General features: G+C 38.7%; 1 protein-coding gene, 1 non-coding gene and 1 pseudogene across 4 annotated transcripts; all 3 read left to right on the top strand.

The window, feature by feature from the left end:
• The first annotated feature begins 9,802 nt into the window (after positions 1 to 9,802).
• On the top strand, positions 9,803 to 10,539 carry LOC129460508 (small ribosomal subunit protein eS6-like; annotated as a pseudogene).
• Positions 10,540 to 21,192: 10,653 nt separating this feature from the next.
• On the top strand, positions 21,193 to 94,414 carry SLC5A8 (solute carrier family 5 member 8). 3 transcript variants are annotated; one of them, XM_063615183.1, is made up of 16 exons: positions 21,519 to 21,933; positions 26,877 to 26,942; positions 29,222 to 29,273; positions 36,246 to 36,313; positions 37,630 to 37,784; positions 40,793 to 40,933; positions 43,885 to 44,014; positions 47,190 to 47,278; positions 48,493 to 48,605; positions 51,307 to 51,374; positions 63,176 to 63,262; positions 64,661 to 64,866; positions 69,278 to 69,381; positions 72,981 to 73,060; positions 73,907 to 73,997; positions 94,237 to 94,414. In XM_063615183.1, the coding sequence occupies exons 1-16, from the start codon at positions 21,583 to 21,585 to the stop codon at positions 94,239 to 94,241; spliced, it is 1,806 nt and encodes a 601-aa protein (XP_063471253.1). In that variant the 5' UTR covers positions 21,519 to 21,582; the 3' UTR covers positions 94,242 to 94,414. The 3 variants fall into 3 exon arrangements, with proteins under 3 accessions (XP_055094312.1, XP_063471253.1, XP_063471254.1); XM_055238337.1 differs by lacking the exon at positions 94,237 to 94,414 and having other exon boundaries at positions 21,193 to 21,933; positions 73,907 to 75,801; XM_063615184.1 differs by lacking the exons at positions 72,981 to 73,060; positions 73,907 to 73,997; positions 94,237 to 94,414 and adding an exon at positions 70,568 to 71,101.
• LOC129461418 (U6 spliceosomal RNA) lies at positions 32,024 to 32,130 on the top strand. The gene has a single exon (XR_008650551.1). It is a non-coding gene; the product is annotated as a U6 spliceosomal RNA (small nuclear RNA).
• Positions 94,415 to 104,844: the final 10,430 nt, after the last annotated feature.

Genomic DNA, 104,844 nt, shown 5'->3' with positions numbered 1-104,844 from the left:
ACATCTTTTTTATTTTAACCATTCTGGTGGGTAAGTACTAATATCATCCCATTGTGGTTTTAATTTGTAATTCCCTGATGACTGGTGAAGATGAACACTTTTTAATAAACATTTTAGCTATTTGAATATCCTCTTGTTTTTTGTAAATCTTTTGGTAATTGTTCTATTGAGTGTCTTTTTTCTTATTGATTTGTAGAAATTCTTTATAAATTCTGGTTAGGAGTGACTCATCTAATATAATTATTGCAAATATTGTCTGCAACTTTATGGTTGCTTTTTCACTCTTGATGGCTTTTGATGAACAGAGTTCTCAATTTTAACATAATCTATACTTTTTTTACCTTTTATGTTTAGTGTTTTATTGTATCCTGTCTAAGAAAATGTTGCCAACTGCGAATTTAATTCCAGTGATGTTTTATCATATCTAAGTGATATTTTAAGGGCCACATGTTCAGGCAACATCAATCATAGACAATAAGACAGGTTGATAGTTCAGTTGCCTTTGAAAGAGTCTTAATTTTTAAATTTCCATATAGAACCCAATAGCCAACAAATATGTCTTGGGATGTCACATTTCAATAAAATATTGCTTTCACCTTACTTATTTTTTTCAGTCACAGCTTAACTGTCAAGTTTAGAGGAAAACTCAAAATGTTCTTTACTCAACTTTTCCTTTTCTTTCAGAGACAGCTTGGCCTAAAGAAAAAAGCACCCATTTAGTACAATGGGCTTGTGTCTGATGCCATTTAATAGCAAATCACTTACTGTCTCTGAACCATAGTAACCACGTCTGCAAAAGTTGAAGGATAATTCCTACTATGTCAATATTGCAGTGCTGTTATGAAAATAACAACAATAACAATAGGATGAAAAAGTGCCTGCGATGCAGTGATACTTTATGAAGTAGTGCACTGCCAAGAATGTTGGTGAATAAGAGTGACTGTAACACAGAGTCTGAGGCTTATAGCCTATCGGGGTGACAGGAAGGTACCATAACCAAAATTTTCAAGGAGAAAGTTAATCTACCAGAGAATAACTCTTTTGATTACCTCTGGAGAAGTGTTCCTTCTTGTACAGTTCTTCCAAAGCACAGCCAAAGGCTTTATGTTTATATGCAAATAATAAAATCACACAACCAAATCTGTAAAAGGTTCAGCGGGTGAATGTCAATCTTTAATATGATACTAACATTTATATGGTACACAAACCTATGGCTCTGTTTTGTTAGTTCCTGCTCAGAATCTGACTACCTTTTTCACTGATTATTTTGGAAAGCTAACTACTCTTTCAAATCCTGTCTTTTGACCAGGTGCAGTGGCTCATGCCTGTTATCCCATCTATCCTGAAGGCTGAGGTGGGAGGATCACTTGAGCCCAGGAGACTGCAGTGAGCTAGGATTGCACTACTGCACTCCAGCCTGGGCAACAGAGTGACACTCTGTCTCAAAATAAAAATAAAAATAATAAAATTCTGCCACTGATTAAACCCATTTTCAAAAATTCTTTAAGCATTTCTGTGAGAGACAGTTTACAAAACCCATGAGAAAACCTGTCTGTTTATTTTATAGTGTTATTTTTAACCAAAAGTGGCATTATCCTTCTTGGCATCAGACTTCACTTTGAAAGACTTTAGACTGTGTCTAAAATCACAGCCACCATCCAAGCAAGGTTGGCATCAGTCAAGTTGTTTACATACAAGTGCACAGGCATAGGGTTTCTGGAGTTAAAAAAAAAAAAAAGCAACCAAACCACCCCCCTCTTCCACCAAATTCCAGGACACCCAGTTAAATTTGAATTTCAGATAAACAGTGAATATTTTTTCATTATAATTTATGTCCCACGCTTATACCAAATTCAAATTAACTGAGCACTTGTATTTTGTCTGGCAGCCCAACCCAGGGCTGAAAATAATTCTAGAAGAAGAGTTTCTGAAACTGCACCGTTAATGGCACCATTATGAGGCTAGAATATAGTCTCTCAAGGCAACAGCCCTCATTTACACATCTAAATTATGAGATCCTTTTTTAAGAAAGGGGATCACCTGATCTTTCTGTAAGACTTCATTACATTATAGTCAAGAAAAGGACACATTAGCAGGTAGCAAGCATAAAAAGTATGTGAATTTCATTAGTGTTCATTGTTTGTTACACCTTGACCAATCTCTTAAATTAGCAAATAAGCAGTTCCTTATAACCTTTCCAAGATCTACCTATGTTTATTTGAGTCAGATTACCTGGTTTTACTCGAATATCATAAGGAACAATGAATAAAACAAATAGAAAAGTTATACTACCACAACAACAAACAAAAAGAGAAATTCTCCATTGAAGATTGACCTGTGAAGACCACTTCCTGGTGTTAAATTTGCTTCCTCTGACTCCATTGGTAGAGAGGTACGCGAATTTCTAAGGGAGCACCCTAGTGCCTTATAACTCTGTAGTTTAACCATTATCTAGTAATAGCCACCTGTCATTATAAAACCCAAGCAGTGAAACACTGCCAACACATGGAAGGCGTATAGGACTGAGAGAGCTGGGAACAGGTATTTTTGGATCCTTTCAAATATTTCAGTAGTGCTTATTATACAATCAGTGTCTTCCTGACACAATATGCCTTCTATTCTCAAGATGAATTTCCTTAGAGTCACTTTTCTTTGTGCTTTCGGTAGTTTCCAGTTTTATTTTTAAAAGCAAGAACTTACCTTTCTGTAAAAGAACATCAATAGAAGAATTTTGCCAGAAAGCAAGAAAGGCAATACAGAGTCTTTTCTCATTCTGTCAACAGAAATGTCTTTTTAAAAAAATACACAGGCTTTCTTTGATTAGCCAATTTTTTCCCCCAAGAGTTGTATCTCACTGAGTACAGTTTTTTAATTCAAGAGTTGTATCTCACAGTAAGAAAGAAAGAAAGTTGTATCTCACAGTAAGAAAGAAAGAAAGTTGTATCTCACAGTAAGAAAGAAAGAAAGAAAGAAAGAAAGAAAGAGAAAGAAGAAAGAAAGAAAGAAAGAAAGAAAGAAAGAAAGAAAGAAAGAAGAAAGAAAGAAAGAAAGAAAGAAAGAAAGAAAGAAAGAAAGAAAGAAAGAAAGAAAGAAAAAAAGAAAAACTTGAAAGAAAGTTGAGAATTGTTACTGGTTGGCAAATCTTGAGTTTTGGCCTGAGAGTGGAGAGTATTTGGAACATTGAAGATGAAAAAATTTCTAAGAGATTCAAAAAAAAAAAAATAAGAAAAGAAAAAAGAAAAGAGAGAGAAATAACTAGTAACTCTAGGAAAAGCAAAAGATTACATAAAAAAGCCAATTTCTTCTTAGCACATTCTGTGACTTAGCTGTGAATAATATTTATATAATCAAAAACAAAATATGTGTTGATTATTTAACAAAAAATTATGACATATCTCTCTTAGGGAAATTTGGAAAAGGAAGTGTGTGTATATGTGTGTGAAGGTAGGGAAAGGAGGGGGCGAGGTAAAAGAGCTAAATTTCCCTAGCAGGAAATTAACAGAAAATACCTAAGCTTTAAAACAACAGGAAATAGCTGTCATACATAGAAATGTAGAAATATGGTGGTCAATATTAAAAAGAAACAACTAAAATAATATAATGTACTTTTTTTTTTTGCTGGTGAGTGGAAATCAGAGGTAGGGACACTATTGCTATTTTGGTTAAAAGCCTTATAGCCTTATTTGGCTCTTTTGCTGATATACACCTATTAGCCTAATACAACTGAAATTTTAATAAAATCAGAGACCCTTCCAAGAAACTAATATTCAAAAAAACAAATATCAAAAATAAAAAATAATAATAAAACAAGAGGAAACAATTGTCTGGGGCCAGGGTAAGGTACTACTCCTAGTTCCAAGCAAGTTTTTAAATACATGGACTTTAGGAACATAACCTGTTCATAAGGATGGACTTTCCACATTTCAAACCCAGTAATGGTAGAAGATCTGCTTTAGGAGATTCTAGATACAGCCTTTCTTTCCCCCAACTTGCCCCACTGTTCGACCGTTTCTCATCATGCTGAGGGTGAGCAGCATCCTCTCAGATGCTTGTAAAGCAATGGCCTGAACAGAGCTAATGTTTTTCGGTCCATGTAACTCCATTTTCCTAGACATAAACTTGAGAGTTAAGTTTCGAGGCCTAATGGTCCCTTTCCTAATCTGAGAATGAGTTGGAAAGCTCAGCTCTCCTTCCTTTCTCTGGGCTGCTCCTTTCCAGGTGAAGGGGTTTGTGATGGTGTAAGCGAGGAGATTTGCCAGATTAAGCACACAGGGTGCCATGGAAGATAAATTAAATTGACAATAGATTCAGCTTAATGAGACTTTGCAAACTTTCCAAATTCTTCAGTCAAGCTTCAAATTTCCAGGGAAAAGTCAAAGCTCTTAATTTACTGGGTTTAGTTTGGTCTGCCCATGTTTTCCACTTGAGTAGTAAAATCCCTCCAACTTCTAGAATAGGAAGAGAAGCCAGGGCTGAGCTGGGAGCATTTCTCCCATCTGTAATAGGCCAAGCTTCTCAGGAATCAATTATCCTTCCTTTGGCATCAAACACCCATTAGCCAATGACAGTTCCAACATAACCACCTGGTCCATGTGGCTACACTTTGGAGAAGAAAGCAGGGGGTAGGGGGAAAGACCTCCACGTGCCTTCGAGCAGAGCTCTTGCAATGCGAAGAGATACTTCTTGCACCTTTAGAGGAAAGGAAATTCCGAACATTTGCTTTCTGCTATTGTTCCTTCTTCTCATCTTAGGGGTTCTGAGCCCATTTGCTTCAGTATAAAGATAGTTCTATGCTGGTTCAGTCACAGAGAGGGCTGAACTAGACCCTTGCCAGAATCTCCAGAGACAAGTGCCCATGCCACACAGAGCCCAAGAGTTAAGAATACCCTTGCTACTCTGGTGCCACATTGATATGACATCTCCCTTAGGCATTCCTTAGTCCTTGCAGTAGAAGAAGCACAGCTTATCTTAAACCTGACATGCAAAAACTGAGTGATAAAGTAAATTAAAGAATGAGTATCTGTTTTGAAATACGATCTTTACAAAAGAATTCACCAAAGACTGCTTAGATTATTAGATTGATCAAAAAATCCATTTACAATACATCTTTTTCAGATGCGTATTATATAAAACAAAAGTGCTAGGACTGGGTATCACTGTTAGCAACAACAATACAAGTAGCTAGAATCAAAAGCACGCACCACCATGCCCAGCTGATTTTTTTTTTATTTTAGAGATGGGGTCTCACTATGTTGCCCAGGCTGTTCTCAAACTTCTGGACTCAAGTGATCCTCCTGCCTCAATCCTCCCAAAGTGCTGGGATTACAGCTATTTTATATATATATATATATTTTATATATATATGCACACACACATATACACACACACACATATATACACATATATATATATATGTATATATACATAATTTACTTTTCTCATGTGCCTCATCTGCATGATTAGAATATAAGATCCATGAAGTCAAGACTGGTGTGACACATTTCTTTTTATCTTAGTCCCTGATATAGTTTGGATGTTATCCCACCCAAATTTCATATTGAAATGTAATCCCCAATGTTGAAGGTGGGGCTTGTTGGGAGGTGATTGGATGAATGATGGGGGCCGATCTCTCATGAATGATTTAGTACTTTCCCCTTTGTACTGTTCTCGTGATAGTGAGTAAGTGCTCACAAGATCTGGTTGTTTAAAAGTGAGTGTCATCTCTCCGCAACTCTCTTGGTCCTGCTTTCCTCATGTGATATGCCTGCTTCCACTTTGCCTGCTGCCATGATTCTGACTTTCCTGAAGCCTTCCCAGAAGCCTTCCCAGAAGCTATACTTCCTGTATTTGCCTTCTGCCATGATTGTAAGTTTCCTGAAGCTTTCTCAGAAGCTGATGCAGAAGCTATGCTTTCTGTACAGCCTGCAGAAGCATGAGCCAATTAAACATCTTTTCTTCTTAATTACTCAGTCTCAATTATTTATATTAGCAATGCAAGAACAGACTAATACAGTCCCTAGCCCAGATCTTACACATAATAGGTATTCAATGTACACTGTGTGTTGATGATAGTCACAAATTACTTCCTCTCTTTCTACAAAATGTTGAATAATACCTCCATCAGAAAAACCTGGGTTAAAGTAAGGGTATTTTTGTCTATCTTCAAAAAGATAAGCATATTCTAATTTTTCTATAATGATTGCGGGTAGAGATAATCTCTGCCTTCAACAACCCTCTTCCCTCCTAGAGGGAAATGAAACTACAAATGAATTTGAATATAATAGTAGTGAAGGAAATAATGTATGCTGTGGTCCATTTCCAAGATAAAGTGCCTTGAATCGGTTTAGGTCATCAAACCACAGAAGAAATAGGATATACTAGGCCCCTGCTTGGATAGCCAATGCCTGCTTGTCACCACTTCCCCTTAGTTGCCCTCACCCAAACCAAAGAAGTTTAGTCTGAAATGAAAGCTTACTAGCCTGCAAAATAGCTCATTTTTTCTGTTCTTATTAGCCTGCGCAGCTACTTAGGTCATAAGTCAAATACTTGAGTCCCTAAGCTAACTAGGATTGCAATGTATTGTGGGCTACAACAAAATGCAGCAGGACAACCCTAAAGAAAACACCTAAAGCCCCTACCCAACAACCGACAGGCAGTGTCCAGGAAGACTGTGACCCCATAGTACCCAGCCTATGAGGAACCAGGGGAAGGGACCTGTGCATTAGGGAATAAATTGCTTGTTGTAAATGTGCTGGGTGTGCCTGCCCACCAGACACCCAATCTTGCAAGACCATCATGAAAACGTCTCACTTTTACTGTTCTCTGGGTCTCTGAGTCCATTCTTTGGGCTTGGATGGTGAGTTTGTTTCTCATAATAGCAACAAATGAAACAACAACAGAAGCTAACTTTTATTTGGCACTTACTATATGCCAGGATCTGCTTAAAGCACTTTACATGTGTTAGCTTACTCAATCCTAAAAATGATTCTTCTAATCACATCCCTCCACATTGTCTTAAGAAACTCACCCTGTGTTCAAAAGCTGGATTATTTTCCAATTTTACAGAATCAGGTTGACATACCCTACAATCCTAGTCAGCATGATGAAATGTTCTAAAATATAAAGAGGCCAATTTAGAAAGGTGGAACTGGGTCGGGCACGGTGGCTCATGCTGGTAATCCCAGCACTTTGAAAGGCTGAAGTGGGCTGATCCCTTGAGATCAGCAGTTCGAGACCACCCTGGCCAACATGGTTGAAACCCCGTCTCTACCAAAAAATACAAAAATTAGCCAGACGTGGTGATGCGTACCTGTAGTCCCAAATATTCAGGAGGCTGAGACAGGAGAATTGCTTGAATGGGGAGGCAGAGGTTGCAGTGAGCAGAGATTGTGCCACTGTACTCCAGCCTTTGTGACAGAGTGAGACCCTGTCTCAAAAAAAAGAAATGCATAACTGTTTTCATTACTAATTGTCTTTATGATAATTGTTTTCTTTAAAGCAATGTATTTTGTTGTACTTGCAATGACTGGCAGTGGCAAAATAACATGCTTTCCTGATTCCATTAGCTCGTACATTCATTTGAAAGACTTTAGGGAAGTAGTTACTACATTGGCACAGAGGTGTGCCTCAACTCTGTCATGAAATTAGGACTTGTCTGTGTCACAAGAAGAGGTGTGGATAAACTAAAGAAATTGTTTCTATGAGTAGAGATTTTGAAACCTAGAGTCCACTGGATCCCACGTCACTGCTGTGTGAACTCACTCACTACACGGGAATTCTCCAAGTACCATCCTGCCTAACTCATTCATCTTATGAAGCACAGAGTGATCACACATGCCCCTGAAATGACTGTATGTAAAGTAAATTCAGGCTGTAACACACAAAGTTTTCAAGGTTGGCCTCATAGCACTGTAGATTCCCCCAGCAGATGGGCAGAGGAAGGAAGCTTACTCTGTCCGAGATTCTCTCGTATTTCCAGGGCAACAAATCATGCGTAATGAAAGCAAAGCAAAGTCAGTACCAGCCCAGGGTCAGCCATCACCCTACCCAAACCAGAAGGGCAGGAGCCTAATTCATGAAATGTGCTGTTCTTCTTCCTCCAGCCAGCCAGGCTCAGGGTTTCCTGATGTGTTCCTGGAACCAGAGCTAATGGAATCAGGAAAGCATGTTATTTTGCCACTGCCAGTCATTGCAAGTACAACAAAATACATTGCTTTAAAGAAAACAATTATCATAAAGACAATTAGTAATGAAAACAGTTATGCATTTCTTTTTTTTGAGACAGGGTCTCACTCTGTCACAAAGGCTGGAGTACAGTGGCACAATCTCTGCTCACTGCAACCTCTGCCTCCCCATTCAAGCAATTCTCCTGTCTCAGCCTCCTGAATATTTGGGACTACAGGTACGCATCACCACGTCTGGCTAATTTTTGTATTTTTTGGTAGAGACGGGGTTTCAACCATGTTGGCCAGGGTGGTCTCGAACTGCTGATCTCAAGGGATCAGCCCACTTCAGCCTTTCAAAGTGCTGGGATTACCAGCATGAGCCACCGTGCCCGACCCAGTTCCACCTTTCTAAATTGGCCTCTTTATATTTTAGAACATTTCATCCCTCTGGCCTTGAGTGAAGAATAGAAACTACAGAGGGAAGGATTTGGAGTGGCTAATGTTGGCAGAAGCGAGAGTCAGAATTATGGAACTGCGAAGTCCTATGACCTTCCATTTACTGAAGAGGAAACAGAGGCACAGCAAGGGTGCTCACGAGACTTACCTAATGCCACACTGCACAGTAAGTACTGGAATCCAGGACTTGGACTGCCAATTTCATGTGCTTTCATTTGTGACATTACTTTTTTTTTAAAAAAAGAACAATGTAATGTTTCAATAAAATTTAAAATTTTGGTTAAAAATCACCTATAATCATAACCTTCTGGTAACTATTATCATTCTTGTATGTTTCCTTCCAACATTATTTTCATACATTTAACATAATCATAGCCATTAACCATATGTGTTTCTGTTTTTTTTGTTTGTTTGTTTGTTTTTTGAGACGGAGTCTCACTCTGTCGCCCAGGCTGGAGTATGGTGGCGTGATTTTGGCTTACTGCAACCTCGGACTCTCAGGTTCAACGGGTTCAAGCAATTCTCCTGTCTCAGCCTCCCGAGTAGTTGGGACTACAGGTGCCTGCCACCATGCCTGGCTAATTTTTGTATTTTTAACAGAGATGAGATTTCACCATATTGCTCAGACTGGTCTCAAACTCCTGACCAAAACGAAGTGTTTTTTTTTTTTTTTTACCTACAATTTAAGTAAATGTTTAATGTTTATTCATATTTATTTATTAAATGTTTACTTTCACCAGACACTATTCTGAATAAAACAACGTTGCCGTCCTCACAGAATGAAGATTCTGGAGGGGTCAACATAGAATACGTACAGAAACAAGTAATGTACAATATTCCATCATGATGAAGATAATTTGTTCCTAAATAAAGGTCCTTGTGGGTGAAATCTCATAGGCTGCAAATGTACCTAACATTCATTTTGACAGAAAAGACACTCTTTTTCTCTTGAGCCCCCAAATTAACACCCATTTATGTTAAAATAACATCAATCCCATTAAAATAGGTACAATTATCTCAAACGTAAATGGTTATTATAGGACTGAGATGTCTGTGCTCACAAAGCATCAAAGCAACCATATGATTCTCCACGTTTATGTAATTAAATGTTTAATGAAAAAACAAAAACAAAAACATGAGCTCTTTTTTGTGGCACCTTGGAGGCAATTAGCTGCTTCAGGATGAAGCTAAATATCTCCTCTGCAGCCACTGGCTGACAGACACTCATTGGATTGGACAACGAATGGCAATTTTGTACTTCTTATGAGAAGCATATGGCACAGAGGTTGCTGCCGACACTCTGGAAGGGTTATGTGATCCGAGTCAGTGGTGGGACCAAAAAACAAGGTTTCCTCATGAAGCAGTGTGTCCTGACCCATGGCTGGGTCTGCCTACTGCTACTGAGTAGGGGCATTCCTGTTATAGATCAAGGAGAACTGGAGAAAGAAAGTGCAAATCTGTTTGGGGTTTCATTGTGGATGCCAATCTGAGCATTCTCAAGTTGGTTATTAAAAAAAAAAAAATAGAGGGAAGGATACTCCTGGACTGACTGATACCATGGTGTCATGTTGCCGGGGACCCAAAAGAGCTAACAGAAATGCAAACTTTTCAGTCTCTCTAAAGAAGACAACGCCCCCCACCCATATGTTGCCAGAAAGCCCTTAAACAAAGAAAGTAAGATACTGAGGACCAAAGCACCCAAGATTCAGCATCTTGTTACTCTACATGTCCTGCAATACAAATGTCGGTATTACTCAGAAGAAACAGCGTACTAAGGAAAATAAGAAAGAGCCACAAAATATGTTAAACTTTTGGCCAAGAGAATGAAGGAGACTAAAGAAAAACTCCAGGAACAGATTGCCAGAGACACAGGTTGTCCCCTCTGTGAGCTTCCACTTCTGAGTCTAGTCAAAAATGAGATTTTTTGACTTACTTAACAAATAAGTAAGATCATACCACCCCCTGCAAAATAATCAATAAAGACTAAGGATATTGATGAAAATGATGGGGAAGATGATGACTTCCATGAGTACTTTAAAGGAGAAACTTAAAGCAACTTGTGTAATTTTTAAGACTGCAGAGATGACATGTGGTAACTTATGCTGAATCTGCTCAGTGGCTTCCCACACCCCCCAAATCTGAATCACATTCCTTCAATGTGAAGAATGCCTCATAAGCTAAAGTTGAGGAACTAAATAAACTGATTAATTCTCTGTCTTATGACACCTCCCACCCCCTATCAGGGGACTAACCTCCAGGACTAAACGTCTAATTTTCTTTTCTTTCCGCTTCTACTTTTCAACTCCGGGTATTTTTGTTCCATTTTATAGAAGGTTTCCTCAATTTTATCTCCTAACCCTTCCATTAATTCTGCTCCTATATTTTTTAGTTTCCAAGAGCTCCTTCTTATTCTTTATATGTGACATTTTAATAGGAAACTTCACATTTAATGAATGCAAAATTGTCCTTTTCTTAGAAAATAACTAGTTTTTAAAGGTTTTCTTTTGCTCTCTGCATTTACTGTTTTCTCAACGTTTCTTTTACAGTTTATTTTGGACTCTGTCTCTTATGCGAAAGGTTTTTTCCAAGTGGCTAGTGATCCCTAACTGACCAATTCATGTGAAGGGGAGAGGCACCATGAGCTAATCAGAAACTTATGCGGAGAGGGGGACATACTGATTAGAGGGTCTCACTTTAGAATAACCAGGTGGGAGCCCTGTCTTTTTATAGCCTCTAAATGCCAGTTTTTGTTTTGTTTGTTTTGTTTTGTTTTGTTTTGCTTTGATTTGCTTTGTTTTGTTTTGTCTATCCTTTTGGGCTGCTTGGTTTTTCCAGAAAGGAATTCTCTCCAATCCTACCTAAAATAGTGTAAGTCTGGTATTTAGCATGCTGGGAGCCTGGTAGCGGAAAGGGTGGCTGGGTCAGGGATGGAGGAGTGTTGTCTCACTCTTCATTAGGCAAACTTCTCTAACTTTTATTTTCCAGTAAAATGCCTTGCTCTAGCCCTTAGCTGTGACTGGTGCCCTCAAGCCAGAGTTTTTTGGTTTTTGTTTAGTTTAACCTCTCCAGAAAGGGTATCTTTAGTTTTCTGTCAAGAAGAAGGGAGGAGCAGTTATCTGGCTGCCCAGTCTAGGAGAAGGGAAAGGATGTGGTCTCTAAGAACTCCATATAGGAGTCCTCTGGTTTTTCATTCTACCTCATATCTCTGCCTTTGGACGTATATCTGATTTTGGACATTTCTTAGGGGGTGTATTAGTCCGTTTTCATGCTACTGACAAAGACATACCCTAGACTGGGTAATTTATACGGAAAAAGAGGCTTAATGGGCTCACAGTTCCACGTGGCTGGGGAGGCCTCACAATCATGGTGGAAGGTGAAAGGCACATCTTACATGGCCCCAGGGAGAATGAGAGAGAGAGAGAGAGAGAGAGAGAGAGAGAGAGAGAATCAAGCAAAAGGGGGTTTCCCCTTATAAAACCATCAGATTTCTTGAGACTTATTCACTAACATGAGAACAGTATGGGGGAACTGTCCCTGTGATTGAATTATCTCTCACCAGGTCCCTCCCACAACATGTGGGAATTATGGGAGCTACAATTCAAGATGAGATTTGGGTGGGGACACAGCCAAACCATATCAGGGAGCACTACAGCACAGATTGTTTTGTTCTTGTTGCCTTTCATCTTTTACGGTATTTAACAAATGAAGAAAGCTAAAATTGAAGTCAATTTCCACTTGTTTATCTGCATTCATTCTTCCAAAATTGTACTGAATACAGTTGATAAATTGTATGTATGTGCAGTCACCCCTTGTTTCCTTCTCTTTGTCCCTATAAGCTAAACACCTTTTTTATTCCTTTAATGCCATTTTAGTGGAGTATATACAATCCATATATTTTCCTAGGTATTTTTCTTTCTTCATTCATAACTTTCTATATCCCAAAGAGGATTTGAGCTTGTTGCAATAAAATATACATATGCAAAAAATGTTGAAATTTGGGAAAAGTAAAAAATATCAAGTAGCAAAAGAAAGGAAACACCTGTGGCAGAAATCTAGGCTAAGGATATAGGCAGTGACTGTACAAAGGTTGGCCCTTACTAAACACCTTGGCAGTTCTGCTAAAAGGAGGAACTGGAGGAATTTCACAGCCCTCATTATCTAACAGGAAGCACTCCAGGGCATCAGATAAAACTTCTACTATGTTTATGGAGTGAGTCGATTCTGTAACTGAATAAAAGTTCTTGGTGCTCCAACTTGGAATTGATTCTACTGAAGAGATTAGAGTAAGACCCAGATAAGAAAAATACATAAATAAAGATAGATGTGAGGGGTAGGGATGCTAAGTCCTTATTGATTGGCACCTTTCCCAACTCAAGCACTGTGATGACACTGTCTGTTATTACTCACTCTAAATTCCCAAGTTACTCAGGGTTTCTAGGTGGAAGGACATTGAGAAAGTACCCTGTAGAGGAATTCTTATAGTCTTCTCTTTCTTTTCCATTTCAACAGGATATTCTCAGAGCCCTCTAGCAACTGTGACTGTGATTTCAAGGCAAGAAGTAAACAGACAGTAGGGAATTATGTTAGGAATATATATTCCTTTACTTTTCCTCTCAAAAAGAGAGAAAATAGGCTTTTTTTTTTTTTCCTGATAAGAAAGAGTATGAGTAAGCCTAGATTCAGGGCCCAATAAGATCATGCTCAGATTTTCAAATTACAGTTTTAGAAATTTTGGGGAAATTCTTGATGCCAAAACGCATTGTGAAGTAGTATCAATACAATTGTAGGTTTGGCATTTTCTCTATGCAATAAACAGTAGAGGGCTCTGGGGCTTTACAAAGATGAGCAAGGAACAGTCCCTTTTTCCAAGGAGCTTACAGTGTCTCACAGGAGATAATAAAATGACACAAGTGATTAACAGAAGAGACAACTTCAGAATGTCTAGCCAGCTACACATGTCTAGCCACCCACCTACATGGAGACCCAGTCCCCTTTTCCCACCCACAGGGTGAATCTGGGAAGGCACAAACAGGAACCCTGCCCTTCTAACTGCAGCTGATTAAATTAGAGGTCAAGAGATATGTGACCTAAGCCAAACCAATTGGATTTCCTCTCCAGAAGATTTAAAATTAGAATTCAAAGGTGCTAATCAGTCTCTGCTGTCCACTGATTTAAGGGCATAGAAGCACTGGCTTGGATATTTCTGACCAGGCACCAGTGGCAATGCAGAGAAAGCACATCTGGAGAGAAAGAGGCATGCAGAGTGGCTTTCCCGTCCTGCTTTTGGCCTCATGGGATCCATGAGATACTCCCATATTAAAAGTTTTGATTCAAACAACTGTAATACAATACTACTGTGAAGACTAAGAAATACATGCTAAGGGGTCTCAAAGAGGGAGAGACAGCACATATGGCTGTGGAGCAGGTGGGATTAGAAATAGTGAAATATTACATGAAAAATTTTGACAACTGAGTTCACCTTAAATGATGGATAAAATTCTAACAGGAGGAGATAGGTTGAGAGCATTAATTAGTGAAAGAACCATACGGGGGAGAGAGAAACTAGGTGTGTATGTTCCAAGGTGCCTGGGGGTGGTTAGGTTTTATGATGAAAATTAAATAGCTGTTGGAGTAGATTCTATCTTTGCATCAGCTGTGACACAAGTCAGCATATTCTAGGTCCTTTCTCCACTTGGAAAGAATTACTGCCAATTATCAGTCCATTTCCATTGGCTTCCCTCTAACTACTTTGCTTCAAAAAAAATGAAAAGTTCATTTATTCCTATAGTTCTATAAAAGAAATCTACTCCAAAAAGATGTAAAATGACTTATATTGCAATACTGTAATTTTTGATATAAACTTCATCTTTGTTTCCTTGTTACAGGATAGGTGGCAAGTAAACATTGCCTAGTAATGTGACATGAGTAACAGAAAACACAAACTTATTTTTGCCGTAGGGAAGCCTGCTTAGATCTGTTGACCCTCTTCTCAATATCTATCTAGAATCTTCAGATGTAGCAAAGGGCCAGCAACCACTTTTCTGGGAAAAAAAGATATTTTGCCAAACTTTAAAAACACACCAAAATATGGGACTGAAAAATAGTGCATATATACCTATTGAGTGCAGTGGTCTGATCATAGTTCAATGCAGCCTCGAACTCTTGGCCTTAAGGGATCCTCCTGCCTCGGCCTCACAAAATGCTGGGATTACTGGTGCCTTGCCCTATTATTTAAACTAACATTTTTCATAAAATACTAAATGTGAATATCTTCCAAAACTTGAAAGAACTATGCAGTTATAAAGCATTATAAAAATAGGCATATTAGATATTTTTATATGTTTTTAAGTTCATTGATTAGCGAGAGGAATAAAACTGAACTCAGAGAAAAGTTTTGGAGAGAAATAAAAAAGTGAGGATTTTTACCTTATAGCTAACATTATCTACCTTATTTAGAGAAGGATCTTGTTTCTATACTATAATCCTTTTAGACAACAAGCCAATGAAATTTTAAATTCAAAGGCAACTCAAATGATTCTTGACAAGGGTACCAAGACTTTTCAATGGACAAAGGGTAGTATTTTCAACAAATAGTGCTAGGAAAACTGAATATCCACATGCAAAAGAATCAAGTTGGACCCTTACCTAACACTGTCTACAAAAATTAACTCAAAATGGATCAAAGACTTTTTAAGACCTACAATGATACAATTCTTAGAAGAAAACATAGGTCAAGGCTTGAAGATATTAGAATTGGCAATGATTTCTTGGATATGACACCAAAGGAACAGGGAACAAAAGTCAATAAGTTGGATTGCATAATGATTTAAAAATTTTGTGCATCAAAAGACACTATCAACAGAGGAAAATGATAACCCACAAAATGGGAGAAAATATTCACCAACCATATACCTGATAAGCGATTAATATCCAGAATATGTAGAGAAATCTCACAATTCAACAAAAAACAATTTAAAATGGACAAAATACTTAATAAACACTTCTCCAACGAAGATATACAAATGGCAATAAGCACATGAAAAGGTGCCCAACATCACTAATTATTAGTGAAATGCAAATCAAAACTATAAGATACCACCTCACACCTACAGGATGGCTACTATTTTTTTAAAAAGAAAATAAGTGCTGACAAGGGTGTGGAGAAATTAGAATGCTTGTGCACTGTTGGTGGGAATGTCAAATGTTACAGCCACTGTGGAAAACAGTATGGCAGTTCTTGAAAAAAAAAAAAAAAATAGAATTAATGTATGATCCAGCAATTCCACTTTTAGGTATATGCTCAAAAGAATTGAAAGTAAGGATTTATGAAACATTTGTACATTCATGTTCTAGCAGCATTATTTGCAATAGCGAAAACATGGAAGTAACCGAAGTGTCCACTGACAGATGAATGGATAAGCAAAATGTGGTATATTCATACAATGGAATATAACTCAGTCTTAAAAAGGAAAGAGATTCTGACCTATGCTACAATGTGGATGAGTCTTGAAAGTATTATGCTAAGTTAAATAAACTAGTCACAAGAAGACAAATGCTGTATGATTCCACTTATATGAGGTATTTTGAGTATTCAAAACCACAGAGACAAAGTAGAATGGTTGTTATAGGGGGTTAGGGGATGGGGCAATGGAGAGTTAGTGTTTAATGGATATAGAATTTAAGTTTCACAAGATGAAGAGTTATGGAGATGGACGTTGGTGATGGTTGCATGACATTATGAATGTGTATAATGCTACTGAACTGTACACTTTAAAATGGTTAAGATAGTAGATTTCATCTTATATGTATTTACCACAATGAAAAATATTGGGAAGGCCAGGTGCGGTGGCTGATGCCTATAATCCCAGCACTTTGGGAGGCCGAGGTGGGTGGATCACCTGAGGTCAGGAGTTCGAGACCAGCCTGGCCCACATGGTGAAACCCCATCTCTACTAAAAACACAAAAATTAGCTGGGCATGGTGGCAGGCACCTGTAGTCCCAGCTAGTTGGGAGGCTGAGGCAGAAGAATGGCTTGAACCCGAGAGGCAAAGGTTGTATTGACCCAGGATCGCACCTAGAACACAGGACACCAAGTCCCTAGGCTAGACACAGCAGGGGGTCCTGGGCCTGGCCTACAAACCATTTTTCCTCCTAGGCCTCTGGGCCTGTGATGGGAAAGGCTGCTGCAAAGGTCTCTGACATGGCCTGGAGACATTTTCCCCATTGTCTTGGAGATTAACATTTGGCTCCTCGTTACTTATGCAAATTTCTGCAGCAGGCTTGAATTTCTCCCCAGAAAATGGGTTTTTCCTTTTTGTTACATCATCAGGCTGTAAATTTTCCAAACTTTTATGCTCTGCTTCCTTTTTAAAACTGAATGCCTTCAACATCACCCAAGTCACCTCTTGAATGCTTTGCTGCTTAGATATTTCTTCTACCAGATACCCTAAATCATCTTCCTCAAGTTCAAAGTTCCACAAATCTCCAGGGCAGGGGCAAAATGCCATCAGTCTCTTTGCTAAAACATAGAAGAGTCACCTTCGCTCCAGTTCCCAACAAGTTTCTCATCTCCATCTGAGACCACCTCAGCCTGGATTTCATTGTCCATATCATTATCAGCATTTTTGTCAAAGCCATTCAACCAGTCTCTAGGAAGTTCCAAATTTTCCTGTCTTTTGAGTCCTCCAAACTGTTCCAACCTCTGTCTGTTACCAAGTTCCAAAGTCTCTTCCACATTTTCGGGTATTTTTATAGCAGCACTACACTGTACCAGTACAAACTTACTGTATTAGTCCATTTTCACACTGCTAATAAGACAAACTCGAGACTGGGTAATTTATAAAGAAAAAGACGTTTAATGGACTCACAGTTCCACGTGGCTGGGGAGACCTCACAATCAGAAGGTGAATGGCATGTCTTATGTGGTGGCAGACAAGATAGAATGAGAGCCAAGTGAAAGGGGTTTCCCCTTATAAAACCATCAGATCTCATGAGACTTATTCACTACCACGAGAACAGTACGGGAGAAACCACCCCAATGATTCAATTATCTCCCACTAGGTCCCTCCCACGACATGTGGGAATTATCAGAGCTACAATTCAAAATGAGAGTTGGGTGGGGACACAGCCAAACCATATCAGCTGGGCAGCCAGCTGTCTGTTGTTGGGTGATTTTCACCAAAGTGCATCTTTCTCTGTACAATCAGAGGCTGCCACCTCCAGAGAATGGATTATCTCACTTAATCCTCTGGCTGGGTGCTTATGGAGGTAGAGTAAACTGGCAGTGCACAGTGAATCTTGGGAGGGGTCATCTTTATAAGTAAAGCACTATAGTTTGGTAGAGATGGAAGAACCTCAGATGCAGTGGATGCCGTAACTGATTGCTTTTATGATGGTATTTCATGGTGATAGTGTGAGAACGCCAGACAGAGGGAACAGGTGATGATATTGTCTCTGTCCAAAAGAGTCATAGTAAATGCAAATCTGCTTATCATGCTACTGAGTTAGGTACTAAACTTTGCTACGCCATCCAGTTGTAAAACCTAGAGCCCCAAAGAAGAGAATAATAAGATAGAAAACAACATAACTAATCTTTTGGCTAACACTAAGTCTGGAAATTACCCTTCCATTTGAGATGATTGCCAGAAAAATCATCAATATATATCCTATGAAAAACTCCTGAGGGGCAGAGGAATGGGATCAATGCTTCAAAGACTCAGAGAAAGAAAATCACTATAAAAATTATTTGCTCCTTGAATTTAACAAATATTTTAAGAAAACTGCTTGACATTCTAAAGGTGAAAAGACTTTAGAATGAGATAAAAGGGAGAAGATTACTTTTAAAAATTCAGCAACGTTAAAAATGTAATGACAGAAGTAAAATCTACATCAGGAGTAGGAATGTAGACTCCTGTAGCATTACTATGACAGACACCAGAGTCAATGACATGAAAGACAAACTTAAGATCTCTTCAGGTATGTGGGTAAAAGAAAAAAGGATTCAAGTGAATAATATATAGGACTGGGGCTGGGCATGGTGGCTCATGTCTGTAATCCCAGCACTTTGGGAGGCCGAGGAGGGCGGATCACGAGGTCAGGAGATAGAGACCATCCTGGCCAACACGGTGAAACCTCGTCTCTACTGAAAATACAAAAATTAGCCGGGCGTGGTGGTGTGCACCTGTAGTCTCAGCTACTCAGGAGGCTGAGGCAGGAGGATCGCTTGAACCTGGGAGGTGGAGGTTGTAGCGAGCCGAGCTTACACCACTGCACTCCAGCCTGGGCAACAGAGTGAGACTCTGTCTCAAAAAAAAAAAAAAAAAAGAATAATATAGAGGACTGGAGAGATTTATTTAAGAATTATACATTTCTGAGGAAGATACTAGAAGAATTAGAACAACAGCAATTAAAGATATCACTTTAAAAAACAAGACCTGACTACTCAAATTGAAAGGACTCACCATTCTAGATGATAGTAATGAAAAGAGGGCTATTCTAGAAATGCCCTGGCAAATGTTTGGGAATGCAAGTATAAAGAAAAAAATCACATCTATTAGCATTCTGTCATAAAGCAAGTAATTTATGAGGAAACAAAAATCTAGCTGTTCTCAGATAGCTCTTCAATAAGAAATGCCAGAAGACAACAGAAAAAATACTTAAAATTTTTTGAAGAAAAAGGCTATGACCTAAGAATTTTCTCAGCTGAATTTTTTTTTCTTACATGTGAGGACAACAAATGAACAATGCCATATGTTCAAAGGCTCAGGAAATAGAGCATTCATGTATTCTTCATGAAAATATTATTTGGAGACATACATCAGACACCTGAAAGATGTGAAAGAAGAATAGGGTATGGATTACACATAGTTCATGGCATTAGGTAAATGTTATAAAGCAAGATGACATAGCTTGGGAAAACAGAAGCTGTGTCTAATAGCAGTACTTCCAAGCCATAACTTATACTAACCCAATTCTCAATAAATTGGAAGGCAGCTAAACAATCATACAATGCTAGTATTTTATAGTGTCAGGGTCTATTCACATATAATCTCATTTAACCCATTTTAATTCCGTGAGATAAAAACCAATATCCCCATTTAAGATATGGGAAACTAAGACATAGAAGGAAGCCCTTGACTAACATATCATGGCTCGTATTTGGCAGTCAAGAGGTCAGTTTGCAGTCTACAGGTTTAACCTCAGACTATTCTGCTTCTAACATGATTACAGAAATGTATTGATCATTAGTTGCCCGAAGTTCTGTTCTTAACTGTAGGTGTCCAAAAGAAGATGAATTTTGTTTAGATGGCATTTTCCCATGTCTAGGTCTATTGGCTTTAAAGAAGTTCCCAGAAGTGAATCCAATTCCTAGAATGATCAAACTGGATTCTTTTGTGTGTTATTCTAACAGGTTGCTTTATCTACATATATATAATTTATATAATACACATCTATAATTTTATGTATTATATATAAATATGTATAACCTCATATGTAATATATAAATATAGTACATTTCACACTGGTAGGACATAATTCCAAACCACGTATTTGTTTAACCAATTGAATTACTTGGATTTAGCTTCTATTTCCCTCTTTATTTCCTTCTGAAAATATTATACAAATAACATCAGTTTACAAAAAATAAAATCTGATGTAGCTTTTTTATCATACACTAGGCTAGACTAAATGCATTCTGTGGATTGTTTACCTAGGACCAGCTGGTATATTATAAAGTTGTATACAAATGAACAAGGACTGCCTGAAATAGATTGATAGCTGAGCACATTTGGCTGGAGCATCTATTTTAGAAGGAAAACCTGAGAATCATATTATTTGAGTGTGATTCATGTGTTAATAGTATTTCAAGACAAGCCACTTAAAATATGTCCTGAGTGAAGATACTGGAAATGATCTTTTCTTCAGCGCTTTCAAGTGTCTTCATTTAAGTGTACACATTTTGCCTACCTATAGCACGTATCTACACACTGTGATTAAGAGAGCAAACTCTGAGATCAGACCTAGATTAAAGATCTTAATCTCTGCCAGTTGATTGGGCAAGTGACTTAATCATTCTACAGTAATTTCTGCATTTGAAAATGCCTATCTCAAGGGTAACGAGAATTACACTTGTTCACCAAAAGAATTACACTGACTAATATAAAACGTGCCAAGCATGTATGTGTCACATGAAGCCTCATTAAAAAGTGGGTATTATTGTTAATCTTCCAGTAACTACTATTTCCAACAACAGGCTGAAGGGGCTCAGAAATGTTTGTTGAGTAAAAACACAAGGAAACAGTAGCACAGATTTTCTGCTCTCCTTTATGATCGCTGACCTGTCTAAGGACTGTGATCTCGGTTCACTACAGATTGTCATCTGCATTAATCTACTGTCACCCATTAACCTATCAAATAAGGCAGTCTAAAAACTCCAGGTGTCCCTTTCCGTAAGGACCCGGACTGTTGAACTGGAAAGCTAAAATTCAAGGCGTGACAATTGCCCTTTGTCCCACATTCCTCCACCGGTCGCCTGCTTATTTAAATGGTGCGTCCCCTCGGGTACCACTTGAAGAAAACCTGCGCAGAGCGCTCCCTGTGTAGATTCGCTGGAAGCAGCTGAAGCTCCAGTTCTCATCTGCTCAGGTGTCTCTGGCGCCTTGGCGAACTCGGCCACTCCATTTCCTCACCTGGTGAGCGCTCAGGGCAGCGGGCCGATTTTCCTAGATCCCATACCTGGGTTTGAGGAGCGCGGCTCGCAGCGGCGGGTGCAGGGGCGACTGCCAGCCCTCACCCCGCCTGGGGGTGCGTTCGGAGGCCGACACCTGGAGGACCGCCTCCAGTCCCCGCGAGACGCCACGCCTGCGCGCCGGGGATCGGGGATAAGAAGTGCGCGCCGGGCTCCGGCTGCGCGCCGCGGGGCCACCAGTTTGCGCGCAGGGCGCAGGCGACCGTGCGGCCATGGACACGCCGCGGGGCATCGGCACCTTCGTGGTGTGGGACTACGTGGTGTTCGCGGGCATGCTGGTCATCTCGGCCGCCATCGGCATCTACTACGCCTTCGCTGGGGGCGGCCAGCAGACCTCCAAGGACTTCCTGATGGGCGGCCGCAGAATGACCGCCGTGCCTGTGGCGCTGTCCCTCACCGCTAGCTTCATGTCAGCCGTCACCGTCCTGGGCACCCCCTCCGAGGTCTACCGTTTTGGGGCCATTTTTAGCATCTTTGCCTTCACCTACTTCTTTGTGGTGGTAATCAGCGCGGAGGTCTTCCTCCCGGTGTTCTACAAATTGGGAATTACCAGCACCTACGAGGTAAGGGGCAGGGTGGGCTGGGACCATGCAGGGCGCGGGGGAAGGGGACTCTGCAGACCTCTGAAGGCGTTTTCTTGGGGGCAGACTGTCACTGCCACATCGAAATCTCTCCCCGTCCATCATCACCCTCCCTCCACTCCTCCCTGTCCCCCTTCACCTCGCATCTTTCCCTTCTACTGAGAGGTGTCCTCTAAGGGTGAAAAAATCCTTGGGATTTACTCTCCTGGGCTTAGTGAAAAAAAGAGGCTTCCAAAGTGAATGGAAGTTTGCAATAGCAGTGCTCGCTATGGTCCTTTCTACCTTTAGCGTCTTTGATTCCCAGGCAAGAGGAAAGATTTTTGGGTAAGGTAAGTTCTTCAGGTCTCAGGCCCTGCTTCTTGAAAGGAATACTCTTGTTCCAGGTCCTCAGTGCCATTCACTCTTCCAAGATAGTTGGTAAAGGATTTGTGCTCCCCTTCCTTCCCCTTCCCCTTCCCCTTCCCCTTCACCTTCCACACACACCCCCTTTCCATTGAAACAGGCACCCAAGTGGCTAAGGTGTACCAGTACCTGTATTTGGGACCAGATTCTACCACTTACTAGCTGGGTGACCTTGGGTGACTTACCCAACCTTTTGTGCCTATTTCCTCAAAAATAAAATAATACCACCTACCTCATCCAGTTGGGAGGATTAAATGAGATGACGCAAGGTGTAGCATTTAGAATAGTGTTTGACACAGAGTAAGTGCCAGATAGGTATTGGCCATAATTACTGTGGTGGTGCTAGTTGTGGTGGTGGTAGTTATCTTGGGATCGGTAGGAAAATTAGGCAGCAAGGTTCTCAAACAGCTCTGCCTTCTCTATGGGAAGATAATTAAGGAAAACTATCTTTCCTCTATTGCACAGGTCCCCTGGCTGTAGGTTTTCTCAAGTTGTCTGCAAGAAAGGGCTTTGAAAAGACGATGCACGTTTAGTTTAAAGAGCTGTTGAATGGGAGGTGGGGGGCGGGATCAAAGCTCAGGGGAGTGGCCGGGCCCAGTTCAGTGTCTTCAGTGGTCTCCCTCACCCAGGCACTGATCCATGAACTCCATGGGACAAGCCTGCAGAAGTTTCCTCTCTATTAGGCCATTACCCAGAGGACTCCAATCCAGAGATTCTGGCAGGTGGTTTCCTAGTGAGGCTGGTTCAACTGGTGCTGGGGACAGGGCCTTAATGGCACAGCAAACATTGGTGACACATTCTGCCTGGGCTCTAGTGACATCTTCCAGGGCGAGGCACTCCTGGGCAGCATTGCCTTCCATTCACTCTGGGGCTGTGTTTGGGAGAGCTCAGTAATTATCCCAGAAGTTAGCAGGATGCAATTTCTCAGGTTTGCTCAAAAGTGACAAACTGGCGAAATTCCCCAGACCAAATTCAGTTCTGTCTTTTTTTTTTTTTTACTTCTCCTTATAGTGAGAAGAAATAAAATATAATTTCAGACTATGACTTCTTTTGAGAACTCAAAAGGCTGGTGGCACTGGGCCCATGCTCCCTGTGGCCACAGGAACTCGAGTTTATAGCTATTGCTCTCACTCTCTATTAAACTTCTATATTAAGGTCTTATCTTTGTGTTTTCATGGTTACTGTTTTTTTGGTAGAGAAATTTTTATCTGCATTTATGTCTTTATCAAAAAATGTGAAAGGGAAAATGGACAGGGGTAAAGGGATCTCTTGTTTCCAGGGAGATGTAAGAAAACATATATCTTAGTGGGTGGGAAGAATATTCCAGCATGTTAATATGTGAACACCTGGCCACTGTCACTTATGTGTTACCTGATGGAACCTGGAGGCATCTGAGTCTGTGAGCTGTGATCTATAACTAACCAATCCCCAAACTTGGAAAGGGTTTAAAGAATCTGGCATGAGGACTTCAGTCCCCACACATGAATGCTGCTCTCATAACCACTGACCCATGCCTCTTCGGGGCTACAACATTAACTCAACCAGAAACAGATTTGCCTCATGTTTGCAGTGGTAGAGGCTAAGTTAGCAGGGGTTCCAGCTAAAAATGGCAAAAAGCAAAAGTTCATTGAATGCTGAACACATACCAGGCACTGGGCTGCATTGCATGTTTTACATACATTATCTGACTCACATCAGAACAATCCTTGTGAGGGAAGTACTATCAAGAGCCCCATTTTGTGGACAGAGACTCAGAGTAAGTTAAGCTACTAGGAATGTGAAGCAGTGTAGACATATGCCTAGCAGCATACTGGCTGTTTCTGAAGGCTCTGATGAGTCTGTTATAACCCCAAGCAATGCTTACGCCAGTGCAGAGAGAACAAGGGAAGCAATACAGGACGCGTGAAGTTGTGGGCACACTGCAGGCATCCACCTCTGGGGTGCCAGGCAGTTGGGAACAGGGAAGTTAGGCAGCATGCTAAGACCCTCCCAATTGGTCATGGCAAAGACTTTCCTGTGGAGTATATTGTTTATTGTTTTATGCTGAGAGGTACAGAATCTATACGAATATCCAGTACAGTGTTGAGTGATTGATACCCTGGCATTCTTGCTCAAGTATGAAATTTCTCCCTGTTGACATTTCTTTAGTGAAAATTAGCTGTTCACAAGCATTTTTTTTCATCCATCACTGCCTTCAAAATGTAGTCCTGATAGGTGTTTAGCAACTGCCAGACCCAAGTATAATGCAGGAATCCAATTTAATCCACCAATTCCTCAAGATCCTTCTGGAGCCAACTAAATCTGTGTTTAAACTGAATTGCTTAGACCTCTTGTTTGTTTATTATTTATATATTTATTCATTTCAACAGAAGCGATTCAGAGTTCTGAGGACCACGAGAGATCTTGATTAATTTGGGCACCTATCATTACTCTGCAATTATGTCTAGAAATCTTACAAGTATTCCCTAAGGCTGCTGCACAGTGACTTGGGCATCTGGTCCAGTCTCCGGGTATTTCTTCAGCAGCCTAGTAATTGATGGCTGAGATCGTAATAGACTTCTTGGTTCTGTCTTGAGTTGGTCCTTGGGCTTAAATCACAGGTTCCCCTGGATCAGCTGATCAACTTACTTGGTTCAGGTTGGTTCAATTTATTTGGGTCTCCAGCAATTTGGATTCATGTACCTAGAAAAAACAAAGACTTCTCTTCTATTGATGTCCATTCACATGTTTAGTGATTCATAGAGATTTACAAAGCAAACAAACCAAAAATAAACTTCTAAAGAAATATAATAACACTGCCCTGTTCCCAGGCTTAATAAACTTCTCCAGTCTTCCAAAAAGTCTTCCAAAATATCCTTGAATGATTTTGACACGTGTAATTTATTGAGATTCAATTTTCTCCAGGCCCATTGATTTGGATACCACTAGCTTCTTAATATCTTACTTTTTGAGTTTACATTTCCCCATCCATTTATGTCACTGAATAGTCTCCAAACCCTGCAAAATGAGAGGGAAACAAATTGTTATTATGCCCCTCATTTTAAAGAGAAAGAACCTGACATTTGGAGAATGATTGCCACAAGCTGATGGAGTCAGGTGTGGGACTGGGTCAAGGGCTGGAACTCTTCCTCCAGTGTACTACAAGGCACTGTGTATTTGTCACCCATCAGTGATCTGGGAGTGGGGTCTTACTCTGTGTTAGTTTCACCCATTCACTTATTAAGTCTTAAATATGTAGTCAGATTATTTACTTATATATGCAGAATAATGTGCACAGATTTTGGCATCAAAAGTTTTAAATGTGTACTGTAGCCCTGACAAGTTTGCAAGGTTGTCAACTTGATGTTCTCTCTGAGTCCCAGTGTTCTTGTCTCTAACATGGGTTTATACACAGTACCTGGCTCATAGAGTTGTTGGGAGGACCATGCACACAGCAAGTACTCTGTATGTGTTAGCCATGATCATGGGGCAAAAATATCAGATGTCTTTTCCTCTGATTATTACCTAATGCCAGTTTTTCCTTCCTCTTCTTTTCTACTTTATGAATATTGTTGTCAGCCTTAAACTTCTTAGTAATTATATTCAAGTTAAAGAAAATCTTAGATCCCAGCTCTGAAATTCTATGATGCTAACTCTGTAATATGTATACTATAATACATTATATAACATAGTAGACAAGCAGACTATGTTATAAGACATAGCAGATTTCAAGTAGAATAGGAAAAATTGGCATGGTTATTGGTGCTGAACAGAAACTGACTTGGGTGATTTAAGTTTAAAAAAACAATTGTTAGAAGGACATGGGGGTAGCTCACAGAACAGAGGGACAAGCTGAGTACGCAAGCCTGGGAAAGGACAGAAACCAGGGCAGCCTTTTCAGGCCACTCTGTCAGGATCAGTCATTTTTTGTCTTTGTATCCTGCCTTTAAGATTCAAATACCCAATGGAAGGAAAAGCTGATTGGCTGAGCTGGGATCATGTGACTTCCTCTTGGTCAGAAGAGGCAGGGCAATTGACTGACTATTCCATCACAATAGTCTGCAGTCAGAAAGGGTTGATGCCCCAAGTGAGTCAAGAAAAATGTATGGAGTAGATACCAAGAGAAAGAGAACAACAGATTGCTCGCTCTAAAAATACAGAAAGTAATTTCATTTATATGACTTTCTGGAAAAGGCCAAACTAGAGAGGGAGAGCAGATCAGTGATTGCTAGGGTTTGGCGGGGGAGAAGAGGGCTTGATCATGAAGGGGAAGCCCAAGGGAGTTTTCTGGGTGATGGAACTGTCTTGTGTCCTGATTGTGACAGGGGTTACATGAATCAGTGTGTGTTAAAACCCATTGAACTGTACTCTAAAACAAAAGAGTCAATTTTGCTGTGTATAAAAAATAATACTAAAATAAAAATACAGAATACAAATCAGTTATGAAGTTGCTTTACATTTCTAAATTTAAATTTTCTTGTTGAGCTGCTGGTTTTAAAAAAGGCATCCAGAGGATTCGCATTTTTTTTTTTTTTTTGCAACAGTATTTAGAACTTCGATTTAACAAATGTGTTCGTCTCTGTGGAACAGTCCTCTTCATTGTTCAAACAGTAAGTAGCTCTCCATTTATTTTATCTTTTGTCAGCTAAAATGTTTTTAACCATGGCATCTGGATTAAGCTTACCTGGGAATCACATAAAAGACAAAAAAGAGATGTTGAAAATATGAAGGAACAAAAAAGGAAAAACACTTGTCACTGTACAGCATCAATGCTTAAGATCATCAAACAGTGTTTCAGTAAATGCTTTACTTCCTGGGATTTAAGTGAATGTTAAATATTATACTGATGAAGCAACAGTCAGAAAATATGCTTTCCTTTATCTGACCTCCCTTCACCTCCACCAAGGTGACAGGAAGGGCATTACTACATGACAAAGATATTTGTTGCTGACGGTGGGAATTCTAACAAAAGGAAAACAAGTAGCATGTTCACAGTATTTCTGTAACATATTAATAGGTATGAAAAAATTAACTTCCATAGGAAGACAGTAGGAAATAATTTTCTTTGAAATCATACTTTAAAAGTCAGTGCTCTTTTAAAAATTAGACTATAAGAACCAACTAAAGCAGTCCTTAGAGTGTAAAACAACAGAATCATAAACTCTGGAGGACTCTTCAAAGCCAAATACTCAATCCAGTAATTCAAGAACATGCACTTATAGATCTACTGATTGACACAAAGGGAAAGCGAGGATTTGCCAAGTGGTCAGTGACAGAGAATGCTTTCCACTGTTCACCGTGCTTCTGGAAGATTGTAATGATCATTGTCACGATTATTTATATACACATTTTCCTCTTGTCAGTTAAGCACTTTAGGGCTGGGTTTGTTAATGGAGGTTGTGGAAGAGATTTGCATTCTTGTCTCTAACTGCAATTCCATTTCTCCAGTCAAAAGCTACCTAAGGGCCAGCTGCGGTGGCTCATGCCTGTAATCCCAGCACTTTGAGAGGCTGAGGCAAGTGGATCACCTGAGGTCAGGAGTTCAAGACCAGCTTGGCCAACATGGTGAAAGCCCATCTCTACAAAAATACAAAAATTAGCCAGGCATGATGGCAGGTGCCTGTAATCCCAGCTACTGGGTAGGCTAAGGTGGGAGAATCGCTTGAACCCAGGAGGCGGAAGTTGCAGTGAGCCAAGATCATGCCATTGCACCCCAGCCTGGGCGACAGGGCAAGACTCTGTTTCAAAAAAAAAAAAAAAAAGCTACCTTGGGATTTGCTGCAGTGAGACAGAGTGCCTTTGTAAATTATGTAACTTGACTCCATTTTATATCTTTGCAAATTATATAACTCAAATTTTATCAGTCCTCGACAACTGCAGTGTAAAAGGAAGGAATCCTTTGGTGTCTCTTAGAGACTTGAGCCTGGTAGCTTGCATTCACCAACTGTTCAGACCCTCATTGGATCTTTGTTAGAGATGCCAACAGAAATCAGAAGTAGGGATAAGTGTTAGGAAGGTGGCCTGTGGTCATTTTTTTAGATCTTCAACTTGGACAGAATAATGACTGTGGAAAGTCAGTTCATTTTTGCAAAAAGAGGGGAGCTTTACCACCTTCCATTTGAAGGACTTCATAGCTCTACTCATGTAATGTAGTCAAACATTCAAAGGTACTGAATAGATTTTTATTTTCATAATATGCTTTTATGGAATAATCATGGAATTTGCTTTTATGGGATATATTTGAAAGATCAAATGCAATCAAAATTGTATTTTGAGAAAAAGACTGGATTTATCTTACTCACTACTGTACCCCAGATCAATAAATAGTTGTTAAGTGTATGAATGAAAATAATGAATATTATTAAAAAGATTGAATGTGGTTTTCGTTGGCTTTCAGGATTTTTTTAGTGCAAATTTATACTTTTGTTTAATTTATGAACTGTAAAAGTTTAGAAATAGGTTTCCCAAATTTTTACTATTTTCTTGATTAATTATGCAGGGATTAACCGTTTGAAGACATAATTGAGGGGTCATCCTCTTTTATATTATTATTCTTTCTTTTTTCTAATTATTTTAGATGTAGGAAATTTTATTTCAAGCTTGAGTTGGTGGATCAGTGACCATTTGCACTAAGCACCATATAAAGTCAGTATTTTTACATAAGCTGGTCACAAAAAAATATTTGTAACTTATGACCATACCATAAACAGAAGAGTCAACTTTACTTAAAGATTTTTCAAGTTACAAACAAATTTTATTAGGTGTTTTGAAACTGTTGTTTTAATTCATAATTGAAGTTATAGGAAAACAATCAATATTTTATAACTCAGACATAATTCATGAATTTTATAATTCATATAATTCATTTGGCTTTCTTTCTCCCCCCTAGATTCTGTACACTGGAATTGTTATTTATGCCCCTGCCCTGGCTTTGAATCAAGGTACATTTTAGAGTTGCCAGTTAGGTAACTCACATTTTGGGGTTCACTTTCAACAAGGCTTTTCTCCTTGGGGAGATGAGGAGATGGAGGAATGCTTCTAGTAACCTGCACTGGCTTTACTTAGCGGGGCAGGCCGGGTTCAGTGTCTACGCTAGCTTCTTTGGGTTTTTGGATGGATAGCTCCAAAGTATCTGTAGACCATTACAGAGGTGGACTTCTCCAGGTGGTACTTCTCTGGGATGTGCCCACCAGCCCATTCACTCCTTTAGAATTAAAGCTCCCTGTAGCCAAAGTCAGGATTGACGGCATCCCCTCCTGTGAATCTATAACCTGGAGCCCATCTCCAGGAAGCTTCCCTGTAATTCTGCTCAGGCCTGTTGTAAAATCTGGCAGGGAGAAAAGCTTTTCTTCTCCACACTTCTAATAAGGCCCAAAATGAAAGAGAGAGAGAGCCATGTGATTTGAATGATCAGACTGCTCCTAGTGACAAAAAGACAGATGTCTGTAGTGCCCTTACAAATAAATTTAGGAAGATTGTGCTGCTCAACAAAGTATCTATACTCTCTAGATTTGGGAAGATAAATGCAGTGAGGCTGGGATAGTTTATTGAAGCAAACGTTTATGCTAGTCATAGTTTCAAAAGGCTTTGGGGAAACGCCATGCCCTTTGAATTCTTATCTATTCGAAGTGAATTTCTCTAAAACGTCCTTGTAAAATGGACATGTGGACTCTGTGATGGGAAGAATGTGGTACAGTTCCTGGGGTTAATATGACATGAAGAAAACCTACTAATTCCACACTCTGTTTTCTTGATTTTATGATAGACATGACAGTAGTTATCACCTAAGTCTATGAAGTAAACAGTATTATTACCAAGAGGAACTTCATGTATAAGGTGCTCTTGAACTCTGAATCCTGGGCATGTTCCACATCAGTATTATCAACATCACAAGTGGATCATTTCATTTGTCGAGAACTGAGTTATAAACTTCATAAGTTACCTATTTAGGCCTTAAGTGTAATTGAACATATTATGGTTTTAAAGTACAGTTCTGGGAAAAACTAGAGGACTGACTTTCATCTGTGAAGAAATCAAGCATTCTGTTCTTATCAGGCTCAAACCACTCCCTGAGAGTAAATTAGAATGAAAGTGAAGGCGTTTTGATGACTGGAGTGTCAATTGTGTGTTTTACTGTGACCAAAGCTGTAGGTATAGGCATAGACACAGAACTTGGTGTGCAATAGATGCTCAAAAAAGCTTATTTAACTGAATTGAAAATTAACATTCTCTAGGTCTAACCTCTTTTTTTCTTTTTTAAATTTTGGAAAACCTCAAGCAAATACTAAGAGAGAATAGAGCTCCTTAATGTGCTCATTCATCACTCTATGTTAATATTTATCAACTCATGGTCCATTTTAATTCACTCCCCCTTACCTCTACTAGATTATTTTGCTGCAAATATGTTATGTCATTTCATCTGTATTTCAGTATGTCCTTTAGAACTAAAGGCTTTAAAAACAATAATCATACCACTATTGTATCTAAAATATTAATATTAATTTCTTAATTTCATATCAAGTCAGTGTTCACATTTCCCTGATTTTTTTCAGTGTTCGTAAGAATCAGGATCCAAATAAGCTTATGTGATTGCAATCAGTTGATGTCTCTTAAGTTTCCCTTTTCTGCTTTTTAAAATTGAAAACCAATTTTCTTTCTTTTTTTCTGACCACCTGATGCCTGTTGAGAACACTAGTTTTTATTGAGGTATAGTTAACATACAATAAAATGCACAGAGCATGGGGAAGTGTACAGTTGGATGAGCTTTAATAGTTGCGTAATAGCTTGTGTAACTACCACCCAGCTCAAGATATAGACTATTTCCATCATCCAGTCTCAGAAGTTTTCCTTGCATGTTTTTCTAACAAATCTCCTGTGGACCCAAGAAACCATTTTCTGACTTATGCTACCATAAACTAGTTTTCTCTGTTGTTAGATTTTATATAAGTGGAATCATATAGAGCCTTTTTGTGTCTGTTTTCTTTTGCTCAGCAAAACGTTTTGAGATTCATTCATGCTGCTACATACATCAGTAGTTCATTCCTTTTTTTTTTTTTTTTGCTGGTAGTACTTCATTTTATACCTCTACCAACATTTTCTTATCCATTCTTTTGTTATAGACTTGGGTTGTTTCCAGTTTTAGGCTATAGCGAAGTAAGTGTGCCAAGAACATTCTTCTAAAGGTTTTGTGCATTTTGTTTTTCTTTTTGACACCTGTTTTCACTTCCTTTGGAAATGAAATACGTGGATGTAGTATAAAATTAAACATATAATTCTATTTGGACCCAGCTGAGGATAGAAATATGTGCAAATTTATGAGAAACTGCCAAACAATTTTTCCAAGTGGCTGTATCGTTTTACATGACCACTACACAATATGTGAGAATTCTAGTCATTCCACATCCTTGCCAACAATTGATATTATTCTTTTTTATTTCAGTCATTCTAGTGGGTATTATCTATTATTTTATTGTTGTTTCAATTTTCACTTTCTATATGACTATTATGGCTTAGCTTATTATTAGACTATTATGGCTTAGCTTATTGGCTTCTGAAATAATAAAGTGAATAAAGACAAATAACCTAATAAAAAGTGAGCCAAAGATTGGAACACTTCACAAAAGCAGATATTCTTCCAATACATTACATGATATATCTATTCATTTACCTAGGCCTTTAACAATTTCTCTTGGTGCTCACTTTGGCAGCATGTATACTAAAACTGGAACAATACAGAGAATATCAGCATGGTCCTTGCACAAAAATGATATGCAAATTTGTGAAGCATTCCATATTTTTAAAAAAGGAAGAAAAGAAATAATAAAATAAAATAAAATGTCTCAGTAATGTTTTATAGCTTTGGATGTTGAGGTCTTTTACTATTTCTTAGATTTATTCCTAGATAATTGATGTTTTTTATGCTATTGCAAATGGCATTGTTTTATAATATTTTTCAATTATTCATTGCAAGTATATAAAAATACAACTCACTTTTCTATGTTGATATTCCATCCTGAGAACTTGCTGAATTTACTTTTTAAATCAAGCAGATTTTTGGTGATCCCTTAGGATTTTCATGTTGTTTGTGAATAGTGATAATTTTACTTCTTTTCTAATCCTTATAGTTCTTAGTTCTCTTTCCTGCCTTATTGCAATGTTAATGTGGAAAGTTACATTGACTGAACTTTGAATATTAAACCAATTTTTGCATTCTTGGGATAAACCCTGCTTGCTCATAATATATTATCCTTTTTATATATTACCGAATTCAATTTGCTAACATTTTGATAAGGCTTCATAAATGAATTGAGAAGTGTTCCCTCCTCCATTTTCTGAAATAGTTTATATAAAATTGTCTATTTATTTCTTTCATGCTTGGTAGAATTCACCCTGAAGGCATCTGGGCCTACTCTTTGTTTTTGTAGAAAGATTTTGGTTTATGGATTCAGTTTATTTCATAAATATAGTTATTCATATTTTAAAAGTCTTGTTGGGTCAGTTTTGGTAAATTGTATTTTTTAGGGAATGCTTCCATTTGGTCTAACTTATCAAATTCGTTAGCATAAAGCTGCTTATAATACCCTCTTGTTATGCTTTTAATGTTTATAGTATCTATAGTGACATCCCTTCTAATTATTCCTAATATTGATAAGTTTTCTGTCTTCTTATCTTGATATATCTTTCTAGTATTCTATTGATGTTTTAAATCTCTTCTAAGAATTAATGTTTTGGCTTGTTGATTTTCTTTGTTTTCTATTTCATTAATTTGTGCTATTTATTGTTTCTTTTCTTCTAATCACTTTGGGTTTTCTAGCTTCTTAAGGTAGGAGCTTAGGTCATTGATTTTAAATATTTCTTATTTCATAATGCAAACATTTAAAGTTATTAATTTTTTTGAACCGCTGCTTTATCTGCAGCCCTTATATTTTGATACCTTGTGTTTTTATTTAGTTCTCAAAATATTTTCTAACTTCTCCTGTGATTTCTTTTGGCCATGGGTTATTTAGAAGTGTATTGCTTAATTTTCAATATTTGAGGATTTTTCTATCATGTCTTTTTGTTATTTATTCCTAAATTAATACTGCTTTGGTCAGAGAACTAATATGATTTTAATCATTTGGAATTTATGGATTTGTTTTATGGCCCAGGATCAGGTCTATCTTGAACATTCCATATGCTCTCAAAAAGAATGTATATTGTGTGCTTGTTGGATGTAATGTTTTATTTAAGGTCAAAGGTTTAGTTGGCTAATAGTGTTATCACATCTTCGATATCTTTATGGAATTTTTTTTACTTGTTCTATCAATTGCTGAGAGAAGAATGCTAAAATCTCCAAATATAGTTATCGATTTTTCTATTGCTCCTATTTCTCTGTCAATTTTTACTGAATGTATTTTGAGGCTCTTTTAAAGTCTCTTTTTAAATTTACAATCTCCCTTCTATTTCTTTTCATTTAAATTGCAAGTTATTTGCTGAAGAAACTGGGTTATTTGTTCTGTCCAGTTTTCCAGGTTCTAGGTTTAACAATTACATCTGTATGGGGTCATTTAATGTTCACCATTCCTCTGCACTTCTTGTAAACTGGTAGTAGTTTACTAGCAGTAGTTAGATCTAGACTCTTTTTCAGACTCCACTTCAACTTTTTGGAAATCATATTTCATAGGAAGTATCTATAAGTTTATTTCCTTCAGGAGTCCCAGAATGTCGTTTGAAAAATTATCAGCAGCTATTGATGATCATTCTAGATTCATTATTTCATTAGGGCTTATAAAATGGAGTATTCTAGTTCTGTGAATTCTTCTTCATTAGTTAGATGGAATACTGCTATAAAGAGAAACTTCATCTTATCAACTATTTGCTTTCTCTGAAAAATAGTTTGTATAGGAAAGGGAGGATAAATGTCAGTTTTTTCCCCTTATGAATTTTAAAAATAATAAATTGGTTTCCTACTATCCCCCAAGGGTGACTGAGTTTTTAAAAAAATTCTTATGAACTCATGGATTTAAAGGTTTGCTGTTATTTCATAGCATTATCGTTAGTATTATTATTGATGCTCAAATTGTCCCATGTTTATCCAGCTGGAGCCCCCTTAAGTTCCTCCTGATTTTAACCTTGGCTGCATACTGGACTCACTTGGGGGGACTCTCAAAAATACCAATACTTCGGTCCCCATCAGCAGGACTCTGAGTTAATTAGCCTGTTGAGTGGCCCAGTTATCAGGATTTTATAAGTTTCCTCTGTTGATTTTAATGTGCAGTCACAACTGAGAGCCACGCCACAGATGTAATAGTTTTAGAACAGCAACTCTAAGCCATAATGAATAATATAATGGCCTAACACGGTTAAAAATATCATTCTTTGTTGTTCTTTTTTCTTAGGTGAATCTCAGTAGGAATGTATGTTAAATTATTGTGTTAAATATTTTGTGACGTATTTCCTCTGTGTGGTAATGTCACAAACTTGATGTACAGTTAGGTTCCATTTATTTCATTTTGTAATTGATTTTGAGGAGTTTTTTTTCTAATTTAACTTTATAATTATGTGGAATATTTATGTGTTCCAAAGTGAAATCTATACATCAAAATATGTTTAAAGTAGCCTGACTTGTATCTCTGTCTTCTCTACCCTGTTTTCTCCCTCTCCTAGAAGTAATTTTTTGGCTTTGATTTATCCTTTAATTTTAGTATATGTACTGCTGAAACAAGCACAATTCTTTTCTTTTAAAAAAATGAAATAAAGTCCCCACTTCTTAGATAAATAGGAGCAAATTATAAAGACTTTTCTCCATCCAGATCCCGTTTTGGTAGCACATATCTTAGTAACACCTTCTTCAAGGACTGGCAAAATCGTGTGTTTACATGGACACACAGAGGAGAACAACACACAGTGGGGCCTATTGGAGGGTGGAAGGTGGGAGGAGGGAGAGGATCAGGAAAAACAACAAATGGGTTAATGGGTCCTAGGCTTGATACCTGGGTGATGAAATAATCTGTATAAGGAACCCCCATGACACAAGTTCACCTATGTAACAAACCTCCACATGTACATCTGAACTTAAAAGTTTTTTTAAAAGCATTACCGGCTGGGCGTGGTGGCTCACGCTTGTAATCCCAGCACTTTGGGAGGCTGAGGCAGGTGGATCATGAAGTCAGGAGATTGAGACCATCCTGTCTAACATGGCGAAACCTGTCTCTATTAAAAATACAAAAAATTAGCTGGACATGGTGGTGCGTGCCTGTAGTCCCAGCTACTCAGGAGGCTGAGGCAGGTGAATTGCTTGAACCCAGGAGGTGGAGATTGCAGTGAGCTGAGATCACACCACTGCACTCCAGCCTGGTAACAAAGCAAGACTTCATCAAAAAAAAAAAAAAAAAAAAAAAAAGCATTACCATTACCTTTCTTAAATTTCTGAAATCAGATCTGCAATCTGCAATGTTATAAAGATTACATTTGAATCCTTTCATGTTGTCTTCATTTGAATCTACACATCATAGCAATTTGATATTGTCATTATATTGTCAGTATGATACATTATCCTCAAATTCAAGTATTTGCAACATTACATAAAAATAGAGTGTTTATCTGAACCGTGTCTAATCGGGAGAGAGATAAGAAATACCCGTCACAGTATCAAGGAGTTTCTTAGCTTAATTACAATATAAATGCCTTTCCATGTATTGAATTAAGCCAGTGTCGGATCTGTGTGTCTGAGAGTAGAAAATTATCAAATAGAATTTTAAACTCCAGTTGTTTTTGAGACATTAATGAGATTTGGACCTAGTTTTAGCTTTAGGCAAGTGGGTATAGAGGAAGGTGCCTGATAAACGATATAGCTTCCTTCTCTGATGATTTTTGAGGAGTATTTTTATTGTGCATATTTCACAATTATATATGCATTCTCTTTTTTTCCACAGTCACAGGATTTGATCTGTGGGGCGCGGTAGTGGCAACGGGGGTGGTCTGCACATTCTACTGCACACTGGTATGTCCAGGACATATTTCCCTTTTCACTCTACCCACTTGCTTTGCAAAATTGAAAATTCCAGTTGTTGTATACTGCAATCCGGTTTGTTCATACCTACTCTCCTATTGCCGACCTCCAACGGTGTAACTTTTTTTGTGTCAGAAATAATCTGTAGTATAATTTGATCCTTCGTAGAAAATGGAGCATAACTGAAATTTTTTCTTTTATCTGATCCATTGCAATGGTTACTAATCTTGTCTCCTGATTCATCTGTACTGTTGCCAAGTTATTATATTTGTGCTCATACTATTTCTCAGCTTAAAAACCTTTCCTAGGCCATAGGTGCAGTGGCACCCGCCTGTAATACCAGCAATTTGGGAGGCCGAGGTGGAAGGATCGCTTGAGCCCAGGAATTTGAGACCAGCCTGGGCAACATAGTGAGACTCTGTCTCTGCAAAAAAAACAAAAAAATTTTTAAGAATTAGGCAGGCATGGTGGCATACACATGTAGTCCCAGCTACTTGGGAGGCTGAGGTGGGAGGATTGCCTCAGCCCAGGAGTTCGAGGCTGCAGTGAGCCGTGATTGCACCACTGCACTCCATCTTGGGTGGCAAAGAAAACCCTGTCTCAAAACAAAAGCAAATCTATGATAACTTCCCCTTGCTTATAGGTAGGGGTGACAAAATATGCAAAATCAGTATGGCATGGCACTGATATTATTATGTGTGCTGGTCCTCAGCAGTGACAAAATCTTATGGAATCCTTGATACTCTATGTCTTAAACCTTTAGGTGCTGGATCTTGTAGAAGATGGGGCCCTCAGCCAGGTGCTGGTTCAGCTCAGGTCATAGAGAAACTTGGGAAATTTCTGGTGGTGGCTAGTACAGATCATTTATAGTATATAACAGTGGATATGACCATCTGAGTGCAAACCAATTAAATATCAGCTCTGCCTGTAGAATAAAATTCATATTATTTACTAGTAATTTGACTCGGATTTTTCTTCCCAACAATCTCCCGACACCACTCCACTTCATTCTGTGGAATGTGTCTGGCCACATTCAGCATGCCATCTAGTTTCACTCCTTTATGCTTTTGCCCATGCTGTTTTCTCTGCTGGGCGGACGCTATATCTTTGCCTCTGCTTATGTTTGAAGGCTTCATTTAAATATATCCTTCTGTATGAAGATTCTCCCAACCTGACTGTTTCCCTTGAGTGCACTTCTTGGCCAACATTCATGTTTTTATCATTTTTGTCCAGCATAGTGTATAAGTGTGTAGATGCTTAATAATGTCTGATAGAAGCGTTAATCCTAATATACTTTCCCCTCAAAGGGTGGTCTTAAAGCAGTTGTCTGGACAGATGTTTTTCAAGTTGGGATCATGGTGGCTGGATTTGCATCTGTGATTATACAGGCTGTGGTGATGCAAGGTGGAATCAACACTATTTTAAATGATGCCTATGATGGTGGAAGATTAAATTTCTGGAAGTAAGTGTCTACTACTTGGGTAACTGAACACATCTTTTGTATTCTAAAAATAATCTCTTTATTGAAATAGTAGATTTACATTAAAAAACAAACCAACAAATTGCTAAGGATGTGGTAGAGCAAATTGAAGCAGAGAAGTAAATATGTACGAAGCCTCCCTCTGTTCTTTAAGGGATTAAACCAGTCAGATGGTACTTAGCTACATGGTGCTTAGAGCGATGTTTCCTCCTGAGAAGGGACTTAAAGCAAAAAAAGTATTTTCTTCCAGGTATTAAAGTCCAGAATAGGTTGAAAAGTGGGACAGGGTGATAAGGAAAGAGACAGTGGAAAGTTAAGAAAAGGCAGCTTCTGGCTGGGCACAGTGGCTCACACCTGTAATCCCAGCACTTTGGGAGGCCAAGGTGGGTGGATCACCTGAGGCCAGGAGTTCGAGACCAGCCTGGCCAACATGGCGAAACCCCATCTCTACTAAAAATACAAAAAATTAGCCAGATGTGGTGGCAGGCACCTGTAATCCCAGTTGCTTGGGAAGCTGAGGCAGGATAATTGCTTGAACCGAGGAGACAGAGGTTGCAGTGAGCCAAGATCACGCCACTGCACTCCAACCTGTGCAACAGAGTGAGACTCCGTCTCAAAAAAAAAAAAAAAGGGAAAAGGTAGTCCTCTTAAGAGACAAACACTAGCATATTGGATTAGCACCTGCCATAAAAAAAAAAAGAGAGAGACAGAGACAGACACTGAAAGACAGTGATTTCATTTTGACAATTTTTTGTTTTAAGCAACTTTGAGAGTTTCTCTTTTGATATTGCCCTGGCAATCTATAGTATGTTAACATAGTAGCTTATGATTACGTATTATAATTATATGTATGTATTATATAATGAACATTATCTAATATTAAGTATTATTTCTAGAGAATTGATTAGGAAAGTTATGGTCGATGCTTCAAATGACAGTACAGCAGATGATGTAACATGTTTTAAAGAGCTATTCAGTTTTCCTAAAGAAAGAACAGTGAAGAGACTAGATATTTCATCCAAAGTATATCACACAATTCAAAAGAATATTGAAAACACTTTCCGTTTTGGATCAATAGTGTTGTCCTTTTGCAATATGGAAAGGGACCCATGTTGTCTTGAACTAGCATATCTTCTCTTTGAGATAGCAGCCCCGCTTTGAAATAGGCAGTTTGAAGAAAGAAAACCCATTTTGCACTCGGTGGCTCTTTTCTGGTCTTCTGAAAATAAGCACCAAAGTTTGAGAAAAAGCTTTTTCAGAAATTGGACAGGGTCAATGTGTTAATTTGCAAGAATAAATTTTAGTGAATCAACTTCAACTATTTTCAATATTTCTTTCCTTCTTTTAGCTCAAGATTCATATTCTAAGGAAAAGAGCCTCTAGTTGCCTAGCTTGGACCACGGTTCCACCCCTTGGCCAGGGCAGAACTAGATATTTTGACTGATTGTCAATTGAGACTATTTAATGGAGAAATGGTAGTTTCCCCAAAGCAAACCTGGGTTGCTTTTACCAGAACAGGGAGAGGGGAAGTCCGGGAAGTGGAAACAACCAATGACTACTCTTGATTACTCCCAAATCTCTTCCTGGTAGGCCAGACTAAGGAGAGAGGGTATGGAACCAATCCTTTTTCTGCAAGATAGCTGTCACTTTATGAGAAGGATGCATATATTGGAGCACAGAAGTGATAGCTTATATACATTAGTAAGAGGTTTTTAAAAAAAATTAGACATTTTTATGACCTTAGCTTTGAAAGTCATTAAGTAACAATAAAAAGCCTTATTTGTGTTTCATACTTTTCAAGAGTATCCCTTGTTATTCTGATATGTTTGGAGAATATGGTAGACAAAATATTGCTCAAGTTAAGATAAATGAAGAGAAGAAGGATATTGTATTGGTATTTTCTGTGTTGTCTACCATTGGCCTATGTGTTCTGTATGGCCTAAACCACTAAACTGAGTGTTTTAAATCTTGTCATACTTCCCTCAGATAGCTTACTGACATCTTTTGGCTCTTCAGTTAGCTAATATAGTGGCTTCTCTCTCTTGGGGAGAAAGGGTCAACACTCTTGAAACTCTTACACTTTGATATGAAATGTTAGACATGAAATAGAGGCTCTCACATTTCCGTAAGAATGCCAGAATGAATACGCATATAATTAGAGCACTTTACTCAATGATCTCAAATACAAGATTTGAAATGAACTTGCAAAATTTCATAATTTTAAGGAAGTCTCCATGAAAGCTAACTTTGCAGAAAGTTTTCTAGCTCATATTGTGTATCAGAGATGAACAAAATCATTCCTTCCAATAAAAAAGATTAAAAGATCTTTCAAATATGGAAGTTGAGCTTTCTCTGTGACAGTGTTTTGGACTTAATGTACATGTTGTCATAAAGTGGCTTTAAACTATTAGTATTTAGCTTGTACACACAGCATTTTAATAAAGCATGATTACAGTGACATTCAGTTTTTAGAAAATGCAAAACTTTAAACTGCATTAATTGACTGATTTGTTGAACTTGAATATAGATTAGAGCTATGATTACATGTGCTGGGTGAGGAATTCTATACACAAAATGTGTTAATCTCGTGTTCATTTTAGTGCCATCTCTACTGCCATGGTGCACTTAGGAATGTTTTTCTCTTTCTCTTTCTCTATGTTTCATGTTCTTCTCTGATTATATCATGTCAGATTTGTTTAAACGACAGTTTCCTTACATCACAGGAGAACAATTTATATAAATGCTCAGAATGATTACAACATTCATTTCCCCCTAGTCTCTCCTAGTATTTCCAGATATCTGAAAATAATATTTTTTATTTCGTTGAACTTAAGTTGGAAATATTTCTACATTTTATATTAATTAATAAATTTGTACATATTTATGTATGCGTTGTGTATATAAATATACATTGCTTGCTTCCAAATATAAGAGGACTTTTTTAGTCTCTGCTAATAGTTCAGATTTGTTTTCTGTTTCTTGTCATTTAGTTTTAATCCTAACCCTTTGCAAAGGCACACCTTCTGGACAATTATTATAGGAGGGACCTTCACATGGACCGGCATCTACGGTGTCAACCAATCCCAGGTGCAGAGATATATTTCTTGTAAAAGCAGATTCCAGGCAAAATTGTAAGTCATACACCATGGTATATGAATCATTAATAACCATCAGTTGTCTTTATGGAAACTCTTCCATAAGTCACGTTTAGCTCCTTTATGTCTTTTGTGTCATGAAATTCCAAGAGATAAATGATATATTTGGTTCCAAAAGGACCAAGAACAAATTGGTACTGTATGTTTTAAATCAGCTATTTGAAAATATTTATAGGAATTATTAATGAAAACAAATCAGCATTTATTGTGCATCTGTTTGCATAAGAACCTATGGGGGATAAATATATATGGCCTTTGTCTGAAGAAAGTTAACCTCAAATTAGGAAAATACGTGCAAGTATGTGAAAAAATAAAATAATACTGGAGATATATAACAGTTTCATGAAACAATATAATAATAGAGAAAATGTTCCAGAGTATATATAGTGCTTTATATTTCATTTTCAGACACAGTCATGGATTTGTAACCCTGCTCTAATATTTGCTACTTGAGTGATCCTGGGCACATTCTGCAGTCTCTTTGAGCTGCAGTTTCTAAACTTGTAAAAGGAGCATAAGAAATACTATACACCTCATGGGAGGTGTCGTAAAATACTGTGTTTGGCATACGCATGGTAAAGGCCTAGTAAATGTAAATTCCTTTTTCCACTTCAACTGATGTGATGTGAAGGTGGAGGATGGATGAGAGATTCATGTTGAACTGGCAGAATGAATATGAAGAATGATCATAATTTGGGCAGGTGGAGAAGAGTAGGAAGGCATTGTAGGTAGGTGGAGTGATTTGGATGAATGCACAGAGGCAGGAAGGACAGCATGGTCCGGAACTCTCAAGCCCATCTTGGCTTGAGCAAAGAATGTGGAATGGTGGCTGGTTCCTTCTCTGGAGGCCTCACATCACTGCAGCGCTCACCACTCCCTATGCTGATAAATAGGCTGACTCTGCTCACATGCTTTTAGGGGCTTTAAAGCTCTAAGGAGATTGAATGAGAGTCCGGGGTGGATAGGGTGAGGGAAGGAGGGACAATTCTGTTTCTATTTAAAGGAGAAAATGAAAGTATTGTGATGTCATATGTCAGAACTCAATATATTAAGAGTAAATTGGTTTAGAGATTACCTAAATCTTTGAAGAACTCACAGTGAAAAATCTGTGTGAATATGGATATAATAACTGGATATGGGATCCCCTCAAAATGAACTTAGGAATTCTGGTATTTTAAGGAATATTGGAGGAATGTAATTTATAGATAGAGTAGTCTATTGTACTTTTAAATCTATACTAGCGCTGATACCTGTCCCAGAGTAATTGTGGACAAGCTCTTCTTCTCTTCCCTTGGGAACATGAAACCCAAAAAGCCCGACTTGATAACTTAAATAACAGCATTAGAGCTTTCTTGATAAAAATCAATTCCCATAAGCATAGTGGATCTCCTGCATGAAGCAGACTCTCGGAACCCAGGGGACTCATTTTCGTCTGACTTCTCACACTTATGCTGTGGTAAGAATAAATCCCTGCTAAAAAACCAAGACCTACTGATATTGATTGACAAAAGACAGTATGAGATGTTGATAAGTGGTCAATCTGAACAGCATCAAAGTGAAATAAAACAATATATTAAACTCATATATAAGAGAGAGGAGGTGTTTGGGCAAGAGAGTATCTGGGCATAATTTTCTGGTGATTTGGAGATGAGCTAGCAATAGCAAAACATACTGCAATGTTAGTCAATTCAAGGGAGAAGGATAAATCTGATAAACACACCTTTGGTTCTTCCGGAAGCAGACTCTGAGGTTGAGGTTAGCATGGAAGAGTTTATCAGAGAATCGCTGTGTGTAGAAGGGAAGAAAAGGAAACAGGATTGACGAGAGGGAGACGCTGGACTGTAATGCAGTCTGAACAGAGGCCTCAAAGGGAGCTCTAGAGTTAGGGTGGCTCTTCAGACTAGTCCCATGTTAGGGTGAGGGGACTGGGCCTTTAAACCTCAGAATCCGTTTGTCATTGGATGCAGGCTCCCCGGGGGGGTGGGAAGAAGGAGGCATGACTTCAGGGATGGTACCTCTTTTCCACCTAGGGCAGCTCATCACTGTCCACTACAGCACCAGCGGAAAAAATATGTAGCCCTCTTAGCAAGAAAAATGTTTACTATTCAACTGATTATTAAGACATAGGATTCAATAACATTAACACTAATATCAATAACTAGTATTTAACAGGGGTTTATTATGTGTAAGTACCATGCTATATGATATATACTGTTTCATTTAGTTTTATAACTTTATGACATAGGCATTGCTATCCTACGCTTCAATGAAGAAACTGAAGATCAGAGAGGTTGAATTACTTGCCCGGGGTCACTTATGGTACAGCCAGGATTTATGCTCAGGACTGGCTCCAGTGCTGTGTGTAAACCTTTATTCTCTACTGGAGCACACACAGTATATTACAGTGCTGAACATTGTTTGAGAAGATACCTGTCCAAGGAATAGAGATTTGCATTCCTACTTAATGTGTGGTCTTATAAACAACATTTAAACAAGTTTCATGAGTTACTGTGTAAATGTTAACAATGTTTAGCAGTTTACAATTGCATTACTTTTAAAAGGAAAATGAGTAATAGTTAATGCTCAATTGACTATAAAAATCTTTATTTCATGACAAGAAGACCTGAAGTAGTATAACTAGGTACTTTTATAAAGCTAACAATGCCCCTGGAGGTCCAACCACGAGCATACACTCTTTCATGGGGAAATCCCATCCATTCAAATATTTCCAAATACACTGTCAATTGATTGGCAACATAAGCAGAATATTAGGCTAGAATAAAATAAGTAGTGTTTTCGATAATCAGAAGATAATGTGCATTTATTGAGTCTAATCATGAGGGTCTCTTTTGTTCATGTAACAGGTTTCCTAATCTTTGGAACAGAAATTACAGTTGTCTTTTGCTGGTTTGTTTTCACTTCTTTAGGTCTCTCTACATCAATCTTGTGGGACTCTGGGCAATCCTCACATGCTCAGTGTTTTGTGGGCTCGCCCTATATTCCAGGTACCGTGACTGTGATCCTTGGACAGCCAAGAAAGTGTCTGCACCAGACCAGGTTCAGTACCGTGTCTTTCTTACAGGTGTATTAATAATATTCAAAAAGCGTATTAGTTGAGAGGAAAGAGTATCATATTCTTGTAGAGAAACGGAAAGTGGGCATGCCATCATCATCTTACATTTCTATAAAACTTTGTTAAGAATTTATTTTAGCAGATATAGCAAGAATGAAGAGTACTGCATCTAAAATTAAAATATGGAAATACCAGGAAAAAATCAAGTAGAGTGTTAAATAGAAATAGCTCAAGGCTGGGAGTAGGAATGTGAACACTGTTGTTGTTGTTGTTGTTTGTTTGTTTGTTTTTTAAGCTACACAAACCATTGTACTATAGAACATTTTGTGGTTGTTAGAGCATTCATTTATAAACAATTTATCTTCCAATTTTTTAAATAATGGAGAGATGGGTCTAATAAGTGAATATTTATTGAGTACCAACTATGTGGTGAGATTCTGTGCCAAGAGCTTAACATGCTTCATTTAATTCTCACAACCCTGCAATCCTGATTTTACAGATGAGGAAATGCGTTTCAGAGAGGTTATATAACTTACCCAAGGTCACATTGCTAATAAGTAAGAATAACTATGAGCAGTTATCAAATACCCTCCATGGGCCAGGCAGTACCATAATGCTTCATATAAATTTCAACTTTTAATCTTCACAGTCACCCTCTGATGCAGGTTCTATGATTATCTGCCTTTCAAAGATGGCAGAACTCAGGCCTAGAGAAGTTACGTGAATAACTAGCTAGTAACCTGGAGCCAGGATTTAAAACCAAGCAAGCTGCCACAAGAGTCCTAACTTTGAACCTCTGTGCCATTTATTGGCTTTCAAAAAGGGGAACTAGAATTCAAACCCAGGATTGCCCAACCCTAAAGCCTGAGTTCTTGCCAAAATTATTTTCTAAGACTCTCTTGCGGAACAAGCTCCTAGGGGATTCATTAGAATGAAAATAGATTGAATTTCTGTTGATGCAAATGCATCTCTTGCTCCCAGAAAAATACAACTTGGTGGGGCTAGAAAATAAAAACACCCTGGAGCTGTTTCTCAACCCTATCGTAACTTATGCCCTCCTTTTGATAAACACACTCTCCTTGTTCTCTCAGAGAAGGTAAGAATCACGTTTACTATGAAGATGGGGGCACTCTTCTGTTACATTCCCTCTAATAAAGAATATTTGGTGACTGTTATCAATCTGTATTGTCTGTAGTTTGTATCATGAAGACAATAAGGACTTAAAAAAAAGTTTTTAATATACTTTGCCTTTACCCTAGGCAAAACAAACAAACAAAACAAAAACAACAACAACAAAAAAACATCCCTATGACTTCCTACCTTTGAGACATCTTGTAGAATACATTCAGGGTGTCTTGCCTGCATATGCTTAGAGTCCATGAAGGTTTCTCCCCAACTGATATTTCCAGGACTGTGTTAGTTAACAAGTTAATTCAATTAACATTTCACTGGGGATACCATGCAAATAAGACAGTGGAAGATTGCGTCAAAACCTTATCCTCACCCAGTCGCAGTGGCTCACGCCTGTAATCTTAGCACTTTGGAAGGCCTAGGTGGGCAAATCACTTGAAGTCAGGACTTCGAGACCAGCCTGGCCAACATGGTAAAATCCGTCTCTATTAAAAATACAAAAATTAGCCGGGCGTGGTGATGGGCTCCCGTAATCCCAGCTACACAGGAGGCTGAGGCAGGAGAATCGCTTGAATCTGGGAGGTGGAGATTGCTGTGAGCCGAGATCGAGCCACTGCACTCCAACCTGGGTGAGAGAGGGAGACTGCCTTAAAACAAACAAACAAAAAATACAAAAAAAAACCCTTAACCTCAAGAGAGCAAGGATATGTTTCTCTACGCTCTGCTGGCATTTGCCCAGAGGAAGCAGGCCAGTTTCTAGATATAGTTTTACTATTTTCCTCTCTATCAATTCTATTTCATTGGTTCTACCTATACTTGAGGGGGCCACTCAGACACGAAATAATTACACTGCAGATTTTTGAGAAAGTTAAAGATAGGATAGAGGATTTTGGACCTTTTTATAACACTGTAGATGGAACCTACTTTTGCTATTTGTGGGACGTTGTTTAAAGTTAAACCTTCATGACATCTTGGAAAAATTGGGTCTTGATCTCATATAGGGATAAATGCTATTCCGTTTTTCTGAGAATAAAGAATGAGTAAGCTTTGGAAAAGTGGAGAACGCAGTCCTAAAAGAACTGAAACGATCCTACTGTTGAAACATTTCCTTTCAACAGTGGAGGAAGTTCTTCCATATCCCATGAACACACTATTGTTAAATGAAATTGAAGAGGGTATGGAAGCTGATAAAATAGGACATGTCATCTACTCTGTACTGTGGGAGAAGTAATCTATAAGGTTTTAATGCAAATGAGAGGACACTCTTCAAGAAAATTGTCCACTTAGGACTCTTTTGATTCGGAAACTGATTTTGTAGAAAAACTGCCATGCAACAGAGTCCTGAAGTCACACACTTGATTATCCGAATTTGATATTTATTTTTTAAAATATAAGTTATCAAAAAGCAAGTTAGTATCAGGGAGTTTTTTAAAAGAAGCAAGTTTAAGGGATTTCCTGAAGTCATTCTCCACCCATCATTGTGTCTCGTACTTGATGCACCTAAAATTACATCTTCTGACCTGGGCAGTGACTGAAGTTCACAAAATGGCCTTGAGTCATCAAGTAAAGTTAAGTGGATGCTGCTTACTTCAGCACAGAAGTGTGTCAAATATTTCCTTAAAAGCAACTTATTATTCTCAAGAATAAGAACTACTTTGTTTTGAGCATTTATTATATTCCATATACTATACTATGAGTTTTACATAAATTATCTAAATTAACTTTTAAGGCAACTCTATGAGGTTAGCATTATTACAACTATTTTATAGATGAGGAAACTGAGCCTCAGAACTTAAGTTACAAAAGCCTTATCTGTGTGAATCCAAAGCCTCCTTACTTAACTACTGTGCTATTCGTTTCTCTAAGTGTTAGTAGTTAAAGGGTTTACTTTTAGGTATTTGAAAATTTCAGTTGTGTGGAATAGCTCCTTTCAGTTCCTGAAGGAGACAAGATAAATGATAAACTAGGCATTCATTAATTTTATTCAGTAGCGAAAAGTACTTGGAAATAAATTTTGGAATTTTTCAGCTTATGCCTTATTTGGTACTGGACATTCTGCAAGATTATCCAGGACTTCCTGGACTTTTTGTGGCCTGTGCTTACAGTGGGACGTTAAGGTATGAACTATGACTCTAATAACACATGATTTCCCTGTTGGGATATTTCTTTTATTATTAGATACTTTAGCGGGATAATGTGGAGTTCTGGGCACGGACACAGATGGCCCAAAGTAGGCAATCTGCTGCATGTGTCCTCTCTGTGGTCTGACTTATCTCTGTGGACTGGCGTCCTGTTGTCATCAGCCCCACTTTTAACTAGGTCCCTGCTCTCTAATACACCATCATACATCCTATGATGTGATAATCTATGGTCACAATAATGATGATCGGTTGATGGTAGCTTTCACTGATGATCAAAATGGGTGCCACAGTCTTGATTGAAAACTCACATGGGGCTAAAGCATGGTCAACTGGAAAATTAGAATGAAATCTTTCATTTACATATTGAATAATGTATACTGCCCAAAGAATCTTTCATTTTGTGATCTATCATTGCCCTTTCTTCTTGTGTTTGTTCCAGAGAGTTGTTATTATCAACATGTACAGTGTGTGTTAGTGGGGATTCAGGAAATTAATATTGTTGATCTTTACAGCATATGGTAGGGAGGACTTATGACAGTCCTTTCTATGCACAAAGAAAAATATGTTTTAAAGTTGTTATGTATGGGAATACGGAGTAATCTATGTAGACTCTTTCAGACACTGAGGATTAACTGCAAGTGGAAGCAACACTAACATAGCCTTTCTCTTTTACTGTCAAACCTGTAGATATTGCCTGAATATCATTTTGGGATGATAGCAGTTTCCAGAAAGACAGTGCTGTGATTATTAAAAATAGCATAGTAGAGCCGGGCGTGGTGGCTCACGCCTGTAATCCCAGCACTTTGGGAGGCTGAGGCCGGTGGGTCACGAGGTCAGGAGATCGAGACCGTCCTGGCTAACATGGTGAAACCCCGTCTCTACTAAAAATACAAAAAATTAGCTGGGCATGGTGGTGGGTGCCTGTAGTCCCAGCTACTCGGGAGACTGAGGCAGGAGAATGGCGTGAACCCAGGGGGCAGAGCTTGCAGTGAGCCAAGATCACGCCATTGCACTCCAGTCTGGGCAACAGAGTGAGACTCCGTCTCAAAAAAAAAAAAAAAAAAAAAAAGGCATAGTAGAAATCGGGTTACATTTTAGAAGTGACAATTTGTTTCCCCCTTTCTCATTCCCACTTAAAGTATTATTAAAGGTAAAATATTATAAATCAAAAGTTTTATTTTCCCTTACAGCACAGTGTCCTCCAGTATTAATGCCTTAGCGGCAGTAACTGTGGAAGATCTAATCAAACCTTACTTCAGATCACTCTCAGAAAGGTCTCTGTCTTGGATTTCCCAGGGAATGAGTAAGTTTCTGTTTTCATAATTCCATTTTAGCTCAGAGAGATGATTTTTTGAGACACAAAAAATTCTTTTCCACTGAAGCTACAGAGGAAGAGCCTCTGAGTATGAATGGATATCCACATATGTATGCCTATGACAATGCAGATTTTTAAAAAATGTTTGTATCAGTGTTTAATGTTACCATATCTGTAATCAAGATTTGGGAGACACTTCAAACAATTAATTATCAGTGAACCACAAAGGACAATTTCCAGGGGACCGATTTAGCTGTCCTTTTTTCCTGTGCCTTCGTCCTATCCTAAATTTGTGTTAAAATTCTTATCCAAACACACACAAAAATTCAACTATTTTCCTTTTCAACTGTAGTCCACAGTTCTAAGAAATATCCCTAGTTTGTAACCAAGAGCCACACTTTTTCTGTTACCTAAGAAGGCACTGTCAGTTTCAGTTATGTAGTCTTCCCATAAACACTTCCCAAATGTTTACAGAGGATTAGATTAAATTAGATTAATAGATTAGATGAATTGAAGATAAAGAAACAGAGTGTTATGAATTTTGACTCGTCTTAGTTGTCTGTTCTGTCTGCTTATGTACACTGTCCTGGAGATGAACTATAAATTTGTGAAGAAATTCTTAACTTCTGTTCTGTTCAATTGTAGAGCCTCATTAGGGGTTAAATACCAGCTTGAATAGAGTGGTTTAAGCATCTTCAGTTCCCAGATGTCTCAAATGTAATATCCAACTCAAAGAAATCTTGCCAATGTACTGCATTCTTCATTTTGACACCTTGAAATGAATGACTAACAAATTCCTTTTTGAGAAAGAATCTTCAACCTCAACACAGTAACATTAATAGACTGTCAAAGAAATAGTAAATTATACCCTATTAGGAGCCATAATTCTCTGTAAAATTGCCACAACTGTAGCCTGGAATGAGTCCTTAATTTATATCCTTCAGTCTTCCCTAAATTTAAATAGCAATACATCATTTTATTATGTACCCAATTTTAATCCTGGAACATAATTTCAGAATGATGCAATGCTTCCTAAAGGGTTTTTAGACTGGTTCATTATGGGATTATTGAAGCTGTGTGGTTTAGTAGAATGAATAGATGAATAGATGCTTTTGAAGCCAGACAAACCCTATCTTGCTTTGTTAATTTACTAGCTGTTAACTTTGAGAAAATCCAGTACCCATACAAGCCTCTATTTCTCTATATGGAAAATGGGCACACAAATACTTTGCAGAATTGGGTTTTGAGATAATGCATATAAAATGGGAGGCACTGGCTGGTGCTCATGGAATGATGTTGATGAATGACAAGTCAACTCTGCTAATATAGATGAGATTTTCATTCATTTTAAAGGGTACTATGAAATCGTAATCTTGAAGTATATGCAGTAAGGACACAGAGAAGAATGTGGCAGATGATTTGAATGTATTTCCAATAACTTTGAGTTCCCAAAATTATAATGGTGACTATTCATAACCTATCAAATGGAGAATCAAACCAAATATATTGAAAATATTATTTATATTAAAATTGAGAGGCATAAAAATCATAGCAATGAGAACTCTTTGAAAAAAATTAATTTAAAATTTTTCATTCAGCTGCATTATTTACTCAATATGTTTAACAAAGGTATGAGTGCTAAAATAAGATAGAAATAACATAAAGAATACATAAATTTTATGATGGACAAATTTCCCATTCATTTTTTTTCTGTATATTGAGTTTTGCATTTGGGAAATTATATCAACTGATTTCAGCTGACTTGTGCTGAATGGAAGTATTAAAACAAAGAGGTTTTTTTGCATGATATTTCCTATAATTTAAAAGGTAATACATGTACCTGGAGAAAATTTGGAAAATACTGAAAGTCAATAGAAAAAAATATTCCACAATCTGACCACCAGTGGTGGCTTGAAAACTTATAAAGAAGTTTGGGCTGAGCGTGGTGGCTCACACCTGTAATCCTAGCACTTTGGGAGGCCAAGGTGGGAGGATCACTTGAGCCCAGGAGTTTGAGGCCAGCCTGGGCAACCTAGCGACACCCCGTCTCTATGAAAAAAAATTTTTTAAAGAAGTTTGGGGAAAACAACTTAACATTAGGGCAGATGTGCTACTTATCCAGAAGTTGCCTTTCTTTGCTAGTTTAATAGGAAGGGCTGGAGGATACTGATGGAGATTATGAGGGGGCTAAAAGTCCTCCAACACCCCTTAGTGACCATTGCCACTTCCCAAGGGAAATGAATACTTAAAGTCAGAAGAGTCTAATTTCTGTTTATTACTCCCTCTCTCACCTCGTACAGAGCACAGCTGAATAGTATTCTATTTTTGGCAAGCTGAAAACAGAGACCTGAGCCTTTCTTTACGTACAAATGTTTATGGAGGATTAGATTAATAACACAATATAGTTCTTAGTTTTAAATCCCTATAGTTAATTCCAGAAATTCTTTACTTATATAACCTACTGTTGTAACTAATCTTGGGACACAATGTAAGGGCTTTGTCCTCTTGGAACACTGCTGATCCTAGAGGAAAATAGCCATTTCCTTTATTCACTGGCTCTGATGTGTGTGGCCATTCTTCACCACAGTCATATTATCCACTTTAAATCAAAGGTGTGGTGGATTATTCTATTGAGAATTCTAATTCTCTGGGTGTGGATTTTACACTGGCTTTTATGTTGTCCATTTAGGTGTGGTGTATGGAGCCCTGTGTATTGGAATGGCTGCGCTGGCGTCACTTCTGGGAGCTTTGTTGCAGGTGAGAGCTGGCCCCTGGAGGTTTAAGTCATAAATCACTAAATCTTTTTTAATGTTGATGTGACCATCCTTCCAGACTTCTCTCAATATATATCTACACCTGGACATATCAAGTGGCAGAGATGACTACACTTTTAAATTTTTTTAAATTAAACTTTGTGTTTTGAGATAATTGTGGATTTACATGCAATTGTGATATAATACAGAGAGATCTCATATACTCTTTACTCAGTTTCCCTCAGTGGTAACATCTTGCAGTGGTAACATCTTGATATACAGTATCAAACTCATATATTGACATTGATATAGCCAAGATACAAAACATTTCTATCACTACAAGAATCCTTGCTGTTGCCCATTCGTAGCCACACCCACTTCCCTTCTGCCCCCACTCCCTCCTTAATCCCTGGCAACAACTAATCTGTTTTCCATTTCTATAATTTTACCAGGTCAAGAATGCTACATACATGGAATTACATAGAATGTAACCTTTTTCACTTGGCATAATTCCCTGGAGATTCATCCAGGTTGTTGCATAAGTCAATAATCTGTCCTGTTTTATTATCAGTCAGTATTCTCTGGTAGGGATGTATCACAGTTTGTTTACCTACTCAGCTGATGAAGGACATCTAAATTGTTTCCAGTTTTTGAGTATTACAAACAAATCTGTTACAAACATTAAGTAAAGGTTTTTGTGTGAGCATAAGTCTTCATTTCCCTGGGATAACTACCCAGGAGTGCAACTGTCAGGTGATTGCTAAATGTCTACTTTTAAAAGAAACTGCCAAACTATTTTCCAGAGCATGTCATTTTTGTATCACCAGCATAGACAAATGGCCCAGTTTAAACCTCATTCTTTCCAGCATTTAGTGGTGTCGTTTTTTCTTATATTAGCCATTCCGATAGGCATACAGTGATATCTCAATGTAGTTTTAATCTGCATTTCCCTAACGGCTAATGATGTTGAAAATGTTTTTCAGCAACTTATTTTTCATCTATGTATCTTCTTTCATACATTACCTCATAATGTCTTTTGCTCATGTTCTAATTCAATTGTTTGCTTTTTTTACTGGTGTGATTTGAGTGTTCTTTATGTATTCTGTATACTAGCTCTTGGTCAGAAGTGATTTTCAAATATTTTCTTACACTGAAGTTTGTCTTTCTATCCTCATAACAGCGTCGGTCAAAGTGCATTTTTTTTTTCGTTTGGATAAAGTCTAGTTTATCAATTTGTCCTTTCATGGATTGTATTTCTGGTGTAAAGTCTAAGAACTTTACCTAGCGCCAGCTTTTGAAGATTTTCTTCTATGTTTCTTTTCAAAGAGTTTTAGAGTTTTACATTTTATATTGAAGTCTACAATCCCTTTGGAGTTAATTTTTGTATAAAATGTGAGACTTAGGTTAACATTCTTTTTTCCTCTATGGATGTGCAACCAGCGCCATTTGTTGAAAAGGCTATCTTTCTTCCACTGACCTGCCTTTACACCTTTGTAAAAGGTCAGTTAGGCATATTTGTGTGGGTCTGTTTCTGAATTCTCTGTTTTCTTTCACTTATGTATGTGTCTGTACTTCTGCCAATACCACACAGCTTTATAATTTGATTATTTTGATTACTGCAGCTTTAAAACAAGTTTCAAGATCAGGTTGATTGATTCCTCTCACTGTATTCTTACTTTTCAAAATTGTTTTAGCTATTCTAGTTCTTTTGCCTCCATATGAAGTCTAGGATAATCTTGTCTGTATCTACAAAAAAAATCTTGCTTAAATATTGATTGCCTGAAAGCTGTTTATCCATCTGAGAAGAAATGACATCTTCACCATGTTGAATTTTCTAAAACATGAACATGGTATGTCTCTTCATTTATTTAGCTATTCTATGCAAATCATATTTTTATGTTGGTGTCTATGTGTTCAATGCTAAAATATAGAAATAAAATTGATGCGTTTATATTTATCTTCAATCTTGTGACCTTGCTGAGCTCACTTATTAGTTCTGAGAATTTTTTGTTTCTTTGTTTTGTGTTTTGGTTTGTTTTGGTATATTCCTTGAGATATTCTACATATACAGTCATGTCATCTTTGAATGGGGCAATTTTATTTCTTGCCTTCTGATCTGTATGTATGCCTTTTATTTCCTTATTGCATTGGCTTCAACTTCCACATCATGTTGAATAGAAGTAGTGAGAGTGGAAATCCTTACCCAGTTCCCCAATGTGAACAGGAACCTCTCTATTCCTATTCTCTATTCCTGTGTTTTTCTGAGAGTTTTCACCATAAATGGAGTTGAATTTTTTCAAATGCTTTTTCTGTAATCAATTTATATGATCATGTGATCTTCTTCTTTAGCCTGCTTACATGATGGATTACATTGATTGGTTTTTTAATGCAGAACCAGCCTTGCATACCGGGAATAAACCTTGTTTGGTCATGGTGTGTAGTTATTTTTATATATTGCTGAATTATATGTGCTAATATTTTATTAAGAATTTTTACATCTATGTTCATGAAGGATATTGATCTGCAGTGGTGTGTGTGTGTGTGCGCGCACGCGTGTGTGTGTGTGTGTGTGTGTGTGTGTGTATACTGCCTTTGGTTTTGATAGAACGGTTATACTAGCTTCATAAAATAAATTGGGAAGGATTCTGTTTCTGTTTTCTAGGAGAGATTGTCTAAAATTAGTGCTAATTATTCCTTAATTATTTGGTAGAATTCTTTAGGGAAAGCATCTGGGCCTGGATTTTTTTTTTTAGTTTCAAAATTATAAATTTAATTTCCTTAATAGTTACAGAGCTATTCAAATTATCCATTTCATATTCGATGAATTGTGACAATTTATGTTTTTGAGGAATTGTTCCATTTTATCTAAGTTTGCAAATTTATACATGTATAGTTGTTCATAGTAGTTCTGTACTATCATTTTGATATCTGCAGGACCTGTAGTGATAGCCCTGGTTTCATTCCTAATATTGGCAATTTGTATTTTATTTTTTTCAGTCTTGCCACAGGTTTGTCAATTTCATTGATGTTTTCAAAGAACCAGCTTCTTTTTTTCATTGATTTTTCGGTGTTGTTTTTCTGTTTTTGCTCATTGATTTTTAACTTTTATCTTTATGATTTCTTTTCTCCTTGCTTTGAGTTTTTTTTTTTTTTTTTTACATGGACACAGGAAGGGGAACATCACACTCCGGGGACTGCTTTGGGTTTTAATTTGCTGTTTTTGAGGTGGGATCTTAGATTATTGATTTGAATCTTCTCCTCTTTTCTAATGTGTGCATTTATTGCTGAAAATTTCCTTCTTGGCACTAGTTTAGCTGTGTTCCACAACTTTTGACATCTTGTATGTTTGTTTACATTCAGCTGAATGTATTTTTAAGTTTTCTTTGAGATATTATTTTGATTCATGGATTATTTAGAAGTATGTTACTTAGTTTGCAAGCATTCAAAGATTTTCCTCTTATCTTTCTGTTATTGATTTCTAGTTTGATTCTATTGTGATCAGAGAACACACTCTTTATGATTTCAGTTCTTTTAAACTTGTTGAGGTCTGTTTTATAACCTAGGATATGATATTTTATAACCTAGGATATGGTATATGTTCCATGAGCACTTGAAAAGAATGTGTATTCTTTTTTTTGTTAGGTAGAGTGTTCCATAAATATCAATTACATTCTGTTTGTTGATGGTTGCTGATTTTCTGTTTAGTTGTTTAATCAGTTGTTGAGAGGGGGTGGTGAATTCTCCAACTATAATTGTGTATTTGTCTATTTTCCTTCTAGTTCTATCAGTTTTCGGTTTGCTTCATACATTGGGTCTTACTGAAGGATTAACCTTTTTGTTATTATATAATGTCCCTATCTGTCTCTGAGAAATTTTTTTGCTGTGAAGTCTATTTATTTGATATTAATATAGTTACTTCTACTTTCCATTGATTAATGGTGGCATAATATATTTTTCCATTTTTTCACCTTGAACCACCTATGTTGCTATATTTGAAGTGAGTTTTTTTGTAGACAGCACATAGTTGAGTCTTTTTTAAAAATCCATCCTGTCAATCTCTGTCTTTTCATTGGTGTACTTAGACCATTCACATTTAATATAATTATTGGTATGTTATGTTAGGGCTTAAGCATCAGTTTTTGGTTTTCTGTTTGGTATTTCTGTTTTTTGTTTTCTGCCTTCCTGTGAGTTGTTCTGTGGTTCCTTCTTTCTACCATTTCCTTTTGGTTTAAAAAACTTCTTTTAGCCATTCTTTTAGCATTCCTTCACCTGAGAATGTCTTGAGTTTCCCCTTTATCCCCAGAGGATATTTTTGTTGGGTGTATGATTCTGAGTTGGTAGTTTTTTTCCCCCAGGATTTAAAAAAAATTTTGCTACTTTCTTCTTGTCTCTATCATTTCTGATGATAAATCTGCTACTATTCTAATTGTTTTCCCTTACAGGTAAGGAGTCATTTCTTTCTGGATGCTCTTAGGTTTTTTTGTTTTGTTTTTTCTTTAGTTTTCAGAAGTTTAATTACGATGTATCTTGGTGTATATTTCCTTGTTTTGAGTTTTTGATGTGTCTTAGCATGTATTTCTTTCTTTTCTTTTCCTATTTTTTGAGGGTTACTCAGCTTCTTGAATCTTGAATCAGCTTCTTTCATAAGTCTGAAAGAGATTTATGTCTCTTGTCAAATTTGAGAAGTTCAGACATTAATTCTTTGAGTACTTTTCTGCCCCATCTTCTTTCTCTTTTCCTCTGGGACTCTCATGACATGAGTGTTAAATTTTTTGTTATAGTTCTACAGATCCCTGAAGTTTATTTTATATTTCTTCATTTCATTTCCCTCTATTGTTCAGTTTGGGTTATTTCTGTTGTTCTGTCATTCAGTTCACTGATCGTTTTCTCTGTTCCCTCTATACTGCTGCTGTTCCCATTCATTTAAAATTTTTATTTCAGTTATTGTATTTGTTCAGAGTAACAGTTTCATTTGGTTCTTCCTAATATCTTATTTTTTTCCCTGAGATTTTTCTCTCTACATATATATTTTTCCCTCTATTTTTTCATTAGTTTCAAGTGAGTTCCAATTGTTAAAGCATTTTTTAAATCATGGCTGTTTTCAATTTTTTATCAAATAATTCTCTTTCTGTAATCTTTATATTTAGTTTGAGATATTCCTGGTTCTTTCTATGAAAAGTTAATTTCCATTGAAACCTGGGCATTTCAATATTATGTGATGAGACTTTGAATCTTACCTTCTGTTTTAGCCAGCTTTCTCTGACACTACATCAGTAGCATAAGGGAGGGTGCTGCCTCATTACTTCAGGTGGAGGTAGAAGTCCAGAGGGAGGAGCTCCTTGTTATGCTGGATAGGGTTGTGTAGTATACTATGAGATATACTGTGGCTATAAGATTAATGATAGTGCATAAGGCCCACTGAAATATCTTGCAGGGCTGATACTACATGTCATGTAGGAATTTACAACCCCAGCTCAGGGATTTCCAGGAAAAAAAAGCCACCTCAGCACAGATGCAGCTTTCATAAACCTTAGAACAAAGCTTACTTTTACAATAATAGCTTAAATACCCTTTATGAAAGAAACACCTGGTAACTAACCTGGACTAAATACAGGTATAAGAAAGGGAGAAGGACCCCCCAAAGTCTGACAATGGTCTCTGGATGAAGACTGTCTGGTCAGTTCATGATCTGACCCCCTGACTGTATCTGGCCCATGACACCAGCTTATTCTCATCCATCTGCTAAGAGTGCTGCCAGAATAAACCGATTGAGCATTAGATGGTGCCTAAGACTCATCTTTGATGTGAAGTGAACAGAAGAGGAGACATCGCCCCTGGGGAAGCTAGTTAACTAGGTCCACCTACAACCTCTGAACACAACTGGCATTGAGGATAGGATAAGTAAGTGAGCAAGTGAGAAATGGCACCCATTTCTAAGGAAGGACTGGGAAAGGGTGACTGGGGACTGGTTCTGATCAAGAAGTCAAATGAAGCCCTCCAGAACATTCCATAGTGTGTCTGGTAGTCTTTATTTTACTTTCTGGCCTGTTGCTGCCTTCTACATACACTTTGTCTGTGCCTCTGTTGTGAAATTGCCACCATGAAAAACCTGCCAAAATTATTCTTAAGACCACTCTGGTCCCCAGTAACTGGGGACAGGATCTAAGGAGGAGGAAGCAGAGGTGGAGGATGCCCCGGCTTGAAGAACCAAACGCTGGCTGGTGTGTCTCTGGCTCCTGCTGTGGGAGGGTTGCTCCTTGCCTCCAGGGATCTTGGCATTGTGATGCCACAGACCAAGAAGGCAAAGGTGAAGCTTACCTGCTGAAGGGTTATGTGTTGTTGCCCACCAGCTAGGGACTTAGAAGCATATCTCCCAATAGATCCTTGGACTAACACCACCAGTGAAGTCCACAAGAATCATCAAAGGGCACATTGGAGCTGTTCCCAGCCCACCATGCACTCCAGCTGAGACAGCGTGTCTTCTCAAGGGGTGTGCCCCAGCCTGTGATGCCTGCTGAGTGTTGCTGGCAGCAGCCCACAGGCAACATGCCCAAGTCATGCGGGCTCACCTCAGAGTCGCGTCATTCTGCCTGGCCGATCCAGAGCCCTGTGAGCTGTGGAATGATGATCCTGAGTATGCTGGTTTACCGCTGGCCACACCACAGGTGTCACCAGTCATCACCTGGGCTGAGAAAGCCGCTGCCACCTCCACAGCTGGCTGAGATGAGGAAGTGTGTCCTAGACACCATACAAGTCCGTGAAGAGGTTCACCCCTGATGTGGACAGAAATTCAAAGCCTGCTCAAAGACCTGGTGCAGGAACCCAAAGAGAAAGGCCACCACCTGGCTGTGCTGTGTGTACCTGACAGGAAGTGCTTTGCAACTCATAGGCCGAGAAATACAAATACAACAGCCAGCGGCTATCTTTAAAGACAATAGGATCATTTCCTTATTTCAAGACCCTGTCGAGCTTATCCAGGCACAGAGTGGAGCGGGTAGACATAACTGTCCCTGCAGTCCGCTGCAGTGGCTATTCAGGCCTGACGAATAGCACCCCCAGCATGAGCCTCTTTTCATCAAGGGCTGAAGGTGGCTGGTGTACACTGAGGAAGAAGGGGAGCTACTGCGGAGCTTAGGCATGCTCCAGTGAGTTTGCACAGCCGCCACTCCCATGGGACAGGGGCACAACTGGGAGACCCTGGAACAGGCCACCTTGCACCCAGATGGCTTACAGATGTTCTTAAGGAGAGCCCATCATAAGCCAAACCAACTCTACTGGCCCTGACGGCCACAGTCCCTGAAGTTAATTGAGCTCCGTAGGTCCTCACCACCCTGGAAAATGCGGAGATAGAACCATCCAACAGTGTTCGCAGCAGCACCTTGCTCCCTACCCACTACCCAGGACCTTGCAGCCAGAGGTCTCACAGTGGGCCCTGGCCTTCTCACACCCATCACCCATCACCCACGGGATGAGGCCCAGTCCAGCTGTTCACAAGGGCAGAGTGACCTCTACTGGCAGTTATGCTGAAGGATTCTTCCAAATTGGCTCCTGTCTGGCAAGCCTCATGAATTCCTGCAAACTCTCCTTAATACCAATGTCACCCAATCATCCCACCCACTGACCCACCACCCATCTGGATGGCTGAGCATCAACTTCCACCTTCAGGAAGATGCCTTCACTGCTAACATTCCTGCCCTGTGTCCAGGATGACCCAAAGACTGTCCCACCCACCCTATCTATATCCCTCCCTGGCAAGACCTTTGCTGGTATATTTGCCTAGGGGTCTCTTGGGCCAGCACTGTTTCTGCAGCCAGTGCCTCCTAGAGACACTTGGTGCCCCAGCTGTGCCTGACAGCCGTCTGGAATGGACAACACCTTGAACTTTGGCTTCATTGGGCCATGTTCAAGATCACGATTTTGGATCTTTGACAGCACCTCAGCACACACAGTATCCCCAGACCTAATTGCTTAGTTCTGTGTCCTCCTTATCCTTCTGTTCCATTTTCACCTGTCATTGCTCTGTAATCAAGCAACTCCAAGCCTGCTACCACTGAGTCCATTCAACTCCTTTTACCTGCTCATGTAATCATGTTTCCAAGCCCCAGTGTGCCCGTGTTCTTTTGCTGCTACTCCGAGTGGCCTGACTTTCTACATCCAACTGTGGCTTCTCCAGACCTATTCACCGATTACTCGGCACTGAGGTCACTGACAGCCTCCACCACATTTTGGCCACCCACTGAGCAGCCAACCTTCCAGCCTGCTGGGCACGCCTTCGCTGGCCTGCCACACATCCATTGTTTCCCATCCAGACTTGGTCGCTACCTGTCCTCCACTCTTCCCTCATCATTGGTGAGTCTGCCCCAAAGCCACGGCCGAACCCCATTCTCATGATTTCCCTTAACTGCTCAGCCGAACACTAGATCTACTCTATCCTCTCTGTGATGATACAGTTCAATTCCAAATTGTTCCAAAGGCGCCACCGACTCCTACTCACCCTCCTACAGAAGATCCGTTTCTCAAGATTTGACTGACCATGGAGCACACTTTAAAGCTCGGGCAGCCTCTCAATTATTGACCCCCTCAGGGTCAGGGGTGGAGTGTGGTATACAATGAGATATATTGTGGCTATAAGATTAATGATAGGCATAAGGCCACTCAAGCAACTCACAGGGTCAGTCCTATCTGTCAAACTTAGCAGTATGAAGCAACCTGGCCGGGGATTTCCAACCAGATTTCCAGGAGACCAGGTCACCTCAGCACGATGCAATTTTCATAAACCTTAGAACAAAGCTTACCCTTACAAGCATAGCTTAATCTCTCTTTGTGAACAAAACACCAGGTAACTGACCTGGATTGAATACAGGTATAAGAAAGGAGGAAGGATCCCCTAAACTCTGAGAATGGTCTCTAGATGAAAACCTTCCTGGTCTGTCAGTCATCTGACCCATGACTAAATCTGGCCCGTGACACCATCCAGCTCCTGCTATCCTTCTGGTGCTCTTAGCACTGCCAGAATAAAACACATGAGCATCAGATGGTATACAAGACTCAATGATGATGCAAAGTGAACTCAAGGGGAGAGGCTTCCCTGGGAAGCTGGTTAACTAGGACCACCCGAAACACCTGAGCACAACAGGGTGGAATTCACTGACATCATGGAGGAGGTGGCTTTATCACTGCTGGGCCATGGTGAAAGTCCTGATTCTCCACTAGGCCTCCCATGACATTGCCAGCAGGGAGACAAAGGGTGCCTGGTGACAGGCTGGGGGGATGGAATCTAGGCTGGCATGGGTGTGGGTGGGGTGAACAGATTATTCTGTGGTGTTTGGATGGAATGGAGCGGTTGGGGTCTAAGAGTTTTCTGTCTTCCCAGGATGCTACTTTCCTGGCCCTGTGCCTAGAGAGATAACAGGATTTTGTGAGTGCTTTTTATCTTATTTTATTTTTTTTGCTTGTATCTGTGGCCCTTTCCAGGCTGGCTGGCTCCTTCAGCTCTCAGGCTGGGACACATGAAGCAGAAAGAAAACTCAGGGAACTCACGCTGTACCACTCTTCAGGTCCAGGGTCCCTAGCAGGCTGCCTTCTTTGCATCTTTCAGAGTCTTCTTATGTGTACTTTATATGGAATGTCAGGATTTTTAATTTTATTAGCAGGAGGAATAGAGAAACGTGTGTTTATCTTCTCAGAAGTAGAAATACTTCATTAAAAAAAAATTATTTACCTGAAGGGCCTTTCACCTCCTGTGGCGTTTGCTCTTCTGATTAGAGAGCGTTTTTGTGTTGGAAAGTTCCCTCCTGTTCCTGTGGAGCTGTGGGCCTGGAGAGGACGGACCAATCTTTACAACAGTGTCTTCTTCCTGAAGCCTGCGGGCACCTCCCTGTCTTCAGCATGCAGGCCTTGGCATAGGCTTCTCCCTCTGCCTGCAACACCTTCCTCTCTACCTCGTCCACTGCCTAAGCCTTAGTTCTTCAGTTTTCGTTTTAACACATTACTTATTTAAAGAGACTTTTCCTTTTGCCTGGATACATTTGCGTTCCCTTCTGCTAAATGTTTCTAGAGCACCTTGTACTTTCTTTATCATCTCCATTATCAAACTGTATTACAGTGATTTATTTAATGTCTGTTTTACTGAATAGCCTGTAATTCATGAAGGTGGGGAAGATGACTTCGTTGTTCAACCCTGTATCAAATATCTGGTGCCTACTGCAGTGCCCAGGACAAAGCAAGATATTAACAACTTTAGCTTGAATGTTAACTAATAATGTAGTTAGGCTCATAAATATCCTATTATCTGATCACCCCAAGTGCCCCCTGAAATTTCCCTGGCCACTTGGGCTGCTCCTCTGGGATCCTGGACCTCCCCTTGACCTAGAAACTTAAAGGCTAAGACTGGCAAAGCAGGGGTCCTCCAGGATCTTTCTTCAGTCCTAAGGCTTGGGGCCATTCTGCTTGGTTGTTGCTTAGGACATAGCAGTTGTTAAAATAGTTTGATCTCATCCCTGATTATATGAAGGAATGAATTAGATCCAGAAGCTCCAAGCCTGCCCAGCACTCCTAAACCACAGCCAGTCATACAGAATTTGCTTTCTTCATAGTTTGCATTAGTGCCTGCAGCTCTTATTGTGGTTGATTCCCCTTTTTCCATATATCAGCTATGGCCTGATTATAGACAATGACATGTTCTAGCAGAGTCATCATAACTCCAAGCCAGTTCATCCTTGCTTCATCTCTAGCCAAGGTCTTATTTCCTCTTGTAAATCTTTTTTGTGTGTCTTTGTAATGTCTCCAAAACTGCTCACAGATCACACAGTCATAACTTGCTTTGTGGGTCATATGACATCTTGCAGTGGAGTCTATCTCCCTTCTGACTGGACTCTGTAAACTGACTCTTGAGTCTGCGTCCTTTTAAGCACTAGTTCTCCTGTCTACTCAGTACCACATCCTTTTCTTCTTCCATGAAGTAGGCCTATTTAAAACAACAACAACAACAACAAGAAGCACTAATTCCTCTAATATTTCCCTGACTTGGTATTTTCTCTTTGATTCATTCATTCTGCTCTGTTAAACCCCTTTACTCTCTGGACAAACCAGTGATTCCCTGATCTTCTTTTATGGTTCTCTCCATTCTTAAGAACTGGGCATTTGATTATTGGGAACATATATCTCTTGGAAGCTTCATTTAGTTGCATTACCTCATTCGATGTTTGCACTGTAAATCTTTTTCACTATCATGGATTTGGTATCTCTACATCAAAGCAAAGGTTGCAATTATCTAATTAGATTTTAAATCTATTTCTACATGATTTGATCAGTCTTTTTAAAATCATATTTCTCGTTCTAGTTTCATTATTAGGGAACCAAATCAGGAATGGCAAATGGGTTTCATCCTCCTCTCTGATCACATAGCAGTACTCGTCCACGGTTATGAGAGGATTTTGAGACGATGAAAGCACAAAGGAGTGCTGTGATTTATAAACACCTGCAAGAGCAATGCTAAGAGGAGAGGCATCATTCATGATTTATACATTCACATAGGCGCTACCACTGTCGCAGGCCTCTCTATCTTCTTTGTGTTGTGTGGCCTTTTTTGAGGCTACTTGCAGAAACAGATGGATACTTGAGACTGAGATGCAGAAACTTGTAAGTTCTAATGACTTCTTTTCCAGTGACAAGGCTACCATGACTGAAACTATGATTTTCAGAAGGAGGCTGGATATTTTAAATCATTATCCTGATGAAATGACTTTGAAATATTTCAGTTTCGATTTGAGATTGCTAATTGCTGACGCTGTATTATTTTTGTAGGCAGCACTCAGCGTATTTGGTATGGTTGGTGGACCACTTATGGGCCTGTTCACTTTGGGCATTTTGGTTCCCTTTGCCAACTCAATTGTAAGTACAAAGAATGAATATGCTTGAGGATTGCTTTTTGAACTATACTAGCAGCTCTACACTTTTTTCTCAGTTGGTTCCTTTGAGATTTGTCATTAGCTACTTGTCTTGATGACTTAAATTATTTCTGCTGACTTTGGTGGAGTGTACAAGGAAGTACTATGTATGGGGACCCTAAATGTGTGAAGCTCAGTGGAAACTTCCAGAATCATATAGGGCAATTTTAAATATTCATAATATAACTAAAGGAGCAACAATTTTGTGCACTTACCTACTTGCTCTTCTCAAAAATTAATAGCTAGGATTTAAAAGAGATCAATAGGCTCAGAGATGAGAGATTTAAGGGCCATAAAACTTAGGATTCCTGTGAATAGCCATAGCACAGCAAAGAGAAGCAACACAATCTTACCACTTTGGCCAGGAATTTTCTACTCGTGACATTTAAAGCTGTAGCTCCCACAATATGATTTAGCCCCAAAGGGGTGATCATAATTGGGAATATTTTCCAGAAAGACATAATATCTCTGTCCTTCTACCTAGCCATATCTGTGCTTAGAAGTGCTAACTTTTGTTTGGAATAAATGAGCTAGAAATTATTTCTCTGAAACCCAGAAGAAAGTCCACTGGTTCAGTCTGGCTATAACATGTAGTTCAGGAAAAACTGATAATGTATGTGCAGTTGCTTCAGATATAGAATAGCCATAGAACTCTGACTTCACATTTGGAATTCTATTTTCCTTATAAGGCATTAGGAATTGGTAAGGCAGATATTAATAAGGACTATTGTGGTTATTATTTATTATCCTCAATTGGATGTCATATGAAAAGCTACTTTTGTAGGAATTAATCACAATGAAAGAGATTTGTTTGTGTCCACTTCAGAATGTTGAAGCTTGGATTAGATTCTTTGCATGATGAAATGCATTAGTTTGTTAAGTATCAGAAACATGTATTTAAAAATCAACTTTTGATATTTGGCATTTGTTGCCAGCGTGTATTTCCTCCAGAAGACCTGTAGCTGACTAAGCTAACATGTCCTTTTCTGGGGGCGGTAACGGGCGAATAACATACTATTCTTCCTGCCATAAACAGTATCTTTTTTTTTTTTTAAACCATGTCCAGGTTTTTCACCAGCAGATTATCTGCCTTCCATAAAAGTGGCCTTTCTCACTCCTTTTTCCCTCCCTGCCTCACTACCTTTCATTCATTTATTCACTTGTTCATTTATTCAATAGATTTTTATGGACTGAGCACTATCTTGGGAGGAGAGAGCGTTGAATGTTTCTGCCGTTGTGGGTTTTGTAATTTTGGGCCATGTTGAACTTGGCTTTCTAATATTAATTTTGACATCAAAGCAAATTGTATTATTTTTCTTTTAAAAGCATTCTTGTTTTACAGGGAGCACTTGTTGGTCTGATGGCTGGATTTGCCATTTCTCTGTGGGTTGGAATTGGAGCTCAAATATATCCTCCACTTCCTGAGAGAACATTGCCATTGCATCTTGATATCCAAGGCTGTAACAGCACCTACAATGAGACAAATTTGATGACAACCACAGAAATGCCATTTACTACTACTGTTTTTCAAATATACAATGTTCAAAGGTATTGAATTAAGTTTTATTACATTATACTTTAAAAAATTTATGCAACAAGTAGGGAACCCCACTTGCTTTTTGTCTTGCTTACAACACTGTGATTTTGCCTAATTCTGAAATGAGTAAAACCCATGTGGTTAGCTATAATATTTTCTGCAGCAGTAACAAAAAAATGTCGTATTTTCATAATTTCTCTAGAAATTTCTGCCTTGTCTACAGATCTAAGAAAACTTAAATATTAATGAGAAAATTCTATTATGTGTAAACTCTCCTAAACACCAGCTCTTAGCTGCATAAAGAATTATCTTTGTCTTGGAGAAACTTTTAAAATGGAAAGCACAATTATAAAATAACCATTGCTTATATAGTCTTTGAAAGATAGATTTTACTGACCAAAAGCTACAATTATTTAAACATGTTAAATAACTGCCATTTGTTCAGTTGAAGATTCCAAATCTTTAAAGCATTAGAAGTGATTGCGGCTGTGATCTTCATGCTACAGATTTCAGTCATGCAGTTTACTTTGGAGCCTCTAGATGCTGAAGTTGTCTAATTTAAAGTACTGATATAGTGGGTAGAGGCATGCTTTATTGTATAGTGAATGTGAGGGCAAGACTTTCTTTAGTGGATATGTAAGTGTCCAGCTTTAAAGCACAAACCCTGTGAATATGTTCAAGGAATGCAAAGATGCTGCCATTGCCCCTAGAGTATTGCCCCACTGCCAGCTTATCTGGAATGACATCATTATAGTCATACCTTTGGGGTCAGGACACGGCATACCCCTCTTAAAATGGACATGCTCCTGGGAGAAGGAACGTGATCATACATATAGCCATTATTAGCAATTTGTGTTCTGGAGAGAATTCAGCTATGAGAAAGCTAGCCAGTGGGACTTCCAGGGGCGTTCCAGGCAGGTGAGCTGCATATGGTAGAATGGAAAGGTAGTTCCAGAGCCTGAGGCATATTTGAGGGAAGTTTTACTAGGTGAGGTGCTGTGGAGAGAGGGGCAAGGACATGTGGAGAGCAGTCTGGACAGGCATGAAAGCACTAATGGGAGGGGGCTGGGAGAGTCATCAGAGTCAGAAAGGGAGAAAAGATTAATTGAAGGTTAAGTGAGAAAACACAGGATGTTCTTCTTGTTTTACGATTTTGCTTAGCATTTTCCTAATTATGTAAATATTTGCCCTTAAAAGTCTAAGGCAAAATGGTTATTTGGATTCCTGAAACAAATAAATTAGCTGAAGTTTATTCTATGCCTGGTACCATAATAATTAGTTTTATATGTTAGTTTACTTATCAAACATTTCAGCTAATAAACAAGAATTTTTGAGCGTGGACTATGTACCCAGCACTGTGCTGGCCATTTATTTAGTATCCACGGAAGAAAATCTTCCTCTCCCAGCCACTGTTTCCTGCCTTCCAGAAAATTCTAATCTAGCTGGAGGGAATGTGCAAATATACACAAAACAATAAACTCAGTAAGCATGCTAAGTATAAAAACTAGGACATAGTAAATAATAAATACTTGATACATTTTTGTTAGAAGAGTGAGTACGAAGTTGGAGTGTAAGTTAGCATGAAGACTTCAGAGATGTACTACTACTTCAAGAATGCATAGGTTTGGCTAGATGCAGGAGAAGATCTGGAAAGTCATTCTTGTTACAGAAAATGACCAGAAGGGAAATTGGACAAGAAAATAAATTAAAGCATGCATTGTGGTAAGTAATATTCACAGGGTATCATGGGAGCCAGAAGGAGGAAGTCTGCCTGACTGGAGTCAAGGAAACCTTCTTAGAGGAGAATTGCATGGGCTGGAGTTAGTCAGGTGGCAGGATTGAGCACAGGGTCACACAGAGGGAGGAGTATGTGTCGCAGAATGAAGAAACGACAGGTGCAAAAGCATGAAGGACTGAAGAATCAGGGCATCTTAGGAAATCATCCTAGTTCCGTATGGCTGGAGCACAAGGGTTGTGAGCCACCCAGCTGAAGGTTGAATGTGTGATGCTTTGGTTGCCTAGATACAAATTGTTTCAATTGCCTAGATTCAGTTTTGATTTTTTTAAGTTTACAATATTTGATAGTTACATTGGTAGCTTGCTGTGGTTTTAATTTGTATTTCCATTATGATTAATGAAGTCAAATGCATTTTCATTTGTTTGTTGGACATTTGGATATTTACTTTTGTGACTTAGTTATTGAAGTCTTTAGTCCATTTGAAATGGATTCTCTGTCTTTTTCTTACTTACGTAGGAGTTCATGACATATTCTAGATATGAGATATGTTTTGAAAATATTTTTCTCCCTTTCTATGGGTTGCCTTTTTACTCTTTTAATGATCCTTTTTTGTCAGTCGAAATTTCTTAATTTTAATTTATTTCTGTTTCTCAGTTTTTTCCTATATGGTTAGTCCTTTGTGTGTCTTGTTTAAGAAGTCCTTGTCTACCCTGCAATCATAAAGATATTCCACTAATTTTTTATTTAAAAGCTTTATTGTTAACCATTTCCACTGGGGAAGTGTAATCCACTTTGCAGTTGATTTCTGTGGGTGGTGTGATCAAGATTATTTTCCCCATGTGGATACTCAGTTAGCCAAACACAATTTATTGAAAAGACTCCCCTTTTGCCCCATTGAATGCACTGGCAATGAAAACGATGTTAATCAAGTAACTATTTTTCTGTGGGTCTATTTCTCAATTCTCTACTCTGTTCTATTTTGTCTATCTTTGGCTCAATATCACACTTTCTTAATTTCATTAGCTCACCTCAGTGTGTTCCCCTTCTTTCTGGGTTCTTGTCACTTCAAGTTCTCATTGTTTTGTTTTTGTTTTTGTTTGAGACGGAGTCTCGCTGTGTTGCCCAGGCTCGAGCTCAATGTAACCTCCACCTCTGGGTTCAAGTGATTTTTGTGCCTCAGCCTCCCAAGTAGCTGGAATTACAGGCACGTGCCACCATACCTGGCCAATTTTTGTATTTTTAGTAAAGATGGGGTTTCACCAGGTTGGCCAGGCTGGTCTCGAACTCCTGACCTCACGTTATCCACCTGCCTTGGTCTCCCAAACTGCTGGGATTATAGGCGTGAGCCACCATCCCAGCCACGTTCTCATTGTCTTGATCTCTCTGATATCCTTGAAAACCTGCCTCCCTCTGCATGCCCCAGGTTTTATATATTGTTCTCTGCAGAATGATTGGTCTAAATCAAGCAGCTATCAAAACTGAAAGTGGAATCCTAGAACAATCATTGTAGAAATGACCATGGAATATTCATGTTACTCTTTCACTTAAAACATTGCAATGAGTGCCGTTGCCTGTAGAGTAAAATTCCGACTCGTGCCCGGTCCCACGAAAAGCCCCCTGCCTATCTTTCATCTTGTAATCACTGTCGTGCTCACTGTGCCTCGGTCAGCTGGTGTTTAGTCTCTGACATGCTTTCCTCAAGAACATTTTGTTTCTCAGATCTCAGTTCAAATGTCATTTATTCCCAAAGGTTTTCTCTGACCACTCGTAGTGTAGTTCCTCCCTCTTCACCCTGTTAATAGCACATCATCTTGTTTTACTTTCCTTACAGCGCTTTCTACTAGTGGAAATTATTTTATTTATTAATTTGTTTATTGTATTTATCTCTCCATTAGAATATAAACTTTATGTGAGCAGGAATCTTATCTACTTTACTTTTAAAAAATAATTTCAACTTTTATTTTAGATACCTGTGCAGGTTTCTTACTTGGGTAAACTCTTGCCTGTCTCCCTTCACCCTCTAGTAGTCCCCAGTGTCTATTGTTCCCTTCTTTGTGTCATAAGTACCCAGTGTTTAGCTCCTACTTCTAAGTGAGAACATGTGGTATTGGGTTTTCTGTGCCTGCATTAATTTGCTTGGATAATGGCCTCCAGCCGCATCCGTGTTGCTGAAAAGGACATGATTTTGTTCTTTTTTTATGGCTGCATGGTATTCCATGGTGTATATGTACCACATTTTCTTTATCCAGTCCACCATTGATGGGCACCTAGGTTGATTGCATGTCTTTGCTATTGTGAATAGTGCTGTGATGAACATATAAGTGCACGTGTCTTTTTGGTAGAACAATTTGCTTTCCTCTGGGTATATACCCAGTAAAGGGATTGCTGGGTCAAATGGTTTATCTACCTTATTTATGGCTGACTGTCCAATCACAAGAGCAGTGCCTGGGACATCATGCAGAATTGAATGAATAAACATGACCTTCAATTATTTTAGTATATAGTCAAGGTGAAGTTTTACTTTCAATTCCTGATCCGATAAGATAAAATTAGGACAGCAAGTTATGACATTAAAAACATTATTAAGTGTTATATTTTGACCTTGCCAAGAGAATCACTTGTATATACTGGTAGTTGCTAGTGGCATTACATGAAATCTTACCGTTGTGTTTTTGCTCTCTTAGGACTCCACTGATGGATAACTGGTATTCTTTATCATATCTGTACTTCAGCACTGTTGGAACTTTGGTAACATTATTAGTGGGGATACTTGTCAGTTTATCAACAGGTAACTATCTAAACATTAGTATTGTATTTACCTCTATATTGGTTTTTACTGTATCTGTTTTATAGCTATTTATGTTATTTTACTATGAGCCTATTGACAGCTAGTTTAATTATTTCTTCTGTTTTACTCATGGGAAATCTGAAGGCCTAGACTTGAAAGCAGAAGACTCATTTCTATTTGAATCTTGGTTCTGCCCTTTAGGGGCTGCATGAACTTGGACAAGTCACATAGCTCCACTGAGCCTCAGCTTTCTTATGTGTAAAATGAGGACAATAATAATCGACCTGCCCATCTCACAAGTTGCTGTAAGACAAAAATAAGATGCTTGAAAAGAACTTCGTAACTACTATGCTGTTAGGGATTTTACACATATTTTTACAATAACCCAATATGCTATGATCTTTACATGGTCCAGTATTCATTCTTTGTGAACTGTAAAGAAGCATACACAGGTTAATCTAAACATAGTGTGGAGGCTTTTTTTTCAGATGTTTATCATTTTTTAAATAAGTGTGTTCATTTTAAAAAAATCAAATTGATACACACAGTATATAAATTGCTCTCTGGGATTGCTGTAGAACGGTTATCTTGGGACTCCATTTTGTCCTCATTCTATGAATTCTCTTAGCCCCTGTTCCTGTGTTGGGTTTTCTACTGCCTATATTCATTACTTCTCATTCTCATTTACTCCCTTAATTGAATGAAACACATCCTATAGCATATTCTCAAGAATGAGTACACAAAAGAAGAGGTTTTGGAAACTTTGTGTGTCTGAAAAAAAATTATTTAATCTATCTTATGCTTGGTTGATTGTTTGAGTAGAAATTCCTAGGGTTGAAAAGAACTTTTCTTTTTTCTGAGAGGATGTCTGAATTTTTTTCTAGCTTGCTATGTTGCTGTTGTAACAGTGCTCTGCTACCAGCTGACACTTTGCATGTGTCCCATTTTCACAATGACTGCCTTGGCCTAGGCCTTCAGTAGGGCCCATTCAATCTGAAGATCCATGTCCTTCAGTTCTGGACATTTTCTTTTTTGTTTTCTTTTCTTTTTTATTTTTATTTTTAATAATTTTCTGTGTTCTCTCTCTGGGAACTCCTATTAGTCAAACATTTGAATCAGAATCATGGACAGTTCTTCTAATTTTCTCGTTTTTTTCTCTCTTATTTTTCATCTCTGTGTCTTTTAGGTCTACTATGTGAGATATTTTTTCACTTACTTTTCCAATAATTCTCAAAGGAGTGCTCTGATCCAATTTTGAGAATAGTCTGTAGGGGAACGAGGGCAGGGAAGAGGCTATTGCAGTAACCCAGGTGAGAGATCACAGTGCTGGGGCTGGGGTAGCGTGGAGTTGGTGAAACATGCTGGGCTCCCTGACTCCTTACATCCCCTCACATGTATGCATCCATAGCAGCCACGCCAGGGGAAGGGTGCACTGCCTCCTTCAACATGTGTTACAACTAGTCAGAAATCATACACTGTGTTCAAGGATGTCTGATGTCTTTGTTTGCCCCATGCTACAAAGCTGCCAGCACTGTGCCACTTTACAGAATCCTGCTATCATTTTCTGTTTTTTGGCACTGAGATAGCACCGTCTCTCAAACTTCTGTGACACTTGTATTTATAATTATAAAATTTGTTGCTATTCATTATTTCTCAAACAGTTGTTGGAAAATATTCTCTTTCTTTTCCAAAAGGACTGTGCTCTTTCTCAAAAATAAAATTCCCAGCACAGTAGGTTTATTAATTTTTTTGGTCCAGTTTCCTATATTTTCAGACAGATTTTTGTTGCTGTTGTTGTTGAGAGGGAATCTTGCTCTTTTGCCCAGGCTAGAGTGTAGTGGTGTGATCTCGGCCCGCTGCAACCTCTGCCTCCTGCTTTCAAGGGATTCTTCTGCCTCAGCTTCCCGAGTAGCTGGGACTACAGGCGCGCACCACCATGCCCGGCTAATTTTTGTATTTTTAATAGAGATGGGGTTTCACCATATTGGCCAGGCTGGTCTCGAACTCCTGACCTCAGGTGATCCGCCCACCTCGGTCTCCCAAATTGTTGGGATTACAGGTGTGAGCCACCATGCCCAGTCTTAAAACAGATTTTCATCTTTTCCCAGCAGTTATTGGCAGTTGTTCAGATCTGGAATACACCTAGCCAGTCTCCCTGTACTGTTTGCCGTTTGGTCCTTATTTAGCTCGTTTTTTAAAAGAAAGTAGCTCCTTTGAGTACTCCTTTTTTTCTTTTAAATGCTTTGTTTCTGAAAAACCATATACAGCTATATCTTTTGTTTCAAGAAGTAACGCTCTACCTCAGTGACTGGGATCCAGTAATAGAAAACACTTCAACTTCATTAACTGCACAAATAACTTATTCCTACTTCACAGAAGCAGTGAGTACCTTGAAAACTATCGAGAAGCACGCGATTTTGATGTTCCCTGGGAAATAGATTTTAAAACCTATTGTAGTATATACTAAAACTCCCATAAGAGTTCAGGCCTGACAGACTTGGTTGGCGTTTCCGCACTCCCCTGATTTGTACTATGCAGAAGGCTATGTTTTCATCAGGAAAATGGGGGCAAATAGTTTCCTAAGTAGATCACAAACTGTGGGCACAGAGATTGTTTTGTTTCTCTGTTTCTCTAGCACCTAGCAGCATCTCCAGCACACAGTAGGTACTCAATAACATTGAACGAATTCATTTCAAATTGATTCTATCTCCAGAACAGCAGAGGTTCCCAAAATTAAAAGTCTAGTATTTGTACTAAAGTAGTGGTTCTTAAACTTTAGAGGGCATAAGGATCCTCTTGGAAATTTTATAAAAATCAGGCTTCAGGGATCCTACCGCAGAGGTCCTAATTTGGTCAGTCCAGGCTAGAGTCTGGGAATCTGCATTTTAAGTACATTCCTTGAATGATTTGGGGAAGGGTAGTTTGAGGACCACTCTTTCAGATACACAATTTTTAAAAGCATCCTCTTTGATCCATGAAAAATACCAAAGCAAAATAGAATTTTTTTTTTTTTTTTTTTTTTTTTGTAAAGAAAATCTTAGGGAAGAGGATTTGGATCAAACGTCAGTCAGCATACTAATTTTCATTTAAATAATTTATTCAGCAGTTCAGAATTGCCTGCATTTCTTCATAGGCATGTATATTTGTAGCCAACGAAGTGGGGAAAAGCAGCTCCACTGTCTGAAGCAGGGGCAGATGGTTTGATATTTTACTGATGGCATGGAGGGTGCTTTTAAACCAGTTTTCCTACCAGCATTGGGCCAGACGACTGTTTCTCTAGTTGAGTACCAGATGAGGAAGTTGGCTTGCATTTAAGTTCTATCTCACACACATATATATGATACATATATATATGTTATATATATATATAAAAGACTCATATTTATTATAGTGAGAGGCTTTCAAGACCCGGGGCTAACTAAGGAAAGGGGAATTGTGGGCTAAGTGATCAGTGCTTTTAAGTTTCCCTTTCTCTTTGTGTTTTATGAATGTATGGAGTTGAACGTGAACAAGTTAAATGCCTGTATAATGGAATGTCTCTGTGTAGTTACTGGTGTCCTTTTTAACAACGTAAGTCATGTACATTTTTTTTTTTCCAGGAGGAAGAAAACAGAACTTAGACCCCAGATATATACTAACCAAAGAGGACTTTTTATCTAATTTTGATATTTTTAAGAAAGTGAGTTGGCTTTCATTTATCTTGAGTTAGGAAACTGGGCTTTATTACCTGGATAGAACACCAATTAGTTCTCAGCCTCTTTCTTGAAAAGTGATGAATAAGGAAGGTATAGACCTTATGTAATCTGATGATCTATATATGTTGGATAGCTCTCTATCCTAGGATGATCTATATCTGGTTTATAGCTCCGTATCCTCTGATACGCTATACCTATTGTTTATCTGTCTATCCTCTGATGAGCTATATCTGTTGTGTATCCTCTTTCCTTTGATGATCTGTATCTGCTGTATATCTCCCTATCCTCTGATAACCTATATCTGTTGTATATCCCTCTATTCTCTGATGAGCTACACCTGTTGTATATCTCTCTATCTCTCTCTATCCTCTGATAACCTATATCTGTTGTATATCCCTCTATTCTCTGATGAGCTATACCTGTTGTATATCTCTCTATATCTGTCTATCCTCTGATAATCAAGATCTATTGTATCTCTCTGTATATCTATCCTCTGATAACCTGTATCTGTTGTATATCTCTCCATATCTATCTATCCTCTGATAACCTATATCTGTTATATCTCTCTATGTATCTGTCTATCCTCGGATAATGTAAATCTGTTGTATATCTATTGTCTGATGGGCTAGTTTGTATCTATCTTCTGATAACCTGTGTCTGTTGAATATCTCTCTATCCTCTGAGGAAGTATACCTGCTGTATATTTCTCTCCCTCAGTAGATTAGAAAGCTGATGCAGAGAAAGAAAAATAGTAGGAACAGTTATTTAGAATTACATGAATGAAGAGCTTCTTTTTTTCCCCCAATCACCATGTTAACATTTTCTTTTAGAAAAAGCATGTTTTAAGCTATAAATCGCATCCAGTGGAAGATGGTGGAACTGATAATCCTGCTTTCAACCACATTGAATTGAACTTCTCAGGTCAGAGTGGCAAGAGCAATGGGACTTATTTGTGAAGCAGCTCTGATACTAGATGCCCTTAAATGATGTTTCAATTTTATATGTTTTCCAGGATAATTGGATCAGGTTTTCTTTGTGTGTGTGTGTTGTATCATGGGTGTTTGGGGGAAAAGTTTTTGTTAAAACAAAGTCTGGACTATCTTCATTTACTACATCATTAATTGATGTTACTCTGGAGTTTAGAATTCTGGCATTGACATTTCCCTCTCTTTCCTTTATTTCGGTGAAGTTATAATTGTGAAAATTATAACTACATAGATGCTGAAAGGCTAATACACACATATGCACATGTATTTGATTGTCAAAGGTATATTCTTAAATTCCGATATTACTGAAAATATTTTCCATGCCTTGGTGCTAGCATATAAGTTTGGAAGTTTGCCAAAATCATAATTCATCTTGGAAAGAGCTTTTTTCCCTCCTACCACATACACCATTCTTAGGGAGCAATGAGGTAACAGGTCTGTGTTGTCTAGATCTTTGCTTTTTATCCCCTTATCAGCCCTGGGCATATACTAACCTGCAAACTGATTCTGAATCAGGAAGGTGGTAATCAATAAGTATTCTCTCTGGGAAAGACCATGCGCCAAATGATGAAAGTCTTCTTGGTGCTGTTCATTAATTCTTGTGCCTTTTGGCTTGTTTTCTAAAGTTTCTGGACTTTGGCTGCTGATACTGCCTTTCTTAGACTGAAATTTTTATCTGCATGGCCAGTTTCTGACCTATCAACTTGGGTTTTGTTGTGCACTCTGAGCTTGTCTTCATAATTTTCTGTTTATTGCCCTGGGCTTGGATATGTCTCAAGACACTCATGTGAATCATGCCACCCCAAATCCTGGCTTATCAAGTCCCAGACTATAAATTATGAACTCCCATTAGCTTGGTACTAACATATACTTGATGTAGGTATTTATGGACTTGATGATCCAAGAATATTATATTCTTCAAAATGGTTAAGCTGCATGGAGTTAGATGACTACACTTAATGCTATTAAGTTGAACTTTTGAATGTCAACTAATTTGCAATCAACTAAACTTAAAGATACATATGCCTAGAAATTTTGAAATTTTAATATGTTTATCCAGTTAAAGAGCTAAATTATATAAGAAAACACTACTTTTTTTTAAAATGTCTGGACTCAAAAAATGTTTTGTTCCATGTTTTAAAATTTTTAAGTAGCAGTCTCAAAGTTGCTTGGCTGTTTATTTTGCTATGTTCCTAGCTAAGAGTTTGGTTATAGGATTTCATCAACAACTTATTTTTTGTACAGTTTCCACATTAAATACTGTTTAAAAGTTCTTTTTTGAACTTCTCAATTTCTTTAGAAACATAAGAGAAATATTTAGATACATACAAATGTTTTTATGATTAAATAATTTTATGCTTATTTCCTGATACGTGTTATTTAGGTAATCATGCCCTGTACATTTAGAGATTGCTAACTGAGAATGTTAAGAAATTAAAAAAAAAAAAAAAAGGCTGGGCATGGTGGCTCATGCTTGTAATCTCAACATTTGGGAGGCTGAGGCAGGAAGATCGCTTGAGGCCAGGAGTTTAAGTCCAGCCTGGGAACATAGTTAGACCTCATCTCTACAAAAATAAAAATCAAAATAACTTAGCTAGGCATATTGCCACATACTTGTAGTCCCAGTTACTAGGGAAGCTGAGGTGGGAGGATAGCTTGAGCCCAGGATTTCAAGGCTGCATTGAGCTATGATTACACCACTGCACTCCAGCCTGGGTAACAGAGTGAAATCTTGTCTCAAAAAAAAAAAAAAAAAAAAAAAAAGAGAGAGAGAGAGAGGAAGATTTATATAACATTTAAATTAACTACATAAACCTGGGCAAAGTGTCAAAACTCCATCTCTACAAAAAAATACAAGAATTAGCCAGGCACGGTGGTATGTGTCTGTAGTCCCAGCTACTTAGGAGGCTGACGTGGGAAGATTGCTCGAGCCAGGAGGTCGAGGCTACAGTGAGCTGCGATTGCGCTACTGTACTCCACTCTGGGTGATGGAGCCCTGACTCAAAAAATACATAAATAAATAAATAATACAAATAAATTAACTATATATTCATATATTTCTTATGTGGATAGATGTTATTTTTAAATCACTATATTTGTAAGCAAATATGAAATTTTGGGGAGTCTTTCTGCAATGTTTGAATAAGCAGGAAGATGTGTTTGTTTTACACGAATGTGTTTTGAACTATGGTTATTCATTTAATAATTCTAAATGCGTATGTGTGTAAAATGCTTCAATTTTGGAAATCAAAGTCGGGTCATTTTTTTGTCTTACCTGATTGCCAGGGAGTTACGCCATGTATTCTTAATGAGAAATATGATGTTTCCATTCTTGTTCACTTTCCTTTAGACAGAGTATATTTTTGTGACATTTAGAACTATCAATATTTTAGTTTTATAAACACAGGAGAATGCCTGATAGGATTCTTAAGAAAGCAATGTAATATTATTAGCTCAAAATAATTTATCTTAATTTCTAAATTTTTAGATAAAACCAAATAAGGGTAAAATGTTAATCCATTGCCACATAAATTACATAATCTGCTACTCTTAGTTATTTTGAATGACAAAAACACAAGTGGGGGAAAAGCCATACAAGTTGTCTGTCAATGTCTGTTTTGCTGTTGACAAGTTGTATACCCTTGGATTGACCCTTAATCTCCTCTAACAATGGTACATAGCACTAAGCTCCTGCCTACCTCACAGAAATAATGTCAGTAGAAAAGATCAGGTTGAGCTCTGTGACAGAATAGCACTTTACTAACTCAAATAGTGTTACTTAATATTTCAATATGACTGGGAATCAAAGTTTGAGACAAAAGTCATTTGCCAGTTTTAAAAAATAGAGCTGTTAATTTGCAATATCATGATGTAGAGATAGTGCCTTCTCTTAAAAATGTGTGTCATGGAAATAGTAAAATATATTTAGGAGTCAGCAGGATTATTCCAATAGAGGGAATGTAAACTTTAAAGAAAAATATAATTTGGGAGGCCGAGGTGGGTGGATCACAAGGTCAGAAGCTCGAGACCAGCCTGGCCAACGTAGTGAAACCCCATCTCTACTAAAAATACAAAAATTAGCTGGGCATGGTGGCACACACCTGTAGTCCCAGCTACTCGGGAGGCTGAGGCAGGAGAATCACTTGAACCTGGGAGGTGGAGGTTATGGTGAGCCGAGATCACACCACTGCACTCCAGCCTGGGCAACAGAGCAAGATTCCATCTCAAAAAAAAATACATATATATAGATATATATATAATAGATAAAATATACATATCTATATATATGTCAGTATATTCACTCCATAGAAAATGAAAATTTTATAGGTAAGATGTAAAACAGCATAAATTCACATTCATCTAATTAGTTGCTTATGCAATCATTTTCTCTCCAGACCATTGGTTCTCAAAGGGGACAATTTTGCCTCTTAGGGGATATTTGGAAATGTCTGGAGACATTTTTGGATGGTGCTATTGGTATCTAGAGGGTAGAATTTAGGGAAACTGGTAAACATCTCTTGAAGCATGCAAGGGTGCTCTCCTCCTCCACAACAAAAAATTATCCAGCCTAAGATATCCGTAGTGTAGAGTTTGAGAAATCTTGCCCTGGAGAATAAGGTTGATTTTCTTGAAGTCACACAGCCTGGTTGTGTTTCTTTAGGGAAACGGCCTGAAAATTCTATCTGAATGTTCTCATCTACAGGTAAGGATGAAAATGCCACTGGCATATCTAACGTTATGATGCAGAACAATGACCATGTATTTTCACAGCATTATTAAATTATTAAGGACCATAGAATTGTGAATAATGATTTTTTTTTTATTTTTAAATAAACATTTTATTTTATTTTTTTCAAGTTACAGGGTACATGTGCAGGATGTGCAGGTTTGTAACATACAAAAACGTGTTATGGTGGTTTGCTGCACCTATCAACACATCACATAGGTTTTTTTTTTTATTATTATACTTTAGGTTTTATGGTACATGTGCACCATGTGCAGGTTTGTTACATATGTATCCATGTGCCATGTTGATTTCCTGCACCCATTAACTCGTCATTTAGCATTAGGTATATCTCCTAATGCTGTCCCTCCCCACTCCCCCAACCCCACAACAGTCCCCGGAGTGTGATGTTCCCCTTCCTGTGTCCATGAGTTCTCATTGTTCAATTCCCACCTATGAGTGAGAACATGCGGTGTTTGGTTTTTTGTCCTTGCGATAGTTTACTGAGAATGATGTTTTCCAGTTTCATCCATGTCCCTACAAAGGACATGAACTCATCATTTTTTATGGCTGCATAGTATTCCATGGTGTATATGTGCCACATTTTCTTAATCCAGTCTATCGTTGTTGGACATTTGGGTTGGTTCCAACTCTTTGCTATTGTGAATAGTGCTGCAATAAACATACGTGTGCATTTGTCTTTATAGCAGCATGATTTATAGTCCTTTGGGTATATACCCAGTAATGGGATGGCTGGGTCAAATGGTATTTCTAGTTCTAGATCCCTGAGGAATCGCCACACTGACTTCCACAATGGTTGAACTAGTTTACAGTCCCACCAACAGTGTAAAAGTGTTCCTGTTTCTCCACATCCTCTCCAGCACCTGTTGTTTCCTGATTTTTTAATGATGGCCATTCTAACTGGTGTGAGATGGTATCTCACTGAGGTTTTGATTTGCATTTCTCTGATGGCCAGTGATGACGAGCATTTCTTCATGTGTTTTTTGGCTGCATAAATGTCTTCTTTTGAGAAGTGTCTGTTCATGTCCTTTGCCCACTTTTTGATGGGGTTGTTTGTTTTTTTCTTGTAAATTTGTTTGAATTCATTGTAGATTCTGGATATTAGCCCTTTGTCAGATGAGTAGGTTGCAAAAATTTTCTCCCATTCTGTAGGTTGCCTATTCACTCTGATGGTAGTTTCTTTTGCTGTGCAGAAGCTCTTTAGTTTAATGAGATCCCATTTGTCAATTTTGGCTTTTGTTGCCATTGCTTTTGGTGTTTTAGACATGAAGTCCTTGCCCACGTCTATGTCCTGAATGGTATTGCCTAGGTTTTCTTGTAGGATTTTAATGGTTTTAGGTCTAACATTTAAGTCTTTAATCCATCTTGAATTAATTTTTGTATAAGGTGTAAGGAAGGGATCCAGTTTCAGCTTTCTACATATGGCTAGCCAGTTTTCCCAGCACCATTTATTAAATAGGGAATCCTTTCCCCATTTCTTGTTTTTGTCAGGTTTGTCAAAGATCAGATAGTTGTAGATATTCGGCATCATTTCTGAGGGCTCTGTTCTGTTCCATTGATCTATGTCTCTGTTGTGGTACCAGTACCATGCTGTTTTGGTTACTGTAGCCTTGTAGTATAGTTTGAAGTCAGGTAGCGTGATGCCTCCAGCTTTGTTCTTTTGGCTTAGGATTGACTTGGCGATGCGGGCTCTTTTTTGGTTCCATATGAACTTTAAAGTAGTTTTTTCCAATTCTGTGAAGAAAGTCATTGGTAGCTTGATGGGGATGGCATTGAATCTATAAATTACCTTGGGCAGTATGGCCATTTTCACGTTATTGATTCTTCCAACCCATGAGCATGGAATGTTCTTCCATTTGTTTGTATCCTCTTTTATTTCATTGAGCAGTGGTTTGTAGTTCTCCTTGAAGAGGTCCTTCACATCCCTTGTAAGTTGGATTCCTAGGTATTTTATTCTCTTTGAAGCAATTGTGAATGGGAGTTCACTCATGATTTGGCTCTCTGTTTGTCTGTGATTGGCGTACAAGAATGCTTGTGATTTTTATACATTGATTTTGTATCCTGAGACTTTGCTGAAGTTGCTAATCAGCTTAAGGAGATTTTGGGCTGAGACAATGGGGTTTTCTAGATATACAATCATGTCATCTGCAAACAGGGACAATTTGACTTCCTCTTTTCCTAATTGAATACCCTTTATTTCCTTCTTCTGCCTGATTGCTCTGGCCAGAACTTCCAGCACTATGTTGAATAGGAGCGGTGAGAGAGGGCATCCCTGTCTTGTGCCAGCTTTCAGAGGGAACGCTTCCAGTTTTTGCCCATTCAGTATGATATTGGCTGTGGGTTTGTCATAAATAGCTCTTATTATTTTGAGATACGTCCCATCAATACCTAATTTATTGAGAGTTTTTAGCATGAAGGGTTGTTGAATTTTGTCAAAGGCCTTTTTTGCATCTATTGAGATAATCATGTGGTTTTTGTCTTTGGTTCTGTTTATATGCTGGATTACATTTATTGATTTGCGTATGTTGAACCAGCCTTGCATCCCAGGGATGAAGCCCACTTGATTATGGTGGATAAGCTTTTTGATGTGCTGCTGGATTCGGTTTGCCAGTATTGTATTGAGGATTTTTGCATCAATGTTCATCAAGGATATTGGTCTGAAATTCTCTTTTTTGGTTATGTCTCTGCCAGGCTTTGGTATCAGGACGATGCTGGCTTCATAAAATGTGTTAGGGAGGATTCCCTCTTTTTCTATCGATTGGAATAGTTTCAGAAGGAATGGTACCAGTTCCTCCTTGTACCTCTGGTAGAATTCAGCTGTGAATCCATCAGGTCCTGGACTGTTTTTGGTTGGTAAGCTATTGATTATTACCACAATTTCAGAACCTGTTATTGGTCTATTCAGAGATTCAACTTCTTCCTGGTTTAGTCTTGGGAGGGTGTATTTGTCGAGGAATTTATCCATTAGAATTGTGAATAATGATTTAAAGAAGTCTTAGGACAGTTTAGATTCTCCACATGGCTTCTAATATTGACACATATTAGGATGAAGGAAATATTAAATACATACATGTAAAGATTTTGAATTTTTTTTCAACTGAGTGTCCATGAAATAAATACAAGGAACAGGGAGGGGGTTGAGATGGGGGAAGTAACTCTCTGTGTTGATTCTTAGAGGAAATTCTGAGTTTTTCCATAAAGACAAAGAGTTCATTGAGTACATGAGCATTTAGTTACTGAAAATTCACTGTATGCTTTTCTGTTTAAGTTTTGTGCTTATTGTTTATGAAATGCTTGAGAATGTTGAACATTTCAATGTAAAAACATGGTTGTGAATCTGAATTTTCAACTTGCTGATTAAACTCCCTGTAAGTTTCTCACAGTTGTCTGTTTTGGGGGGATAAATGTCAAATTGAATACACTTAATTTTATCAGCCTTTACAAAAAGATACTTCCACCCTATTTACAACTTAAAGGACTATTACTAAGTGCTGTCTATAGATTACAAAAAGTATAAACATGTAGAACTTTTGTCACAGAAGACTATTTTATTTTTTAATGAATTAACACCGTATTGAAAAATAAAAAGTACAAAAAAGTACAAGCTTTTCTGTCCCAATCCATTATAAAACGTTTTATTTCAATAGCTTTAGAGGTACAGTTTTTGGTTACATGGGTGAACTGTATAGTGGCGAAGTGTGAGAGTTCAGTGCACTGGTCACCTGAGTAGTGTACCTGGTGCCCAACAGATAGTTTTTCATTCCTCTTCCTCAGCCTCCCCACCTTCTGAGTCTCTAATGTCCATCATACCACTCTGCATGCCTTTGTGTACGCATAGCTTAGCTCCCACTTATAAATGAGAACATGTGGTATTTGCTTTTCCATTCCTGACTTACGTCACTTAGAATAATAGCCTCCAGTTCCATCTAAGTTGCTGCAATAGACATTATTTCATTCTTTTTTATGCATGAGTAGTACTCCATGGTATGTGTGTGTGTGTATATATATATATGTGTGTATATATACGTATATGTATATATCTCACATTTTTTATCCACTCATCGGTTGATAGGCACTTAGGTTGATTCCATATCTTTGCAATTGTGAATCATGCTGTGATAAACATGTGCGTACAGGTGTCTTTTTGACATAGTGACTTCTTTTCCTTTAGGCAGATACCCAATAGTTGTTCCAATCCAATTTTTAATTGGGGTAATTTAATCTTTTAAAAATTGGTCCAAGTTAATTGTTGATAATATCAGGACTTTAAAAGAGAAACAGAAGTTCTTAACCTGAGTGTTTTTTCTTTCTTTTGAAAAAAATATCAATTTGAAGTTTTAAATTTCTATTTTGTATCTCAAAGCTATAGTTTTGCTTGTGGGGTATAAAATTAAGTGGACAACTAAGATAGAGAACTTAGGTGCCAGAGATGACCATGTTTATATCTAATCACCCAATTTGGAGCCACATCATCAAAGAAGCAGTTGTCAGTTTTCCCCCTAGCGTGAAGTTTCCACTTCTCTGTTCTGCCTGTCAGTCATCTCATTTAAAGCACCTACTTACTTCCTACCTATTCAAGTCTTGGTTAAGCAAAATGCAGATTTTCCATATATAGAAAATTTGGCATAACCTTTCACCTTGAAGGTCAAATCAGGTCTCTATCATTTAAATTCATCAAAGAAAGAATATTTTGAAGTTGTCAATTTTGTTACTCATTCCTATTTTGCAATCACGTATTGTTATTCCCTTTTTCATTTAAAAAGCCTTCTTTTATCCCTTACCCTTGTTTAGGCTGCACCACCAAAGGGCATTGGATATCAATGGATGGGATTCACTCCTGGAGCTCCAGACCCACTCACACGTGTGCATCAAGGATACAGGATTCTCTCCATTTCCACTCTCCTCAACTTTCCAAAGCCAGACCTTTATTCTCTTCTGTATTAGGATCTGGTCTGTCACTGGGCTTTTCTCATTCTATTCTAGAGCTTCTTAAACTTCAGTGTTCATCAGAAGCACCTGGAGGGGCTGGTTAAAACACAGATTGCTGGGCTTCACCCCAGAGTGTCTGATTTAACAGCTCTTAGGTGGGTCCTGAGAATTTGCCTTTCTCAAAATTTTCCTGAGGATGATGGTGCTTCTGGTCTGGGAGTCACACTTTGAAAACTACTGTTCCAGCCCACAGTTGTCTCTTTGGAAACCGAATCTGATGATTCACTCCTCTGCTTGAAGATCTGTATGACTACAGAATAAAAGCCCTGTCCCTTAGCCTGATGGGCTTCTCAGAAGTATTTATTGGTACCCTCCTTCACATATTACATAGGCTTGTCACATTGAGCTTCCCGTATGTGCTAAATATACCACCCATTTTCTTGCCTTCTTGTTATTTTACATGCTATCCTCTTTGTCCAGGCTACCCATCCTCTGTCTACTTCTCAAATCTTTGTTTGAAAAACACCCGCTCAGTTGTTAGAACCCAGCTTACCTATCACTTCTCTAACTCTTGACACATTCCCTGGGTGATCGTGATCTTATACTTACCTCTGGCTCTAGTCATTTTGTTGTACTGTACATGTATGAATGTACACAGCTCTTAGGTGGTACATAGTCTCTATTTCTGATGTTTCCATCTGGGTGGATGAACTGTCCATTAGAGTAACTTTCTGGATCTCTCTCTGCCCCCTTTCCTGCTTACTCTCCCTATGTAAACAGGAAGTCACTTTTGTGATCAGTAATTCTGAGAGAGGAAAAAAATCCATGTAAAAGTGGAACCTTCCAGTTCAAACCTCTGTTGTTCCAAGGGGCAACTGTAATCTCTCTTTTCTTTGTGAATGCATTTAAAATTTACTCTTTATTGTACTTTTTCTCTAGTTTTGCCACGATGAGTCTAGGCATGAATTTGTTTTTATTTCCTCCTTGGGACTTTTGTTTCTTCAATCTAGAGTCATTTTGGTATTATGTCTGAATATTTCCCCTTTCCCATATTTTTTCTATTCTGTACCTCTTTAATTCCTGTTAGATGTATGTTGTACATTTTAAATCCTCTCCTTCCTATCTCCTAATTTGGTTCATCTTTTCCATCTTTTTGTATTTATGTGATGCATCCTGGATAATTTTCTCAGATATTTTTTCATTCCCCCTCCCAGCTGTTTCTAATCTGCAATTAATTTGTCCATACAGTTCTCCATTTCAGTGACTTAACTTTTTTTCATTTCTAGAGTGGAATATGCTTCTTTTTCAAAATTTGCTATTCTTTAATTCATAATATTGGATTTTTTCATTATTATTTTCAATCATTATTTTATCACTTCAATAATTTTAACCATATTTAAGACCCCTTAATTTTGTTATATTATCTGAAATTACTGGGGTGCTAGTTCTTATGTTTGTTCATTTGCATACTCTCTGTCTTGGTGGTTCCTTTTCTTATATAGTTGATCTTTTTTATCTGGGAGTTTATCTTCGGAAGAGGCTACATTTTTTCTAGTGACAGTTCCTTGGGCTGTGGTTAGCGAAAGAGTCCCTACGTAGTTTGAAATTAGATTTTGCTGTGCCCTAGTTGTTTCAATGGCCTTCAAACGATTTTACATTATCATCTCAGGTTAGGGCTTTCCTCTTAGGTTCATAATATAAATTTGCATCCTAGACCCATGGTACAAAACTTAAGCACAGGGCTTAAGTTTTGATGCCTCAAGTAACTTTTGCTTGTTTTCCGTCTAAAGAGTTGGCTAGAAGCAAACTTTCTTAATAATTAAGTCTTTTGGTATACTTTTAAAAATCCCCTTTTAACTGATCAGGCAGTTCTTTAAGATATCAGGCTTTTGGTGATACCTGGAATCAAGTTCTAGCTTCTTTACATTCTGTAGGCAGAAACTTTATTTTTCCTCCCATGAAAACATAAGAACTCAGCAGATCTACACCTGCACTTATTCTTCAACATCTCCTGGCTTCATTTCTTTGCTTTGATTTCCTTTTCCATTCTGGGATTGGAGCTTTTCTTTTATTCTTATAAATTTTACTATGCATTAAAATGTTTATTTTGTGACATTTTACCCAGAATTTCAATGGTTTTGTAGCAGCCAGGAAAGTCTAGCGCTCTGTTATGATTCTTTTAACTTGTTCAATCCTGGGTTGTGGAGGTATGAGGAGATATCCATCACACATGGCAATTTCAAAGCAACATGCAAAATACAATAATATAAGCGGAACACATGAAAGCTGAAGGACAGTGAGAGATTTTTGTTTTTGCATAATAGCTTTACTGAGACATAATTAACATGCCATACAACTCACTCATTGGTTTTTGTATTTACAGAGTTGTACAATTATCACCACAATCTTAGAAAATTTTCATTACCCCCAAAAGAAACCCCATATCCATTTGTATTCAGTCTCCGTTTTGTCCCATCCACCCCCTTTAGCCCTAGGCAACCACTAATCTACTTTCTGTCTCTGTAGATTTGTCTATTCTGAACACTTCATATACATAAAATTACATTCTATGTGGTCTTCTGTGATTGGCTCCTTTCATGTAGCATAATGTTTTCAAGGTTCATCCATGTAGCATGTATCAGTGTTTCATTGATTTTTTATGGCCTAATAATAAAATCATGCACCACATAATGACCTTTTGGTCAATGACAGACCTCACACTTGACAGTGGTCCCATAAGATTATAATGGAGTTGAAAAATTCCTATTGCCTAGTGACATCACACCCGTTGTAATATCATAAAGTCATAAAGCAACTCATTACCTTCTCTGTGTTTAGGTACGTACATATTTACCATTGTGTTATAGTTGCCTACAGTATTCAGTATAGTAACATGCTATACACGATTTGTATCCTAGGGACAACAGGCTATATATAGCATATAGCGTAAGTGTGTAGTAGGCTATACCATCTAAGTTTGTGTAAGTACACTCTATGATGTTCACACAATGATAAAATTACTCAATATTAAATTCTTACAATGTATCCCAATTGTTAAGTGACATATGATTGTATTCCATTGTATGGCTATCCTATATTTTATTTATGCATGAATCAGTTGATGAACATTTGTGTTGTTTCCACTTTTGGTTATTAAGAAACATGTTGCTCTAAACATTTGTTTACAAGTTTCTATGCAAGCATGTGTTTTCAGTTCTTTGGGAGATATATTTAGCAGTGGAATGGCTGGGTCATATGGTAATTCTATGCTTAACCATTTTGGGAACTGCCAGACTATTTTCCAAAGCAGCTGCACTATTTTACATTCCTATCAGCAGTGTAAGAGGGTTCCAATTTCTCCATATCCTGGACAACACTTATTATCTGTATATTTTATTATGGCCATTCTAATGCATGTGAAGTGGTATCTCATTGTGACTTTGATTTGCATTTCCCTGATGGCTAATGATATTGACCATCTTTTCATGTTTATTGGCCATTTGTATATCTTCTTTGGAGACATGTCTAATCAAATCCTTTGCCCATTTTTAAATTGGCTTATTTGTTTTTGTTAATTATTGAGTTGTAAGAGTTCTCAGAAGTCTGATGTTTAAGACTTGCAATTAATATATTTAAGATATAATCCCCTTAGATACATAATTTGCAAGCATTTTTTTCCCATTCTTTGGATTGGAGAGGTTCTTTTTTTTTAAATTGAAGTTCTCTGAGTTACAGAGAAAAGTCACAGAAGTAAAATATAATGGGACTTTTGAAGTAGAGAAATATAAAGCCTCCTATTCACCCATTTAAGTCGCAGTAGAAACATGACATTTTAGTAAATAAGACATACAAAATACAGTGCAATTTATAACAGGACCAGCTGTAGAAGTGGACAGAGAAAAAAACGCAACAGATGAGAGAGGTGGAAAGTTAAGAGGAGAGATAAATGCATAGCTCTGCCTTTTTGCTCAAACCAGCGATGGCATCATTATGTAACACTGGGTGGAAGCCAGGATACCCAGGAAGAGCAAGACTGAAAATAAATGGCAGGAGAGATTCAAGGAATGCCTTGTTTTATATGCCTTTGAAGAGGCAAGGGTCTGGCCGAATGAGGTGGGAAGGGAGTCTACAAGGGAAGTGATCAACCAGAGAAGAGTGTGAGAGGGTTCAGAGGAAAGTATAGTGGTGGGATATTCGGAGCATTAGCCAGTGATCCAAAGTCTAGCCTCTTATGTTGACAACAATAAAACAGCTTTGATGGTAGGAGCTAGATTTCCCAACCCTAAAGTGGAAATGGATTTCCTGTGCTGGGAAAGTTGGAGGGACCAGGTGAGCACCAATGTATTATTAAGTCTCTGAGGCCTATATCCTCACTGGTTCTTTGTGTCCTAACACCATGCTGAGCTCTGGGATGGTGGCAGCAAACCACCAACGGTTTGTGGAATTTAAAAGCTGACAAAATCTGTTCCCCATCTTTTGGATAGAGCTTACAGTCACAAGACCCCAGGAAAGACACAGCTGAGTGGTGTTTCTAAGCAGGCATAGGGCCTTGGAAAGCTAGAGAGACTTTATCATGTTTGGTGAGCATTAGAAGAAGAAATTGCTGCCTGAGGTATCCGGGGGGAATAGGTCTTTAAACAGCCCCACAATTTTCCACCACCCATGGTAGTGGAAAAACAGTATAGTGACTTTCAAGCTCCCAAGGGCAGCATGGAGATAGGGAAGGAAATCTGCACTGCAGTAAAGCTCAATCAGGCTGAGACCTGCTTAGGAAATCAAGAATCTATGGCTGCAGAATAGAACATGAATATTATAAGCTGAGGCCATTTTAAAAAGGCAGATAGGGAGTGGTGACGAGAGGAAGAGATACTATTCTTTTATTCTCTTTTTATATGAAATAGTCAATCAATACTGTACCTAATGATTGATTTCAACCTTAATGCTCTTCCTAATTGTTCCCCTTCAAGTTAAACATCTGTATTCACTGCTGTATTCTTAGCATCCAGAACAGAGCTGGCTGGCTCAATAAATATTTAATGAATGAACGAATCCATAGGATTCCCACATCTTAGAGTTTTTGTCCACTTTTTTTAAAAAAATTAATGTTGCAGGCTTGATTCCCTGGGAAGCGGACTCTAATATGGAGGGTAGTGTGCTTAGCATTTATTTAGGATCAATATCTATGGAAGAAAGAAGAGGGAAGCAGGTTTGGGTAGAGGTGGAGGTTGAGCTACAATGCAGGCTCAAGCAGAGTCTCCCCACAGAGAGCTCTGAAGTGAGGGAGCCCTTCACAGTTGTCCTAATATTGCCAGGCTTTCGTATTCGTGCATCAATTAGTCATTAACATGGGCTGCCACAGGAAGGGGCAGGTCTCGGATCAGGTGACCCTCTGCAATGAAACAGTCTTGAGGAGCCTGACAGCTGGAGGGAGTCTATCAACAGCACTCCCAAAAGCTTGGGCAAGATATCTTTCATTGAAGAGAGACCTTGGCAGCATACCGTGGTGTCCACCCCATGAAGTAACCATATCTTAGAAAACTTCAGTCCTTTGTCTTACACCTTGGATCCAAACTTAGTTTTGTCTGACTCCAGAGCCCATAATCAGAATAGAGTTTCTCTATTGTACATGTTGATGTAAACTCCGTCCTAAACTGGCGAGGGTGCTGGTTGGACTTGGGAAGAGTTATTCTCAGTGTTCTGGGTTAATGCAAAATGCAGGCCAAGATGAAGGACCTTTGTGTGGCACTGACCCAATCCATCAAGATGAGTTCATGTCCTTTGTAGGGACACGGATGAAGCTGGAAACCATCATTCTGAGCAAACTATCGCAAGGACAAAAAACCAAACACTGCATGTTCTCACTCATAGTTGGGAATTGAACAATAAGAACACTTGGACACAGGAAGGGGAACATCTCACACCGGGGCCTGTTGTGGGGTTGGGGAAGCGGGGAGGGATAGCATTTGGAGATATACCTAATGTTAAATGACGAGTTACTGGGTGCAGCACACCAACATGGCACATGTATACATATGTAACTAACCTGCATGTTGTGCACATGTACCCTAAAACTTAAAGTATAATAAAACAAAAAAGAAAAAAAAGAAACACCCTATGCTCCACTCAGCTAGGAGGCCTGCACAGCAGTGATCTGTATTGAATGATATGATTAACTGATAACTGCTATTGTAACTAAGATTACAGTTTGAAATTGCTGCCTACCTGCCTTTCTACCAGGGTGGTAGTTCACTAAAATATTATACAATCAGATAAAATGAATTAAACTCAGCTGGAATTGTAGAGTATATTAAAGTGATTCAAATTATGGCCGTAAGATATTGATTAGATCAGTAGTTTGCAGAATGTGGCCCCCACCCAATAGAATCAGCCTCATCTAGGTACTTTATCAAAATTGAAATTTCCTGGTCCACCATATACCTACTGAATCAAAAATGGTGGTGGTGGTAGGGCCCAGGTGATTCTAATGTATGGTAGAGTTTGAGAAATACTAGACTACATGAAAATTAGTAGGAAAAAATAAAAATTGGTTTATAATTAGCAAATAAATGTTAAATAAATGATTCTTTTAAAAGTGATTTGTAGAACGACTACTCAAGTCAAGAAATAGTACATTGCCAGCACCTTGGATGCCTGTTTATCCCTTCTCACTCACACCCCAAAGCAAACACTTTGTTTTATTTTATGCTTTTAATATCTAGGAATACATCCCTGAGTACAAGTTTTTGAAGTTTGTGTCAATAAAATAGTAATAAATATTAAAAAATGATTGGGCCACGCGCAGTGGCTCACACCTGTAATCCCAGCACTTTGGGAGGCAGAGGCGGGCATATCACCTGAGGTCAGGACTTCAAGACCAGCCTGGCCAACATGATGAAACCCTCTCTCTACTTAAAATACAGAAAAACTAGCCAGGCTTGGTGGCAGGTGCCTGTACTCCCAGCTACTCAGGAGGCTGAGGCAAAAGAATTGCTTGAACCTGGGAGGTGGAGGTTGCAGTGAGCCGAGATCAATCACGCCACTGCACTCCAGCCTGGCCAACGAGAGCAAAACTCCATCACACACACACACACACACACACGATTGGACTATTTCCTTTACTTTGTTCACAGAACTTGTTTTCCATAACGGACCTCAGGCTATCCAAATGATCACAACTTCCTAATTAGTAAGGTCTGAATGAATGAAGGTTCAAGATTGCCTCCTTGGGGGCTAATGTGTATGCAAGCTGCGACCCACTGGTAACAGCTTTACTATTTACTCTTCCCTGCCAGGGGATTAGTGGAATCTAAATTGAACAGTTAAGTATTTAAAACCACTCATGTGGTTTTAACCACTAAAAGGGTTGTTAAGCAAGTCTTCTTTAATTTTTTTTTTGTTGAATATATTATAAAATTGGTGTCTAAATGCTGACAGTCAATGGGCAACTTGGGAAATTACTCAATGTCTGTTTTGGGAAAACAGTAACTGGCACTTACATATCACATGTGACCTGAGTAGCTTTAACTCCTTCTCTAGAGTAGAGGATTATATGAAGTTGAGGTCCTACCCTTAATTCTTTCACATTGAAATATATAGTTACAGGAAAGTGAGTTTAAATTGATTGCATGTTACCGTCTCCCTTTTAGAGTCATTTATTTTAAGAAGCACTGAAAGGCTGGGCGCGGTGGCTCACGCCTGTAATCCCAGCACTTTGGGAAGCCAAGATGGGCGAATCAGGAGGTCAGGAGATCGAGACCATCCTGGCTAACACAGTGAACCCTCGTCTCTACTAAAAATACAAAAAATTAGCCGGGCGTGGTGGCAGGCACCTGTAGTCCCAGCTACTCGGGAGGCTGAGGCAGGAGAATGGCGTGAACCTGGGAGGGGGAGCTTGCAGTGAGCCAAGATCGTGCCACTGCACTCCAACCTGGGCGACAGAGTGAGACTCCATCTCAAAAAAAAAAAAAAAGAAAAAGAAAAGCACTGAAAACTTGCGTAAAGGCATCACACTCTGTTGGGCAATGGGGAAGGGGAAGGTGGGTTTCTTGCCCTCTGTCACTGATATGGGTTGGTTGTGTCCCCACCCAAATCTCACCTTGAATTGTGATAATCCCCACCTGTCAAGGGCGGGGCCAGGTGGAGATAACTGAATCATGGGGGCGGTTTCTCCCATATTGTTCTCATGGTAGTGAATAAGTCTCACGAAATCTAATGGTTTTATAAAGGGCAGTTCCCTTGCACAAGCTCTCTTGGCTGTCATCATGTAAGATGTGACTTTGCTCCTCATTTGCCTTCTGCCATGATCTTGAAGACTCCCCAGCCATGTGGACCTGTGAGTCAATTAAACCTCTTTCCTTTATAAATTACCCAGTCTCGGGTATGTCTTTATTAGCAGCATGAGAACAGACTAATACAGTCACTTACAAGCTATCTGGAGCTATAAGATGGATACGCATGTCCTAGGTGAGGAATACTGCACAGGGGAAAGAGTCTGAGTGAGTAGGGCAGATTGTGCAATGTGAGGCTTTAGGGGAGCCCAGGGGACAAGACTTGGGAGAAACATTTGTAGAAAGGTTGGAGTTTTACAGTGATGCCACTGAATTATCAATGGAAGGATACGATTTCCTTTGTATAAGAAATCTGGAAAGTATATGGCATTTATAGACAGGTTTCCACTTAAAAAAATCAGGCAACATATTATTTTGCCAGTTTAAAAGTTAACCCTGCTTGCTTTTTGTTTTGTTTTGTCTTGTTTTGTTTTGAGACAGAGCCTCGCTCTGTCGCCCATGCAGGAGTACAGTGGCGCGATCTCAGCTCACTGCAACCTCCAGCTCCTGGGTTCAAGTGATTCTCCTGCCTCAGCCTCCCAAGTAGCTGGGATTACAAGTGCCTGCCACCACACATGGCTAATTTTTGTATTTTTAGTAGAGGCAGGGTTTCACCATGTTGGCCAGGCCGGTCTTGAACTCCTGACCTCAAATCACCCACCTTGGCCTCCCAAAGTGCTAGGATTACAGGCATGAGCCACCACACCCAGCCTCGTTGCTAACTATTTGGATAACTGTTTGGAATCACTACATTCCTGAGTGATTCAGAAAACAGAGATTTTTTAAAAAAACTTAAAAAAATTTTTTTTATCATAATAGTTTTTTTGGGTACAGGTGGTTTTTGGTTACATGGATAAGTTCGTTAATGGTGATTTCTGAGATTCTGGTGCACCTTTTACCCAGATAGTGTACACTGTGCCCAATATGCAGACTTTTATCACTCACCCTCCTTCCACCATTTCCCCTGGGGTCCGCAAAGTCCATTATATTATTCTTATACCTTTGCATCCTCATATCTTAGCTCCACTTATAAGTGAGAACATATGATATTTGGTTTTCCATTCCTGAGTTACTTCACTTACAATAATGGCCTCCAGCTCAACCAAATTGCTGCAAAAGACGTTATTTTGTTCCTGTTTATGGCTAACTAGTATTCCATGGTACATATACTACATTTTCTTTTTTTCTTTTTTTTTTTAAGCAGAAAGAAATTTTATTTATTTTTTCTTTCTTTTAAACATAAAATATTACCTGTTTCCCCCACTTTAAAGAAGTCCATTTAGCTTTCCTTTTGGAAATATTCCATTGCTCTCTCTAAGTCAAACTCCAATCCACATTCATTAGTTAGCCTGGTGTATTAGGCCATTCTAGCATTGCTATAAAGGAATACTTGAGACTGAGTAATTTATAAAGAAAAGAGTTTTAATTGGCTCATGGTTTTGCAGGCTATACAGGAAGCATAGCAGCATCTGCTTCTGGGGTGACCTCAGGAAGCTTCCAATCATGGCAGAAGGCAAATAAGGAGCAGGCATGTCACATGGAGAATGTAGGAGCAAGGCAGGGGGTTGGGGCGGGAGGGAGGAATGTGTGGTGGCTCACACCTGTAGTCTCAGCACTTTGGGAGGCTGAGGCAGGAAGTTTGTTTGAGCCAAGGAGTTCAAGACCAGCCTGGGCAACATGGCAAAATCCTGTCTCTACAAAAAATACAAAAATTAGCCAGGCATGGTGGTGTGCACCTGTAGTCCCAGTTACTCGGGAGGATGAGGTGGGAGGATTGCTTGAGCCCAGGAGGTGGAGGCTGCAGTGAGCTATGACCGCACCACTGCGCTCCAGCCTGAGGGACAGAGCAAGACCCTATCTCAAAAAAAAAAAAAAAGTAAAAAAGAGAGACAGGGGAGGTGCCACATACTTTTTTTCAATGAAGTTATCACGAGAACTCAATCACTATCACTAGAACAGCACCAGGGGTATGATACTAAACCATCCATGAGAAATCCACCCCCATGATCCAATCACCTCCCACCAGGCCCCACTTCCAACACTGGGGGTTATATTTCAACATGAGATTTGGGCAGAGACACACATCCAAACTATATCTATCAGCTGGATTCTTTTCTTGAATCTCACATTAATTAATGGAAAGAAGTTTCGTGATACTTTGCAATTATTGGATTGCTTTTTGTTAGAATAGTGTCTGATGTGATGAGATCAGTTCTCAGTTTACTTGGAAATGAATAACTACAGGCACGTTTGCACATATTCTTGCTACTAAAATATTCAATATTTTCAAAATATTTTCACTATTATTCTCAATAAGAGTTCCTGATGGAAACATTTTCTCTCATAATTAAGGCTACAGCAAGACATGCCTAAAATAAGGAATTTCAAAAGTGTGCTTCTTTGCCCTAGTTCTGAATGCAGGTGTGGGTGCTTAATGACTGATATAAACTCGAGCAGTGCTACGTAATTGGAAATGCACTAAACATGTTAGCAATGGTGAAAAGGAGAGTTGTTTGGAGGTCAAAAGCAGAAAGAAAGGCCAGTAGTCTGGGAGTCAGGGCATCTGGCCAAAGTCCTGTTCTTCTACAAATCATCCTTATGAATTTTAGAAAGTTGCTTCACCTCTCTGTGCCTGAAGGTATGTCTACTTTTATGTTCTACTCCCCACTGGCCCTTGGATGAAACGGCGTGTCTAGGTAGGAGGAGGTAGCAGAGCCAGTTCTTATTTACAGCAGCCAGTTCTTTTTTAAAGCAGAGATTTCAGAGTAGTTTATAAGGCTCTAGCTAGGTTTGGGGTTTTGTTTCTGCCACTCAGGATAACAGTGTACATATTGAGAACTTCTACATGAACAAATTCCCAGTGTACAACTTGTTCCTATCATAGTGTCCTTCTGTGCTATGTATTTCTAACTTCATTCGATAACTATTTATTGAATGTGTTCTATGCATCAAACACTGTAAAAGGTCATAATGGAAGTAAATGGAAGCAGTCTAAAACTTAGTATAGAGAAGCATGGTGGTGCCACAATATGTGTATGCTTAGCTAACAGGAGAAAGAGCTCTCTGGGTCCCTCATTCTGTGCTAAAATGCAGAAAACCCTATCCCACACAGTGCTAATTTTGTGCAGCTTAATATCATTATTGATAATATTACCTTTTTCTTTTCAGCTCAGTGTAAACAAGGCACCTACTCCTACAGTGGACTTGAGACTTGTGAATCGTGTCCACTGGACACTTATCAGCCAAAATTTGGTTCCCGGAGCTGCCTCTCATGTCCAGAAAACACCTCAACTGTGAAAAGAGGAGCCGTGAACATTTCTGCATGTGGAGGTTATCAAAGCCTTAGGCATTGATATTTCTTTAAACCTACTAGGTTCTATGCATGAATGAGTGGCATATTTTCAGCAAAAACATACATCTACTGTATGTACAGAATGGAACTGTCTCTTCATAAAGAGGTTTTTCTGTTTGTTTAGTTTCTTTTCTCAGCCAGTTAACACAGGTGTAAATACCTGCTGTGTAAACACCGGGCTGGGTTAGGAACACAAAAGAAGTACAAGACTTGGTCCCAAGCCTCAAACAGTAATAAACATGTGGCTTCATGATATGGTAGAAATATATCTAAACTAGGAACTTCATTCCCTCCTTTATAAAGTGAAGTTCTGTCTAGTGTTTCTTGAAACTCTAAAAATATTTTATTCTGTGGATTATGACATTTCATTCCTTACGAGTTGGAAGTTTTCATGAGTGGTTATTCAGTCAGGCAGCACGTTAGAATCATCTTCACATTTACATGAGTATTTTAAAAATACTGAAACCTGATCTTCTCTCCCAGAGATTCTTATTTAACTTGTCTGAGTAGAGGCTGGGAATTGGTTTTCTTTTTTTTTTTTTTAAGTTTCCCCAGGTGATTATTTGAAGTGATTAGGAAAATCTGAGAGCCACTAATTTTGGTTCTCAAATGCCAGCATGGAGAGCTTTTTAAGACAGATTGTGAGGCCCTACCTCCAGGGTCTTTGATTTGGTAGGTCTGGGGAGGGGTCTGAGAATTCGTATTTCTGTTAACAACTGGTTTCAAGTAATGCTGATTCTACTGGTCCAGGGACCACACATTAAGAACCACTGGTTTAAACAGAAAAAAAAAAAAAAAAAAAGATTAGAGTTCCAATTTTTAAGTATTTCTGACTAACATCCCTACTGAGGGATGTTTTCCAGCAAAATACTCATGAACATGTAAACAGAAACAAAAGATGAAAACTTAGAATGACAATGAAATTAGGACTGACAGTCACGGTCAGCCTACTTCCAGAAATTCCAAAAAATTGCAGCTTCTGTAATTTGCAAAGTCAATAGAACTGTACTAAAAAGCTTGTTGGCCTACCTCTGCTACTCACTGGGAACCAAACAAACATTCCTTGATGAAAGATTTTTTTTTAATTGTGTATCCTACCTCTATAGTTTTATTTAAAAACCTAAGGTCTATGGCAATTGAGAAATGAAGAAGCTGTTCCCATTGAATGAATGATGTTTTTAAGAAGCCAACCTATTGGTTCCCTACTTCTCTCAGGCTACACAGAGACACATAGGCATACTTCCTACTCTCGCCGCACCTAGCCATGCTTGACTTCATCCAGTTAGAGAGAGATTACCAGTAAACAAGAGGTAGGAAAAGTTAATGTGCAAGGGCAGGAAGGGGCGTTTCCAGCATTGCATCTTGGAAGTTGTAGTCCTCATAAGTTAAGTGCATTGGGAGAAAAGGCAAAACACACTCTGAATTATAGGTTTATATATACTCCATCTGTTTAAATTATCTCACTCTAGTAGGATCAAGGTACATACAAGTCTGAGACCTGAGGCATTGGGCAAGTAATATTCGTCAACCTAATAGTTTCATTGAAGAGAAGAAAATTTAGGGCCTAACTGAAACTCATAAACCATGTCTGTTGGATAATACCAGCTTTGGATCTTTCAATTAAAAGTTTCACCAGGCTTCACATTCTGATTGAAATAGATCTGCTAGAGACTCTTTTGTCAATATAAGAACTAATTTTGGCAGAAAGTCCACAGTAAAAAATTCTCTCTTCCTGCCTACTTCCTTCAACCACAAAAGCAACTAGGATTTTTATAGTGAAACAAGTTCATATTTGACAATTTTTTTTAGCTTTCTAAATAAACCTTGAGGTTTGTCTAATACTAAATTATTATAATTAAGGGGTCATAATTCCCAAAAAGGCTCTAAATTTCTGGCCCTACTCTCCTAATATTCCTAGCATAAGTTTAACCACATTCTGCTTGTCATGAGTGGGAATTGGGAATGACAAAAGTTAACATTCTTCTGCAGTGGTGGAAAATATTTTATTTTAAACTTAAATGTGTATAAGTTCTAAGACGGTCCCTTATATATATTTTTTGTTAGTTTTTAACTCCTCCCTATCTCTTTCTTTCTCTTGCTTGCTTGCTTTTGCCTTTCTTTCTCTTTCTCTCTTTTGTCTTTCTGTCTTTTTCTTTCACCTGCCTTTGCTTCTTTCTTTATTTCATCAGCCTTTCTTTCTTTTTCTTCCTTTCTTTCCTTCCGTTTCTTTTTTTTTTATTATTATTATACTTTAGGTTTTAGGGTACATGTGCACAATGTGCAGGTTTGTTACATATGTATCCATGTGCCATGTTGATTTCCTGCCCCCATTAACTCGTCATTTAGCATTAGGTATATCTCCTAATGCTGTCCCTCCCCACTCCCCCCACCCCACAACAGTCCCTGGAATGTGATGTTCCCCTTCCTGTGTCCATGAGTTCTCATTGTTCAATTCCCACCTATGAGTGAGAACATGCGGTGTTTGGTTTTTTGTCCTTGCGATAGTTTACTGAGAATGATGTTTTCCAGTTTCATCCATGTCCCTACAAAGGACACGAACTCATCATTTTTTATGGCTGCATAGTATTCCATGGTGTATATGTGCCACATTTTCTGAATCCAGTCTATCGTTGTTGGACATTTGGGTTGGTTCCAACTCTTTGCTATTGCGAATAGTGCCGCAATAAACATACGTGTGCATGTGTCTTTATAGCAGCATGATTTATAGACCTTTGGGTATATACCCAGTAATGGGATGGCTGGGCCAAATGGTATTTCTAGTTCTAGATCCCTGAGGAATCGCCACACTGACTTCCACAATGGTTGAACTAGTTTACAGTCCCACCAACAGTGTAGAAGTGTTCCTATTTCTCCACATCCTCTCCAGCACCTGTTGTTTCCTGTTTTTTTAATGATGGCCATTCTAACTGGTGTGAGATGGCATCTCACTGTGGTTTTGATTTGCATTTCTCTGATGGCCAGTGATGATGAGCGTTTCTTCCTGTGTTTTTTGGCTGCATAAATGTCTTCTTTTGAGAAGTGTCTGTTCATGTCCTTTGCCCACCTTTGGATGGGGTTGTTTGTTTTTTTCTTGTAAATTTGTTTGAGTTCATTGTAGATTCTGGATATTAGCCCTTTGTCAGATGAGTAGGTTGCCCAAATTTTCTCCCATTCTGTAGGTTGCCTGTTCACTGTGATGGTAGTTTCTTTTGCTGTGCAGAAGCTCTTTAGTTTAATTAGATCCCATTTGTCAATTTTGGCTTTTGTTGCCATTGCTTTTGGTGTTTTAGACATGAAGTCCTTGCCCACGCCTATGTCCTGAATGGTATTGCCTAGGTTTTCTTGTAGGATTTTAATGGTTTTAGGTCTAACATTTAAGTCTTTAATCCATCTTGAATTAATTTTTGTATAAGGTGTAAGGAAGGGATCCAGTTTCCGCTTTCTAGATACGGCTAGCCAGTTTTCCCAGCACCATTTATTAAATAGGGAATCCTTTCCCCATTTCTTGTTTTTGTCAGGTTTGTCAAAGATCAGATAGTTGTAGATAGGCGGCATCATTTCTGAGGGCTCTGTTCTGTTCCATTGATCTATATCTCTGTTGTGGTACCAGTACCATGCCGTTTTGGTTACTGTAGCCTTGTAGTATAGTTTGAAGTCAGGTAGCGTGATGCCTCCAGCTTTGTTCTTTTGGCTTAGGATTGACTTGGCGATGCGGGCTCTTTTTTGGTTCCATATGAAGTTGAAAGTAGTTTTTTCCAATTCTGTGAAGAAAGTCATTGGTAGCTTGATGGGGATGGCATTGAATCTATAAATTACCTTGGGCAGTATGGCCATTTTCACGATATTGATTCTTCCAACCCATGAGCATGGAATGTTCTTCCATTTGTTTGTATCCTCTTTTATTTCATTGAGCAGTGGTTTGTAGTTCTCCTTGAAGAGGTCCTTCACATCCCTTGTAAGTTGGATTCCTAGGTATTTTATTCTCTTTGAAGCAATTGTGAATGGGAGTTCACTCATGATTTGGCTCTCTGTTTGTCTGTGATTGGTGTGCAAGAATGCTTGTGATTTTTGTACATTGATTTTGTATCCTGAGACTTTGCTGAAGTTGCTAATCAGCTTAAGGAGATTTTGGGCTGAGACAGTGGGAGTTTCTAGATATACAGTCATGTCATCTGCAAACAGGGACAGTTTGACTTCCTCTTTTCCTAACTGAATACCCTTTATTTCCTTCTCCTGCCTGATTGCTCTGGCCAGAACTTCCAGCCCTATGTTGAATAGGAGCGGTGAGAGAGGGCATCCCTGTCTTGTGCCGGTTTTCAGAGGGAATGCTTCCAGTTTTTGCCCATTCAGTATGATATTGGCTGTGGGTTTGTCGTAGATAGCTCTTATTATTTTGAGATACGTCCCATCAATACCTAATTTATTGAGAGTTTTTAGCATGAAGGGTTGTTGAATTTTGTCAAAGGCCTTTTCTGCATCTATTGAGATAATCATGTGGTTTTTGTCTTTGGTTCTGTCTACATGCTGGATTACATGTATTGATTTGCGTATGTTGAACCAGCCTTGCATCCCAGGGATGAAGCCCACTTGATCATGGTGTATAAGCTTTTTGATGTGCTGCTGGGTTCGGTTTGCCAGTATTGTATTGAGGATTTTTGCGTCAATGTTCATCCAGGATATTGGTCTATAATTCTCTTTTTTGGTTGTGTCTCTGCCTGGCTTTGGTATCAGGACGATGCTGGCTTCATAAAATGTGTTAGGGAGGATTCCTTCTTTTTCTATCGATTGGAATAGTTTCAGAAGGAATGGTACCAGTTCCTCCTTGTACCTCTGGTAGAATTCAGCTGTGAATCCATCAGGTCCTGGACTCTTTTTGGTTGGTAAGCTATTGATCATTGCCACAATTTCAGAACCTGTTATTGGTCTATTCAGAGATTCGACTTCTTCCTGATTTAGTCTTGGGAGGGTGTATTTGTCGAGGAATTTATCCATCTCTTCTAGATTTTCTAGTTTATTTGCATAGAGGTGTTTGTAGTATTCTCTGATGGTAGATTGTATTTCTGTGGGATCGGTGGTGATATCCCCTTTTTCATTTTTTATTGCATCTGTTTGATTCTTCTCCCTTTTCTTCTTTATTAGTCTTGCTAGCGGTCTATCAATTTTGTTGATCTTCTCAAAAAACCAGCTCCTGGATTCATTAATTTTTTGAAGGGTTTTTTGTGTCTCTATTTCCATCAGTTCTGCTCTGATTTTAGTTATTTCTAGCCTTCTGCTAGCTTTTGCATGTGTTTGCTCTTGCTTTTCTAGTTCTTTTAATTGTGATGTTAGGGTGTCAATTTTGGATCTTTCCTGCTTTCTCTTGTGGGCATTTAGTGCTATAAATTTCCCTCTACACACTGCTTTGAATGTGTCCCAGAGATTCTGGCATGTTGTGTCTTTGTTCTCGTTGGTTTCAAAGAACATCTTTATTTCTGCCTTCGTTTCATTATGTACCCAGTAGTCGTTCAGGAGCAGGTTGTTCCGTTTCCATGTAGTTGAGCGGTTTTGAGTGAGTTTTTTAATCCTGAGTTCTAGTTTGATTGCACTGTGGTCTGAGAGAGAGTTTGTTATAATTTCTGTTCTTTTACATTTGCTGAGGAGAGCTTTACTTCCAACTATGTGGTCAATTTTGGAATAGGTGTGGTGTGGTGCTGAAAAAAATGTATATTCTGTTGATTTGGGGTGGAGAGTTCTGTAGATGTCTATTAGGTCCACTTTGTTTAGAGCTGAGTTCAATTCCTGGATATCCTTGTTAACTTTCTGTCTCGATGATCTGTCTAATGTTGACAGTGGGGTATTAAAATCTCCCATTATTATTGTGTGGGAGTTTAAGTCCCTTTGTAGGTCACTCAGGACTTGCTTTATGAATCTGGGTGCTCCTGTGTTGGGTGCATATATATTTAGGATAGTTAGCTCTTCTTGTTGAATTGATCCCTTTACCATTATGTAATGGCCTTCTTTGTCTCTTTTGATCTTTGTTGGTTCGAAGTCTGTTGTATCAGAGACTAGGATTGCAACCCCTGCCTTTTTTTGTTTTCCATTTGCTTGATAGGTCTTCCTCCATCCCTTTATTTTGAGTCTGTGTGTGTCTCTGCACGTGAGATGGGTTTCCTGAATACAGCACACTGATGGGTCCTGACTCCTTATCCAGTTTGCCAGTCTGTGTCTTTTAATTGGAGCATTTAGTCCATTTACATTTAACGTTAATATAGTTATGTGTGAATCTGATCCTGTCATGATGATGCTAGTTGGTTATTTTGCTCATTAGTTGATGCAGTTTCTTCCTAGCCTCGATGGTCTTTACAATTTGGCATGTTTTTGCAGTGGCTGGTACCGGTTGTTCCTTTCCATGTTTAGTGCTTCCTTCAGGAGCTCTTTTAGGGCAGGCCTGGTGGTGACAAAATCACTCAGCGTTTGCTTGTCTGTAAAGTATTTTATTTCTCCTTCACTTATGAAGCTTAGTTTGGCTGGATAGGAAATTCTGGGTTGAAAATTGTTTTCTTTAAGAATGTTGAATATCGGCCCCCACTCTCTTCTGGCTTGTAGAGTTTCTGCCGAGAGATCAGCTGTTAGTCTGATGGGCTTCCCTTTGTGGGTAACCCGACCTTTCTCTCTGGCTGCCCTTAACATTTTTTCCTTCATTTCAACTTTGGTGAATCTGACAATTATGTGTCTTGGAGTTGCTCTTCTCGAGGAGTATCTTTGTGGCCTTCTCTGTATTTCCTGAATCTGAATGTTGGCCTGCCTTGCTAGATTGGGGAAGTTCTCCTGGATAGTATCTTGCAGAGTGTTCTCCAACTTGGTTCCATTCTCCCCGTCATTTTCAGGTACACCAATCAGACGTAGGTTTGGTCGTTTCACGTAGTCCCAAATTTCTTGGAGGCTTTGTTCATTTCTTTTTATTCTTTTTTTCTCTAGACTTCCCTTCTCGCTTCATTTCATTCATTTCATCTTCCATCAGCGATACCCTTTCTTCCAGTTGATCGCATCTGCTACTGAGGCTTCTGCAATCTTCACGTAGTTCTCGAAACTTGGCTTTCAGCTCCATCATCTCCTTTAAGCCCTTCTCTCCATTGGTTATTCTAGTTATCCATTCTTCTAATTTTTTTTCAAAGTTTTTAACTTCTTTGCTATTGTTTTGAATTTCCTCCCGTAGCTCAGAGTAGTTTGATCGTCTGAAGCCTTCTTCTCTCAACTCGTCAAAGTCATCCTCCATCCAGCTTTGTTCCATTGCTGGTGAGGAACTGCGTTCCTTTGGAGGAGGAGAGGTGCTCTGCTTTTTAGAGTTTCCAGTTTTTCTGCTCTGTTTTTTCCCCATCTTTGCGGTTTTATCTACTTTTGGTCTTTGATGATGGTGATGTACAGATGGGTTTTTGGTGTGGATGTCCTTTCTGCTTGTGAGTTTTCCTTCTGCCAGACAGGACCCTCAGCTGCAGGTCTGTTGGAGTTTACTAGAGGTCCACTCCAGACCCTGTTTGGCTGGGTGTCAGCAGCGGTGGCTGCAGAACAGCGGATTTTCGTGAGACCACAAATTCAGCTGTCTGATAGTTCCTCTGGAAGTTTTGTCTCAGAGGAGTACCCGGCCGAGTGAGGTGTCAGTCTGTCCCTACTGGGGGGGTGCCTCCCAGTTAGGCTGCTCAGGGGTGAGGGACCCACTTTAGGAGGCAGTCTGTCTGTTCTCAGATCTCCAGCTGCGTGCTGGGAGAACCACTACTCTCTTCAAAGCTGTCAGTCAGACAGGGACGTTTAAGTCTCTGGAGATTCCTGCTGACTTTTTTTTTTTATTTTTTTTATTTTTATTTGTATTTTTTATTATACTTTAGGTTTTAGGGTACATGTGCACAATGTGCAGGTTTGTTACATATGTATCCATGTGCCATGTTGATTTCCTGCCCCCATTAACTCGTCATTTAGCATTAGGTATATCTCCTAATGCTGTCCCTCCCCACTCCCCCCACCCCACAACAGTCCCTGGAATGTGATGTTCCCCTTCCTGTGTCCATGAGTTCTCATTGTTCAATTCCCACCTATGAGTGAGAACATGCGGTGTTTGGTTTTTTGTCCTTGCGATAGTTTACTGAGAATGATGTTTTCCAGTTTCATCCATGTCCCTACAAAGGACACGAACTCATCATTTTTTATGGCTGCATAGTATTCCATGGTGTATATGTGCCACATTTTCTGAATCCAGTCTATCGTTGTTGGACATTTGGGTTGGTTCCAACTCTTTGCTATTGCGAATAGTGCCGCAATAAACATACGTGTGCATGTGTCTTTATAGCAGCATGATTTATAGACCTTTGGGTATATACCCAGTAATGGGATGGCTGGGCCAAATGGTATTTCTAGTTCTAGATCCCTGAGGAATCGCCACACTGACTTCCACAATGGTTGAACTAGTTTACAGTCCCACCAACAGTGTAGAAGTGTTCCTATTTCTCCACATCCTCTCCAGCACCTGTTGTTTCCTGTTTTTTTAATGATGGCCATTCTAACTGGTGTGAGATGGCATCTCACTGTGGTTTTGATTTGCATTTCTCTGATGGCCAGTGATGATGAGCGTTTCTTCCTGTGTTTTTTGGCTGCATAAATGTCTTCTTTTGAGAAGTGTCTGTTCATGTCCTTTGCCCACCTTTGGATGGGGTTGTTTGTTTTTTTCTTGTAAATTTGTTTGAGTTCATTGTAGATTCTGGATATTAGCCCTTTGTCAGATGAGTAGGTTGCCCAAATTTTCTCCCATTCTGTAGGTTGCCTGTTCACTGTGATGGTAGTTTCTTTTGCTGTGCAGAAGCTCTTTAGTTTAATTAGATCCCATTTGTCAATTTTGGCTTTTGTTGCCATTGCTTTTGGTGTTTTAGACATGAAGTCCTTGCCCACGCCTATGTCCTGAATGGTATTGCCTAGGTTTTCTTGTAGGATTTTAATGGTTTTAGGTCTAACATTTAAGTCTTTAATCCATCTTGAATTAATTTTTGTATAAGGTGTAAGGAAGGGATCCAGTTTCCGCTTTCTAGATACGGCTAGCCAGTTTTCCCAGCACCATTTATTAAATAGGGAATCCTTTCCCCATTTCTTGTTTTTGTCAGGTTTGTCAAAGATCAGATAGTTGTAGATAGGCGGCATCATTTCTGAGGGCTCTGTTCTGTTCCATTGATCTATATCTCTGTTGTGGTACCAGTACCATGCCGTTTTGGTTACTGTAGCCTTGTAGTATAGTTTGAAGTCAGGTAGCGTGATGCCTCCAGCTTTGTTCTTTTGGCTTAGGATTGACTTGGCGATGCGGGCTCTTTTTTGGTTCCATATGAAGTTGAAAGTAGTTTTTTCCAATTCTGTGAAGAAAGTCATTGGTAGCTTGATGGGGATGGCATTGAATCTATAAATTACCTTGGGCAGTATGGCCATTTTCACGATATTGATTCTTCCAACCCATGAGCATGGAATGTTCTTCCATTTGTTTGTATCCTCTTTTATTTCATTGAGCAGTGGTTTGTAGTTCTCCTTGAAGAGGTCCTTCACATCCCTTGTAAGTTGGATTCCTAGGTATTTTATTCTCTTTGAAGCAATTGTGAATGGGAGTTCACTCATGATTTGGCTCTCTGTTTGTCTGTGATTGGTGTGCAAGAATGCTTGTGATTTTTGTACATTGATTTTGTATCCTGAGACTTTGCTGAAGTTGCTAATCAGCTTAAGGAGATTTTGGGCTGAGACAGTGGGAGTTTCTAGATATACAGTCATGTCATCTGCAAACAGGGACAGTTTGACTTCCTCTTTTCCTAACTGAATACCCTTTATTTCCTTCTCCTGCCTGATTGCTCTGGCCAGAACTTCCAGCCCTATGTTGAATAGGAGCGGTGAGAGAGGGCATCCCTGTCTTGTGCCGGTTTTCAGAGGGAATGCTTCCAGTTTTTGCCCATTCAGTATGATATTGGCTGTGGGTTTGTCGTAGATAGCTCTTATTATTTTGAGATACGTCCCATCAATACCTAATTTATTGAGAGTTTTTAGCATGAAGGGTTGTTGAATTTTGTCAAAGGCCTTTTCTGCATCTATTGAGATAATCATGTGGTTTTTGTCTTTGGTTCTGTCTACATGCTGGATTACATGTATTGATTTGCGTATGTTGAACCAGCCTTGCATCCCAGGGATGAAGCCCACTTGATCATGGTGTATAAGCTTTTTGATGTGCTGCTGGGTTCGGTTTGCCAGTATTGTATTGAGGATTTTTGCGTCAATGTTCATCCAGGATATTGGTCTATAATTCTCTTTTTTGGTTGTGTCTCTGCCTGGCTTTGGTATCAGGACGATGCTGGCTTCATAAAATGTGTTAGGGAGGATTCCTTCTTTTTCTATCGATTGGAATAGTTTCAGAAGGAATGGTACCAGTTCCTCC

Source organism: Symphalangus syndactylus, chromosome 13, assembly GCF_028878055.3.
Source record: "Symphalangus syndactylus isolate Jambi chromosome 13, NHGRI_mSymSyn1-v2.1_pri, whole genome shotgun sequence".
Taxonomy (NCBI): domain Eukaryota; kingdom Metazoa; phylum Chordata; class Mammalia; order Primates; family Hylobatidae; genus Symphalangus; species Symphalangus syndactylus.
This window is presented reverse-complemented; position numbering and strand designations above follow the sequence as displayed.

Excerpts from the sequence above, each read along its gene's own strand:
- SLC5A8 (XM_055238337.1), top strand. The coding sequence starts at position 21,583 with ATGGACACGCCGCGGGGCATCGGCACCTTCGTGGTGTGGGACTACGTG. Across the intron at positions 21,934-26,876 it reads GAATTACCAGCACCTACGAG|TATTTAGAACTTCGATTTAA; the intron begins GTAAGGGGCAGG and ends TTTTTGCAACAG. Across the intron at positions 44,015-47,189 it reads AAGTGTCTGCACCAGACCAG|CTTATGCCTTATTTGGTACT; the intron begins GTTCAGTACCGT and ends GGAATTTTTCAG.